Source organism: Lemur catta, chromosome 6 (assembly GCF_020740605.2).
Source record: "Lemur catta isolate mLemCat1 chromosome 6, mLemCat1.pri, whole genome shotgun sequence".
Lineage (NCBI taxonomy): Eukaryota > Metazoa > Chordata > Mammalia > Primates > Lemuridae > Lemur > Lemur catta.
Window position 1 is genome coordinate 90,588,760 of NC_059133.1, and position 129,352 is coordinate 90,718,111.

General features: G+C 36.9%; 5 protein-coding genes and 2 pseudogenes across 10 annotated transcripts; 4 read left to right on the top strand and 3 right to left on the bottom strand.

Moving 5' to 3' along the window:
• Positions 1-2,304: 2,304 nt before the first annotated feature.
• On the bottom strand, positions 2,305-66,451 carry CLEC12A (C-type lectin domain family 12 member A). 4 transcript variants are annotated; one of them, XM_045554354.1, is made up of 7 exons: positions 66,080-66,451; positions 23,320-23,400; positions 11,882-11,980; positions 11,403-11,591; positions 10,380-10,531; positions 5,938-6,044; positions 2,305-3,015 (listed from the first exon to the last, which is right to left on the bottom strand). In XM_045554354.1, exons 1-7 carry the CDS (start codon positions 66,087-66,089, stop codon positions 2,844-2,846), a joined length of 810 nt encoding a protein of 269 aa, XP_045410310.1. In that variant the 5' UTR covers positions 66,090-66,451; the 3' UTR covers positions 2,305-2,843. The 4 variants fall into 4 exon arrangements, with proteins under 4 accessions (XP_045410310.1, XP_045410309.1, XP_045410312.1 ...); XM_045554353.1 differs by lacking the exon at positions 66,080-66,451 and having other exon boundaries at positions 23,320-23,618; XM_045554356.1 differs by lacking the exons at positions 2,305-3,015; positions 66,080-66,451 and adding an exon at positions 3,951-3,986 and having other exon boundaries at positions 23,320-23,618.
• Positions 7,554-9,046, top strand: LOC123640246 (zinc finger protein 736-like). The gene is made up of 2 exons (XM_045554705.1): positions 7,554-7,787; positions 9,004-9,046. Exons 1-2 carry the CDS (start codon positions 7,579-7,581, stop codon positions 9,044-9,046), a joined length of 252 nt encoding a protein of 83 aa, XP_045410661.1. The 5' UTR covers positions 7,554-7,578.
• LOC123640247 lies at positions 36,064-37,298 on the top strand (annotated as a pseudogene).
• LOC123640023 lies at positions 42,653-43,212 on the top strand (annotated as a pseudogene).
• Positions 51,204-58,673, bottom strand: LOC123640248 (killer cell lectin-like receptor subfamily F member 2). Its single transcript, XM_045554706.1, has 3 exons — positions 58,529-58,673; positions 53,696-53,767; positions 51,204-51,428 (listed from the first exon to the last, which is right to left on the bottom strand). The coding sequence occupies exons 1-3, from the start codon at positions 58,671-58,673 to the stop codon at positions 51,322-51,324; spliced, it is 324 nt and encodes a 107-aa protein (XP_045410662.1). The 3' UTR covers positions 51,204-51,321.
• CLEC2B (C-type lectin domain family 2 member B) lies at positions 63,392-87,760 on the top strand. 3 transcript variants are annotated; one of them, XM_045554358.1, is made up of 6 exons: positions 63,394-63,613; positions 72,015-72,056; positions 72,732-72,812; positions 82,681-82,844; positions 86,493-86,596; positions 87,570-87,760. In XM_045554358.1, the coding sequence occupies exons 1-6, from the start codon at positions 63,544-63,546 to the stop codon at positions 87,676-87,678; spliced, it is 570 nt and encodes a 189-aa protein (XP_045410314.1). In that variant the 5' UTR covers positions 63,394-63,543; the 3' UTR covers positions 87,679-87,760. The 3 variants fall into 3 exon arrangements, with proteins under 3 accessions (XP_045410316.1, XP_045410314.1, XP_045410315.1); XM_045554360.1 differs by lacking the exon at positions 86,493-86,596 and having other exon boundaries at positions 63,392-63,613; positions 87,570-87,651; XM_045554359.1 differs by lacking the exon at positions 72,015-72,056.
• Positions 87,761-102,444: 14,684 nt separating this feature from the next.
• Positions 102,445-117,061, bottom strand: LOC123640024 (killer cell lectin-like receptor subfamily F member 1). The gene is made up of 6 exons (XM_045554361.1): positions 116,939-117,061; positions 112,232-112,330; positions 111,200-111,352; positions 105,571-105,710; positions 105,062-105,174; positions 102,445-102,980 (listed from the first exon to the last, which is right to left on the bottom strand). The coding sequence occupies exons 1-6, from the start codon at positions 117,021-117,023 to the stop codon at positions 102,872-102,874; spliced, it is 699 nt and encodes a 232-aa protein (XP_045410317.1). The 5' UTR covers positions 117,024-117,061; the 3' UTR covers positions 102,445-102,871.
• Positions 117,062-129,352: the final 12,291 nt, after the last annotated feature.

Here is a 129,352-nt window from a genome sequence, read left to right on the forward strand (position 1 = left end):
TCTATGTTTTCTTGTATCTCACTGAATTTCTAATATTATAATTTTGAATTCTTTTTTTAGGCATTTCATTGATTTCTTTTTTGTCAAAATCTGTTGCTGGAGAACAGCAACAGTTTCTGTGTTCTTTTGTGTTCTTATGTTGATATCTGCACATCTGGTGTAACAGTCACTTCTTACAATTTTATGCATTGCCTTTCATGGAGAAAAGCTTTTGCCTATAGATGTATTTATAAGTGTTGGTTTGGTAGGGCACTTTGGTTTTGATTATGATGAACTCAGCAGTATAGTCTTCATATGATTTCTTCAGCTATAATCAGTGTCAGTAGTGTCTGTGAGTTCCCCAGTGGCTTAGGCTATGGTTGTTATTAGAGGCTGTGGTAAGGTTAGGCATGCTGGTCCTTGGGCTTCCATGAGATACATGTTATGCAGGCACCAGTGGTAGCAGGTCTGTGAGGGTTGATCCTTGGACCTCCAAGAGACTTGCTCAGGTACCAGCAGTGGTAATGGTGGGCTGAATGGTTAGGTGGGTACTCAGGGCCCTGGGTGGCCTGTGTAATCTTGGTGATGGCAGTAGTGCTGGTGGTCTAACCCTTGGGCTTCCAAGTGGCATGTGTGAGTGCCAGCAGTGGTGGCAGTAAGCTGGTCAGGCCCGTCCTCAGGCCCCTGGAAGATATGCATAGGTGCCAGCAAAGGTAGGCTATATGATCCCCAGACTCCTACATGTTGTGTGTGGATGCTGGTGGTGGCAGATGGAGCAAACTTATCCTTTGGCTCCCCCAATGGTGTGCATTGGCACCACTAACAGTGAGTGTGTTGGATTGATCCCCAGGCCCTTGGATGATACACATAGGTACTGGTGAAGGTGGTGCCAGGTGGGGTGTATATGTCCTTAGGTCCCCTGTGGGTGCACACAGGCACAGGCTGTAACAGGCTGAGGAGGTTGACTCACAGGCCCCTGGACAGCATGCTGTGATACAGGAGGCAGTCGCAGTAGGTAGGTTGAGCCAAATCTTTGGCCTCTGGATGGTGTGAATAGATGCCTGCAGTGTTGGGTAGGGCTGGTCAATCCCCAGTCCCCTCAGTAGGCATGCCTAGGCACCAGTTCAGTTGCAGTGTGTGGGGTGAAACTCCTCAGGCCTACAGATGGCATGCACAGTTGCTATTGGGAGGTCAGGAGGGCCTGTCCTCAGGTTCTGCGATAGCACCTGGTCAGACCTGTCCCCCAACACCTTTGAAGGCTCATGTAGGCGCACAGTGGCTCTGCTACTAGAGGCAGGGGGAGTGGTATTGCTGTCACTGGCAGGGCCCCAGGCTAGAAGCTCCCTGGCTCTGTGGAGCATGTGCTTTGGCTACCCTGGTCCTGGAGGCAGCCTCCCTGGTGTGTTGCATTGCCCATTCCCCAGGTTGAAAGATACTGTGTGGGCTAGAATGCTGGGGACCCTGCCAGCATCACAATGCTGCAGCCTTCTGAATGGACATGGGGGGATGTAAGTGAGGCTCTAGAGGTGTGGAGAGGGAGGGGCTGTTGGGCCCTAGGGCACAATGCAAGCTAGTGGGGCCTGGGTTATCAAAATAAGCACTGTGCTACAGCTGCTTAGGTCTAAGAGGATGTGTGGGACTCTGCGTGAACTTCCTCTCTGTAACAATAATGTTCATAGACTCCAGGAAGCTCCTTATACTAGTCTCAGGGCCCACAAGAGCTGAGGGGCTCTCCCACGGCTAGGATTCCAGAAGTCCACAGTGGGAATGTGGGCCGCTGGTGATTTTTCATTTACCTTTTTCCACAATGGGGAATCCCTACCACCTCTGAGCCAATCCCAGCTGGGCCAACTGCTTCTCTTTTTTATCCTTCCATGCCTCAGAGGTTCCCTGTCACTTCCCTGCTGAATTCCAGTGCTACCTCTTAGACACCTATTCAATGTGTAATTATATATTTGCTATTTTGGTCCTTCTTTGTGGATGAGGTGAGTGCCTGCCAGTGTTTCTAGTCAGCTGTCTTGAAGCCCCTTTTCTTCCATTTTATGTTGGTTCCTATGTACATAATTATATTACCTACAAATAAAAATGTTTTATTTCTCCCTTTTCCTTTTTTTTATATTTTGTATTTCTTTTTCTTGCCTTATTGCTCTGCTAGGACTTCTAATTAACTCAAAAGAGGCTGTTGAATAAAATGATTGATAAAGATCATTCTTATTTTGTCTCAGCACTGAAAATAAAAACATTCTTTTACCAGAAGTATGATGTTTACTGTTAACTATATAACTTTATAACTTAAGTTTTATTAGTTTATTTGTTTTATGTCAACAGTCTTTATCAGATTAGGAAACCTGCTTCTAGTTATCTGAGAAGTTTTATTAGAGTTGGGTGTTGTTTTCACCAAATGCATTTTTTACGTCTATTGTTTTTTCTTTCTTAGTTTTTTTCAAAACGTAAATCAACCTGTGTTATTAGAATAAATCCCAACTGATCAAAATGAATTATCCTTTCTATATTTTTCGGATTTAGTTTTCTCTGATTTTCTATAAGGTTGGAATTGCCCTTATTTATTTTTGGAAAAGCAAAAAAAAAAAAATCAGCTTCAGATTCCTGTATTCTCACCAGGAAACCCTATTTTTTATTCTGAAAAGCATCTACACTATATCTAACTGATAAGATATGACTTTAGGTTCCTTATACTCAGCAAATGAGGAGAAAAAAGAAAGTTTCAAGATGCATATGTTAGGAGAAAGGCAAAAATTTAGTCTCACAGGATTTTCATTCTATTTGTATGGTTTAGGAGATACATGCTTTCTAAAGTTGCCTGCACTTGCAGGATATTAACTGAAACAAAATAATTGCACTAACTATATTCTTTCATCTAGAACTTCATTGGTCAGTATACTTTCAATCTTCACTGGATTGGCCATCTTCTCACATATCATTCTTTTTCTTTTATTGCAGTAATCATATACAACATATATTCCACTTAGATATCCACAATAAATCTCATTTAAGTCAGTTGTGTTTCTTATTTCCCTGAAAGAGAAAATAAAGAATTACATTTGGCAAGTCAGATGTTTGAAACATATTTACCAAAAAAAATTTACTTTTCCAACAAGACATTATTGCCCCTGGGTCTGTATGGTCTAAGCTAAATTAATTTGCAATGTCAAATGCTGGTTTATTTCTCCCTGTTTTCTAGACTTTCCCACATCTGAGGTATTTACTATCTTTTACTTCTAGACTTAGCACCCCTACCCCTTCCACACCTAATATAATTTAGAATTCCTTTCCATAACATTCTCTAGTCTAACTGGCTCAGTAGTAAATCTTTGACATTGTCTTCCTAAAGTGTTTTTTGTAATCACCAAAATTAAGAATTAACCTAATATATGACACCTTAAGCTAAATGTAATTTCCAAATGACATTTCCTTCTAGATGGTTTTCAGAAATTTTTACTCTGTAATTCTGACTAATAACCAGCCCATATACTAGATTAGTGATCAGGGACTATGTTCTAAAGAAAAATTTATAAATTAAAAGTATCTACCCAAAGAAAAAGAAGTCATTATATCAAAAATACACTTGCATTCATTATGCTTATTGCAACACAATTCACAATTGCAAAGACATGGAATCAACCTAAATGCCCATCAACTGATAAAGAAAATTGTGGTATACACACACACACACACACACACACACACACACACACACACCATGGAATACACTCAGCCATAAAAAAGAATAAAATAATGTCTTTTGCATCAACTTGGATGGAACTGGAGGCCATTATCCCAAGTGAAGTATCTGAGGCATTTAAAAACAAACACCACGGTCTCATGTATAAGTGGGAGCTAAACAATGGGTAGGCATGGTCACACAGAGTGGCATAATGGATATTGGAGACTCAGAAGGGGGAGGGTAGGAGAGGGGTGAGGGATGAAAAATTACCTTTTGGGTACAATGTACACTATCCAGGTGATGGGTACACTAAAAGCCCAGACTTCACCATTACACAATTCATCCATGTAACAAAAACACATTTGTACCTCCTAAATCTATTGAAATAAATAAAACTTTTAAAAATAAATAAATTAAAAATATTATCTTTGGGATAAATATAGCATCAATACTTAGGTCAATAAATAAAGACCATCAATCAATAAATAAATTCACCAAATAAGTTTTCAAGTATGAGATTCCTTGTTTGTGGTGATATTTATTTATTTATTTATTTGTGTCATTTATTACCAACCCCTTCCAGAAACAAGCCCCAAAATAACATTAAGAAGAAAAAACAAAAGGAAATTTTATATATATATATATATATATATATATATGTGTCATAATGATTATTATATACATTTTTCCTGTATTACATGATAATTTAAAATATCCACAGTGTTTTCCATTCCATTATAGACTACTTTCCCATTTGCAATAATTACAAAAAGCACATGTATATTCTACTTTTTTCAAAACAAGATTCCATCTATACTCTCTTGTAACGCACACATCACCTTTACCCTAGTCCTTTACTCCAAATGTGACTTTTAAAATATATATCTTTCTCCCCTCCATCTGTATGTATCTTGTCCTCCATTCTGTTGTATCATCACCAACCACCAACAATAGGGCTACTTTGTCTTTCTGGCCCACACTCCTATAGTTCTCATTTCTATGTGAAGGAAAAAGCAAACAAATAAAGCAAAACAAGAACTTGTGTTTGTGGTGTGGTTCAATGTGATGAGTATGCAGGGATCTCAGTGCTCAGACTCAGTGTGGTAGCACCTCAACACAGCTGCCTCTGAGCAACCTCCTGCCGAAAGTGTCATCAACTAAAAAATATGTGTTAAATAGTGAGTTTCCAACAGTATCCAGCAGGTTGGAGCTCTGGCTTCTTTCTTTAGTCTGGTACTATTTGTTTCTAAAATTTCAGGGATTATAAAATACAAACGAAATTTTGCCACTATTTTTATATAAAACCTTGATGTTTTCCATTACAAGCAGAGCAAATAAAATCATTTATAATAGGGTGTTTATAACCACATTCCTCAATATATTACACAACAAATTGTTTTCTATATAAAATGTATGCGAGATACCATGCCAAAGTTTATTTTATCACCTTTGACCTGACATGCTCTAGTCAGTCTCTAAATTTTTTACTCAAAAATACCCTTTTTTTTTTTTTTTTTGAGACAGAGTCTCACTCTGTTGCCCGGGCTAGAGTTAGTGCCGTGGCATGAGCCTAGCTCACAGCAACCTCAAACTCCTGGGCTTAAGCAATCCTACTGCCTCAGCCTCCCCAGTAGCTGGGACTACAGGCATGTGCCACCATGCCCGGCTGATTTTTTCTCTATATATTTTTAGTTGGACAGATAATTTCTTTCTATTTTTAGTAGAGACAGGGTCTCACTCTTCCTCAGGCTGGTAAAAAATACCGATTTTTAACGCCAGTTATAACAAAAGTTCCAAAGCTAAAATATATTTTTGGTTATTCTGTGCATTCTTACTGAAGCATTTGTTACACTATGCTGTTTTTATCTCCAGAATTATTCTAATAGTCTGTACATATAATTGATGGCTAAGTAACTTTAAAGAACCAATCTTTCATTCATCTTTTAATCACAGAAATTAGCACAATATTAAGTATTTGTTAGAGTTCAGTGACTTTTATGAGCTTTCATAATTTTCTTAGAAAAAAAGCATTATTTATAGAAATTCTCCATAATTTGGTTACTATAAGTTGGTTAGTGACTTGTCAAAATAATAACAAGACATTTGTGGCAACTTTCTGCCTTTTGAAATACATCAAAGAGACCTAACAGAAAAGGGTTCTTTAAAAATGCAATTTCAACTTAAGTTGATTTTAATTGGAATGTACAATGTTCCTGAGCAAAATATCTCTACTCAAACTTAACTCTAAAATTTTAACAAGAATGGATACTTACCAGGCAGAGGAGTTGAAAATCTGATCCAATTCATAGTAGGAGATGAAATCTTCTCTGGGAGATAATCCCAGCCAATAGTTATATAAATGCTGGGATTTTATAAAGCCCTACAGGAAATAGAGATTGTCTGTTTAAAAAACTGTTTCCTATTTTTGTACATTGCCTTATAATGTAATTTCTTACAAAATACTGTTTTAAGGTGACATTTTACATTGCACTACTACTTTTCAATGTCATTAAATGAAAGAAGGTACTCCTTACTATATGATTTCAACATTTTTTACAATATTACTTCCTGTCTTAAAAGAAGAAAGGACCTACCAATCCATGTATACCTTTAATTTTAGGTCAATGAAAAGTCCATAAATTTCATGATTCAAAAATGTTAGCAGTAGGCCAGGCGCGGTGGCTCACGCCTGTAATCCTAGCACTCTGAGAGGCTGAGGTGGGTGGATCGCTTGAGCTCAGGAGTTCGAGACCAGCCTGAGCAACAGCAAGACCTCGTCTCTACTAAAAAGAAAAAAAAAAAAAAAGAAAAAAGAAAGAAATTAGCTGGACAACTAAAAATATATAGAAAAATTTAGCAAGGCATGGTGGCGCATGCCTGTGGTCTCAGCTACTCGGGAGGCTGAGGCAGAAGGATTGCTTGAGCCCAGGAGTTTGAGGTCGCTGTGAGCTAGGCTTACTCCATGGCACTCTAGCCCGGGCAACAGAGTGAGACTCTGTCTCAAAAATAAATAATAAAATAAATAAAAATTTGGCAGTAAATACTCAGTCCAGGGGAAAAGGAGGTGGTTAATAGCTGTAAAGAAAAGTTGACAGAAACAAAAAGAGTAGGGAAAAACGCAGCAAACTCAGATGAGAGAGGTTATAGAATCGGATTTAGAACTAGCTCAAAATTTTGTAGCCAAAGTCACAGGTATTTTTTTTTTTTATTTCAGTATTGCAAAAAAATTTTTTTAGGTAACTGTAAATGGGTTATTTGAAAATAATCTGATCAGAAAAAAGATTATGGATTGATTTCCCCCTGTTCTATAAAGGATAACAAAGTTTCTCGTGGGGGGAAGCTGAGACTTCTAGGAAAATGTAATTTTCCTAAAAAATATACAATTACTTTCTGAGAGACCAGACATGTTAACTAATAAATGTATTATGGAGATGTCATTTAGACATGGGGGAAAGAAAGAATATAAATAAAGCTATCAGAGAACCCATTTATTTCCTGGGACCCAAGGACTCAATGTAATATATCTGCTTGGCACTTGCCTTTTGCTATCTCATCTCAATTCTACTTGTTTATACATACTTTATGCTATCCTAGTATAACTTGGTTTCTTCTCTTAGTAAATGAAAAAATATTAATATAAAATGGTAGAAACCAATCTTCTGTGGTTTTATGGCATTAAATAATCTCTAAATCTCAAAAATAATCTCTAGTGCCCTGGCGACCGGCCCTTTACTACGGGGCTTTAGTGAGTGCTTCCCAATCCTGGTCTGGTCTCTGGGGCTCCTTGTTCTCCGCTTCCGGAGGCCCAGGTGACTCTTGAAGGCTGTGTTGCCCTGTGACCTCCAGGTACCTGAAGATCCATAGGGAGGATGTGGGGACACCCCGGAAGCTGGGAAGTGGCACTGTTGACATTCATGGATGTGGCCATAGAATTCTCTCTGGAGGAGTGGGAATGCCTGGACCCTGCTCAGCAGAATTTGTATAGGGATGTGATGTTAGAGAACTACACAAATCTGGTCTCCCAAGGTCTTGCTGTCTCTAAACCAGACCTGATCACCTGTCTGGAGCAAAGAAATGAACCTTGGAAGGCAAAGAAATACACTGTAGTAGCCAAATACCCAGAGTCTCACTCTGTTGCCCGGGCTGGAGTGCTGTGGCATCAGCCTAGCTCACAGCAACCTCAAACTCCTGGCTCAAGCTATCCTCCTGCCTCAGCCTCCCGAGTAGCTGAAACTACAGGCACATACAACCACGTCTGGCTAATTTTCTCTATTTTTAGTTGCCCAGCTAATTTTTTCCATTTGTAGTAGAGATGGGGTCTTACTCTTGCTTAGGCTGGTCTCGAACTCCTGAGCTCAAGCGATCCTCCTGCTTTAGCCTCCCAGAGTGCTAGGATTACAGACATGAGCAACCACACCCAGTCAAAGATACTGATTTTATTTCCTTTGGTTATATACACAGAAGTGGGATTGCTGGATTGTATGCTGTTTCTGCTTATTACATCCAAGACCATTTGCCAGGGAAAAGCCTGAAAGATTCATTGCAAAAAGTGCTACTGAGAAATTATGAAGGCTCTGGACTTCATAATTTAAGCTTAAGGAAAGACTGGGAAAGTGTGGGTGAGTGTAAGGAGCAGAAAGAATGTCATAATGGATGTAACCAATTTTCAACAGCTAGCCATTGCAAAGTCATCAAATGTAATAAATGTTTGAAAGTCTTCAGAAAATTATCAAAATGAAATAGACATAAGATAAGACATAGTGTAGAGAAAACTTTCAAATGTACAGAATGTGGAAAAGCCATTAACAAATGTTCACACTTTACTGAATATAAAAGACTTCATACTAGAGAGAAACATTATAAATATTTAGAGTGTGGCAAAGTCTTCAAATCTTGCTCAAGCCATTCTAATCATAAGTCAAGTCATGCTGGAGGGAACCCCTACAAATGTGAAGAATGTAGCAAAGCTTTTAAGCGGTCTTCATACCTTAATATACATAAGAGAATTCATACTAGAGAGAAACCCTACAAATGTGAAGAATGTGGCAAAGCTTTTATCCTGCATTCACACCTGACCACACATAAGACAATTCATATTGGAGATAAATCCTACAAATGTAAAGCATGTGGCAAAGCTTTTAAGTTCTGTTCAAACCTTCACGTACATAAAAGAATTCATACTGGAGAGAAACCCTAAAATGTGAAGAATGTGGCAAAGCTTTTATCCAGTGTTCACACCTGACCACACATAAGACAATTCATACTGGAGAGAAACCCTACAAATGTGAATGATGTGGCACATCCTTTAATAACTGTTTGCATATTACTTGACATGACAGGGGTCACACTGGAGAAAAGCGGTATAAATGTAAAGACCGTTGAAACACCTTCCACAAAATAAAAGCCTTAGTGTGCACCATGATATTGATACAGGGAAAAAAATTAGAAGTATAAACACTGGTGCAATACATTTACTTATATCACATATCTTATTTATTGTACACAGAATTCATACTGGAGGGTAAACCCCTAACAATTGCTTAAACTGTATTGAACTTCACAGAATTTGGACTGGAGAGAAGCCCTACAAATAAAATAAATGTGGAAAAATATTTGTTCAAAAAATATGCCTTAGGAAACATCAGCACTAATATGAAAAGATATTTTAGAGATACAAGAAATATGAAAAAATTTAATCATAACTTAAGTCTAAATAAGCATCAGAGGATTTACAGTAGAAAGCACCAAGGCACTAACACTTTCAGACATTAAAGCAGAGGGTTGATTATGAAGAATAATCCAAAGTTAAAATAGATAGATAATTTATTTGTATGTAGGCTTAAAAAGAGCAGAAGATTGATTTTTGGAGGGTTATAATTACACTCAAATTATGCTATTTTGCATTGAAATGATTTTAGATGTTTGCAAAATTAAATATTGATGTAGTTTAGCACTCAATTCACTTGCTGCTCTGCTTTCATTCCTATTCTTTCTGTGAAAGGATGTGGCCAACTTTTGCTACATCAGAGCTATGAAAGACCTTTCTAAATTATATAGGCATTATTTTTGTACTCTCACAAGGGAAATTAAGGACACCAAGATGTAATATTCAGTAAGAAAATCTAAGTGGAGAGGCTCTTTGTGATCCACTCATAACACTGTTTTAAGTAATCTGTATGGTAGGTTTTTAATGTAATATTCTTCTGAGGACATTTTCAACTTTAGAAGTAAATTGTTGTACCAATCGTATATTAAGTAATAGAACAAAGTAGATTTTGAAATGCTGTTACTAAGACTATGTGCGCTCTTAATTTGTTTTAATAAAACAAAATTGTTTTTTTAAAAAAATAATCTCTAGATCCTTTGTTTTTAGATAATTATATGGAAATCATGTTCTGAGATTTGATTTCAGAGTTCTAATTTGTAAATGCTCATAGCCTTGTAGATTCTGGGTGCCCCATATCTACCCATCTACCCATCAGCTTCTATGAATCCTTTGATGACAAGGTCCTAAGCTAAGGTTTTATATGATTTACCTTGGCCATAATATCCTGACATAAATGTAAAGGTCTCAGTCACCTCACACATACTCCAACTAAAATAAGCCAGAACGGTGAGTGGGTGGATCTAGGTCTTCCCAACATGCCCTACCCCTCTCCATCCTATGAAGGGAAAAGTATTCTTCCTCCCCAAAGGCAGGGAGATGCGGTTTTACCAATGCACTCTTGTTGTTAATCTTCAACAGGCTGGCATTCCGAGCAGCACATTCCATTTTACTCTTTTGCCATTCTTGAGTAGTATCATATAGGAAATAACAGCTGTTTTCATGCCACATCCATCTCTTTGGACAAGGTTTACATTTGTGCTCTGGAAGAAGAACATAGTTTTATTTGGTTTGCGTTGATAGTTTTCACCATTCTCATTATTTCTTTTATTCTGTGTGACATTGATCAAATTTACTGTTTCTTCTTTTTACATCAAAGGGGAAGAAAATGAATCCTGTATTCTAGATCCCTGTATATCACTATAATGTGTCAGAAACAAATCTTGAACAAAAAATTTTAAATTAAGTACTTGGGTTCAAGTGTATCTTCCTATGTCAATCTCCCTTTTTCAGTTTTTGTATTCTTGAACGGCGATAAAAATGAATCACGGGAAACATTCTGTACAGGAACAATCAACCCTACACACCCATACCAATCCTGCCTTCTCCAATCTCTAGCTCTCTGACTTATTGAATATTTGAGAGGCTTCTCAGGAGCACAAGAAACATATTTCAGCTACAGTGAGTACATAAGTTTATAGAGATATTATAAGACCACCTCTCCCAAATCCCAATAGTAACACCTCAGTTTATTTATTTTCTATGGACTCTTTGTCATCAATTATTGTCTCAAATTTAGGAATGAGGTCACTCATAAAGAGGTGTCATTTCCTCTCTACCTTCTGTTGACATCAGTGCCCAGAACAACAGTAGTAAATGACAGAGAAACTGTATTGTGTTTTATTGTGTAACTGTCATTCTCTGATAATTTCGGGGCCTGTAATTATCATTACTTTTTTTTGTTTTTCTTTTTACTACATGGAAATAGCAATGAGTTCTCTGTCAACCACATTTAATTCTTTCCCCCAAATAAGTGCTTCCCAGGGAAAGGCTGCTAGCTAATAATGAAATGATTCTTAAGGGACTCTGTAGTTCATTGTCTAGTAAATAACTCCAAGAGCAATACATGGTTACCTGGTGTTTTTCTATATAGCTCATAACATAATTTAGTGGCCATTTTTTGCAGTGTGATGGAGAAGTTCCTGATCTTGTTGGAGCTAGTTATGTTACTCATCAGTTGTAGAGAAACATTTCTCTGAAGTTCTTCATTGATATTTTGTAGTTTATCCAATTTTTCCATTTCTATCTTCAAAGTTGTGTAAACTACAGATCAAAAAAAAAAAAAAAAGAAATGACAAAGAATTTTAAACCCTCAATAGAGCCATCACCCTTTATCTTTTTCGGAAGTTGTATTAAGAAGGCTAAAGGGGTAGGGAAGCAGTTACTCTACAGGAGTGCGGGAAAGAGACTAAGTACCGCAAAGTCCCCTTTGTGGGCATGGGCATGTCACTTATCATTATTGCAATGCTTCAATTCGAAGAATAAACTTTGCTTGTAAAGTTCTTGAAATTCTAGGTGCTTTCCCTTTCAATCAAAACAAAGTTAGTACATACACTTGCTTCCTAAGACTCCCAATCCAACGAGCAGCAGAAGGCATAGAAGAGTCAGGGACAAGGCTGTGTGGCGCCATACATGGGAATGAGGAGGAGGTGCTGTCGAGGGAAAAATTAAAGCAAAATTAACAAAGAGTAACAAATGGTATACACCTTCATCTGATTTATTTATCCTTCCACCTATCCATTCATTCATTCCTTTGCCTTTATTTCTTTCCCAACATGTCAACTATAAAGGAATGTCATTTGCTAGAAACTAAAGGACATCTTAAATCTTTTTGAAGTATAAGTCAAAAAGATTCGGTTAATTGTTTTGCAAGGAAACTGATTCTCACGGAAGAACTTGTTGACTGGTAAACCAATTCAAGAAACAGAGAGGCAAAAACAGGCTTTATATTGAGGGTGGAGAAAACCAATCAAACTAGATATAGTGTATTTTTTTGGTACAAATTTAGGGAAAGTGAGTAACTGGCAGCAAACAGAGAAGTCAATCTGAGCAGTCTTCCTTAGAGTAGAAAATTCTCACATGTCAAAGAAAATGGTTTCAGTTGTTTATGTGTTCCCCAGATAATCCTGAGAGTTTGGCTGCAGAACATACAGGATAGGCTGTCTCTTTGTATTAATAATATCTCTGAGTGTCCTTCCAGCAGCCTCTGATCTTAGTCCAGATTGACAGCATTTCTTCATTAGAATTTTTCAGTATTTTTCATGTTTTTTAGTAAGAAACTTTTATTGATTACCTTCTTTTCTACTGAACAGTGATGCCCAGAACAGATCATTTTCCTATTAAAAAAACAGGAAGATGAACTTTATATCATGAATTAATTATTCTTAAATCACTATGATTTAAATGATCATAATGTGTCTATGTAAAGACTAGATACTTAGAGAAAATACAATTCTGGAATAACATGATAATCCCACTAATGTGTACTTTTGAGCTATTTCTTACATTTCACAGTTGATGGTGCAATAATATTGTGAAATCCAGAGAGAATTGCTAATAAAACATGCAACTTAACTTCCTTAGACTTTTGAAAATAGTTACTAGTGAAAGAACTATGTGATCAAGATTTTATCTAAGGTTAGAATTTTAAATTTAAGTGTATCTTTCTTAAAATTGTTTTCTCATTTATGTATGAATTTAGTTATTCAAAAGTTACCTATTGAGTACCTTCTATGTACACTAGACACTATTCTAGGTACTAACAATTCAGAAGTGAGCAAGACACACAAGTCCCTGCTCTCGTGGAGATAAATTGTAACTGTGAGAGAAAATGGATAAATAGACACACGCACACACATATATAAATGATAGATGATAAATAAATAGTAGATAGATCAATTGATCTCAAATTGGGCTATGATGTGCAGAGATTTGAAGGTGAGTTATATTAGAGAGTAAATAGTTCAGATCTTAAGAAAAACAGGAGCCAGTATGCAAAATCAGTGGGAAGAACATTACAGGCAGCAAGAATATCTAGTTCAAAGAAAAGTTTTCTATTTGAAAAACAGAATAAATTTTGTTTTTCTGTGGCTAAAGAATTGTGGCCAACGAGAGAAATGGTATTGGAAGCTTCTAAAAAAGGCAAGAGACAGATTATTTACAGCCGGTTTTGCCAGAGTGAAGGAGTTGGATTATTTGGGACATCACTGGAAAGATTTAATCAGGAAGGAAAAATAACCAGATTGGCTTATTACAAAGATCACTGTGACTGCATATTGAGAATGAATTGTGGAGTTGAAGTATTGAAACTGGGAGAAGAGTAAGAAACCTATTGTAATCCACCATGTGAGAGAGAATAATAGCTTGATTTACTAGTGTTAGAGAATTTAATGATCCATATAAAGTGTAAATTTTGAAGTTAGAATCTACAGCACAAATTTATAAAATTTTTGACTTGAGAAAGTTGGTAAATAAGATAAACACATTTACAGGCGGTATCTCATAGTGACAAAACTTTAGGGATAGAATACTTAGGTTTGAATCCTGGTTCTACTGCTTAACACTTGCGGGACCTTGGGCAAGATATTTAACCTATCAGTGTCTCAGTTTCTGCATTGGAAAAAGAGAGAGAGAGAGAGAGAGAGAGAGAGAGGAAGAAAAAGAAAGGAAAGAAACAAAGAAAAGAAAAAAAAAGAAACAAAGAAAGAAAGAGAAAGGAAAGAAAGAAAGAAAACAAAGAAAGAAAAGAAAGAAAAGGAAAAGAAAAGAGAAGAAAAGAAAAAAGAAAGGAAGGAAGGAAAGAGAGAAGAAAGGAAGAAAGAAAGACCAAGGTTGCAAAGTATCAGAGATTAAATGATATATTTGTAATGCAATTAAAACAGTGCTGGCACATAGCAAACACTTGGTAATTGTATTTAAATATGTGCTTATATGTGTATTTCATGAGATGAGGATGACTAGAGAGACCATTTTAGAAGAAAAATAAATATTTCTATTTTTGCAATTTTAAATTTAAGAAGAAATTAGAACTCCACATGGGAATGTGAAACAGGCACTTGTATTTTCTAGTCCTGAGATACGGGGAAAGGTCCTAAGGACGTATGCGGAAGTAATTCTATTTGAAGCCAAATGACTGAAGAAGGAAACTTAGAAGAGCATATTGAGTAACACAAGAAAAAAGAACCCAGAACAAAGGCCTGGAGTATTCCATCATCTAGAGTTTGAATTAAGGAGAAGAGTCAAAAAAGACGATGAAGAAGGAGCAGCCATTGTGGATAGCAGAGACCATGAGGATGTGTCTAGGAGGATGTGCAAAGAAAGTGTTTAAAGAAGGACAGTTCAACTTTGTGAATGCTGCAGGCAAGGGAAGTAATGAAGAAACATTGGACTGAAACAGCGAGGCGCTCAGTGACCCAGAGAAGCACAGTCTCCATGAAACCATGGGGGCAGAAGCCTAATGGAGTTGGCTGAGAAGGAGCTGAGAAGTGAACTGGGAGTCAATGGCCAAAGGCAATGCTTTCAAAAAGTTGAACTGTGAAAGGAAGCAAAGAAATAAAATAATCATGGAGAGGTTTAAGGGGTTGAGCATGGACTGTGTTTTGTTTGAACAGGAGTAGTAGAGCATGCCAGAGCACTAAAAAGGGATAATCAATTAGAGAAGAAAGAAAGACTAATGAAGCAGAAGAGAAAGGAAAAAATTACAAAAGTGTGTCTTTGAGAAGGACACATGGACTGAAATTCACCATAAAATGAGGAGCTGTCCTTCGATAAGAGTAAGTACTTCACAAATAGTATCTGGAAGGAAGGAAGAGATTATAGAATCGAAATTTTGGTAGTAGAAAGAGAAAGTATAGAATGAAGTAGGAGGAAAGATGAGAGTAAACAGGGCTTGAAAATTTGTATATTTTTCATCAACAATATTCAACTGTGGGGCACAGACTGGGTGGATATTTGGGTTTAACCAGAACAGGAGTTCTTTTAGGAAAACATAACATACATTGAAGGGAGGAAGTACAAGAGAGTAAGGGTAGATATTACATAACACAAATTTATATTATATAATATAGACTGCAGGCTGGATAGTGAAGATTAAGAAAGTGAACAAGAAATGGATTCAAGGGGGAGAGAAGATGGCGGAGTGGAGCTGACCTCCTGGATTTGTGCTCCCGGAGAGGAAGGCGTGGATCTCCACCTGCCACAACACTGGAGGATTGCTCCTCCACAGGAAGGGTGAGGTGAACCCACGGAGAATCACCGTCGGACACAGGGAACAGTAAAAAACAGAGGCGAGTGGGAAATCAGACTGAGATAATTTGGAGAGTGCGGGACGGAAAACAGAGAGCGGAGTGCGGGACGGCCGTACCTGCCTCACCGGACAGTGGGGCGGGTTCAGCCCCACAGCAAAGCGGCTTGATCTCCCCACTGACCCCCACATCCACTCGGTCAAGGATCTGACTGAAATCGGTGCAGAATCACCGCGGGAGACCTGGAGCTCCGAGGACAGCCCAAGAGCTACTGTATACTCCTGAGTGCTCCAGACCCCCAGGTCTGATTCCTATTGGTCCCTGAATATTGCCCCCCAATACCAGCGAACTGCGGGTGGGCAGCAGCAATTGTGAGGGCCAAGGTCTAACTGCTGCAGAGCCATAGGGTGCCAGGCGGCTCCCCAGGAGGCTCCATCCCCTGATCCATAGACCCTCTCCAGGTCCCCTTCCCAGGTGTGAACACTGAGTGCTTCCCCAGACGCAAGAGTGTGGAGCCTGGACCTTGGGAACACTGGGACAGTGTAGACCCTTGCCCGTGGGAGCTGCAGCAGCTGGGGCACTGAGGGAGTGAGGGCACTGCCTCCTCTGCCTAGCCAGTGTCTTTCCTGCAGAAAGAGACAGAAACCACACATCCAGAGGAAGAACCAAAAGTCAGGGGGGGAAGAAGAAGGAAGAGGAAGAGAGAGGAAGGGAAGAAAGAGGAAGGAGGGAGAAGAAAAAAAAAAGAAAAAGAAGAAGGAAGGGAAAGAAAAAGAGAGAGAGAAGAGGCTTTCTGCTTGCAAATAGTGTGAATCCTGCCTACTAACTGAAAGTCCACAACACAGTGATTTAACTTGCCAAACTGGTCTTAGGTCAAGCCAACCCTCTGGGGGTGGACCCATCAGAAGCAGTCCCCCAACTGAGATAGAAAAAAGAAACTCTAAACAGCACACAACAGTCTCCCCCTATAGATAAAGGAAGCAACATTCCTAGACTGTTCCACAGCCTAAGAACAGAGTACAAGACGTGCTGTTAACTAGACTAAAGCTGTGAGAAAAGATCTAACGATAGAGCCAGATGGGAAGGGCTCAGCGGAAAAATATGGGGAGCACAAAAAACCAAACGGAAACCTCGCCCCCAAAGAGAAATACCAACTCTCCTCCAATTGGCACAAGCCAGTTTCAGAATACCAACATGTTACCAGAAGAATTTCAGTCTTGGGTTATAAATAAGCTGAATGATATACAAGAAAAAATTGATATCCACCGCAAAGAAACCGCAAAAAAATTCCAGGATTTGGAAGAAAAATTCACTAAAGAAATAGACGTATTGAAAAAAAACCAAACTGAACTCCTAGAAATGAGGGATTTATTCAGGGAGCTACAAAACACAGTGGAAAGTCTCAAGAACAGGGTAGATCAAATAGAAGACAGAATCTCAGAAATCGAAGATAACTCTTTCCAATTAAATAAGACAGTCACAGAGATAGAGCAAAGAAATAAGAAAAAAGATCAGAGTCTTCAAGAAATGTGGGATTATGTGAAGAAACCTAATGTGAGAGTTATAGGCATCCCTGAAGGTGAAGAAGATAATAAGCAAGGGCTGGATAAACTATTTGAAGACATAATAGAAGAAAATTTCCCAGGCCTTGCTAAAACTTTAGATATACAGGTTCAAGAAGCTCAAAGAACCCCTGGTAGATTCATAGCAAATAGGAAAACACCACGCCACGTAGTCGTCAGACTGACCAAAATATCCACTAAAGAGACACTTCTTCGAGCTGTAAGGAGAAAGAAACAAGTAACATACAAAGGGAGACCCATTAGAATTACGCCAGATTTCTCAAATGAAACTTTACAAGCAAGAAGAAGTTGGGGCCCCATTCTCACTCTTCTGAAACAGAATAATGCCCAGCCTAGAATCTTGTACCCAGCTAAGCTAAGCTTTCTATATGAAGGAGAAATTAAGACATTCTCAGATAAACAAGGACTGAGGGAATTCACCAAGACAAGACCACCCCTCCAAGAAGTACTCAAAAGAGAGTTACACACGGATCATCACAACAAAGGCCCACGAATGTAAAGCTACCCAAGAACTAAAGATCAAATTCTAGCCACCACAATGGCTCAAGAGAGAAAACATAGAAAAGAAGTTCTACCCAATAAGATAAACAGAAATCTGTCCCAATTATCAGTTCTCTCACTAAATGTCAATGGCCTGAATTCCCCACTCAAGAGACATAGACTGGGCCAATGGATAAAAAAACACAAACCAAGTATCTGCTGCCTTCAGGAAACACACTTAACCGGCAAAGATGCATTTAGACTGAAAATAAAAGGATGGAACTTGATATTTCAAGCAAATGGTAGCCAAAAGAAAGCTGGTGTGGCAGTTTTAATTTCCAATAACTTAGTCTTTAAACCAACAAAAGTAATAAAAGACAAAGACGGTTACTACATACTGGTGAAAGGCACAATTCAACAAGAAGACATAACCATACTTAATATATATACACCCAATCTAGGTGCACCCAGATTCATAAAGCAAATCCTACTCGATCTAAACCAAATGATAGACAACAACACTTTAATAGTTGGAGACTTTAACACCCCACTGACAGCACAGGACAGATCCTCCAAGCAGAAAATAAGCAAAGACATAGTAGACTTAAACAGAAGGCTAGAACAAATGGGCCTGACTGACATCTACAGGACATTCTACCCTAAATCCACTGAATATACATTCTTCTCATCGGCTCACGGAACATTCTCTAAGATTGACCATATCCTAGGCCATAAAGCAAGTCTTAAAAAAATTAAAAAAATAGAAATCATACCCTGCATCTTCTCAGACCACAATGGAATAAAAGTAATAATGAACCCTAACAGGAACTCTCATTCCTACTCAAGGTCATGGAAGCTAAACAACCTTCTTCTGAATAACAATTTTGTAAAAGAAGAAATTAAGTCAGAAATCAAAACATTCTTTGAATTAAACGACAAAGGTGACACAACTTATCAAAATCTATGGGATGCAGCTAAAGCAGTCCTGAGAGGAAAATTCATTTCCATAAATGCTTATTTCAAAAAGACAGACAACTTACAAATAGACAACTTAATGAATAGACTCAAAGAGCTGGAGAAAGAAGAACAGACTGACCCCAAACCCAGCAGAAGGCGAGAAATTGTTAAGATCAAATCAGAATTAAATGAAAAAGACAACAAAAATACTATAAGGGAAATTAATAAAACAAAAAGTTGGTTCTTTGAAAAGATAAATAAAATAGACACACCACTGGCTAGACTAACCAAGAGCAGAAAAGAAAAATCTTTAATAACTTCCATCAGGAACATGAAAGGAGAAATCACAACCGAAGCCACAGAGATACATGACATTATCTATGAATATTACAAAAATCTTTATGCACACAAATTGGAAAATGAGGAGGAAATGGACAAATTTTTAGAAACACACAGCCTTCCCAAGCTCAATCAGGAAGAAATAGAATTCCTGAATAGACCAATATCAAGAACTGAAATTGAAACAGCAATAAAAAACCTTCCCAAAAAGAAAAGCCCTGGTCCAGATGGGTTCACACCTGAATTTTACCATACATACAAAGATGAACTGGTGCCCATCCTACATAAACTATTCTTCAATATTGAGAAGGATGGAATTCTCCCCAACACATTCTACCAAGCCAATATAACATTGATACCAAAACCAGGAAAGGATGCAACAAAAAAAGAAAACTACAGACCAATTTCTCTCATGAACGTAGATGCAAAAATTCTCAATAAAATCCTAGCAAATCGTATCCAAGTGCTGATTAAAAAAATAATTCATCACGACCAAGTAGGCTTCATCCCAGAGATGCAGGGGTGGTTCAACATACGAAAATCTATAAATGTAATTAACCACATAAATAGAAGCAAAAATAAAGACCATATGATCCTCTCAATAGATGCAGAAAAAGCATTTGACAAAATTCAACACCCTTTTATGATAAAAACACTTAACAACATAGGCATAAATGGGACCTACCTAAAAATAATACAAGCCATATATGACAAACCCACAGCCAACATCATACTGAATGGGGAAAAATTGAAAGCATTCCCACTCAGAACTGGAACCAGACAAGGCTGCCCACTGTCCCCATTACTTTTCAACATTGTATTGGAAGTCCTTGCGAGAGCTATCAGACAAGAGAGCAGAATCAAAGGTGTCCAAATAGGGACAGAAGAGATCAAACTCTCACTCTTCGCTGATGATATGATGTTGTATCTGGAAAACCCCAAGGACTCAACCAAGAGACTCCTGGAATTAATTAACGAATTCAGTAATGTCTCAGGTTACAAAGTCAATACGCACAAATCAGAGGCATTCATATATGCCAATACCATTCAATTGGAGAACCAAATTAAGGACTCAATACCTTTCAAAATAGCAACAAAGAAAATAAAATATCTAGGAATATATTTAACTAAAGAGGTAAAGGACCTCTATAAAGAGAACTATGAAACGCTAAGGAAGGAAATTGCAGAACACGTAAATAAGTGGAAATCCATACCATGCTCATGGATTGGAAGAATTAACATCGTTAAAATGTCTATACTACCCAAAGTAATCTATAGATTCAATGCAATTCCTATTAAATTACCAACATCATTTTTCACAGACTTAGAAAAAATAATTATACACTTTGTATGGAAACAGAGAAGACCCCGTATAGCAAAAGCAATCTTAAGCAATAAAAACAAAATGGGAGGTATTGATTTGCCAGACTTCAAACTATACTACAAAGCTGTGGTGCTTAAAACTGCTTGGTACTGGCACAAGGGCAGGGACACAGACCAGTGGAACAGAACAGAAAACCCAAATATAAAACCATCCTCATATAATCATCTAATCTTTGACAAAATAGACAAAAAAATACTCTGGGGACAAGAGTCCCTATTCAATAAATGGTGCTGGGAAAACTGGATAGCCACATGTAGAAGACTGAAACAGGACCCACAGATTTCACCTCTCACAAAAATCAAATCACGGTGGATAACAGATTTAAACCTTAAATGGGAAACGATTAGAATTCTAGAAGAAAATGTAGGAAAGACTCTCACAGACGTTGGTCTAGGCAAAGAATTTATGAAGAAAACCCCTAAGGCAATTGCAGCAACAACAAAAATAAACGAATGGGACCTGATTAAATTAAAAAGCTTCTGCACAGCCAAAGAAACAGTCACGAAAATAAACAGACAGCCTACAGAATGGGAAAAAATTTTTGCATACTACACATCAGATAAAAGACTGATAACAAGAATCTATTTAGAACTCAGGAAAATCAGCAAGAAAAAATCAAACAATCCTATCAAAAAATGGGCAAAGGACATGAATAGAAATTTTTCAAAAGAAGACATAAGAATGGCCAAAAAACGTATCAAAAAATGCTCAACATCCCTAATCATCAGGGAAATGCAAATCAAAACCACAATGAGATACCACTTAACTCCGGTGAGAATGGCCTTTATCAAAAAATCCCAAAACAACACGTGTTGGCGTGGATGCGGAGAGACAGGAACACTCATACACTGCTGGTGGGAATGCAAACTAGTGCAACCCCTATGGAAAGCAATATGGAGATACCTTAAACAGATTCAAGTAGACCTACCATTTGATCCAGCAATTCCATTATTGGGCATATACCCAGAAGAACAAAAGTCATTTTTTAACAAAGACACCTGTACCCGAATGTTTATAGCAGCACAATTCACAATCGCAAAGATGTGGAAACAACCCAAGTGCCCATTGATCCACGAATGGATTAGTAAACTGTGGTATATGTATACCATGGAGTACTACTCAGCTATAAGAAATAACGATGATACGACATCTCTTTGGTTCTCCTGGAGAGAGCTGGAACCCATTATACTAAGTGAAGTATCCAAAGAATGGAAAAACAAGCATCACATGTACTCACCAGAAAACTGGTTTCCCTGATCATCACCTAAATGTACATCAGGGAAGGATACCAATTGGATATCAGACTGGGATGGGGGGGGTGGGGGGAGGGGATGGGTGTATGCCTACATGACGAGTGCATTGCGCACCCTCTGGGGAATGGTCATGCCTGAGGGTGCAGACCCGGGGAGGTGGGGGGGGAGGGGATCGAGGTATGAATACATGGCGAGTGCCAGGCGCACTGTCTGGAGAGTGGGAGCGGACGCGCTTGGGACTCTGACTCGGGGGGATGGGCGGGACAGGGACAATGTATATGATCTGAACTTATGTACCCCCATGATGAGCTGAAATAAAAAAAAATATATTTAAAAAAAAAAAAAAAAAAAAAAAAAGAAATGGATTCAAGATTTCCATGGAGTCACAGAATTTCTGTGTTGGGAATTTAATATAAGGTGGATTGGTAGGAAAGGAGGTGGGAAGGGGTGTGATAGGGTACATAAAGGACAGTTGTTGGTAATATCAGGTTCATGATATGCCTACCCTCTTTCACAATATAAAAGTAGAAAAACAAATGAGGAAATGAAGACAGAAAATATTGTAAAATCCTTAGATCTTTCTTCTTTCAAAAAAAAGGAAAAGCCCACAGAACTAACCTGATCTGCTATCCTTTATTAAGATTTACTATGCTAATGATAAATAGATCCAAGATCTAACAATGAAATTTCTGTTCATAGCAAACCCAGAATTGTAAAGATATTACATTCTGTGTGTTTGGGGGGATCTTAAATAATACATGACAATTTCTCAGTCACTCTCCTCTTTTAATTTCACTGTTTCTACCACACTTCTGTGTTCTCCCAACCACTGTCTATTTTTAACTCAAACAGACTTATTTCAAGAATAGATACACTAGGCTAGATTGCACTCCATAAGGCCAGGAGCCAGAAGATAGGAACTACATATAATAAAAGAAATATGGAATTATGAATAAGATGAAGATTAGAGTTTTATTGAAGTAAGAAATGAAAGTCAATATAGATGGTCCAGATTTATATCGTGATTTAAACTTGAACTGAAAAATACAAAGCTTCAGGGTACAGTGTGGTTTTGAATATTATGCCTTCCAATATTTCTTTACTTCTTTTCTTTTTTTATTTTTTAATGACTCATTTCATTTAACTTACTATCTTTTATTTTTTAGTAAGTTGGGAAAAGACCCCTAAGAGATATAGGAGAAATTTTAGGATAATATGTGTCTAATTTGGTAGATAGTCAAATGAAGTCTTTGAAAAGTCCCTCTGGCTGTCTTTTTCTCTCTTTTACACACACACACACACACACACACACACACACACACACACAAAGCATTTTCTTATAAAAAAGAAAAACACACAAAATTATGACTTTCCTGGACAACATGTGTTCTTTGTTCCATGGCTTCATCTCATGGGAGTAAAAAAAAAAAAAAAAACTTTACAAAACCCAGTCATTTGAAAAATCCTGTCCCAGTTATCTTTTTTATTTCCCTCCTTTCCCACCTGTCCCAGTTATCTTGAGCATAATATCAAAAAATAAAAAATTTGTAAAAGATTGAGAGTGTTCAAAGCACTAAAAAGTGTTTTTACAAAACCCTTTATAATCATTTTGTTTGGATACCTTTGGTTAAATATGGAAAGATTAATTAAAAATTCAAATTGGATAATACCAATATCACTCACTAATACCTAAGGTACAGGGATATACCACTTAACACCACCTTATAACACATCCATAGCTCAAAATCTTACCTTTGTTCCCAAATTTGTCAACTTCCTGGAGATTTTCTGTCTTACTGGAGTCCTGGAATTTCAGATCTGCATAAGTAACTTCTTCAGACATTGATGGATATGCAAAGAAAGCGTGACCAAGTGTGAAAAAAACAAAAAGGTAAGGGTGAGAAAACAGAGTTGAATGTTCAACAGGATCTATGATTTTAAACTTCTGTTTATAAACAAAGCTTAAATTTACAAGCTTAAACTTCTGTTTATAAACCTACTGTAACCATCACCCAAGTCTGCAAACCAGCTGCAACCCATCTGTGGCCTCAGACAAGAACTATCACAAAAGGGAACAACTTTCTTCCTCATATTTCTTCCTTTTCCTGATATCTATATGCCTACAGGCAGTAATTTTTGAAATTGTATGTGGACAATAATATTAGTGTCATGCAAGGGTGCACAAATAAGTAGCATCACGTGATGCAGATATAGCATAGAATTTATTGGAGAAAAACTTTCAGACAGAGAAATCACAGAGAGGGAGCAGCTGTCAAACACTCACTAATCCACAGCAGTATCTTGGCTTAGATGTTCCGTATGTATCATGGTGAAGATACAGAGAGAAGGGTCACCTAGCCAGGAGAGAGCACTTCCAAAGAGAGTGAGAGAGTAAGCACCATCCCTTCACACTGTTACATGGGTATAGGTTTGCCTAAAAGGAGCAAGGGGACACCTAGTTTCTCCAAGTAACAAGATACACACTGAGGAATCTAGGGCCCAGGAATGATGCCCAGGAATATGTATAGTGATGGCCAAAGTCTGTATATTGAGGGTTCTGGGAACAGCCAGGAGAACTAAGATCAGCTTTGATATCTCTTTAGAGACTCACTCCACCCATTTGAACCAGTTCTTAGCTGAGCTACCAAAAGGGGAAGAGAAATGAGTCTCCAGGGTCATCCAGATTAGGGTCTTATCATTGTGATTCAAAATTCTTAGTAGTCTTGATTTCATTTTTTGATCAACTATGCAAGTGGAGGTGAGGGGTGGGGAAAGACTGTTTTTAAGTTTTCCCCCAATTTTCATTAGTAAATCTTACTTTAAAATTCTTATTGAGATTGCCACATGTAAATAATAGAAAATGGATAGGCATTATCATTTTTTACCATAGAAGAGAATATATATTTTTTAATTAATAAAAAATGAAATGCTTTATTATGTTAGGAGACATAGTAAAAATAAAAGGCTCCCTTTGTAAGAGCTACTAAAAATAGGTGAAATAAATAAACAGAAATAAAAAAATCACAGATACAAATTAACTAGAAATGTGCACAAACAAAATGAAAAACTTTAAAACTATTAAAAAAAACTAAAATAGAAAGACATACTTTGGATTAGAAATATCAATATTGTTAAATGCAATATTATATCAATATTACAAAAAATAAGATGAATTACAAATTTATCAAAAAATTTAATGTCAATTTAACTAAAACACTAATAGAGGTTTTTCTTGATACTTAAAAAGGCTATTGAAGTTCATAAGACTATGTAGCCATGAAAATGTTAGCAGCACAATTTAAAGGAAAATATATTCCAAACATATGACTATTTCATCCTAAGTACTAATGCTGGTTTCACCTTTACCACCCTTTAAGCCAGATCCTACTATTATCACCCTTACTTTACAGATGGGGAAGTGAGCTGCAAATTGGTTAAGTTTTTATTCAACATCACACACTTTGTAAGTGATAGAGTTGAGACTCAACCGGAGAATCCTGGCTGCCTTGTTCAAATACATATTCACATACTATCACCCTTCTTCTGGTGAAAAAGACTAACCTTCCACCCCTTCTAGGTGGATCAAATATTTGTATATAAAGAATAAAAACATTGACATTTTAGAAGAAAACACACATCTGTAGATTTATTTATCATCATCTTTGAGTAGGGAAAACCTTTCTAAACAAGAAAGAAAAAGCCATTAAAAAGATTGGCACAACTGACAATACAAATATTAAATTTGTTTATGTGGAAAAATAAAATAAAAATACTGAAAAAATTGCGAATATATAAATATATGTTAAATATATCATAAAGGGCTAATTTTATAAATTTACGAATAGGTTATACAAATCAATAAGAAAAAGATGATTATTAATAAGAAAATTGGCATCAGTCATTAATAAGCTAATTATTTTCCTTTATTGGCAGGAATTAGTTTTTAATAATTTAAAATTTTATTTTTGATGGGATAACAAAATAAGATGATAGAGGCTTTTACTTTTTATTTTGTATCTTATAGTGCTCTTATATATATGGTTCATTCCTACCTTCCTTTCTTCCTTCTTTCTCTCTCTCTCTCTACCTACTCAATCTCCATATTCTAAGAGAAAGAAATAAGCCTTTAACAATATATAAAAGGTAACAGAAATATAAATAATCTAGCTTAATGCACCAGTTTCCAGCATAGAATCTAACTAAACATACATTGAAAAAATAAAACATGAATGAATTAAAATCTCTCTCTGTTTGGGGGAAGAGTGGGAGCCGACTGCCACACAGGCACAGCCGGTTCTGTGTTGTTTCACATGGAAAGTTGTCATCTCTATGGAAAGAAGAGTATGCAATGAATTGGCAGGCACAGCAAATGAAAAATTAAAGAATCTTGTTTACAATGTGTTCTTACTTGACGAAAATATTTGAATAACCAAAACTCCACACAGGGTATTTGGTTTAATGCTAGCTAAAATGGTTATTTCCACATGAATAAGATGAGATCTGGGATTATTTACTGGTAGTGTCCTTCATAGCCTGTATCAGTCTTGATTCTAGTCAAATACTAAGAGACGATCTTCAGACATAACTACAAATGCCTTCCAATATTAGACATAAATGATAAATTGGTTATATTTTTGTGGGTTGGTACAATGGAAACAAGGGAAAAAAATAGAAGTGAAGTGGTGACAAAATGGTGACAAAAATTCTAAGGCATGTACCTCACAGTCATAATTTAAGAATTAAGAGACCACAGTGACAGTGATATGCTCAGGGACAAAAAGAAACTCACTGTTAGGGTCCAAAATGAAAAACAGGATATACATTAAAAGAAGAGTTTGAAGAGAATAAAAAAAGGGACAATTTTCAAGATGTGGATAAGATCAAAGGAAACCAATGGGGAATAGTGAACTCTCCCAGGGCTATCTACTGTGGGAGTCATTATTACTACCTTCAGGCCTGAGAGGACAAGGCTGGTGGCAGTTAACTGAGGCAGCGAAAGTTATTGCTGGAAAAGGCTGCCTCCCTGGAGGTATGTTCTTTGGGAAAACAACTGTGTAGCCACATCCTAGATCTGTAGGGAAGGATTCTCCCAACATTGGCTCTTTGTCTATTCTTTCTATTAGCGCAAGTGTACCTACAACTTCAGGACAATAGTGTCCAGGCATACTGTACATAGATGTCCGCTTTCTAAGGCACTGCAAGGGGATTAGAATGGTAGAGAGTAGATCTGGAAGAAGAAACAGAATATCCAACATTGCTGATCTCTTTTACCCTCAGCATTCATTCTTCTTGTTCCAGAGGAAAAGGCAAGCACTTTCTTTACTATCATATGACCCTCGTGTCCATTCTCATAGGACCTGAGTTTTCAGTAGTCCTGTTTACGTAGAGCTACCATAGCTTTCTATTGTCCATTCTCCTGATAAAAAGAGCAGAAAGATATATCTCAGTTAATCCTTGGGTTCCACATATAATTCTGCTTGCCTGATTGTGTAGCCACAACCCAAGATGACTTAATGTTGGATTCCTTCATATTGAACCATATTAATGGTTGTTCTAGGGGCACGAGCAGCACACAATTGCCAGTAGTGACCTGCCTCAATTTCAAATTGAATAGAAACATGACTATGTTCTTTGGTTGGAAACATTACAACCTTTGGCACTGGGACCTCCAAACACATCAAAACTTAGTTTAGCAAACAAGAAGCACAAATTTATTATGTGGGTTCTCACATATACATAGAACAGCTACTCCTACTTTCATATGTCAATTTCCAGACAACGTCAATAGCTGACACTATTTTGACAAGTGTTTTAAAGCCTATACAACATGTTATAAGAAAGCACTCCAATCTTCTGAAGCACTATGTTCCAGATTATACCACAATTAAGTCTTTTAAAAAGTGCTCGACTCATTCCTCTGCTCTAACAAACTAGGGCATGTTGTAAGGGATGTCATCGAGATTAATGACTTGCTTTGTAAGCCCATGATTAGGAAATTACTAGATCTCATTGAACTAGTCCAATCTGAATTCTTCTCTTTCATTTAACAATATAGGTCTCATCAAGTTCAAAAGAGACCATCTTTTCATATCCATTGAATATTTCTTACATCTTAACTTCCTCGACTTCTTAGAACCTTGTGATGCCCATAGCTACTCCTTCTTTCTTAAACACTTTCATCTCTTGAATTCCATCTTGCCTTCTTAGTCCTTAGTTAAATTATTCTTAATTTCAATTATTATTTATTTCAGTTCTAGAATTTCCATTTATTCTTGAATTATTTTTATATTATTGAAATGTATTATACTTTTCTCTATTTATTTGAACACACTATTCATTTTTATTTTAAATTCACTGTCTCTACCATCAATATCTGAGGTATCTGAAGCATATGTAGGTCAATTTCTCTTAGTTTGCTTGTCAATGGTGTTCTCCTATTTAGTCATTTTTTTAAGGATGCCTCATATTTTGTTAAATGTCAGGCATTGTGTATGAAAAACAGTTCAGATTCTTTTTATTTGGGGGGTATGTGTGATAACAGTATATTCATATAATTTATGAAGATCAAATCAGTGTACGTAGGCTGTCTATCATCTTAAACATTTGTCTTTTATTTATCTTAGAAATATTCAAATTATTCTCTTCTAGCTATTGACATATACAATTGATTATTTGCATCCATTAATCAGCTTCTCTTCACCCCACCCCCCTTCCTCCTATACTTCCCATCTTTGGTAACCACCAATCTACTCTCTATCTTCATGAGATCCATTTTTTTAGCTCTCACATAGGAGTGAGAACATGTGATATTTATCTTTATGCGCTTGGCTTATTTCACTTAACATAATGACCTCCAGTTCCAAACATGTTGCTGCAAATAACAGGATTTAATTCTTTTTTATGCATGAATAATATTCCATTATGCATATATACTACATTTTCTTTATCCATCCATCCATTGATGGGCACTTAGGTTGATTCCATGTTTTGGATATTATGAACAGTGCTGCACTAAATATGGGAGTGTAGATATCTTTTTGATATATTAATTTCCTTTCTTTTGGATACATAACCAATAGTGAAATTGCTGGGTCATATGGTAGTTTTATTTTCATTTTGAAAAGGCTCCATACTGTTTTTCATAGTGTCTGTATTAATTTATATTTCCAACAACAATTTATGAGGCTTCCCTTTCCTCATGTCCTCTTCTGTATCTGTTAATGCCTATCTTTTTGATAAAACCCATTTTAACTAGGATGAGATGATATCCCATTTGATTTTGATTTGCATTTCTCTGTTAATTAGGGATGTTGAACATTTTTTCATATACCGTTTGGCCATTTTTATGTCTTCTTTTGAGAAATATCTATTCAGATCTTTTGCCCATCTTTTAATTGGATTATTATTATTATTTGCTTTTGAGTTGAGTTCCTTGTATATTTTGGTTATTAACCCCTTGTCAGATGGGTAGTTTGCAAATATTTCCTCACGTTCTGTGGGTGGTCTCTTCACTTTGTCTTTTGTTTCCTTTGCTGCACAGAAGCTTTCTAGCTTGAAGTATCCCATTTGCCTGTTTTTGCCTTGGTTGCCTGTGCTTTTGAGGTCTCACGCAGAAAATCTTTGCCCAGATCCATGTCTTGGAATTCTTCACTGTTTTGTTCTAGAGTTTCATAGTTTCAGACCTTAGATTTAAGTATTTAATCTACTTTGATTTGATTTTTGTATATGGTGAGAGATAAGAGTCAAGTGTCCTTCTTCTGCGTATGGATATCCAGTTTTCCCGATACCATATATTGAAGAGATTGTCCTTTCCTCATTGTATGTTCTTGGTATCTTTTTCAAAGATGAGTTGAATGTAAATGTGTGGATTTATACCTGAGTTCTCTATTCTGTTCCATTGTCTATGTATCTGGTTTTTTTTTTTTTCTGTTGTTGTTTTTTTGAAGTACCATGCTGATTTGGTTACTACAGCTTTGTAGTTAATTTTTGAAGTCAGGTAGTGTAATGCCTCCAGCTTTGTTCTTTTTGCTCAAGATTTCTTTGGTTATTTTGGTGGTTCCCTGTAAATTTTAAAATTTTTTTTTCTATTTCTGTGAAGAATGTCATTGATATTTTAATAGGGATTGCATCAAATCTGTAAGTTGTTTTGGGTAGTATTGCCATTTTAACAATACTAGTTCTTCTATTCCATGAGTATGGAATATCTATCCATTTTTTGTGTCCTTTTTAATTTTATAGTTTTCCCTATGCAGATATTTCACTGCTTTGGTTACATTGATTCCCACATATTTTATATTCTTTGTAGCTGTTATAAATAGGATTGGTTTCTTGATTTCTTTTTCAGATTGTTCAGTGTTGGCATATATAACTGCTACTGATTTTTTTATGTTGATTTTGTATCCTTCACCTTTACTGAATTCATTTATCAGTTCTAAAAGTTTTCTTTTGTGGTCTTTAGATTTTCCTAAGTATAACATCATGTTATCTGTAAACAAGGATAATTTGACTTCTTTCATTTCAATTTGGGTGCCCTTTCTTTCTTTGCCTAATTGCTCTGGCCAGGACTTCCAGTATTGTGTTGAATAAAAGTGGTGAAAGTGGGCATCTTTGTCTTGTTCCAGATCTTAGAAGAAAGGCCTTCAATTATTATCATTCAGTATGATGCTAGCTATAGGTTTGTTATATATGGCCTTTATTATGTTGAGGTATGTTCATTCTATACTCAGTTTGTTGAGGATTTTTATCATAAAAAATGTTGAATTTTATTGTATGCTTTTTCTGCATCCATTGAGATGATTATATGGTTTTTGTTCTTGTTTCTGATAATGTGATATATCATGTTTGTTTGTTTGCATATGTTGAATCATCCTTGTATCCCTGGGATGAATCCCACCTGATCATGGAGAATGATATTTTTAATGTGTTGCCAAATTCAGCTTGCTAGTGTTTTGTTGGGGATTTTTGCCTCTATGTTCATCAGTGATATTGGCCTGTAGTTTTGTTTTTTGTTTTGTTCTTGTCTGGAATTGGTATCAAAGTGATGTTGGCTTCATAGAATGACTTTGGAAATATTCTTTCCTTTTCCATTTGTTTGAAGAGTTTGAGTAAAATTGGTATTAGTTCTCTTTCCCAGACAAAAAAAGCTGAGAGAATTTACTACCACCAGACCCATATTATAAGAAATGCTAAAGGGAATTCTTCAATCTTAAAAAAAGAAAGGAACAATAATGTACAAAAAAAAATTAATGGTATTACTACATCCACTGGTAAAAATCAAGTACACAGACAAAAGACAAACCCAGAATACTCTAATATTGTAATTGTGAAGGCCAATCATTCAAAACTCTAGCATACACCTCAAAAGACAAATTTATCAAAAACAATAATAGTTTAAGCAACCAGTTAAGAGGTAGTATAAAAATATTTAAAACAAGGCCGGGTGAAGTGGCGCATGCCTGCAATCCTAGCACTCTTGGAGGCCAAGGCGGGAGGATTGCTTGAGGTCAGGAGTTCTAGACCAGCCTGAGCAAGTGTGAGACCTTGTCTCTACTAAAAGTAGAAAAAATTAGCCAGGCATGGTGGCATGTGCCTATAGTCCCAGCTACTATAGGCTGAGATCGCATGAGCCCAGGAATTTGAGGTTTCTGTGAGCTAGGCCACAGCACTCTAGCCTGGGCAACAGAGTGAGACTCTGTCTCAAAAAAAAAAAAGAAAAAAATTTAAACTGAGACATCTGGAAGTCAAAATATGGGGGAGATGGAAATAAAAACTAATTTTTTAATTTTTTCTGTTTCTTTTCTTTGTGATCTAAAATAAGTTGTCATCCCTTTAAAATAACTTGCTATATTTTATAAGCTGCTTGATAACCACATGCAAAAATCTATAATACATTCACTAGAAATAAAAAGCAATAAATAAGACATACTACCAGAGAAAATCATTTAACCACAAAGGAATATTGTAAAAAAGGAAGAGAGTAGTCTCAAAAATAACCAGATAAAAAGCAACAAATTGGCAGTAGTAAGTCCTTGATCATGAGTAATAACACAATATAAATGCCCTCAATTCTCCAACTAAAAGGCATAACATGACTGAATGAATAAAGGAACAAGATACTGTATACTGCCTGCAAGAAACTCACTTCACCTTTAAAGACACACAAAGACTGAAAGTGAAAGGGTGGAAAAACAGATTCTGAATGATATCTTTTTTTCTACAAAAAAAAATTTTTTTTTTTCCTAGCAGGCAGGTAGAATATAAGCAGTAAACCTTGATCAACTGAAGAACTGAAGCCCCTCAAGTTTTGTTTTCTCAGCTGTTTTACAAATTTTATAATTATCTTTTTGTAGGAGGTTTCATCTGATACAAGCTACAGTTCTATGGCCAGCACTGGAAATCTTCCTCTTGCTCTTTGTGTAAAATTTACACTCTTTCTCTGTAAATATATGTACACATATATACATGTATATATATTAACTGCCTCAAATACTTTACTGAAGCCAGTTACTTTGGAGACATAAGGAACCCAATGTGAAACAAGTCAATATTGAACAAGTTAATTCTTGCCTCTCATTCTAGTCTTGACTTCAAAGGGTAGCAGATAGTTATTTCACTTCATAAGCAAACACTTGAACTCTTTAGAGCTATACTTGGGGTCACTGTAGCAGACACTGGCAGGGAAGACTCAGTTCCACTGGGCATGTTGAAAGCTGAAGAGCATGTCACTTCCACTTTTACAACAACAAAATGAAGCTGGATAATCTGCAAATTCATCACTTTTCTTAAATGTTTTTGTAGGTCTTCCGACAGCTGAGGTTATAGAGCAATTAATTAAGCTGAAATCCAAGGAAAGACAGGCACTTCCAAGGAGAGACAGGACATGAAATCTTGCATATCTGGAGTAAGACTTAAACCACATAAGCTGCTATAAAGGACTCAGCTAAATTGCTTTTATTAATTTGCTAAAGGTAGAGTGTAAGTTTGCATGAGCACATAGAACCCCTGTAAGCTGCAGGCACAGAGATAAATCGCAGTTGCAGGCACTTTACAGACTTCACCAGATGCTGAAAGATTGAGAGCACGTTAAGGACTTCTAGAGAATTTCCCTTACACACAGGCATCCGGGAGACGAACAGCAGCCACGTACAGAGACACAAAGCACCACCTGAAAATGTCTCCCCTATTGAAAATAAAAAATAAAAAAGCCTTAAGGCACTGGAAACAGAGCAACAAACTCTCCCTCTCAGGAGGCAGATGAAGATCTGTTGCAACTGGGGAAATGAAACAGAAAAATCTCTATAGTCCTAGAAGGCGAACGGGAAAACATCCTAAGCAGTATTTACAATGGCTTCCAGAAAAGTCTCCTGCTAAATTAAGTTCTAGTTATTAACAGTGGTAACTTGCTTGATAATATACCTTGTCTCAATTCTCCACTTTTCTTCAGCGTTTCTTTCACTTTCCAAATAAACTGCTTGCATTAGATTCCTCAGGTGCTGCTTTCCTGAATCTAATCTGCCTTTCCCCAATCCTTTCTCTAGGTCCCTTCCACCCTTGAAGTCAAGGGGCAGCAATCTGTCTACCAATTTGTATTCTTTCTTTCCTTTTCAATGTTTAATTGACAAAGGTTAAATATATTCAAGGTATATAGCGCAGTGTTTTGATATACATGTATCTTTTTCTTGTTGCATATTTCTTCTCTTATTGCATATTTCTTGCATGTACTCAGTGCCTAGGCTGTATCGCTACCTAAAGCTTCACAGGGAGGTGTAAGTAGAGAAAATACCAAATTTAAAAGATAAGAAAAATTCTTGTGACCTAAGTAGGGTTGTCAGATAAAGTAGAAGACATCCAGTGAAATTTGAATTTTTGATGCAAATTATTTATTTTTAATGTAAGTTTTCTTCATTCATTGTTTGTATTTGTCATCTTTGCAATATTTGTTGTTGATTGCAATATTTGTTGTTGATCTGAAATTCAAATTTAACAGGAAGTCCTGTATTTTAATTTGCTAAATATGGCCACTCTATCCATAAGCTCATTACAGTGGGTTAACTAGAAAAATGAAGACACATTTTGCACAGGCAGCAAAAAATTTTTTTAATGAGAAGGGAGATTTATTCTCACTCCCCACCCTAACATACACTCTCCCCACCCCTCCACACACATTATCAACCTATCCACTACCCAACCCCATGTTTTTTCATAGTATTCATCAAGTATTTAGGTGCCCAACTAATATTTCCCAGACGACTGAAAAGTATCAGGATATTGACTGTGTTTCTTTTATGGAGTGGCTGCCTGCTACTCTAGGTCCCAGCCCGCATGAGTCACAGGAAGCTTACTGAATGAAGCAAGAGACTAGCTATTAAGACTTCTGCAAAGAAAGTTTGCTAGTAAAAGAAACTACTTAGCAGAAAGTTCTAAATCCAGAATGCCACATCCAAAAAACTGAAGCATATGCACTTATACACCAGAATGCTTGGTCCAGTAGTGATCATCTCTGCCTTTCCTTATTTCTCAAGGCAAGTGGAGATTTGGTGGGGAACAAACACCCAATAATCCCTGTGCAGCCGTCCCTGGAGGTGAGGCCAGTCAAGGGAATGGTGCCAAGGAACCAGGGCAGCTCGAAACCTCCTTCAGATCATCATCCACCGGCGACTGCCAGCTCTGCTAGAGCATTGTGCTCCGTACTTTTGCTTTCCACACTCAGGTTGGATTCCAAATTACAGGTTTTTGTTTTCTACTTTTGTCTAAAATATTTAAATACTCATTCTGAAGTAACTCCTCTCAAAATCTAATGTGAGAGGCTGGGCGTGGTGGCTCATGCCTATAATCCTAGCACTCTCGGAGACTGAGGTGGGAGGACTGCTTGAGCTCAGGAGTTCAAGACCAGCCTGAGCAAGAGTGAGACCCTGGCTCTACTGTAGAGTAGGACTAAAACAATATTTTAGTTTGTTTGATGGTGACTTGTTTTTTGCTCTTAGCTAACAGCCAAATTCCGCTTCTGTACACAAAGCTTGCTTATTGCTTGGTTATGATAAAGAGCTAAAACCATGCCCGAATGCAGTTAAAAAAAAAAAAAAAAAAAAAAAACACACTGCAGGTGGCTTCCTGATAGGGAGGCCGGCTGTGCAGGGCGAGTGTCCTTGGGGAGAGAATCTCCTGGGAGGGAATCTCTTGGGAAAGAGTCTCTTATCGGAAATAACTAGCAACAGACTCCAGCAAAAAAAAAAGAGTATAAAAGCTTTGTTTTTACCCCAGGGCGGGGTCCTGGTTCATAAAGAGACCACTGCGTTGGTGCTCTGGGACTTGGACCCTAGCTCGAGCTAGTAAATAAAACTCCTTTGCCTTTGCAGCCTCAGTGACTCTGTCTTTCTGTTCCCGGGGCTGAGGAAAACCGGCTCTAACACTACAAAACATGGAAAGATCAGCCAGGCGTGGTGGTGCACACCTGTAAAATCCCAGCTGCTTGGGAGGCTGAGGCAGGAGGATGGCTTGAGCCCAGGAGTTTGAGGTTGCAGTGAGCTATGATGACACCACTGCACTCTAGCCCAGGGTAACAGAACAAAAGTCTGTCTCAGAAAAAAAAAAAATCTAATGCTGTAAAAACTGTGGGGGCTGGGCCTAGAAGAAAGGATGGGTGCATGGAAAGAATATGAGCAGAATGAATGAAGCGACAGGTGAAAACGCCTACCCAAAGCTGCTTGTTTGCTGTGTGCAGATAGCTGACCGTGTATGGATTTGTTGTTAAAGAAGTTAGCAAAGGCCCAGACCTTTGTCCTCCAGCTGTCTTTGTTCTAAGAATTATTAGCTGATATCTACACATCTTGTTCCTTATCTGCAAAGAGCTATGCTTGCTTGAGTTTCCACATTCTTGTGTACTCTCTGACCTTCTGCACGTATCTTTGGTAGTAAACATGGGAAAGAACTTAGCTGAGGAGGCCATTTTCTCCTTCAGATTTTGGTCTCTCCCTTTCTCTCCAAACACTATGTGTTTCGAGTAATTATTCCTTCGCTACCAGCTGCTACAAAAACCTGAGCAAAATGGGAAAAATTAAGGCAGATGCCATAACTCAAAGGTTTAAAAGAAGTGGTGTATTCTGAGAAATCAGAGGAAATATTTCCTTATGAAACAGTTAATGAGATAAATAGGGAAAAACTCCAACACAATTATGAGGTTCCAGAAAACACTGTATTTATTGGGTATCGGACAGAGGTGGGAAGTGGGGGGAGGGGATGGGTGTATACCTACCTGATGAGTGCATTGCGCACCGTCTGGGGAATGGTCATGCTTGAATGTTCTGTATTAGGGGGACGGGGCTGGGGGGAGGGGATGGGGTATAGCTACATGGTGAGTGCCAGGCGCACTGTCTGGGGAATGGACACGCTTGAAGCTCTAACTCGGGGGGATGGGCGGGACATGGGCAATATATATAACCCGAACTTTTGTACCCCCATAATAAGCTGAAATAAATAAATAAATAGATAAAAAAGTAAATGGGAGTTCGATCGGTAGCGGGAGCGGAGAGCGGACCCCAGAGAGCCCTGTGCAGCCCCACCGCCGCCGCCGGCCTAGTTACCATCACACATCGGGAGGAGCCGCAGCTGCCACAGCCGCCCGGGTCACCACCGCAACCCTGGGCAGCGGCCCCGGTCACCACCGCAACCCTGAGACCAGCAGCCGTCCCGCCGCCCCCGCCCTCCCCCCCGCCGGGCACCACGGGCAGCGGCGGCGCAGGGAGCGGTGGCCCCGGGGGCCTCACATCGGCGGCGCCTGCCGACGGGGACAAAAAGGTCATCGCAACGAAGGTTTTGGGAACAGTAAAATGGTCCAACCTAAGAAACGGATATGGTTTCATCAACAATAATGACACCAAAGAAGATGTCTCTGTACACCAGACTGCCCTAAAGAAGAATAACCCCAGGAAGTGCCTTCGCAGTGTAGACGGAGTGGCTGTGGAGTTTGATGTGGTTGAAGGGGAACAGGGTGCGGAGGCAGCAAATGTCACAGGCCCTGGCGGAGTTCCAGGTCAAGGCAGTAAATAGGCAGCAGACCGTAACCATTATAGACGCTACCCACGTCGCACCTCGCAGGGGTCCTCCCCGCAATTACCCGCAGAGTGACCAGAATAGTGCGAGTGGGGACAGAGCGAGGGATCGGAGCCTGCTCCCGAGGGCCAGGCCCAGCGACGCCGCCCACCGCGGGGGAAGGTCCCACCTTACTGCGTGCGGAGACCCTGTGGGCGGCGACCCCAGTATCCACCCTCCCGTGCAGGGAGAAGTGACGGAGGGGGCTGACAACCAGGGTGCAGGAGGACAGGGCAAACCAGTAAGACAGATATCGGGGTTATAGCCCACGATTCCGCAGGGGCCCTCCTGCCAAAGGCAGCCCAGAGCGGGCGGCAGTGAGGAGGACAAAGAGAATCAAGGACATGAGACCCAAGGTCAGCAGCCGCCTCAGTGTCGGTACCCCGCAACTTCAATTACCACGCAGACGCCCAGAAAACCCAAAACCACAAAGAGACAAAAGCAGCCGATCCACCAGCTGAGAATTTGTCTGCTCCCAAGGCTGAGCAGGACGGGGCTGAGTAAACGCCGGCTCACCATCTCCACCATCATCCGGTTTAGTCATCCAACAAGAAGAAATGAATATGAAATTCCAGCAATAAGAAATGAACGAGATTGGAGCTGAAGACCTTAAGTGCTTACTTTTTGCCCGTTGACCCGATAACTGTCAGATTATCAGATAACAAGATAACCAGATTATCTATGCAGCGTGGGGTTTTTATTATTTTTACCTAAAGATGTCTTTTTTGGTAAGAACAAACGTGCTTTTTAAAAAAGCCTGGTTTTTCTCAATACGCCTTTAAAGGTTTTTAAATTGTTTCATATCTGGTCAAGTTGAGATTTTTAAGAACTTCATTTTTAATTTGTAATAAAAGTTTACAACTGCAAGCACCTGTTAATAAAGGTCTTATATAATTTTTAAAAAAGTAAATGGCATGGATGAAATATCTAAGATTCTGCCTCTTTTTCCCCCGCTGAACAGGAAATGACATCGTCATGATTACAGTCAAACCGCTAACCCACAACCCTCAGTCACATGCGTGAAGAAGGGCAGGGTACACAGAAAGCAGAGGACAGAAACAGGTGAATCTGGTGTTTTGAAAGCACTGCAGCTCTGCGTGTACACACCGAAATTAACTGTATTCTCTCCCTCCATTAAACTCACGCTAAGGCTTAGATTTCCCCACACCTAAATAGTTTGGGGTCAACCTCAAGGCTTCCACAGGCCCTGTCAGCCACAAGAACAGTCTCATGTCAGAAATGATTATGCTCAGCCCAGCACAAAATCAAAACTCCAAACTATGATATGCACGTTGTTTGCCTCCTCTTTCCTCCCTAGCAGCATCAAACCCTCTACCCATCAGTCTGCTTCTGACTTCTCGCGGCGAGAGGGAAGCAGCACAGATGTGTGCTGTTGGTGGCTCTTCCTCTTATCAAGTACTTTTGTGAGTTTTTCAGAAATCACCTTCTAACTGAAACTTACTTCCGGTCAGACACTCCTATTGAGCTTATTTCCCCTCAACATTTAGGGTTCTGTAGACTCTCACTATTAGGAGTTTATTGCCTGGCCGTGCCCTTGGGTGCTTCTCTTTAAAAAAAAAAAAAAAAATCCATCTTAACCATCTTTACAGCCCAGTAATGCTAAGTATGTTCACATTGTTGTGCCACCATCTCCAGACCTCTTTTTATCTTGAAAAACTGAAACTCTGTAGCCATTAAAAAACAACACTCCATTTCCCCCTTTCTCCATCTCCTAGCAACCACCATTCTATTTTCTGTTTCTGTAATTTTGACTACTCTATGTACCTCAGTCATACAGTATTTTTCCTTTTGTGACTGGCTGATTTCACTTAGTATAATGTCCTCAAGTTTCATCCATGTTGTAGCATATGTCAGAATTTCCTCCCTTTTGGGGGCTAATATTCCATTGCATGTATATATCACATTCTGTTTGTTTACTCACCCACTGAGGGACACTTGGGTTGCTTCAACCTGTGGGCTTATGATTAATGCTCTATGTGTGTACAAACATCTCTTGGAGACCCTGCTTTTAATTATTTTGGTTACATACCCAGAAGTGAAATTGCTGGATCACATTATAATTCAGGGTTTAATTTTTGAGGGACTGTCATATTGTTTTCTTCAGTGGCTGCACTATTTTACATTCTCACCAAAATTCAACAGGGTTCCAATTTATCCACGTCCATAAAATTTATTATTTTCTGTTTTTTTTTGAAAGGAGCCATCCTAATGGGTGTGAGATGGTTTCTCAGTGTGGTTTTGATTTGAGTTTCCCAAATTGTAAATGATGTTGAACATCTTTCCATATGTCTTGGCCATTTGTATATGTTTTGTTGAGAAATGCCTATTCAAGTCCTTTGCCCAGTTTTTAAATTATTTATTTATTCATAGGATTTCAAATTTCTTTTTTATTTCAAAATATTAAGGGGTTACAAGTGTTTTTATTACACTGATATTTTATATAATGCTTTTGGTGTGCCTATCACCAGAATAGTGTTCACTGTACCCAATAGGTAAGTTTTTATCCCACATCCACCCTCCTGCCTTGCCCCCTTTTTCATTTCTCATGTCTTCCATATCACTTTCACCCCATGTGTACCCACCTATTAGCTCCCACTTGTTAGTGAGAATATGTGGTGTTTGGATTTCCATTCCTGAGATACTTCATTTAGGATAATGGTCTCCAGTTCCATCCACATTGCTGTGAATGACATTATTTCATTCCTTTTTATGGCTGAGTAGTACTCCATGGTGTGTGTGTGTGTGTGTGTGTGTGTGTGTGTGTGTGTGTGTGTACACTACAGTTTCTTTATCCACTCGTGAATTGAAGGGCACTTAAGTTGATTCCACATTTTTGCAATAGTGAATTGTGCTGTGATAAACATTCGGGTGAAGGTGTCTTTGTCAGTTTTTAATCAGATTGTTCCTTCATTTGTTTGTTTTCTGTTACTCTGTGGGAGTTTTTTATATATTCTAGATTTTAAGGTCTTATCAGATATATGATTTGCAAATTTTTCTCCCAGTATATAGGATGCCATTTCACTCTATGTATTATGCCCTTTGATGTACATAAGTTTTTAATTTTGAAGTAGTCCAATTTACCCATTTTTACTTTTGTAAAAGTACAGGCAACATGTGCTTTTGGTGTCATATCCAAGAAATCATTGCCAAATCCAGTTTCACAAAGGTTTCCTCTTAAAAGTTATATAGTTTTAGCTCTTACATTTAGGTCTTTGATCCATGTTGAGTTAATGCTTTTTGTGGTGTAAGGTAAGGGTCCAACTTAATTCTTTTGCATATGGATATCCAGTTTCCCCAGAACCATTTACTGAAAACCATTTACTGTTCTTTCCCTATTGAATGGTCTTGGCACCCTTGTCAAAAATCATTTGACCATATATGTGAGGGTTTATTTCTGGGCTCTCTATCCTATTGCAGTGGTCTACATGTCTGTTTTTATTCCAGTACCACACTATTTTGATTACTATAACTTTGTAATAAGTTCTCAAGTTGGGGAGTATGAGACTTCTAACTTTGAGCTTCTTTTTCTACATTGTTTTGGCCATTTGGAGTCTCTTAAAATATCATATGAATTTTAACATAGGTTTTTATAGCTCTGGAAAAAAAAACACCATTGAGATTTTGATTAGGATTACATTAAGTCTGTATTGGATACATTTTATAATCACCCCAAGCCAGGTGCCCAAGGTAGGGTGCATATTTGGTTCTCCTCGGTGATTAGTGGGAGTAGATGAACCCCTTTACAGTTTTCTCTTTGCTCTAACAACTTCAAGCTACTCTATAAATAGTTTTCAGACTTCCCTAGTTAGAGTCTGACAATGGTCACTACTCCATTCTAACTCCAGGGGACACATTTGTATCCATGGAGTGGTCCCTGGGAGGCTCCTCTCACCTCTTTGTGGATAAGTAAGAAGGACTTTTCCTCCCTCACTGTGGACCATTGTGATGATGCACAGCATAATAACAACCCTTTCCAAATAAGTTTCTGTCTTCTATTTTTGCACTTAAATTTCTTTGTTCTCATAAGGAGAATTATGGCTTAATGTAGGTCAACTTGATTTTATACTCTCTTCAATGTGTCCTTCTTAGCAATAGAGCACCTGGCTTTAGGATACAAGGGTACTTAGAACTTCTGAATTGTCTTCACCTTTGAGACCTCAGCAGAAACTAAGCAGAGGTGGTTTCTCTGTATAAGACTTTGTAAGAAGGTGATAAAGTGTGTGTGAGAGTGGTATTGGCACCACTTCCTTTATTTGTGCCCTGTAGTAAACAACCTCCCCCTCCCTTTCCACAGACATTTTTCAAAAGCTTTTGACAATAAGACTGTATAAGATACTATCAGTTAGGTATCCACATCAATACTCCTCTTCTGTATTTCAGGTAGAGTCCCATTTTGGAGGTGGGGATGGGTGTGTGTGAAATAATAAAAAATATATAATATATATACAAAGGTGATTTCCCCTGGTTTCTGGTGTGGAGATTCTAAGATTGTTGTAATTTCCTGAGCAATAGGGGTGCCAGGAGCATCTTTTAGTATGTGGTCTTTAACCTCAGTTCCTGAACACAGAGCTGCTAACAGCTTTGTAATTGCCTGTGTGATAGGAGGATCTGGCACAGAGTTCCTAAATACTTTGGAATGTTCTAGATGATAGGAGCATCTTTGATTCTAATGAGGTGACTCTTGGAAGGCTCTTACACTGGGACTGGTTACCAGAAAGACCAAGCCATTAATTCTCAACTCCATGCCCCATTCTCCAAATAGGAGAGAGGGGCTGAAAAAAGAGTTAGCAATCAACCATGCCTGCATCAACATCCCCAAAGTACAGGGTTCCACAGTTTCCAGATGAGTAAACACATCCACGTGCTGGGAGGGTGACGCACCCCAACTCCACAGGGACAGACATTCCTGCACTCGGATGCTTCCAGACCTCTCCCATACATCTCTTCACTAATATAATATATAGTATGCATATATATTAATATAATAAACTGGCAAACATTGTTTCCTTGAGTTCTCTGAGCCATTCTATCAATTTAATCAAGTGTGAGGAGGGTGTCATGGGACCCCCCCCCCAACTTATAGCTTGGCAGCCAGAAGTTCTAGAAGCCCAGACTTGTGATTGGCATCTGAAGTGGGGGACAGCCTTGGAGGATTGAGCCCTTAATCTGTGGGATCTGACTCTAACTCCAGGTAAATACTGTCAGAATGATACTGAATTAGAAGACATCCAGTTGATGTCCCCTAGAGAATTTCTTGATTTGTCGAGAACATCTCCCCCGCATCTGGTGCCAGAAGTGAAGTATTGAGAGTGTTGTGGGAAGGGTGGAAGAGAATAATTAGTTTTTTTTTTCCTTCTGTACAGTGTGGTATACACTCCCTCCTATGAGGGAAAGGTTGACCTTATCCATACTAATTCAGTTGGGTATAATTTAAGCCAATCATAGTATTTCTATTCCTCTTAAAAGTTGTCACCTTAGGCGGGCCATGGTGGTTCACGTCAGTAATCCTAGCACTCTGGAAGGTGGAGGCAGGAGAATTGCTTGAGGCCAGGAGTTCAAGACCAGCTTAAGCAAGATTGAGACCCTGTCTCTACAAAAAAAAAATTGAAAAATTAGCCGGGCATGGTGGGGTGCACCTGTAGTCGCAGCTACTCGGTAGACTGAGGCAGGAAGATCCCTTGAGCCCAGGAGTTTGAGGTTGCAATAAGCTATGATGACACCACTGCACTCTAGCGGGGGGAAACAGAGTGAGACCCTGTCTCTGGGGGAAAAATAAAGTTATCATCTTAGGAAAGAATACATGACTCAGGCAAGGTGAATAAAAAATGGGGGAAATATTCCAGTTGAATTCTAGCAACTGGCTGCCACTGTCCGACAGCCGAGGAGACCCCGCACAGCGCTGCCAATGCCCCAGTGGAGACGCTGCAGTCACCATCAGATTTGAAATATTTAAAGTGGATGTAAAAGTATTTTGGCAATGCAGACAATTAAGTGCGTTGTTGTGGGCAATGGTGCTATTGGTTAAACATGTCTCCTGATATCCTGCGCAACAAACAAATTTCCACCCGAATATGTTCAGACTATTTTTGACGACCATGCAGTCACAGTGATGACTGGTGGAGACCCATATACTCTTGCACTTTTGATACTGCAGGGCAAGAGGGTTATGACAGATCGCGATCACTGAGATGTATTTCTAGTCTGCTTTTCAGTGGTCTCTTCATCCTCATTTGAAAATGTGAATGAAAAGTGGGTGCCTGAGATAACTCATCACTGTCCAAAGACTCCTTTCTTGCTTACCGGTACCCGAAGTGATCTCAGGGGTGACCCCTCTGCTATTGAGAAGCTTGCCAAGGAAAACAGAAGCCCACCACTCCAGAGACTGCTGAAAAGCTGGCCCGTGACCTGCAGGCTGTCAAGTCTGTGGCGTGTTCTGCAATCACACAGGAAAGCCTGAAGAATGTATTGGACAAAGCAATGTTGGCTGCCCTGGAGCCTCCAGAACCAAAGAAGAGCCGCAGGTGTGCGCTGCTATGAGCATCTCTACATAGCCTTTTCTGCACAGCTGGTGTTGGCATCATACTGAAAGCAATGTTTAAATCAAACTAAAGTTTAATAATTATACTTTGTTTTTGCAATAATGACAAATGTCCTGCACCTGTACTCCCGTGAGATGAGCCCCATAGGTATGGCTCCCCTTTCCCCTCCCAATACCATTAATAGTTAATTTTGAATAATTGTGTATTGTCAGAAAAGTGATCAGTACTAGTTTTTGTTTTGTTGTTTCCAATTTTTTTTTCTTTTTTTTTTAAAGCAAGGCATGCCTGTGATGACTCCGTAACAGACTAATCTGAATTGTTGAACTTCTCCCTGGTTCCACTGTGGAGAGTAATCTGGGATATTTTAGTGTTTTTTTCCTCTGTTTGGTGGGGAAGTGTGTATGGGGTTTGTTTTTTAGTCTTGTTTTTTAAATTTATTAACCAATGGACAGCCCTTAAGGGGAGGAGAATGGATTGATTCCACATTCCACTTCCTAGATCTAGTTTAGAAAACATGTTCCCGATCTGGTGCTCTCAGGAAGGAGTATAGTAAATGCCTCATTTAATACCGTGCTCCTTTTTGAAAGTTCCCTTTTCTCTCCACGCTTGAGTAGATCCAGTATTTGATGACACTCATGAAAGTGGGTGGAACCTGTCTTGCACCTTCTCTTTTTTAGGATGCACTGTATATGTGACTGTGACTTTCAAGGAAATTGTTTGCCATTTGCTGATGTTCTTGGAAGTTAATTTCTAACTTCTTTCACCGATAAATGAAGAAAAGTATTGCACCTTTGAAATACACCAAATGGATTGAGTTCATAATTAATTTTTTTTCCCTGTCAGTCATTGTCTTATATGCTTAGCATGGATTTGCAACTCAATAGTATATAATAAGGTGTTTCTAGAACACAGCTGAAGTCATGGTATGTAGAGGAGATATGACAGATGGCGCTAGAAGACAGATGTCTGTGGAATGATTTGCATCCTCTCAGGTTGTGAGGGGGGAGGCCCGCTTCCTAAAGAAGCTGGGGGTGGGGTGGGGGTGTGGAGAACACATAACTGCATGGGGACCAGTCAGGGACTCCCCTTGTTTCTGTTTTGCACGTAAGGGACCCTAGAGCAGCCAGATGAGGCTCTCTAGTTTAATAAAATCACAGAAAGGCTTATGAAGACTCTTCAAAGTGTTAATAGGGATTTTATCATCTTATTTTGGTTGCAGTTTCCAACTTGTAAAACTGTTTAGGTAATCTTTTCCACCCTTCCCCAAATCCTAATTCTTGTACATTCATTAGTGTTGAACCAATTTTCTCATCTCTCAATTCTTTGTATATGCATTCTTTACAGATGTATTAAACAAACAAAAACCCTTCAAAAAAAAAAAAAAAAGAATTCTAGCAACTGTTTTCCTCTCCTGAATATGATGGAGGCAGAGATTGGCATGACACAGCTTTGAGGTAAGGAACACTAAGGATTGTCAGCAGTCTCCAGAGGTATGAAACAGATTTTCCCTCAGAGCATCTTGATTTCAGACTTCTGGCCTCCAGAACTGTGAGAGAATAAATTTCTAGCATTTTAAAGCTATGAAATTTGTGCTAATTAATTACCAAAGTCACAGGAATCTATCAAAGGGCTAAGTATAGAATAGCATATATGTGTAGGATAAGGTATATACACATATAATGTTTGTTTATATGTGCATATATATTTATTTGTATATGTATATTTTAAAGAGAATGTGTGCAAGGAGTAAAGTGTGTGTATAGACTTCATTTTGCATGGTTCCAATATTCATAACCTTCGTTTTCCAAGTTGATTAAAATAACATCACCCTCTCAACAACATGGTTCAAATTTCAGTTTTACACTATACTCTCTATGTTTATGGTATATTTACTGTAAGAAATTGTAAAAAGTACAGACTTGAATACTAGTTTTCCAGCTCACAAATCACTGCATACATAACATATATGCATTGTGATTAACAACCAACCATGTCACTCCTTAAGTCTGTCAGTGATTGGTGACCAGGCATCTGTCATCAGTTAACACAGGGAGAAAAGAAGGAAGAAGTAAAGGAATCATAGAAGGACCTGTGTTAGGGGAGAAGCAAACCATGAGAACAGGATATCTTGTAAGCCAAGCGAAGACATTTTTTTTCAGGAAGAGGGCGTGTCAATGGCCACAGATAGATCAGTAAGGTGAAGACTGAGAAGGGACCACTGGATTTAGCAACATGGAAGTTACTGATGAACTAGAAAGGCAAGTTTGATGGAAAAAGCAGAAGGGGAAGCTTGTTTAGCTTAGATTTGATAGAAAATGGGCAGAACATAGTTAGGAAAAAAAACTATCAAAGGCAATTTTTGAAGGTGGTTTCTGTACCAAGGAGGAAAAAAAAAATTAGGAGCTAAAGGATAAGTGAGGTCTAATGAGTCTTCTGTTTGTTTGTTTGTTTTTGAAGGTTGGAGGTATGGACACTACCATGTTGTATTGCTGATGGGGATGTGTCAGTTGAACATGAAAAAAATGATGTAGGAGAGAGGAGAATGACTAGAGTGACTTTATCGATCAAATGAGAAGATATAAGATCCAGTGTAGAATATTAATGCTCCATCTACAGTACCAGGAGTGTAAACAGAGGGGCCAGGTAGCAGCAATGGAGGTAAATAAGTAGGTGTGGTGATAGAAAGAGTTGGAAGTTTTCTACTAAATGTTAAAATTAGAATAGGTTTGAAGCAAGGCTATAGACTTCAGGGTGAGGATGAGGAAAAAGGTGATAAAAGTTTGGAGATAAAGGAGAAGGTGTATGGGGTGGGCAGGTGGGGGGGAAAAGAAAACAATGTTCAAAAAGTAAAAAATTAAAAAAAAAAAGGAGAAGGTGTAAAATACTAATCTATAGGAGTGAAAGTGTTAATGCACTAGAGAAATGTAATACAATTGCCAGTCTCCATCCTACTTCTTTTTAACTCTGCCATAATTACACCTGATATAATTCTCCGACATATCTCCTGATATGATGTCTCGGAAAGACAAGGAAGTTCTTTCTAAGACGTTCTTTGATCAATGCCTGCCTGGCCTTAAGATTCAGCACAAATACTTCCTCCTTTGTAAAACCTTACTTGACTACCAGAGGCTGCTTTATATCTACTTCTTTTCTGCTTCAAATTGAACATCTGTTTAGCAATCATTTCACTATGTTGTAACCATTTGCTTACATGCTTGTTCCTTCAGTTAAAAGTAAATTCCTTTCAGGCAAGAAATACCATTTTTCATTTTTGTATCATCAGCACCTAGCACTATGCCTGAAGCTCAAGAAATATTTACTGAAAGACTGATCATTCTAGAAGGTAAAGCAGCTAAGTTTGAATAGCAATTAGATGCTTTGGCCTGGAGAACACTTTCTGACTCCAATTGTTCAATTTTAGGGAAAGAAATGCTAGTTTGGATATCAGGTTAGAAATTGTCACATTTTTTTAGAAAATCCCAAAATCCCCCAAAGAAGAAACTCAATGCCTCCACATATCAAACTTGATATGACTATCATTTTTTTTGTTACTATACCTAAGGGGACATATGTCATTGTTTATCTTCCAGAGAAAAACAAACAACAAGCAAACAACCATCATGTTTATCTCTTTTTCTATTTATTTTCTGTGTGTTCCACTGTTCACAACCCAGTAAATAATGCATTAGGAACATGAGAAAGGGAACCAAGATCTAACTTTTGAACCAAGGTGTTGGCAGGATTGGTTTCTTTGGAGGCCTCTCTGCTTTTCAGAGGGCTGTCTTTTCAGTCTGTCTTTATACGATCTTCCCTCCGTGCATGCTCAAGTCTGAATCTAAATTATTTCATCTTGTAAGGACACCAGTTATATTGGATTGGGGCCCCACAAAAGACCTTATTTTAACTTAATCACCTCTTCAAAAACTTATCTCCAAATACTGTTATATTCTTAGGTACTAGGGGATTAGGTATTTAATATATGAAATTTGGGGGACATAATTCATCTCATAACAGTTGGTGAGTTCTCTGTTGGAACTAGAGAATGGATAGAATGGAAATGCATACATATTTTGGGAGTGGGCAGGCTAAAAATTTGAAGGTACCCTAGAAGTTAGGAAAGTATATACCAATACTGTGAAGTTCCCAAAACATGAAGTGCTGGAATCATTTTATTATGATATAACCAAAAATGTACCATGACTCACCATTCTATTTAATATTTTTCCCTCATTTTGAATTTTTGAATTTCATATGTTTATACATGACCTAAAATATAAATTTAAGAAATGCTTTCTAGATATTTTATTTATGATTACTTATGGGTATCATAATCTATCAAGTAAAAGATACCTATTTTACTATCGTGACAGTAGCAAAGTGTGGCCGAGTGAACATCTATTTCAGCATTAAAATAGACCAATTTTATAATATGTGAAAAGAGTTCAATGAAATTTCAGTTACACTCCCCCTCTATGCAATCTCTAAATGGCTAAACAGATTTATCAATTTTTATTCTAAAGTATAAAGGGAAGAATCCAACCCCTCACAAAATGATTTACAATGTTTACCACATTATCGCTGGCATAGAGTTCCAGGGGTCGGTTGTTTGGCAGTGAAGTCCCACAATGTCCTTTTCTTCCCACTATCGGAGTCCGAAGGTAAAGTTTGGAGACAGATACGAGGAGAAAAACAGCGAATTTTACCTTCTCCACTCCTTATGCCTTACACATTTAGAAACATGGTCGCCAAAGTTTACAGTTTGTAGCTGAGGCTTTACTCAGTTATTTTTCTGGAGGTCCAGTAAATAAAGAACTCATCTCTTTGGTTTTTGTTCCAGATTCAATACTGAAGAAGGCTGCAACTGTGCCTTTATACCTAAGACAGGCATAAGTAATGCTAATTGTAATGATATAAGAAAATTTGTTTGTAGCAGAAAAAGCTACTGTCCTTAGACAGAGTTCTGTCATATAGGAAATAAAATAATTAAAAAAAACCATCCTTTCTATGCATTGTGAACTCATATAGATACATTGTCCTTCCCATGAAACATATGTTTTGTTTTCAGTTGATTGATGAGAATATAAATGACTTTTATCTTCATCTAAATAATTATCAAGAAGCCTAGAAATTAAACTGAGTTTTTACATGGTGTTGCTAAACTACATAAGCTGGTGCATCTCAGCCTATGGGCATAATGGTGGTCTTGGTCAGAGCTGATTCACCAGCAGTGCCTCAGTGGAACGGATTGGAAGGTAAAGGTAAGGGAATGAAAGATGCCTCTACTTGGCCCAAATTCAGTTAAGTCTGCGTAAAAGAGATAGAAGAGATGCAGCACTCGGTGAGGGTTAAGAGTGTTTTACTCAGCCTTAAGTGCTATGTAACTTGTTTAGAATTTGGAAAGAAGGTCCATAGAAGAAATATTCGGAAATTGATTAGGGTCCCTCGTCTTGTATCACCACCAGAGACCAAATTCCCTGGAAATAAAGTTCACACTGAGCCACGTACAGCTTTCCGTGACTCCCTAGGTGCTTAGTCAAGTTATTGAAACTGAAGAATTACTTACGTTAACTAGATTTGCTGTTGCTGTTGTTGCTGATACTAATGAAGGAATCAGGTTTGTGACATGAATCATGGTGAGCAGAGCGTACGTATTTAGAGCTAGAGAGGACCAAGTAGAAAGGAGTCCTGGTGACTTGAGGAAATCATGGAGATTCCTCTGGATTCCCACAACGCTAGAGGATTTAGATTCTGGATAATACTTAAACAGGTCTCGGAGGGACAGAGGGCAAGAGTTATCTGGCTATCGTTAAAAATATCTGCACCTTTTAATATTTTACTTTACCTTAACTTTATTTTATTCAGTTTTACATTTCCTAATATAACGAGTATTCTCTTTTGAGTATTAATGTATACCATGAACTATTCTAAGTATTTTCACCCCTTAATGGTGAATATTTTATATCATTTTTTCTTAAATAAATGAGCAAATGAAACCTTGGAGTATTGACCTGCAATTACAGGAAATGGTAAGCACATTTGAAACTCAGTTGTGCCTCATGCACACTGTAGACATTCAATCAGTATGGGGGAAAGTATAGAAAAAAATAGATGTTATGTTTAGCAACACCAGAAGAAAATTTTGTCAACAACTTTTCATTCTTTACAGGGACTGGAATTTAATAGTGTATAAATTGTGTTAGCAGGCTAAATATAGGCTTTGTTAAATTATTAATTTACATGCTGTGCAAGAACCAAAAATTTTCTAAACCTTTCAGATTACGGTGCTACAAAAGATGACCATCATCATCAAAAGGAGGGTGTGGAATGAGACTTGTGCATTTTCAAGGTAATGGCTGGGGTGGTGACTATCATACTGGAAGGGGGTCAGATTGCATCAAATAATGATGAAATTGACATCAAACTGTGCTGAGATGGGAATATTATTAAAAAGAGCCAGCATGCTCAATGATGAAGATTTGACAAATAAAGAAGGAAAGAGAATGAAACAAAGGATAAGGTAGTGGGTGAGCTATATGATCATGACAGGCAGGAGTTTAAACATATTAAAAAGCATACTTTTTCAGGCTAGGCAAGTATATTTCATCCCCTTACAATTTACCCTGATGACACTACTCAGAGTGAATCTTTTAAATGTATATCAGATCATACTATTATTCTTCTCAAAATAATTTTCCATCTTCCCATTTCACTTAGAATATTAGCCATAGACATTAGGATGGCAAAATCAAAAATAGTCTGTTGTGATTTATCTGGCCTCATCTCCCACTACTCTCCTTCTCCAGACACAACTGGCTTCCTCACTCTTTCTGGAACGTGCCAGGCATACCCTTTCTTAGGATCTTCACACAATTCTGCCAGGATGACCTTCCCCCATATATCTACACGGCTGTCTCCCTCCTCCTTCAAGTTAATTCAAATTGCCACTAATTTATTAGAATAAAAAATATTATGAGGAAAAAAATTCCTACTAATAATTTACCCATATGTCAAATTTTATTCATTTCTCCTCAATAGCATTTGTCTCCAAAAGAATAATTATTGTACCAATGATGCCATTTTATCATTTATAGTTTACAGAAGAGAAAACTGATTCGCAAGATATCATGGTGGCCTGTGAAGATCATAATCAGTGCCTAACAAGAAACTGCTCCTGAATTCTAGGAGCATTTTTAAAGCTATAATAGTTATTACAGTGGGTTCAGATTCCTAGAATTGCTGGTTAACAGAAATCAATGCTAACTAAAATTAGTCATCTAATATTGAAAGTTAAATGGGGGGAAATTTTCATATTATTAGTAATTGATTTCAATATAAGCATTAAAGACATTTAAGGGATATGATTAGTAACCACAGAAAAATTACATTAAGTAGAAATGTGTATTTGGTCTAAGAAAAGTCTGATATATTCCCTTGTTGTATTAGGAAAAACACAAAAACAAATATAATTGCTTAATACAAAAATAGATCCTTTACTTCTTTGTCTCACTTAGAGAAGTTGCTTTAGGGCTCCCCAAATTGCAAAATCGCATCTCAAAGGCCTCAGGAGTTTATGTTTTTATGTCAGTGTTGTATGTAAGACACTGCCCATTACAGCTCACAGGCTTAAGAGCAAGGCAGAAAATTATTGAAACTGTAAACTAGTCTGGTTGCTTTAAAAAGAATGACTACAGAATACACATACAAACACCACTTCAAGAAGAAAAAGAAAAGTCCAACGGTCTACCTGAAATGGTTTTCAAAGATGTCCTTTTTTTTTAAATTAATGCTTTCGTACATTTATCTCTCAAAGTGATACCAATGAGCACATATAATTTTTGTAAAAATACATTTTTAATTTTTATTATGAGATGATAAAGTCAATCTTTCATGGAGATTCTTTGTAAGAAAAAATACAGAGTAAATGCTAATTTTATATTTGAGCATTTCTTAATTTGTCTTAAATTTAATATAATTTTATAATGTGACATATATGGCTAGTCAGTTTAATTTACCAATTTTGGGCTAGAGTGTGTAGCTTAACTGGATAGTGAAAGAAATTAAGGATCAACATTTACCTTCTGAAAGTGTACAAATAAATAAAACTGCATTACTCATCCCAAAAGTTCAGGCCAATCACTGTCATCACAAAAATAAAGATCCCAATGCATCCAAATACAAGCATAAAACAATAATATTGTGGATACAGGGAGAAATATGAAATGTTAAAAAAATTTTTTCATGAATTTTAGAACTCCTGTGATTATTCACTATATAAACATTTTCCTGTTTATTATTATTACAGAGATGATTCATGTTCATTTTAGATATTCCACTGGAGTTTATGATTAATTGAAAACTTGAAAATAAATAAATATCTACAATCCAAAAACAAAGAGATGCTACTGTTATTTAATATTTTGGATCATATTGCCATTATCTTGTCATTGTCTTGCCCTGTTAATTATTTTGTGGTGTTTTTGATGACTTAAAAAATGTCTTAAATTCTATTCTATTATACATACATACAAATAAATATAATATATGGAATATATATTATTTATACAAAAAATATCAATATATGTTATAACATATTAATATATAATTTATATATCATAAACCTACTCATAAATATACAATATAATATAAATTATATATATGGAATATATATAGTAGGCACTATTATGCATATTATTTATTTTAATTACTCACTATAAGAAATAAAAGAGGGAAAGGAAAATTTTTTGAAGTTCTATCATTGTACTGGGAATATTCACATATTATTTCACCTTTTACGTGTAATACATTATGTTTTCCTGACTTTGACTGTTTAGATGAATCAGTGTCAGCCTAGGCAGCATAGATCTCCAATTAATGATCCTTTTATAGAATCTATGCCATAGTATCTTTTGGGTTAGAGTTGATAAGAATAGTCTCCATGCAGAGGAATAAACGGGTAACCTCCAGAGAGGTTAAACAGGAATGCATATGTTATGATCCTCTTTCAATTTTATCTCCTTTCTTCCATACACTAGCACTTTTGAATACGTTGGATGTATACACTCTTTTTACAAACAAAATTACAACACATACCCTTTGACAGGCAAACATAATATGAACATTATCTCGATCTAGAATCATTCTAGCCTGACAATTAGCTATACTAGTGGCCAAAGAAAGAGTCAAGTAATTTGATACTCTGACAATTATTCCTTAGTTCTTGTTAGTTTATATATATAAACACAAACACTTAATTCTATCACCTTGGTAGTGCATTTTACAAACCATTTGCCTTCTAAGCCATAATAAAAAGTGCTGTTTCTCAAATCTGGGTACTCTGTGGCTGCCTTACTTCAGTATGTTTTGTGGATTTAGTGTATCTTATTATAGCTATAGTATATACTTATAGGATTTGCTAAATATAGTGTAACTTTTGAAATTTACTACCCAATTATCTGTATTACAGAATAAATATAAATGAGTTTCTAATTTTTTTCTTGCCTCTGGGTATTTCTTCTGCCAAAGCAAATGTGAAAATACCTCTAGTTAGCTGAAAATCCTGAAAACATATTTCTGCAATTTTATGAGCAGATAACAATCATAAGCATTTGGATCTGAAGTTAACTGGAAATATAGAACAGGCGCTCTCTCCCTACTTGCCAGGGAGGGAGATTTTAAATTCACTGCTGAATAACACTTATAAAAATCTTAGCTATGAACTAAAAATCAATTTTTTTAAATATAAGGCACGGTTTACATACTGTACCAAACCAGGTAAACAGAGAATTGAGTATCTGTAGTGCACTGGTTCAAAATTCCTTTTAGACAGACAGAATTCAGGCACCAGAATGTTATTCATTAAATTTGTCTATAGAACCTGTAACAGACCTGAAAAAACAAACAATAAAACAACCCGTACAGTAACCCTAGTAGCAATGATTAATGTTTTCTTTTCTTTTGCCCTTCTCTCATTACCAGTGGATTGTTCTACCAATCCCCATGAGGCTTTTGTGAAGATTAAAAAGATACTACATATCTAAATATGTGTGCTTTCTAAGTCATAAAACACTGTAGGACCACTGTTCCTCTCTCCACCACTGCTAGATCTTTCTTTCCAACTATTAATACAATAGGTGTCTTCACTGTAGTACTTTCACAGATATCACAAGTGTTTCCATGAACCTATGTTTTGCAGCAGGAATCATTTCTGTAAAAAACACTATTTTTATTAGAAAGTTACATTCTTATTATGATACTACAACACTGAGGATTACACATGATACAAGCTTTTCTCTGATCCCGTGGCTATGAAAATGCGGCCTTTTTATTCCTGGTGCTTACATGAATCTAAAAAATCTTAGACAATTTACAACCATTTATAAAAAACTCCCAGAATATGGTCAATTTTAACACATTAAATTATCTTCCTAGGAGAATAATGCAGTTTTAAGCTGCAGTCTGAATTGGGGGAGCAATATTCCTACCTTTAGATCTCCGGCTGGATTTGAAACAATTCCTGACATTCAGTGTCATAGGCCCATCTTCACTCTCTATCTCTTAAAATATTTTCATGTGCTATTATCCAGAAAATAGTAAAAAGAAAATGGAGACTACTCTCAGTCTCAGATATTTCTCTTATGTGCAAGGTACAAAGGAAAACTAAAAGGAAGTTCAAAAATAGAATTGACTTAGGCACAGCTATCTAAAACCACACAGGATATGCTGGTAAATGAAAATGGATAGACTTGTTAGTTTCTGGCTAAAATTCTGTATATTTCAAGGTAAAGGGAGCTGGTTTGTTCTATTCTTTTCAACAAATATTTATTGTGCACTTACTGTGTTCCAGCCACTTGTGTGGGGTGTATTAGGAACATAATCATGAACAAGATAGACATACTTCCTACCTGCCTGTCTTTTATATTCAGCAAGAGAAAAAACTAAAATAAAACCAAATAAACACCAAAGAAAACAAGTGTCTAGATAGATAAAAATAACAATTTTAAATAAAAAAATAAAATAAAGTAGCCATTTTGTTATTTGGGGACATATCTGACTACTAGGGCCCAGATAACAATGGTTAGATGAGGCAAAACAGGAAAATAATAAGTCAATAAGTCTCAAATTAGTGGGAATAGAATCACCTGCATAATTCCTATACATACATCTCACCCAAATGTCCTCCTCACTAATTTTCCAATTTTGTTCTTTTTGAGTACCTGACCAGCCACGTTACCCATTGATCTCTGACAATGCATCAATTTAGATGTGTAACTCTGGGTACTTATCCTTCTTGCCAGGTGGATAACCAGATATATCACCCAAATTTCCGTTCAATGGAAAGACTTACTTTCACTTCTTTCAGGGTCACCCCTGAGTGGGACTGTAGGGTGGCATCTATTTCCACCTGCCATATTTGAGATATCCATTGATAGCCCCCCTTTTGTTTTTACTCTTCAATTATATAATCATATGGAGCCCTCTCCATCCTCCTCCATCCCAGGCCATAGGCACGGTTGAGCTGGAGATAGCACATTAATGCAAATGTGTGCCATGGGAGTCTGAGCCATCTGCTCATGCAGTTTACTGTGCTCTTTGGAACTGCTCAGACCTCACCTCCCAAATGCCACTTTTGAGTTTTTGCTAGAATGCTGCTGTGCACTTACCATTTTAGGGTCCACTGGCTCAAAGCAGTCAAGTTGAGTCAAGTTTATGGTGGTGAACATATATTTTACTAAAGTGTGTGGGATGTTTACTGTTTCCCCTTTACCAGGTACAGTTAGCATGGTGGCATCAACGTAATGAGTCTATTCTATGCAGTCAATTCTGAGGTAGGTCATGTTGGGATCTGTATTAGGATAATCTAGTTCCTTCTGGGCCACCTTATGACAGAGATCAGGAGAGCTGACATGTACCTATGCAAGACAGCAAAGAAATAGTTGTTATTTATGCTTGTAAACACAAACTGGAAATCAATCACTATAGGTTCTGAGCTTCTTCCCAGTGTACAGTCATCCTGGGAAATAAAATTTGGGGAATAAATATCATAATTACACCCATGTCCATGTTACAGTTCCACCCCAAAGGGATCCAGCCTACCTTCCACCCAATTGATGGGTTCCTAGCACGGGAAAGCTTTGTCTAGTAACTACATTGAATTCTGGGAACTTGATAAGACACAGTGAATCTCCTCTCTGAAAACATGAGTTAAGTTTCTGGCCAACACTCCTGGAATTTTCCTTAGCATATGAGGCAGTTCCTTAGGAGGACAGCCTTTCTCTTCCCTTTTTTTTTTTTTCCTTTTTATGTTTTATTTCCAAAATCTCCAAAATCAGCTAATCATTGTCACAGATTGCTGTGATGAAAACTCTGATTACCAATCAGTTCCTCTTGCTTATTGAGGCACTTGTAACCTCTTGACCTTTAGAACCAGATTTATTACCAGTAATATCAGAAACCCCAATTCCACTGTGGTTTCTCCCACTCCATCTCTGATCTACAGAGAACAGTCACCACAACACGCCATCACCAAGGCATTGTTCACACCAATGCATTCTCCACCCCTCATACCTCCCAAAATACGTAATTAACAAAATTGGCCTCTAATAGGGGGCGGAAAAGACTAGAGGGAGGGTGTGGAGAGGAGTGGAAGGTGGATTTTAAAGAGCCCAATGTCTGCCCAGCCCCCTCACCTTGCAAAAGTTGGTGAAGCTTGAAACTGCTTCCCAACCTGCATCCTGGGCTCCCCACCCCTCAGTTCCACACAAGCGCCATCAAGTAGGTTTGGAAACTTTGTTTCTTTTTCCTTTACTTTCTCTGGGCTAATTTTCTCACTATGAGTCTGATGGCAAGAAGATTTGGTGGGATTGAATGCTGAGATATTTCAGAGTATCTCAATCTGAACGCATCTAAAATATGTATCATAATGTTTACCTCAAACTCTAGATTTATAATTTCTACTCTTTTAGTCATGAAGTTCTGTCAGCGTTAATCCCCTGTGCGTTTCCCTGGTCAGTTTTATTACTGTCCATTTTAAGAACCATCACTTTGGCCAAACTCTGTCTTTGCAAACTCATAGTCTTCACACCATTTGGTCTACCTTTGCCCTGTCCCCTGGTTGACCCATGCAAGAGAAAAGACAGAGTAATTTTAAGACTTGAGATACAAAATCGATTTGGTGACAAAGAAAAAAATAACAAAATAGATATAGGAAATTTATACTTTTGTAAAATTCATAACCTCAGGTATGAATTACTTAATAAAAGGAAGTCTTTATTCTCTCCAGAAATGTTACAAACTTTACACTCCTATTGAAATTGAAGGTTTCCCACAGCCATACAAAATTGTCATGTTAATCTTATAGGCACATTTTTATTCTGTTAGGCTATTGTATTATTCCATTTTACATTTCTTGAATTTTCATTGTGTTTAGGCAACTGTGCATATGTTGAGTATATGCCTTTTGTTATAAGGGTTAACTATTCACGCCTTTGTTCATTTTTTGTTATTAATGTCTTAATGATTATTTCACCATTATGTTTATTAATATATTAATTCATTCAATAAGACTTTTTGGGTATATACTATGCTCCAGGCACTGTGCTAGGCACTCAAGATAGATCAGTGAAAACAAATAAATAAAAAATCAAACAAAACAAATAGAAAAATCTCTGAATTCATGGTTTCATAGAGCTTTCATTCTAGTAGCAAAGACACACATTAGTCACTGCCCAGGAGTTTATATATATTTTAAACATAAGCTACTTCTGTTGCCTCGTGAAGCTCAATTAGTGGCCTTATAGTATAACCATAGTCCATTTGGAGCTTACACCTACAACCCAAACAGACCCTTCTAAGAATCAACTCAACTTTATTCCTCCTCCATTAGCAGGTCGTAAGAGATTATCTCAAACAGCCACAGGCATGAGCTGAGGAAGAGTTACCAGTGGAGCAAGGTTAGAAAATACAAGATCTGAAACTTGCCTGTGCCCTCCAGTTGGCGTAGGGGATTTCAGCTTGCCTTTTCACTCGGAATCTGCTTGTGCTGACTCTGGGTTTATCAATGTCATCTTATGACGAATTGCTACTGAGACTACCTGAACTTATATTTGGTGAGTCTCACAAGACTTACTTCATTGAAGGCAATTCTAGGTGTATGGAAACCTAATACCTATGGTCAGGTGATATATTTCGTATGTCCATGAGCTGTTTTATAAAAGTTCTATGATGCTCAGCTGTAATTGCTCTGGCCTTGCTTCAGAACTCAAAGGACTAGTTGACATTGTGTATCACCTGTCAGGGCTTAGCCATAAATCCTACAAAATCTTTTCTCACTATTGATACTCTGATGTCATACTGTGGGATAAATCGTATGGCTTCAGTGGCAGGGATAGTTCCACTGCAGCCAGACTTGCTGCAGAGCCCTTTCTTGCTTCGGGAGCCCAGCAGCCTTTTGCATCACCTAATACACATGTCAGAACTCAATTCCCAGGTATGGCGATGCTCCTCCAGTGCCTGACAAGGCCTACCAGATTTTGTGTCCCCTTATTTTTAAAAGACTAATACAAGTCCCTTTGGGGTTAGACCAAAGGAATAATGAACATTTACTGTAGTGTTGGCATCAAAGAGGTCTTCCTTCTGAAGACCTGTGTTCTTCTGTAATTGGGTCATCTGTCAGAAAACTGGCTCAGGCCAAACCAGATTGAGGTAATAGTTTAAAATATTTGGAGGCATGGTTGCCCTTAGCCTAAGATCCATCTTTGATTTTTCTGTTGTGGATGTGGAACAAAATCAGTGGTATATTTGCAATAGCTACCTGTTAAATTTTTATGATTTTGTGAGCTAATTGTTAAACACAGTCACTATCAAAAACTGCATTATCTAAACTTAAAATTAAATTAATACTAAAAGCAAAGGTAAGATACTTAGAACTCATCACTTTCTGATGAGTTTTAGTACATTTGATTATTATGTATGTATGCAGTTATTGACATCTATTACATCTATAGAGTGGAAATAATATGTAATGGTGTAGTATTGCACATCTCTTCCCAACTCTGTGTTCAGCTATGGTAGCTTGAAATAGCCACTATGGGAATAATTATACCACAGAAATCAGCAAATGTAACAAACCAGGGCTTGTTGAGGTCTTTTTTTTTTTCTTCTGTGCCACCATTTGTTAAAAGACCAGCACAGAAGTGGACACATCCTTTTGATTACCTAGCTATATTCCCTCTGGGAACACTGAGCTCTATTTGATATTTCTATAGCTTTCTGTGTGTCAGTAATCGGGCTGCTTTTACAGATTCAATGCTCATTACCGTAATTGTGTCCACCTTGTTTAATAGAGGAGCTGTGACTCTTGGCCTCTCCTACTCCAAATCCCATCATTCCCAATACTCTCAGTAAATCCAGTTCTGCACAAGAATTTCCTACTGTAATCCTTGGCCTACAGAAGCAAGCCATGCTGCACTCCTCTGTGATGCTTATGTAAGACTTATGTTCTTTCACCAGTGTGTTGCTTATTGTGTTGGTAAATAAAGTGTGCATTATACCATCCCATGGAACATAGTAACTTGGTGGATTTCCTGTCCTTATGCAGTATATCCACTATAACATGCAACTTCTCTAAGTCATTTTATACTTTCTTTAACTGCTCACCACAGTGATTCTGATATTTTACTGTGCTTAGAATGAGCCATTGCTTTCTTCAATCTTCTTGGAGTTATCTCAGCGATACCTGTACCATTTCACAGCATTTTGCCAAGTTGTGAAATTCTATATTCCAACAGAATGCCCCAATCTTGATAAAATACCCCTTATCCAGCTTTATGTTTCTCTCTTGATCTGGCACCCCCAGAATCCCATCCCACTGTGTAGTCTCCAGGTTGTCATTACATATTTGTTAAGTCCAAAATCATTCTGAGCATAGTCCTTTTTATCTCTTACAGGGATTAACACTTATTCTTAGTTACTGGCCTTATGGCCAGGAAGGGAAGGAAGAGAGGATTATACGGAAGGTGTGTAGTTTCTTTCATGGAACAGGACTCAAAATTTACTTTAAGTAAGGAAAAAGCCTAGACCTTAGCAGGGGAGAGTACATCACTTTCTCAGGTTTAGAGGGTTCAATGTTTAGAAGGTTTTAAATTTTTTTAAGACTTTTAAGAAAGATTTTGTGAAAAGGCTCTATACAAATGGTGGAAAGTATTTGTAACATATGTATCTGATAATGGAATTTTTTCATATTATTTTATAACCCATTTTATTTATTTATATATACATATCTATGTGTGTCTCTCTCTATGTGAGTTGTATATACATATTAAAACTCATAATAAGAAAACAAATAATCCCCCCCAAAAGGCAAAATACTTTAATAGGTCACAAAAAATGAATTATAAATAATCACATGAGAAAATGGACAACATAACATTGGAGATGTGCAAATTAAAACTACATTTATATTTCACTGCATCCATACTAGAATGGTTAAAATTAAAAAGACTAGCCATGTCAAACATTGCTACTAATGTAGAGCAAATGGAACCTTCTTGCATTAATGATGGGAATGGCACAGCCTTTTGTGAAAACTTTGTATGTTTATAAAATAAAACATATATTTTCTATATAACCTAGCATTTCCACTCCCAGATATTTCTTCAAGAGATTAGAAAATATATGTCCACAGAAAGACTTTTGCACAAATGTTTATGTTGACCTTACTTATAGTAGCAAAAAAGTGGAAAAAAACTCAATGGAATAATGGATAAACAAATTGTTATATATCTATACAGTGAAATACTACTCACTAATAAAAAGAAATTAACTACTGCCCTATGCAACATGGATGAAACTCAAAAATATTATGCTGAGTGAAAGACAGTAAACTTCCAAGAATGCAAACTCTGTAATTCTATTTATACAGAATTCTAAAACTAGCAAAACTCAACTTTATGGATAGTAAGTCAATGACTGCCTGGTTACAGGGGCAGGAGGATGAACTGCAAAGCAACATCAGGCATATTTTGAGGTGATGAAATGTTTTATTTATTGAGTCTATATTTATATTTTGACTGTTTTTCTTTTAGAAACAAAACTAGATAGCACTCAACCATGATTGTATGATCTCTATATTTTTCTATAAATGAATTTCTAATAGTGCTTGGATAGCATCTCTTGTTAAAAACAAAAGTAGAATATATTTATTTCTCCACAAACTTTCTGTCTTTTCTCTGTCCCAAAATGGAAAGAACAATTTTATCATCTGTCTTTTTCTTCTACATTTTACCTTGCATAATTTCCTTATTCAAGAAGTGACCAGAGTTATATGTTTGTGGTCACTCAGATGTGTTTAACCCTGTATCTTATTCTGTTCACATTTTCTTTTTTTTTTTATTTCTTTATACTACACTTTCTTTTCTATTCTCACTTTTTTCCCCCTCACAGCTTTGTTACCAAAAGCTCAGCACTTGTCCTCAAGATCTCATCAGAAGAATGAGAACAAATGGTTTGAGGAGAAGAAAAGAGAAGTTTATTACTTTGCCAGCAAAGGAGGAAAAATGGTAGACGCTCATCTCAAAATCCAAATTTCCTATCCATAAGCGGAAATATGGGGCTTTTAAAGGGATGGGCCTCAGTTCCAGGCTATTGTCACTAATGATTCTAATTGTCCCATCTCTGCCAAACACAAAGGCTGTGACCTCTGCCCACCTGAGAGGTCTTTGCCAGGGCCTGGGATGGCTGAACCATCTCCTGTAACACAAAGAACAAAAGACATTCCCCTGCCCCTCCTGACCACCTGCCTGAGGTAGGGATGCAGGCCAGGCCACAGTTTCCAAAGACAGTGGGGGAAGTTTAAAGAGACAGGAAATATTTTTGCCATTTTGGGGAGGCCATTCCCTCTGTCATAGCTTCTCTCTCAGAACCAACATGTTGGCAATTCTGGAGCTGCTTGGGGGACATAGGCTTCTTATCCTCAGTTTCCTCCATAATATATTATGGAGATGGGATATAAAATCATTGGAAAATACTGAATAACCAACCCTATCCAAGAGTGGACAAAAGACATAAACAGATTTCTTTCAAAAGAAGATAGACAAGTGGCCAAAAACATATGAAAAACTGCTCAACATCACTAATCACCAGGAAAATGCAAATTAAAACCACAAATGAGATATCACCTTACCCTAGTCAAAGTGACCATATTAAAAAGTAAATAAAACAATGGATGTGGGCATGGATGTGATGAAAAGGGAATGCTTATATACTCTTGGTGGGAATATAAACTAGTACAACCTCTATGGAAAACAATATGGAGATTTCTCAAAGAACTAAGAGTAGACCTACTGTTCAATTCAGCAATTCCACTACTGGATATCTACGCAAGTAAAAGAAGTCACTTTATAAAAAAAATAGCTATACCAAAATGTTTATTGCAGCACAATTCACAATTACAAAAATATGGAATCAACCTAAGTGCCCAACAACCAATAAGCAGATAAAGAAAGTGTGTGTATTTTTGGGTGTGTGTGTATGTGTGTGTGTGTGTGTGTATGTGTACACCATGGAGTACTACTCAGCCATAAAAGGGAATGCAATGATATCTTTTGCAGCAACTTGGATGGAATTGGAGACCATTATCCTAAGTGAAGCATCTCAGGAATGGAACAACAAACACCACATGTTCTCACTTATAAGTGGGAGCCAAATGAGGGGTATATATGGCCATAAAGTGGTGTAATGGACACTAAAACCTAAGAGAGGGGAAGGTGAGAAGAGGATGAGGGATAGAAAACTACCTGTTATGTAAATGTACCACTATTCTGGTGATGGGTACACTGAAAACCCTGAATTTAAGATTATACAAGTCATCCATGTAATAACAAAAACACTTGTACCCCTTGAATCTATTGAAATGAAAAAAAGAAAAAAAGAACAGATTAAAAAGGAAGTTGTGGGTTGGTAACCTAGCACGAACATAATGGCATCATCATCTTGTATGTTGCTGATAATTTGGATCCTTTTTTACTTGTTTTCTTTTTCCCTTCCTTTTTTCTTTGTGTGTGTGTGTGAGAGAGAGAGAGTGTAGCAGAGTAGTTGCCCCTCTTCCCATAGATATGGAAGCATACAATTGAGAGTGGGGAATGTGTAACAGAGGGAATGGCCTACAAAAACAAAAACAAAAACAAAACAAAACAACCAAACAAAAGACAAAAATATTTTCTATCTCCTTAAAACATCCTCCACTCCTTTTTGAGAACTAAAACCTGCATCTCTGTCTCAGGCCAGTGGTTGGAAGGAGTAGGATATGTCTTTTGTTCTTAAAGTTACAGGAGATATCTCTGCTATCCCAGGCTGGAACCAGCCCCCCAGCTGAGCACAGGTGGGCCCAAGTGGGCAGAGGTCACAGGCTTTGTCTTTGACAGAGATGGGATGATTAGAATAATTAACACAGTAGCCTAGAACTGAGGGCCATCCTTGAAAAACTCTGTATTTCTGCTTATGTTCAGGAAAAATTGGATTTTGAAATGACAGAGTCTGCCATTTTTCCTCCTTTGCTGGCAAAGTAATAAACTTCTCTTTCCATTTCCTCAAGCCATTTATTCTTGTTCTTTTGATGTGGCCTCAAGGACAAGTGCCGAGCTTTCAGTAATTGTGTGCGTGTGTGTGTGTGTGTGTGTGTGTGTGTGACGGCGCGTGCGTGTGTGTGCCTGTGCACCCATGTTTGCCTTTGAGAGAGAGAGAGAGAGAGAGAGAGACTAGCTTTTGTTCTTTCGGTAGCCAAGGTTTAAAGCAAAGTTTAAACTTTAAAGTTCAAAGTTTTTCTTTGATTCCATTACTTTTAAGGTGGTCTTTCTTAACACAAGATAATTAAGCAGTAATATCCTGAAGCATGCATTTTGTAATAATTAATTAGTATCTGTCTCTCCTATGGCTCTTGAAGGATACTAGCTATACGCCACTCTTGGGAGAATTAGAAAAATAGCCACTTGAATAATTTTCTGTTCTGTGGTTCAGAAAAGGATTCCTGTTGAGAAAGTAAGAAAATATGTGTATGTTCTTATCCACCTTTTAATTTTTATTTTACCAAGCTTCTCCCCTCCCTGACAAACAACTTTTTGTTCACAAGAAAAATATTGTGGTTTACATGACTTCCTAGTACCCACGTGGTTTTGAAGAATGACTGAACGTTTGGGAAATGCTGAGTGCACCTTGAATCACTCTTCAAAAGTAGCATAATTCTAGTTTAGAGCTGTGCAGTAAAAACAATAACCTTTTTATATTAAAGTTACAACTCTGAAGAGAGGTTCTGGAAGATAGGACACAAAACATCAGGATGAAAACCCTGGCTGAAGCACTGATGAAAACTGAGAACAGCAACCAGGGGACTGATAAAAACAATCAAGGTAAGGACATTTTCAGTTGTTCAAAATGAAAGTTACTTACCGAAATTATGACTCATAATGTTAAACAAAGCTTTTAAAGAAAAGAATTGGGTTTTATGATTTCTTTTGTCAAACCCGAAAATTTCTTCCTTGTAACAACAAAATTAAGATTTGTAATGGACTGTCATCCTAATAAATTCAGATTTACTTTTATGTTAATTAATAATGCAGAAGTATTAAACATGATTTAAAAGTGCTCAAGATTTAGTTATCATTTTTACTAAGTATTTCATGAAACAAATACTAGAGAAGATGTTAAACATGACCCAGATACTCATGCAATGCTCAGAATGCATACATAATGTAAAAAACTTAGCCAATGTTTCAAACATTTTAAAAGATTGCTTTATTGAGCGGGGTCAAGATAGACTGAGTTTTAGAAGTATTTAACAGTAGGAGCATCTCCCCTTCCCACTCTTACTAAATAATTTCCAGTACTCTGATACCCTTGGAGATGTCTTTACCAAAGCTAAGGAGGATAAGGAATGAAAACCTACTTTAAAAAAAGTACATTTATAAAACAGCTTGATAATATTAAGTAGTAAGTTCAGAGCATGTAAGATTCAAACTCTGAACCTAAGGAGAAAATCTTTGTCATTTTAACAGGGCCCATTTATAGTAAAAATGTGGTGAAGAGGGAGGGGATGAAACTAAGATGCATTAAATACAACAATCTATGTTTTAGGGACTCAGGTGAGCTTTAAATATTTCCCATTTAATTTTATTTCAACCAAGGTATGCTACTGTTACTGAAAGCTCAGCACTTGTCCTTGAGACCATATCAAAAGAATGGGGATAAGTGGTTGGAGAAAGACAGATTTATTAATTTGCCGGCAAATGAGGAGGATGGAAACCCTTGTCTATAATGCCATCGTCTTCCTGATAAGCAGAAATACAGAGGTTTTAGAGCGTGGGTTCTCAGCTTCAGGCAATTGTTGTTCAATTACAGTTGATGATTCTAACGGTCCCATTTCTGTCCCATCTCTGCCTAAAACAATCCCATGACCTCTGCCCACCTGGGAGGCCCACCCAGACCTCTAGGACCTCTGCTGTCACTCTGCCTCCCTGCCTGAGCCATCTCCTGCAGTGCAAAGAACAAAAGACAATACCTTGCCCCTCCCCACTGTGGGCCTGAGACAGGGATGAAGGTTTCTGTCCCCAAAAAGAGTGAGGGATGTTTTAAAGAGACAGAAAATATTTTTGTCATTTTTTTAGGCCATTCCCTCTGTAACACTACTGTCAAAAAATTATTGTTGCAGTGCAGTAGAACACATAGTTACTTCCACCCCTGTGCCCCGCTTGCTTTGGCCAAATTAATAATTCTGCCTCAGTTAGAAAGAAAGAGAGTTGGGAGGAATGAGATCAATTATTTGAGGATCACATAAAAATATAGCTTTAACCAAAAGTTTTCTAGCGACTAGCAAAACCAGTGTTATTTTCTACCTTACACATTGATCAGCAGTATGAATTGATATATTTATGTGCATAAATATTATATATAATAGTACATTATATATTATATGACATATGAGTATATTTTAAAAGTTACTGAATATTTATATTATGTATAATATTGTGTATATTATGTTTACATGTATGTAATCTGAAATTATGAGCACCATTTTAGTAAATTAGGGCAGTGTGATATAATTTGGGTACTTTTTATTTATAATTCATTTTTTATATTCTATTTTGTCCTCTATGCTTATCAGTATTTTATGATTTTTTTCTAAAGCTGTGAGACAGTAAAAAGAATATTTTGCTTCATTTTAAATTCATTGGTCACCTTGAATCTTTCCCCTTATCTCTCCTTAGAGATCAGAATCAGAAAGATGTAAAATGTTTAGTTCAGTTGGGGAAGTGTGTCTAGGGGGAAAATAGTTGTAGTCCTTAGCTGTTTAGATTAACTAGGTTTGAATAGAGAACTATTTTAGTTACGTTGTTAATTAAATCAGTCGCTATTGAATTTCCCTTGGGAGTTTCCTATTTCACGTAGCTTCTTCAAACATGTTAATCAGGAAGGCTCAGCAATTTTGGAATTCACCTTTAAATATCAGTTTCATCATAGGAAACCATCATTTTTTTATTTTATGGAAGGCAGCTATGCTCATCACTATTCTAGCAATGCCACTCATTTTTTCATGTTTTAGATAACTCATAAATAGTTATAGCCTTCTAAATACGTCTTGAAGATCGAGTAAAAGAATAGAAAGAAAGGAAAGAATAAAAAGAAGGGAAATAAAAGCAACTTATACTGAGTGTAAAAAACAAGACTTTAGTACTCGGGAAATAGAGAATGAACATATAGCAGGGATAAATTTGTACTCACAGTTTAAGCAGTACAAGAAATGTTCAATTCATTAGCTCTTTAAATTAAATGAAATGCCCCTCCAAGTTCCCATCTTCCTGAGTGAACAGGTTATTTACCTTTTGTCATTTGGTGGTGGTAAGAGTGGGAGGTTTCTTCCAAGGTTATATGAAGTTTACCAGGTCTTTCCCAAGTTTCCCAGTTTCCCAGACATCAAAGCATCAAGATGACTTTTAGTCATGTTTTCACTGATCACTTCTGAGAAGACAAAGCTCCAATTTGAATTATCTTTTTGGTTCTAGCTCTGCTATTTCGGTGCCACATTTACAACAGAAGCCACATTGTTCCTTTGTCTCATTTGAAGTTTATGCATCTTGGTTGAAGCTGGGGCCATCAGCATCTAGGATGTAGCATTCCTACGGGTGCCATAAAGACTTATGCTCTAATGTCTTGCCAACTTTGCCAAGGGAAGGGCTCTCATTACAGCCGGGATGTGAAAATGATCATTTCTTATATTGTCAGGATGTGCACACCCTTTGTTCTTCCTGTTAGCTCAGAGGTAGTTTCTGTTTAAAAAGTCAGTACACAATTCTCAGCAACATCACTTCATCACTTCAAAACCTAAGATTTTTTTTTTAATGAAAAGGTAGTTCATTTCAAGCAGCTTTGAGTTTTCTTTTCAACAATCATGCTGAAGAAAAGGGTATCAAAGTGGCCTACTACCTACTTCAAATAATGGATATGAAAATATATCAAAAAATATTTCCGCTTGCTACAGCTGTAAATAATCTTCACCTTCCACACACACACACACAGACACACACACTCAAACACACATACATAATAATTAAAATATTGAAAAACAGGATAGCTATAACACAAGAAAAAATAATAGCAAAAGTTACCTTTTATTGAATTCCTATTATATGCTTTCTAAAAACATAATATACCTGTGCCCTTTAATTTAAAAAAATTAGAGATGACATGCTATTTAATGGATAAAGAGATATAAGATCAAATGGGGTAAGAAAATAAAATTACACACTACAAATATTTGACCAAGCTTTTGAAACCATGGTATCTCTTCTACTAATATCCCCTTTTTACACTATACCAATTCATGGACATAAAACATAGACTATCACACTGACAAATTTATTTGATTTGTGGTATAGAAAAGGGAAAACAAGTTCTTGTCTTCTTGACAAGAATTAATAGACAAATTAATAGAGAATTTAAAAATTAATAAGGTTATATTGAAAGGTGATGAAAAACCTCATTGGAAAGAGCTTGGACTCAAGTTCTGAACTGACGAATGCATAATACCAAAAAGAATGACAGTCATATGTATGTTGTTTCTTCTCCCTCTTGATCTTTGCTGCAGTGGAGATAGGGAAAATTCTCCTACTTAAGAGCAATCTCTCCACTTGTGATTCAGACCAAACCCTTCTAGCCTGTGCAAGAACTATTATTTTTTATTTAATTAATTATCCCTCTCTTTTACCTGCATTGCTAATTTTTCCCTGTCACACTGAATCACTCCTCTCAGCATATAAACGTCTTTTTAAAACTTTCTGTCATAACCATTCATCTCATTCCAACTATTTGCTTCCTCTCCCTTCACACAGCACAAGTTTTGTAAGAGTCTATGTGCTGACTTCACTTCCTTCCTCCCAAGCAATCTGACTTCCTTCCCCGTCACTCCCTGAAAACACTCTATCAAGGACACCCATAATGTTTATGTGCTCGATTTGATTCTTTCTGTAACCACTGCTACTACCCTTGTTAAAACCATCACCATCATTCAATGTGGTAGAGTCACAGTCTCCTAAATAGTCTCTCCACCCTGTACTCTGGAGACCTTTTCAAGACATAAAGGTGGAAATACCAAACACCTACATAAAATATTTCAGTTGCTTCCTATGACACTTAGAAGAAAATTGATTTCCTTGCAAGGTCTTCAAAACTCAGAACCATTTTGCTCCTATCTAGCTAGCCACTATTCTCCTCACTCTCTCAGATCCATTCTGGATGCATTTGGGATCCACTTGTACTCTGCCACAGTCTTTTAAGTTCTTTCTTGATTCAAGCACTTGGATTTGCTGTCCTCGTTGCTTGCAATGTTTTCTCTTGTTTATTTGGCATAGATGGCCACTGCTCATATTTTAATTGGTTTTAATGTCATTCTCACAGAGTGACCCTCATGACTATTGTTTTTGGACTGTTTCCTCTCATCATCCAGAGCATCCTATTTATTGTATTTCTGGCACTTGTTAAAATCTGTAATTTGGGGCTCATTTTTATTAGTTTATTGTCAGTCTTTCTCATCAAATGTAAGTTTCTGGAGGGCATGAACTCTATCTTGTTTGTTTACTACTATAGTTCTGGAAAACTAGTACATAGTAGGTGATTAATAAATATTTATTAAAAGATGAACAATTAAAGAAACACAGAGCTGGTTCAAAAGTGAAGCATTGCAAATACTGCAGTTCATGCTTACTGTGTAGCTTTGAAATTCCAGAAAGTCAGAAGAAGTGTACAGCTAATGACAAAACTTTAGAAATTTGGCAGAACTATACAAAGTTAGACATAACTCCATAATACTAGACAGCTGAATTTGATCAAAACAGTGCTGATATTCTCTGTTGCATTCATTTTCTCCCTTTATGCTACTTTATAAAAATTACTTTCTATGAATGTTTGTGGGTACTATTATTTTCATGCCTTGTGCATAATATTTCAAATTAGTACAATACTTTTGGAAGAACATTCAACCAATTTATACCAATTTTATTTATTTTTGAAAATTTATCTTAAGAAGATAATTAGACAAGTATACAAGACACATTTACATTATAATATTCGAGTTCTGGTTTAAAAAGAGGTAGAACAGCCTAAATATCAGAAGAGGATTAGTTTGTTTCTTTAATGGTATAGTCATATAATAGCCATTACAATTATGATGTATAAATATATATGATGTATAAATTTATCTATTGCTCTGAATGAGCAACCATCCCCTAATTTAGTTGCTTAAAACAAAAATCATTGTCTTGTTTGCAGTTCTGTGGGTTAGAAATATGGATAAGGGTCTGTGGGAATGGCTTATTTCTCTTCTATGCGATGCCAGCTGGGGTGTTTGGGCAGGGACTGAGAATTCAAAATGGCAGAGTCAGTGGTTGGATGTCAGCTGGTTATCCTCCACAGACATTCTCTTTCTTGCTCTCTCTCCCCTCCCTTTCTTCCCTCTCCCTGAGCAGGAGAGCTTGGACTTATTTAAATGGTGGCTTGGATGCTGAGAGTGAAGATACAAACTATAAGGCCTCAATGGTCCAGAGTATGATTTCTACCACATTATATTGGTCAAATCAAGGCACAAGGCCAATTTATACTCAAGCGTTGGAAATACAGTATACCTTATGATGGGAGGAGTAGCAAGGTCATGTGTCAAAAGGGTGATGAACACAGGGAAACAAGATTAATTGGGAGTCACTTTTAACAGTCTACCACACATGAAAACAGCAACTTGCTAATTGAAAACATTAGCATCTGAAACAATATGTGTATTATGATTGTAATCGCTTAAAATTATGTGTACTTAAGATAATGGTTATATGTGTGAAAATAGAGAGATATATGGATAGAAGGATGTCAATCCAAATGATAATGCTGGTTATCTTTAAGTAGTATAAACTTAAATTTTCATACCTTGACTAAAGACAAAGTTTATTCATCATAAGGATAATTAGTTTTTCACTAGGTGAAAAAGATAGAAATGCTAAATAATCTCAGAAAGTATTAGTACATTTTACAGTAAATTCTATAATTTTTTAAATTTTATAATGAAGATAAATACTTTAAAATCCTATAAAATAATAAAATGATCATCTCAAAATATTGTGTCATCTATTTTTATTTCCTCCTGAGTGGATACTAATAAGAGAACAACAATTCTTCACCAGAGATTTATTTTGTTCTACTGGCTTTGCAGACGAGGAAATACAGGATCAGAAAAAAAAAAAAAATGGGCCGGGCAGGGTGGCTCATGCCTGTTATCCTAGCACTCTGGGAGGCCGAGGCAGGTGGATCCCTCGAGTTCAGGAGTTTGAGACCAGCCTGAGCTAGAGCGAGACCCCGTCTCTACTAAAAATAGAAAGAAATTATCTGGCCAACTAAAAATATATATAGAAAAAATTAGCTGGGCATGGTGGCACATACCTGTAGTCCCAGCTACTCGGGAGGCTGAGGCAGTAGGATCGCTTAAGCCCAGGAGTTTGAGGTTGCTGTGAGCTAGACTGATGCCACGGCACTCATTCTAGCCCAGGCAACAAAGTGAGACTTTGTCTCAAAAAAAAAAACAAAAAACAAAAAAAAATGACTTATCCAAATTCCTTTTGTTTGTTTGTGGCAAAAATCTCAAATACAAATCTTCTGATTGATTGTTCTATGACCTATGACCTTTTGACTATGGTTGGCTATCCCTCCTTTAAAATAAACTTGAAGTAAAAAACTACCAATTGGGGGCTATGTACACCGTTCAGGTGACAGGTACTCTAAAAACTCAGATATCACTGCTATACAATTCATCCATGCAACCAAAAACCACTTGTACCCCTAAATCTATGGAACTATAAATTTTAAAAAGTAAATTTTCTTAGAAACATTCAGTGTTAGAATGTGCTGATAGTTCCCCAAGGGGAAGGAAACCAAAAGCCTGGAGGTAGTTACAGGGCCAAGGAATTCCACCCTAAAGAGCCACACATATTTTCAGATTGCTTATCCTGTAACAGGTTGTTGTAGCTATCATTGTTTTTGATAGATTTGTTTTTTAGGTTTCATAGTAATGAGTGGATTGCACACCATGATTACAGTATTATTAATAGAATATCCTTGGTTTGTCCATGTACTTAATTTTGCCAGTGGGCTTTATAACTTGAGCTGTTTTTTCTTTTCTTTTACTTTTTATTTTTGCATTTTAGTGTTTTTTCTTTCAGGTTGAAGAACTCCCTTTAGTATATCTTGTAGGAAATACCTGCTGGTGGTGAATTCTTTCAGCTTTTGTTTGGGAAAGACTTTATATCTCTTTAGTATTAATATTTGAAGGATAGATTTGCTGGATACAGTATTCTTAGGTCATAGCTTTTTTTTTCCCCCCTTGAATTTTCTTTCAGTACTTTGGAAATGTCATCCCAGTCCTTCCTGCCCCATGTGGTTTACATCGAGAAGTGTGTTTCCAGACCAATTGGAGCTCCTTTAACTGTTATTTGTTTCTTTTGTCTTGATACTTTTAAGATCTTCTCTTTGTCCTTGACATTTGAGAGTTTGATTATTATATGCCTAAGAGTAGTCTTGTTTAGGATGGATCTTTTTGGTATTCTCTGACCTTTCTCTACCTGAATATTTATCTCTTTCTCAACTTCTGGAAAGTTTTCTGTTACTAATTTTTTGAAAAACATTTTAACCCCTTGCTCTTGCTCAACCCCTCCTGAATACCACTAATGCTAATATGTGGTCTTTTGTAGGCATTCTTTATTTCTTTTTATTCCTTTTTCTTCTCTGACTGTATATTTTCAAATATCCTATCTTTGAGCTTACTGATACTTTCCTAGGCTTGATCCATTGTGCTATTGAGAGCCTCTAATGAATTTTTCAGTTCAGCAAAGTATTTCTCAGTTCCAAGATTTCTGGATTTTTGTTATTATTTCAATCTCTTTGTTAAACTTCTCTGTTAAATTTATGCATTGCTTTTTCTGTGTTATCTTGGAGAACATGGAATTTCCTTAAAACTACCATTATGAATTCTTGATCAGAGTGCTCATATATCACTGTCTCAGTAGGGTCAGTTGCTGATTCTTAGCTTTGTCCATTTGGGGAGGTTCCGGTTCCCTGTTTGCTGTTGATCCTTGTGAATGTACATCTATGTCTTTGTATTGAAGGATTAGCTATTTATTCCACTTTTCTCTATCTGGTTGTTTTGGTTTATATTGGATATGTTTGCTTAAATACTCTTTGTAATTTACTTGTTGATTTTCTTTTTTTTTTTTTCTCCACTAGGTTGCTGCCTCCTTTTCATGATTATATGGCGCTTGATCACAGGTTTGCCTCTGTTCTAGTAAACAATTAGAGTGCCACCCATCCCAAATGGGCGAGGTCCCAAAGGACTATCTTGGTAGTGTGGCAAGGCTGGTTAGTGGTTTGTTCCCACAGGACCTATGTAACAAACCTCCTCCTGTGTGGTGCTGCTGAGCAGTCACCCTGATCTGAATACTTTCTGGCCAAGTAACAGAACAGAGTTTCCAGCCCTGGTGACGGTAGCCCCACCTCCACCTTTTGTCTCTGGATGTCCTCATGGATATTTCTTCCTTGAGGCATGCCTGATGCTTTCTGTGGGTTGAGGCAGGGACAGGTTTTCTGCGAAGGAACCTAAGATAGTGGGGAAGCTGGTTGTCCACTTTGATCTCACTTTTTCTAGTATAAAAACTATTAGTCAGGGGGAAATTTTCCATGTACTTGGTGCAGGGCAGATTGAGGGGAGGGGCATCATAGATATGGAGGTCCAGTTCTTTCACTATTTGTTCAGAGACTTTTTACTTCTTTGTGACTCCAGGAACTGAATCATCCTCATATTTGAGTTCTGGGGTATTGCTGATGATAATCTCAGTACGCATTTTTTGTTTATTTGTTTTCTGCAGGGGGTAGCAAAACTAGCTTGCTTCTACACCACCAATTTGGAACCAGAAGTCTCCTAACTATATTTATTTTATTTTTCAGGTCTAATGTGCAGATGTAAAAAATATATTGCATATATTTTATTAGTAATGATAATCATTGGTCCAATAGTGAGCATAATAGGTAAGTTTCATTCTTTATTTTCTCACTTTTTTTCTATTCAAAGCTTTCTGTTTTATGATCCTTTTCCTTTCTGTCTCAATCATGATCTTTTCTCGTTATACTCATTCTCTTCCCATTTTTCATGATACATTTAATGGGTACCAATGAATGAATGATTAATAATTACATGACTTATTCATGTAATTAAGGCAAGATTGATTAAGGCAAAATTGTTCACCTTGATAGTCTCACATTCCATTCAATACTTCTTGCCAGTGATAATCATTGTTTTGACTTCTATTGCCATAGGTTAATTTTGCTCATTTAAAAACAATTGCATAAGTAAAATCATGTAATTCATGTATTATTACAACTTTTCTATTTTGTTCAACATTATGCTTGTTTGATTTTTTTCATGTCATTACATGTAGCAAAAGTTCATTAATTCATTGTTGTAAAAAAGTGTTTGAAAATTTTTTTATATAAATGGACAGATAGTAAATATTTTAGGCTTTGTTAGCCAATCTCTGTTGCACTATTCGACTTTGTACTTGTAGTGCAAACACAGATTAAATATATAAAGAAATGAGCATGGCTGTGTTTTAATAAAATTAAGCATGGGAATTTAAATATTATATAAATTTCATGTTTCATAAAATGTTATTCTTCTTTTAATTATTTTAAATACTTGGATTATTTTAAAATGTATAAATCATTCTTAGCTGGTGGCTATACAAATACAGGAGATGGGCTGACTTTGGCCTCAGACTGTAGTTTGCAGACCTTCGCTGTAGTGCATTCTATGCTATGAATATAGCATCATGTATTAATTTTTTTACTTTTGATGGACATTTGGAATGCCACCTTTTGACTATTGTAAATAGTATGGTTTCATACAAGAATATACTTTATATTTTTAATCTTTTAATAAGTAGTGGATATAATTCAGGATATAATCATGAGAAGAATTATAAACTGTAGAATATGTATAGATTAGCTTTAGTATATAATAAAATAAAGAGTAGATAATCCCACCAGAAGTGTATGAGAATACCAGTTGCTCCACGTCTTTGTCAATACTTTATTGTTGGCTTTTTCAATTTTTGCCATTCTGATGAGTGAATGTTGGTACCTTATTGTGGCTTTAAATGACATTCTTCTGATCATCAATACTGTTAAGTACCTTCATATTTACTGTTTATTTAGGTGGAATACTTTGTTACAGACATGTTTAAACATTTTGCCCATATTTTGTTGAGTTAGTTCTCTTTTTCTGTTTGATTCATTAGAGTTCTATAATATTCTAGATGGGAGTCTTTTGCAGTTTATAGGTATTGCAAATATCTTATGAAGTTTAAATTTTCCCTTTGTCTTACCAAAACAGAGTCAAAAAAACTTACGCTTTCTTTGATGTCTTTCAATCAATAGAACTTCTTAATTTTAAGGGAGTGTAATTGTATATTTCTCTCTATTATCACATTTTGCATCCTGTTTAAGAAATTCACTGCACTCCAGAGACATGTAGAACAGAGTTTCTATTATCTTTATTATGTTATTATTTTCCTTTCACATTTAGAAATATAATCCTCTTGAAATTGATTTTCATAAATATGGGAAATAAAAATTAAGATGCATTTTTCCAATTTAAGTAGTTTTTCGACATGGAAAAATTTATTGGACAAACCATACTTTCCCTGCTTAACTGCAGTTGGTCCTTTATCATAAATCAACTGTGTAGCTGAAGATCTTTTTTACTAAATTGTTATTATATTCTATTGCTCTATTTTATCTATCTTTATGTTCATATAATTTTGTCATAATGCTGCAGGTTTATAAAAAGTCTTGATATCTGGAAGTTTAAGTATTTTAAATGCCTTGGTTTTCTTCTTCAAGTTTGCCTTAAACATTTTTGATCCTTTAAATTGCCACGTAAATTATTTGTAATTTTGCTTGAGGTTTCACTAAACCATGGTCAATTTTGACGAAATCATCATCTTAATGTTGTATCATGTATTTAAAATGTTGATTCATAGATCTATAGCTTCCCTCATCCATACTTTATGGATTTCAGAGTAGGCATCATAACATTCTTTTTTTTTAAGTTCAGAATATTATGGGGGTACAAATTTTGGTTACATATAGTGCCTTGACCTCACCCAAGCCAGAGCTACAAGCATGCCCTTCCCCGATACAGTGAGCTCCACACTTGTTCTTTGTGAGTTTACCCACTCTACCACTCCCCTTCCACCTGACTAGAACTCAATGAATATTACTTCCATGTGAGCACTTTGGGTTGGTCAGTTAGTACCAATTTGATGGTGAGCACATGTGGTACTTGTTTTTCCATACTACACTTTGAAGGATGGGCTCCAGCTCTATCCATGATAATAAAGAGGTGCTAGTTCACCATTGTTTTTTGTACTTGAGTAGTAATCCATGGTATATGTATTCCACATTTTATTAATCTGCTCATGTACTGATGGGCACTTGGGTTGTTTCCACATCTTTGCAATTGTGAATTTTGTTGCTATAAAGATTCTAGTGCAGATGCCTTTATTATAGAATGTCTTTTTTTTTCCCTTTGGGTAGATGTGTAGTAGTGGGATTGCTGGATCAAATGGTATTTCTATTTTTAGTTCTTTGAGATATCTCCAAATTACTTTCCACAGTAGTTGTACTAATTTGCAGTCCTACCAGTAGTGTAAGAGTGTTCTTATCTCTCCACATCCATGCCAGCATTTGTTGTTTTGGGACTTTTTGATAAAGGCCATTCTCACTGGAGTTAGGTAATATCTCATTGTGGTTTTGATTTTCATTTCCTTCATGATTAGAGAGTTTGAGCATTTTTTTAATATGTTTGCTGGATATTATTCTGTCTTCCTTTGAAAAGTTTCTATTCATGTCCCTTCCCTACTTTTTGATGGGGTTGTTTGATTTTTTCCTGTTAATTTTCTTAAGTTCTATATAGATTCTTGCTATCAGCCCTTTATCAGATGTGTAGCATGTAAATATTTTCTCCCATTCTGCAAGTTGTCTATTCTCTTTAATGATAGTTTCCTTGGCTGTGCAGAAGCTTTTTTAATTTGATCAGGTCCCATTTATTTACTTTTGCTGCTGCTGTGATTGCTTTGGGGGTCTTCTTTATAAATTCTTTGCCTAGGCTAATGTCTATAAGAGTTTTCCCAACATTTTCTTCTAGTATTCTTAAGGTTTCACACCTTAGGTTTAAGTCTGTTATCCAACATGAGTTGATTTTTGTGAGAGGTGAGAGGTGGGGATCCAGTTTCAATCTTCTGCATGTGGTTATCCAGTTTTCCCAGTACCATTTATTGAAAAGAGATTCTTTTCCCCAGTGTATATTTTTGTCTGCTTTGTCAAAGAATAGATGGCTATATGAGGATGGTTTTATATCTGGGTTCTCAGTCCTGTTTCAAAGGTCTATATCTCTGTTCTTGTGCCAGTACCATGCTGTTTTGGTTACCGTAGCCTTGTAGTAAAGCTTGAAGTCTGATAGACTGATGACTTCCAATTTGTTCTTTTTGCTTAAGATTGTTTTGGCTATACGAGGTCTTCTCTGGTTCCATATGAAGCATAGAGTTATTTTTTCTAGATCTGCAAAGAATGATGATGGTATTTTGATAGAGATTGCATTAATTCCATAGATCATTTTAGGTATTATGGACATTTTAATAATATTGATTCTGCCAATCCATGAGCATGGTAGCGTTTTCTGTATGTTTACATTGTCTACAATTTCTCAGTGTTTCATAGTTCTTGCTATATAGGTCTCTCACCTCCTTCAATAGATATATTCCTAAATATTTAATTTTCTTTGATGTTATTGTGAAAGGTGTTGCATCTTTGATTTGATTTTTGGCTTGACTGTTATTGGTGTATATGAATGCCACTGATTTATATGCATTGATTTTGAATCCTGAGACTTTATTGAATTCATATATCAATTCCAGGAGTCTGTTTGTTGAATCCGTAGGATTTTCTAGATATAATATCATATCATCAGCAAAGAGTGAAAGTTTGACCTCTTTTGCCCCCATTTGTACACCCTTAATTCCCCTCTTTTGTCTGATTGCTCTGGCAAACACTTCCAGCACTATGTTGAATAGAAGTGGAGATGGTGGGCAACCTTTTCTGGTTCTAGATCTAAGTGGGAATGCTTTCCATTTTTCCCCATTCAGTATGATATTGACTGTGGGTTTATTGTATTTGGCTTTAATAATTTTGAGGTATTACCCATCTATGCTTATTTTGTTAAGAGTTTTATGATAAAACTGTGCTGGATTTTGTCAAATGCTTTTTCTGCATCTATTGAGAGAATCATTTGGTCTTTGTTCTTGCTTTTATTTATGTGGTGAACTGCATTTATAGATTTGCATATGTTGAACCAGACTTGCATCTCTGGGCTAAAATCCACCTGGTCATGATGAATTATTTTTTTGATGTGCTGTTCGATTCGATTTGCTAAAATTTTGTTGAGGATTTTTGCATCTATATTGATGAGGGATATTTGTCTATAGTTTTCTTTTTTGCTGTGTCCTTTCCTGGCTTTGGTATCAAGGTGATATTATTGGCTACATAGAATGAATTGGGGAGGATTGCATCCTTCTCAGTGTTGTGGAATAATTTCTGTAGTAAAGGAATGAGTTCTTCTTTGTAAGTTTGGTAAAATTCAACTGTGAACCCATCTGGTCCAGGACTTTTTTTCTTGGAAGATTTTTTAATTGCTGTTTTAATTTCTGTGCTTGATATTGGTCTGTTCAGGAATGCTATTTCTTCCTGATTGAGCCTAGGGAGATTGTATGTTTCTAAGAATTTGTCCATTCCTCCACATTTTGTAGTATTTGGGCATATAGATTTTTATAATACTCAAACATAATGTTTTCTATTTCCATGATGTCTGCAGTGACCTCTCCTTTTACATCGTTAATTGAGCTTATTAGAGTCCTTCCCTTTCTAGTTCTTGTCAATCTAGCAAGAGGGCTGTCAATTTCATTCATCTTTTCAAAAAAACAACTTTTGGTTTTATTAATCTTCTGTATAGTTCTTTTATTCTCAATTTCATTTAGTTCTACTCTGATCCTAGTTATTTCTTTTCTTCTGCTAGATTTAGAATTGATTTTCTCTTCCTTTTTCAGTTCCTTGAGATGATTATTAGTTTGTTGATTTGTGAACTTTCTGTCTTTTAGATGTGGTCATTTAATGCTATTAATTTTCCTCTCAGGAATGTTTTTGCTGTATCCCATAGATTTTGAGAACTTGAGTCCCTGTTATCATCTATTTTGAAGAATCTTTTGATTTCCATCTGGATCTTCTCCTTGATCCAATGTCATCTAGCAATAGATTGCTTAATTTCCATGACTTTGTGAAGTGGTTAGTGTTTCTCTTAAAATTAATCTCTAATTTTATTCCACTGTGGTCTCGGAAGATACATGGTATAATTTCTATTTTTTGAATTTGTTGAGATCTGATTTGTGGCCTAGGATGTGATTGATTTTAGAATAAGTTCCATGAGCTGATGAGAAGAATGTATATTCAGTTTTATTTGGGTGGAATGTTCTGTAGATGTCTGTTAGACCCATGGGTTCTAGAGCTCTGTTTACATCCATTGTTTCTTTGCTCATTTTTTGCCAGGAAGATCTGTCCAGTTTAGTCAGTGGGATATTGAAATCCCCAGCTACTATGGCATATGTTATTTAGATTAAACAGGGTTTGCTTTATGTATCTGGGCACTCCTGTGTTGGGTGCATGAATATTAAGAATTGTTAAGTCTTCTTGTTGGATTTTTCCCTCCACCACTATATAGTGACCATCTTTGTCTTTCTTTATTTTTCTTGCTTTAAAGTTTATGTTATCTGATATAAAAATAGGTACCTCAGCTTCCTTTTGGCTTCCATTTTCCTGGAAGTTTGTTTTCCAACCCTTCATCTTGAGTCTGAAAGCATCTTTGTGGGTAAGATTTGTTTCCTAGAGATAGCAGATACTTGGCTTGTGTTTTCTTTAAATCCTCTCAGCCAGTCTATGTCTCTTCAGTGGACAATTCAAGCCATTCACATTTATTGACAGAATTGATATTTGGAGTATATTTCTGTTTATACTATTGGATAAATTCTTATTGTTTTGTTTTACCTGTCAAGCCATTGTGGAATCAGGGTGTCTAAACTTTCACTCTTGAGTGATTTTACTTTGGTGGGTGTCTATTTTGCTGTTCAGTGTATAATGCAGGTCTGAGTACTTCCTGCAGGGCAGGTCTGGTCTTCACAAATTCTATCTGTGATTGCGTATCTGGGAAACTCTTTATTTCTCCCTCATATAACAAGCTTAGTTTTACCAGATACAGAATTCTAGGTTGGCCATTATTCTGTTTTAGAAGATTGAGGATGGCTCTCCAGTTCCTTCTGGTTTTTAAGGTTTCAGTTGAGAAGTCTGCAATCAGTCTGTAGATTTTTGTTTATATGTTACCCACTGTTTTCATCTTACTGCTCAAAGGATTGCTTCTTTCATGTTTACTTTGGCCAGCCTAATAACTATGTGATGTGATGACTACCTTTTCACATTGAGTCTCCTGGGAGTTCTGTGTGCTTCTTGTACTTGGCTATCTAGATTTCTGGCCAGGTCAGGTAGGTTTTCCTCCATTATCCCAAGAAATAGATTTTCCACCTCTTGTATGGTTTCTTCTTCTCTCTCTGGGATGCCTATAATTCTTATGTTTGGTTTCTTTACATAATCCCACATTTCTTGTATATTTTATTAATGTCTCTTGCTTCTGTCTTATTTTGCTTCATCTGATTTGTTTAGCTCATCGACATTATCTCCAAACTCTGAGATTCTTTCCTCTGAATGATCCAACCTATTCTTAAGGGTTTCCGCTATGTTTTGTAATTCCTTGAATGCCTGTTTTATTTCCAATATTTCTGTTTGGTTCTTTTGTAATACTTCAATTTCTTTAGAGAATTTTTCATTCATTTCCTATATTGTTCTTGTGGCTTCTTTTTGTTGAGTTTCTATTTTCCCTTTAATTACATTGAATTTTCTTACAATCCATATTCGGAATTCTTCCTCTGTCATTTTAATCATTTTGTTTGAGTTGGTATCCATTGCTGAGGATCTAATGATTTCTTTTGGGGTGACTTTTCTCTCTGATCTTTCATGTTTCCTGCATTCTTTCACTAATTCTTCCTCATCAGTCTTGTTTGTCGGGAACTGGGGGTGCTAAGACTGGTTTATGGCCCTATCTCTATGTCTCCAAGGGTCATTCTTTGACAGTGCTAGGGAGAGGTACACTGGTCTGTTATTGTCTTAGGGATATTTTAGCAAGTTGGGTTACCTCTGACCTGTTGTCTTCACCTCTTGCCAATGGAGACTATTGAGTTTGGTACCCCAGGTTAAGCGCCAGGCTGGTGGATTGCACTTGTGGGTATGACTCCACTGCTGTCCAATAGCTTGAGATTGAGGGTACTGTGTTAAGCTATGGTGTTACACTCTCTGTCATTGATTGTAGTTTGCACAGAAGAGCCAGTTACCAAGGTAATCTGATATCTCTATTGTTGGCTCTGGTCCCTTGGCTGGGGTATACAGATGCCCCAATCTTTGGGAAGGGCCTTGCCACTCCTGAGCATTGCTTGGACCCTGTTCCCCCTTAAGGTGGGGGTAGGAGTAAAACAGATCTCAGCTGGTACACACAAGCCTGTGTGTGTGTGTGTGTGTGTGTGTGCGCTTCTCTGGTTGCTTGACCTGCTGCGAGGGGGAACTACTAATATGTTATTCAGGGCTCTTTCACCACACTTAGAGGGCTGCTCCTGATGGGAGGAGTAAATTGGTGCAATTGCTGAGGTCTCTGGTGAGGTTTTTCCTTCCGTGTCCACAAACCCCAGTGCTGGCAGCCACTGGGACCCAGAGAGCAAGCCCTGGACTTATGTTCTTATTATTAGATGGCCTAAGCTAGTCCAGAGGGCTTAATCAACAGGCCACTGACTATTTCTTTGCCTCTAAGGTCCTGCATATTTATGCCTGCCTCACAGAAAAAGTAGCTTTCAGTGCTCTGCCCCACCTCTAAGGGCAGGGTCCTCTGTGCCTGGCATGAAAGTCTCTAGGCTAGAAAAGGGGTATTGTCTGAAACCACCACATTCAGCAGTGTTTCCATGCTGGGACCCTAAAGATGGCAGCCTCCCACCCCTAGAGAACTAGCGTTGGGAGTGAGCACTCAAGAGTCTGCAGAAGCTGGTCTGGCGAGCTGAATCAACAGGCCTCCGACTATTTTTTAGCACCAGAGTTCTATGGATTCATGCCAGCCACACAGAGAAAATGGATTTTATTGCTTCTCCCCACCTGCATGGGTGGAGTCTGCCATGCCTGGCATGAAAGTCCCCAAGCTGGGTTGGAGTGGTGCCTGAAACCACTGCCGCTGCAGCATCTCCAGGCTGGGGACCCCAAAGATGGCAGTCGCCTGCCCCTGTTGAGGTAGTGTTGGGAGCGACCATTCAGGAGTCTGCAGAAGCCAATCAGGCAGGCTGAATCAACGGGCCACCAGCTGTTACTTTGGCGTTACAGTCCCTCAGTCTCACATCTGCCTAGCCGAGGGCCCTGCTCTTTTTGTCCCACTCTGAGCTGGCCAAGTCACCAGCAGTTTCTAGGGGCAGAGCCCCCTTTTCAGCATTCACCTCCTGTGCTCTGAGCCCACTGACCACAAGAGGTGAGATGTCTGTCTCCAAACTCCCTCGTGCGGTTGTGCTCACAGGAAGTAACCACTCAGATCAGTCACTCTCCCACCCAGTGTGGTTCCAGCACAGAGCACCAGAGAGTTCAAAATGTTTGCTGATAGTGTCTCCTCTCCACAGAGCCTGCTGCCCCATGCCACAACTTTGCACCAACTTCAGGTGTATCCCTGTCTGAATGGATGTGGAGGTCTGTGGGGGAGCCATGCACTTCTCTCTATTCCCTATTGTGTTTCTCACACTCTCCAGTCTTTGTGAATGTATCTCTCTTTCACCTTTTTTCCTGAGCTGCATGTCCCATTCTGTTTCTCTGCAGATTCACAATGCTGTTCTGGAGGGGTGGGGGTGGGGAGTGATCCATTTGTGTGTAGCTGTCTGAGTTCTTCACCTCCTTCTCTGGGAACAGTAAGCCAGAAGCCACCATTAATCTGCCATTTTGCCAACCACCCATACACATTTTTTTAATAATTTATTCTTAAATACCCAAAGCTCTATAATGCAATACTAAAGGAAAGTCTCAGAAGCCAAAACTTATGGTTGCTAAGACTGCAAAAGTGGAGCTCATGGAAAGGCCTATGAAGCCCCTGTCCCCATGATCTCTAGGAATAATGTGTTCTGCTTTATTTCCCCTTCCAAATGTCATGTGGACTCCTTTCATTAGCCAACCTAGAACTACACAGTGATGGAGGTAACCAGCTGACAAGAGGAAATCCAATATCTTGTTATGTGTTCTGTTTTATTGTTTTAATTACTCCCTTGCAGATTAAATCATGTGTATTAGATTTATAACAGTCTAATATAAATTAAGGTTTTATTACTCTCAGATAATGTTAGGATTTCATTATATTTCATTTACCCAGAAATGGCAAGGTTGACCCACACAAGTAGAATACTACTGGTTGCTCCAGGAAGGAATGCTTATGTGTCACTAAGGTTGGAGTTGAAAGGAATGTAAGGGCCCTGTTAAATTCTAAATTGTCATGTTTGACCTAATATGACAAAAGGAATACAATATTTTCACTCTGTTATGTGATAGAGATACAAATTTGGTCATGATCATAATCTTTTACATTACAATCCCATCTTTCCCCAACCATCCAAAAACACAATAGCATATTACTTTATCTGGATTTTAGAATATATATTTGTCTCATTTTTAGTCTTATTAGTTCAGCGCCATCAAAGTTTTTGCCCAGATGATTGGATTGGTTTCCAAGACAAATGTTATTATTTCTCTGAAAAAGAAGGGGATTGGAAATCAAGTAAAGACAACTGTACTACTGCACATGCTGATCTAACTACGATTGACACTGATAAAGAAATGGTAAGTAATTTAATAAACATCTCTTATGAATTATGTTGAGTTGAAGCATTAGAAATATTCAAATGTCATTACAATTTTAAAAACTTTTCACTCATTCCCATCTATGCAGAATGTTGAAGATGTTCAGAATATGCTATATGAGATTTAAAAAAAAACCTTAGGGATATTTTGTTTGAAGAGTGTAAGACTCACATCAAGTAATAGACTTGATACTTGTCTTTATATTTTAAAGAATGCAAATAGAAGAGCTTGATTATATTTGGAAACCTTTTACTCCACCAAGAAAGGAGAATCACCTCAGGAAGAAGGCAATTCTCCATTCTACTCCTTTTGAGGAAATTTATTGTCCATCTTGCTTTACTGTCTGTCCCTGAGTTCCCATGGCAGCCTCCTTCAGAACATTCTCTACCAGTAATGCAACAGTGAAAGGAAAAGTTTCCCCCAGACCAAAGTATGAGTTTCCAACGAGCAGACACCACATCTTGTCTGAAATTGTATCCTTGGCTATATCACACAAAGTCAGGTACAAACGAAAAGGCTAGTGGATCGTTGTTAAATAAATATTGGTTTACATGACAAAATCCCTGTGAGTAAGACTCTTCAAGAAATTTAACAAGGGATTATAAAATGGTACCTTTGGATTTGAGAAATGTGTTCTTTCTCCTACTCCCTTATATGGTAAGTGTGTGTTTACTTTTATTTAGTCTCTTTAAGAGACTAGTATTACATAAGAGGTAATATAACTTAATTACAATTTATTTTTTTGCAAAGAATGTACAATTGAGAAGTGTTTTCAATGTGAAGCAGAACAGCACAATGGTCAACATTGTTAAAAGACAGCTGTGTGTTATTTCTGTGATGAATAAAGTATATTCACACAATCTACCTGAAGATTCGTTCAAATTTAAATGCATGTGAATCAGGCTGGGTCAATTTATAGATCAGTGTAAGGAAACTAAACTATTTTGCAAGCAACAAAAGTTATATACAGCTTAATAAAACGTGAAAAGCTAGATGTGTTAAGACTAGATATAGCAAATGAAGAACTAAGGTGGAAGCACAATTTGATAGGAAGGGCTTCCATAGCCAATAGTGTCACTGCTAAATTTTGCAAGAGTTTTGAAAATGAACATTCTAAGAAATCCTTTGACTGCTCCTTATAGTTCCTCTCAGGGGAAATAAAGCTAATTGGAAACAAGCTTTCTTTCTAGAAGTAAGATGGAAACATAATGAGTGTTACTAAAATGTTTGAAGGATAAAGAAATGGAAACACAATCAGTACTAAAAAATATTTACTATAGGAATTCTGCCATCAAAAATTGACAAAAATAGTGAAGATCAGGGAACACAAAGAACAGAAGTACACAAAAATAAGTAGTTTTGAACTTAGGCCAAATCATTAAATGTATCAAGGAAGACAGCTGTACCGTTTGGATCAAGAGAAAAGAATGATCATAAAATACCTTGATATATTGTGAAGATCATAGATGGCCAATGTATGATGTACACTGGCAAAGTTTAAATGACAAACAGAATGAAGTAAAGCTGTCTGTGAAGGAGTGGGGAAGTAATTTATAGAAGACTTTTAATGGATTGTTTAAAATTGTTTAATTAAAATATTGCACATTTTTAACCGTAAGGTAGTATATATCTTAGTTAAATATGAGTTTGTATGAAGTGTGTTTATGAAATATTTTTCATATTTATTTCCACTTATTTAGAATTCCTGCATTTTTAACAAGGAGCTACACAGGGCATTGCTTAATTGAGCAAATAATGATTAACATTTTTCACACAGCATGCCCTAAGAAACACGCCTTCCAGTTGTTTGGCACCAAGACCACATCTACTGAGCCTCATTCAAATTTCCCAATTATCTAATAACATATATCCTGTTGGTTTCTGTGCGGGGGAGGGGATACTTCCTTTCCCCAAAAAGTTTGCTGAGAGACTAATTCACAATTGAGGCAAATTAATAAGAGAAACAGGTGGAAGAGGTTTATTTACTGTGCACATGGGGAGAATCACAGAGTGATTACCCAATATCTCAGTGGGATCCAGATATTTTTATATACTCTTTTTAGAGGGGAGAGGAAGATGAGGAATATAGGGGATTCTGTTTAGGGGCAATAAATGGTTGCTAGGGAGGATGAATGGATGGAGGAAACAGCTTGACTTGTAAATGATTCCCTTTGCAAATTAAGTTAATCTTGACAGACAGATATTATATTTAAAATAATTTGGGCCAGGTCTGGTTGCATTCTTGATTTTCTTTCCTGCAATATAGTGAGATAACAGGGAAGAGAAGTCCATTGTTCTTTTGATGGGTCCCTCTAGTTATGCATATAGAGGGAATGCCCCTTCCAAGGCCCTGTTGATCTCTAAGGGCCTTTAATTAAAAATATTCTTTATACCAGTGAGTCATATTTAGGGATGAACTTTCTTGAGCTCCTTTATTTTCAATACATGTATCCTGCATCTTTTTTTGCATTCAAACAAGCTCTTTCTTGAGCCTAGAATAGGAATCGCCCTCTTCTTCTTTGCCTCCTGAATCTTCTACTCTTCCCTTACAGCACATCCTATATAAAAGTTTGCCTTCAAGACTCAGATGTTGCTTTCTGTAAACTGCAATTTCCTTGTATTTATTATACTCATTATCTTCTCCTTATTTAGTAGAATATTTTCTAATATTACATTTACATTATTTTCCTCACTACAAATGAAGACCTTTGAATCCAGGAACAATGTTTCATTAGTCTTTTTCTTTGCAAAACCATGGCTTAGCACAATGAATTGAATTATTTTCAAAGAAATTTATGAAATTCTTCAGAAGATGATATATTAAAATGCCAAAAGTCATAAGTGTTATTAATACTAGATAGGATTTAACTGTAGTGTTATAATCTGGCCTAACTCCTTTATATTTATCATAAAATTTAAAAAAATGGAGTGATACAATGTTAAGCATATAATTTACCAGCTATTTAGTAGCAGAGTATACTCAAGGACTTGCTCTGTGTAATTCTATGGTAAAAAAAGGTCTAAGGTAGCAGGAGAGTTAATGCACAGAAGGATAAATATCAGGAAGAAATGTTATATTTATCCCTGAATGATATATTTAAAAATTTAAATGTTTGGTAGAAAAGTAAAATTTGATAGTTAGGTTTTAAGGGAATTGAATATATGAGGTGTGTGTGTGTGTGTGTGTGTGTGTGTGTGTCTGTGTATGCATGTAGTTTGGGGAGAGAAATTGAGGTAAAATATAACATTAAACTGAAAATACCAGTATTTACTAAGAAGTAGAAAAATATTATAATAAATATCTGATGATTAGGAATGATATGCAAGAACTCAATTGTAAACCCTGGCTTTCAGGAGCTAACAGTTTGAAAATTCTGAAGGAATAGATTTTCAAATTATATTTTTATCAATTTGGAATCAAAAAGTAGCTAAAGACATTGTATCCCACATCTTTTTTTTTTTTCAAAGAAAGAAACTAAAGGTCAGAGGGAAAAAAGTACTTTTTAAAAATTCCATCGCTATTTTCTAGTAAGGTGTTTTGCACCTTACAACCTGCAAAGCAAGAGGTGTACAAAAGATTGTAGTGAAAACTGAGAAGTAAAATTTTAATTAACTTTATCTCTAAAGTCTTTTCTTAGTCGGTACAAATGCAGTTCTGATCATTGGATTGGGCTGAAGATGACAAAAAATCAAACAGGACAATGGGTAAATGGAAACACGTTTTCCAAATGGTGAGCTTCTTTCTTTCTGAGATTACTTACGTTTAGATAGTGCAATGTTCTCTAGGACCTGGGCTAAATTTCCCTAGAGCCTTAGATTTTTGTGCATGTTAGAAAGGTGAAGTGGGGAATTGTATCATTTATTCAGTTTCATTCCAAGAGTAAACCATAAAGATTGAAAGAACAGATCTTCTAGTTGGCTATTTTCTATATAAAGACCTGCTATGTATATATATACCCTCAAATTAAACTTTTGCCTAATTTTAAACTATCTTTTGCAATTCTGCATCTCTTCCACAAGCATCATGTTACCTGTGTTCTGATGTCTTTTACAGTTCAAGCTCAATTTGATGTTCATTTTAACTTGGTTTTATTTGCAAGTGTACTATTATGCAATTTGTCCTGGGCTTCATATCTTCATTGTCGTAAAATTGAAAATCTGCATACCCACCTGAAATAGTGACTCTTAGTGACTTAGCTGCTTAGCTCATATTAGAGTTTCCCAACAGCAGTGCTACTGACATTTTGTACTGAATACTTCTTTGTTGTGGAAATGGAGCAATTTTTCGTGTATTGTAGCATGTTGCAGCAACCCCCTACCCACTAGCTAATAGTAACTATCCACCCCATGAGACCCTTGCCTCCAGTTGTGACAATCAAAAATTTCTCCAGACATCTCCTCTATTGCCTCTTGGAGGGGAGGGTAAAAATCTGCCCTACTTGAGAACCACTGGTTTATATGAATTGGTACCTCTGCTAAACACATGTAAATGACCTAAAGTCAGTTTAACAAATACAAATTCTTATAAAAGAGCCTCTTTTGGTCCAACTTACTATAGGTATCTCATCCCTCACCAGAGAGCACTGACTCTATCACAGTATACCTTTTCAGGTCTTTGGACAGATAAGATTTTTGTTTAAAAGGAAGGACAAGGAGGAAATCACATGACTCCCTAGTACATAATGGCTAATTCTTTTATTGCAGGTTTAATGTGAAAGGGAGTGAAGAATGTGCTTATCTTAATGATAATGGTGTTGGAACAGCTCGGTGCTACACAGAAAGAAAATGGATTTGTAGGAAAAATATACACTAACTTGAAGATGGAAGAGACAGAAGATAAAATTATGAAAGATTCAAATAAAAGAAAACTAGACAAAAAAACAGATTTATTTTTATATCAGTCTAAGTAATTAATGTTTGTGAATCAGGTTAGAGCATACATTCAATTATCAGTTCAAAGATTGGCAAAAATGTTAACAGGTATTCTGCTGAGGTTAGTGAAACAGAGTAGTTGCCCCTTCTCCCATTTATATGGAAGCCACATGCAGGAGAATGAAACAAAACCCCTACTACCTCTCACCACACACAAAAATTAATTCAACATGGATAAAGGACTTAGATTTAAAGCATGAAACCATAAGAGTTCTACAGGGAAATGTAGAGAAAACTCTTCTAGATATCGGCCTTGGCAAATAATTTATGAAAAAGACCCCAGTGACAATCATGGCATCGATAAGGATTAATAAGTGGAATTTGATAAAACTAGAAACCTTTTGAACAGCCAAGAAAGCAATCAACAGAGCAAATAGACAATACAGCATACAGAATGGGAGAAAATATTCGTGAGCTACACATCCAATAAAGGACTAATAACCAGAATTCACAAAGAACTCAAGCAAATCATCCAGAAAAAAACTAACAACCTTATCAAAAAGTGGACAAAAGACATGAACAGATACTTCTCAAAGGAAGAAACAAATGGCCAAAAAACATATAAAAAATGCTCAACATTACTAATCCTCAGGGAAATACAAATTAAAACCACAATGAGATGTCACCTTGCCCCATTTAGAATGGCTTATATTAAAAAGTCCTAAAACAATAGATGCTGGCATAAACACAGAAAGAAGGGAACGTTTCTGCACTGCTGTTGGAACTGCAAACTAGTATAACCTCTATGGAAAACAGTATGGAGATTACTCAAAGAACTAAAAGTAGACCTACCATTCGATCCAGCAATTCCACTTCTGGGTACAGACCCAAAGAAAAAAAGATATTTTTTAAAAAAGACACTTGCACTTGAATGTTTATAGCACCACAATTCACAATTGCAAAGATGTGGAATCAACCCAAGTTGATTCCAAAATTCAGCACTTGTCCACGAGGCCAAATCAGAAGAACGAGAACAAGTTGTTGAAGAGAAGGAAAGTGATTTATTCCTTTGCTAGCAAAGGGAGAAAAAACATAGCCTATCATTCCAAAATCCAATTTTTCGCCCCCAATAAGCAAAAAGGGGAGGGTTTTCAAGTTCAGAGTGCTGTTGTCAACTACTGTTGATGGTCTGATACTTTCATCTCCAGAATCTGTTGGGACCCCCCCCACACACCACCAGTCTGGAGCTGGGCTGAGCTGCCTGGGATTTCGTGGGAGTGCCTCTTGGTCCTCTGTATCTCCTGCAATGCAAAGAATCAAAGAAAACACTCCCCTGGCTCACCCAGCCACTGGTCTTGGGCTGGGAAGTGGGTCTTAGCTAGAGACAGAATACACACTCTAAAGCGTGAGGGGATTTTACAAAGAAAACACTCCAGCTACTGGCCTCAGGCAGGGAAGCCAGTTTCAGTGAAAGACAGAATACACATTTTTTTTCCATGCCTTCCTTTCTCTTATATGCCCATCAATGCATGAGTGGATTAGTAAATTGTGGTATATGTATACCACGGAGCACTACTCAGCCATAAAAATAATGGAGATCTAGTATCTTTTGTAACAACCAGGGTGGAACTGGAGACCATTGTTCTTAGTGAAGTATCACAAGAATGGAAAAACAAACACCACATGTACTCAATACTAAATTGAAACTAATTGAGCAACACTGAAGTGCACATATGGAAGTACAATCCAAGGGAAATCAAGTAAGTAGGAGCGGGGAAGAGAGAATGGGTAAATTCACACCTAACAGGTACAGTGCACTCTAACTGGCTGAAGGACACACTTACAACTTCGATTCAAACTACAAATGCAAATTATGTAACCAAAATTTATGTACCCCTGTAAAATTCTGAAAAATAAATAAATAATAAAAAATAGAAATAAAGCAAGAACAAAATAAAAATAAAAAAATAAAATTTAAAGCCAAAAATATTCATAAATGGATTAATAAAATGCATGTGTACACCATGGAGTACTACTCAGCTATGAAAAAAGATGAATTAGTACCTTTTACAACAATCTGGATGGAACTGGGGAGCCTTTTCCTAAGTGAAGAATTTCAAGAATACTTGGATTACCACATGTACTTACCATTAAATTGAAACTAACCAAGAATTGAAAACTGGAGCAAAGAACAAGACAGAGGACCAGAGACACCACCAGCCAGGGTGTCTCTGTAAGAAGGAGAAGCTTTAGATAAAAGAGAAAAAAACAGACAGACAAACATAGATCAGATGAGGGTCTGAAGAAAGGGTGCCTGAATGTACAGGACAGTCCACAGGAAGAAGTTGCAGGGCAGAATTGGAAGGAGAAAGGCGTCAATGCAAATTAAACCCCAAGAGGCTTGGAGACCAGCAAGAAGGGTAGGTGGAGCATCTCGGACTGTTTGTGGGCTCTCGAGATGCTGGAGAGACCTTCTACCAGCATAAGCCCAGAGACTGCTGCCACAAGTGAGTGGAGAGCTTCTTGCATACAGGGCACCAGTCTCCCAACACTTCCAGGGCACCTCCTGCCCCACAGAGTGGGAGCCACACAGCAGGTGCCATATTGCTTCTCAGCCCATCGGATGCCTTTGTCCACCCCAGGAGGCCTCAACCCCTCAAATTTCATCTTGCTTCTTCCCATACAGACATCTCCCAACTCCCACCTAGACTACAGGAGCCACGGTGGGCAAGTGGGTCCTGGGTGATCTTCATGACCACAGAGCCTGGTCATTCTGGATGCACTGCCTCCCACAGAGAGGGTCAGAGATGACCAGAATGCAAACTTTCCCCCATCTAGACTCTTTTTCTTCCTTTTCATTCCCACACCCATGGCTGCTGAGAGGGACAGTTGAGCCACCACATGGAGGTTTCCACAAGGAACAAGGCATGGACCTTTACTTTTGTGGTCCTGCAGGGACTGAAGGGAGAACAGACTGTGAGCTCCCTGCCCACCAGTCCTCCCTGGTGCTGCTTGGCTGGTAACTCCAGGAGAGCAGAGCACACCCCAAGGTAGAGGGACATTGAACCAGGTTGGGCATCCTGTTGGTGACTTGGGACCAGCATCCTTCTCCCTAGCATGGTCAAGGATTGATCTCAGGGGCCCGCAAGCCAGATGCCATACCCCCAGACTTCAATCACATTGTCCCAGGGTACAGAAGGGATATTTGAGAATGAGTCTTGAGAGGTGTGGGTACCTGCAGGGGCAAACCAAGGGTGAGAGTACAGAATGGGTCCTAGCTGTGACATGCTTGTGAGGCATCCCTCCTCCCATGGGGAGGGCCATGCTCCCAATTCAGGCTGGGTCCCGGGGTGGGAAACCTCCCAGCCTGGATCACAGTTGTAGGGGAAGTTGGCTGGCTTAAAGTCCTGCTTGTGGGAAGTGGTCTGGGGAAATCACGAATAAGGGTATATGGAAAGGAGTGACGCCTGCTCCAGACTGGTTGACTAGGGTCACAGACAATCCTGCATCCACACTCAGACTTTCTGGTTGAGTGGGGCCACTTCAGCCCCTCTCTGGAAACATTGTTCAGAGGTGGGTTACAGACCTCTGACCCCTAATAAAAGCATTTATGAGGCTTCAGGGCAGGCTCACCCAACACAGCCATACCAAGCCTTATTTCCCCAGTGGACAATGCTGAGGTGGAAATAAGAACACACCTGGAAGTCCCAAGACCCCACTCACCACCTACGGCATACGGTGTTTCTACTGGTCACAGGATCCAAAAACAACATTGCAAATTATTCCTTCTAGCAAGCACCACCTTCTGAGAGGGTGGTCAGTTTGCACACCCTTTTACTGCATTGACTGATTCATCATACAGGATATGGTCAATTCTCACCTACAGGCACCACATGCTGGCTCAGATATTAAACTGGGCATGTCATTATCTAAACAAAGGAATATCCAAAACTAAGAAGCAAAAGCTATTCCAGATGAGAAGGAATCAGTGAAAGAACTCCAAAAGTATGAAAAAGCAAAGTGAAAGGACACCCCCAAATGGGGGCAGCACCTCTCTAGCAGTCGATACTAATCAAAATCAGAGTATTGAAATGACAGATGAAAAATTTCAAACATGGACTGTAATGAAGCTCAATGAAATGCAAGATAAAATGGAAACCTAACACAAAGAAATCACAAAAACAATGCAGGAAATGGTTGAAAAATTCACTAAAAAAATTGAATTATTAAAGAAAAATAAAGCAAGCTTCTAGAAATGAAAAATTCATTCAAGGAATTACAACAAAACACAGTGGAAAGCCTTAAGAATAGGTTAGATTGAGCAGAAGAAAGAATATCAGAGCTTGAAGAGAACACCATTTGATTCAACAAGTCAGTCACAGAGATAGAGCAGAGAGATAACAGAAATGAGAAAAGTGTACAAGAAATATCAGATTATGTAAAAAGGCTCAACATAAGAACCATAGGCATCCCTGAGAGTGAAGAAGAAAGTATACAAGGGTTGGATAATCTATTTGAGAGAATAATGGAGGAAATTTCCCTGGCCTGGCTAGAAATCTAGATATCCAGATACAAGAAACTTAAAGGACTCCTGGGAGATTCATCACAAAGAGGAAAACATCAAGACACACAGTCATCAGACTGACCGAAATAAACATGAAAGAGGTGCTCCTATGAGCTGTAAGGTGAAAGCATCAGGTAACTTACAAAGTAAAACCTATCAGACAAACTGAAGACTTCTCAACTGACCTTACAAGCCAGAAAGGAGTGGGGCCCCATTCTCACTCTTCTCAAACAGAATAATGCCCAGCCTAGAATTTTATATCTTGCAAAACTGAGTTTTATATATGAGGGGGAAACAAAGTCTTTCTCACACAAGCAAACACTGAGGGAATTTGTCAAAACAACATCTACCATGCAAGAAGTACTGAGAAATGCATTATACATGAAATCAGCACAATAGACACTCACCAGTGTAAAATCACACAAAAGCTAAAGTTCAAAGGCCACATACCACAATGGCTCAAGAGATAAAACAGAAAACAAAGTTCTACTCAACAGGATGAACAGAAATTCACCCAAATTATCAACTCATTCAATAAATGTGAATGGTTTGAACTGTACACTGAAGAGACATAGGCTGACCAAATGGATAAATATATATAAACCAAGTATCTACTGTCTTCACAAAATACATCTAACCCAGAAGGACTCATTCAGACTCAAGGTGAAGGGATGAAAAACAATATTCCATACAAATGGAAAGCAAAAGAAAGCTGGTATAGCAGTTCTCAAATCAGATATCTTAGTCTTCAAATCCACAGCAGTAATGAAAGACAAACATGGTCATTATATAGTGGTAAAGGCAACAATTCAACAAGAAGACAGAACAACTCTAAATATTTATGCACCTAACATAGGCATGGCCAGATTCATATAGCAAACCCTAATTGATATAACAAAATGATAAACAACATCATCATAATATACAGGGACTTCAACACCCCTCTGACAGAACAGGAAAGATCCTACAACCAGAAAATAAACAAAGAAACAAGGGACTTAAACAGAACTCTAGAACAAATGGGCCTAACAAACATTTACAGAGCATCCTACCCCAAATCACTAAATATATGTTCTTATCATCAGCTCATAGGACATTCTCTAAGACTGACAATATCCTAGGCCATAAAACATGTCTCAACAAATTTAAAAAAATAGAAATTATACCATGCATCTTCTTAGACCACAGTGAAATAAAATTAGAAATCAATTCCAACAAAAACACTCATCTCTACACAAAGTCACGGAAACTAAACAACCTATGGCTGAATGATAGTCAGGTCAAGGAGGAAATTAAGATGAAAATCAAAAGATTCTTTGAACTAAATGATAAACGGGACACAAGTTATCAAAATCAGTGAGATACACCTAAAGCAGTACTGAGAGGAAAATTCATACCCATAAATGCCTACATCTAAGCAGAAAGATCACAATTCAATAATCTAATGAGTCATTTCAAAGAATTAAGAAATTATGAGCAAATGAATCCCAAATCCAGCAGAAGAAAATAACCAAGATCAGAGCAGAACTAAAGAAAAATCAATAATAAAAGAACTCTACAGATGATTAATGAAACAAAAAGTTGGTTATTTGAAAAGAAAAACAAAATGGACATGCACCTTTCTAGATTAACCAGAAGCAGAAAAGAAAGGAGTCTACTAAGCTCAATCAAGAATGAAAAAGGAGAAATTACAACTGAAATCACAGACATATAAAATATCATCTATGAATACTATAAAAATCTCTATGCACATAAATTGAAAACATGGAGGAAATGGACAAATTCTTAGAAACACACAGCCATCCTAGGCTTAATCAGGAAGAAATAGAATTCCTGAACAGACCAATATCAAGTACTAAAATTGAAGCAGCAATTAAAAACCATTTTTTTAAAAAAAGTTCTGGATCGGAAGGTTTCACACCTAAATTTTACCAGACCTACAAAGAAGAGTTGATGCCTATCCTGCAGAATTTATTCCACAATAGCAAGAGGGAAGGAGTCTTTCCCAACATGTTTGATAAAGCCAACATAACCCTGATGCCAAAGCCAGGAAAGCACTCAACGAAAAAAGAAAAGTACAGATCAATATCCCTTGTGAACATAGATGCAAAAATTCTCTATAAAACCCTAGAAAATTGAATTCAGCTGCTCATTCAAAAAATAAAATATTATTTTATTTAATCCATCATGTTCAAGTGGGTTTCATCTCAGAGATACAGTGGTGGTTCACCATACGCAAATCTATGAATGTAATTCACTATATACATAGAAGTAAAAACAAAGACCATATGATCCTTTCACTAGATGAAGATAAAGCATTTGACAAAAGGTAGCACCTTTTATAATAAGAATTCTTAATAAAATAGGCATAGACAGGATTTACATCAAAATGATAAAAAGCCATATAACACAAACCTACAGCCAACATCGTACCAAATAGGGAAAAATTGAAAGCATTTCTGCTTAGAACTGGTACCAGACAAGGTTGCCCTCTACCACCACTTCTATTCAACATTGTGCTGCAAGTCCTAGTCAGAGCAATCAGACAAGAGAAGGAAATCAAGGGCAACCAAAAGAGGAAAGAAGAGGTCAAACTATCACTCTTTGCTGATGACATGATCTTATATCTAAACAACCCCAAGGATTCTGCCAAGAGACTACTGGAATTGATAAATAAACTCAGCAAAGTCTCAGGTTACAATATCAATGTGCACAAATTAGCATTCATATGTGCCAATAACAGTCAAACTGAGAACCAAATCAAAAACTCAATACCTTTTAAATAGCAACAAAGAAAATAAAATACCTAGGAATATATTTAACTAAGGAAGTTAAAGACTTGTATGTGGAAAACTATGAAACACTGAGGAAGGAAATAACAGAGGACATAAGCAGATGGAAAATCATACCATGCTCATGGGTGGGCAGAATCAACATTGTTAAAATGTTTATACTACCCCAAAATTCAATGCAATCCTTATTAAAATACCAACATCATTTTTTGCAGGTCTAGAAAAAATAATTTTACACTTTGTATGAAACCAGAGAAGACCCCATATAGCCAAAGCAACCTTAAGCAAAATGAACAAATTGGGAGGCATCAATTTACCAGACTTCAGGTATCCTACAAGGTATAGTAATTAAAACAGTATGGTACTGTCACAAGGACACAGATATGGACCAATGGAACAGAACTGAGAACGCTGATATAAAACCATCCTCATACATCCATCTGATCTTTGAAAAAGCAGACAAAAACATACACTGGAGAAAAGAATTCAATAAATGGTGCTGGAAAAATTGGATAGTCACATGTAAAAGGCTGAAACAGGATCCACACCTCTCACCTCTCACAAAAATCATCACACGATAGATAACAGACTTAAACATAAGGCATAAAACCGTAACAATTCCAGAAGAAAATGTTGTAAAAGCTCTCATAGACACTGGCCTAGGCAAAGAATTTATGAAGAAGACCCCAAAGCAATCACAGCAACAACAAAAATAAATAAGTGACCTGATCCAATTAAAAAGACGCAGTCAAGGAGACTATCATTAGAGTGAACAGAAAATCTACAAAATGGGAGAAAATATTTGCAAGCTATTCATCCAATAAAGGGCTGATAACTAGAATCTATATAGAACTCAAGAAAATTAACAAGAAAAAATCAAACAACCCCATTAATAACTGGGCAAAGGATATGAAAAGAAACTTTTCAAAAGAAGATGGACTAATGGCCAACAAACATATGAATAAATGTTCAATATCTCTAATCATCACCAAAATGCAAATCAAACCCAAAATGTGATATAACTGAACTCCAGTGAGAACAACTTTCATTAAGAAGTCCCCAAACCACAAGTGTTTTCTTGAATTCAGAGACATAGGAACATTCATACACTATAGTGGGACTGCAAACTAGTACAATCCCTACAAAAAGTACTATGGTGATACCTCAAAGAACTAAAAGTAGAACTACCATTTGATTGAGCAATCCCACCACTGGGTATCTACCCAAAGGAAAAAAAGACATTCTATAAAAAAGACATCTATAGTTGAATGCTTATAGCAGGATAATTCTCAATTGCAAAAATTGGGAAACAACCCAAGTGCCCGTCAATACATGAGTGTATTAATAAAATGTGGTATATATATATATATATATATATATATATACACACACACACACATACCATGGAGTACTACTCACCATAAAAAATGATGAACTACCTCTTGTATTATCCTGGATATAGCTGGAGTCCATTCTTCCAAGTGAAGTATCACAAAAATGGAAAAACAAACATCACATATACTCACCATTAAATTGTTACTAATTGATCAACATCAATGTGCACATATGAGAATTAACATTCATAGGGTGTGGGGAAAGGGAGAGGGGGAAGAATGTCTGGGTAAATTCACACCTAAGGGGTGCGGTGCACACTGTTTGGTAATGGGCATGCTTGTAGCTCTGACGTGGGCAGTACAAAGGCAATTTATGTAACAAATGCATTTTTACCCCCATAATAACTCTGAAAAAAAAGAAAAAAAAGAATTACAAATTAGTTCAAGAAACTAACTAACTAACTAAATAAATAAATAAATAACTGATGAACACATGAGTGCACAGAGGGAAAAACAACTCAGTGGAGGGCAATGGGGGGGAAGGGGAGGGACATAAGCCAATCTAACGGGTACTATGAGTACCATTTGGGTGATAGGAGCACCCATAGCCAGGACTCAAGCATTGCAAAAATGATCCATGTAACCCAAAATGTTTGTACTCACTTAATATTTTAGAAAAAATGAAATAAACAAAGCTGGTGAAACCACACTGACATGGGCTGTGAAGAAGCACTTTCAGTTTATATATTAATTTGTGTGAGACTGGCTTCCCTTTGTTATTTTAGGCTTTTAAAAAACTTCATGAAAATGGAACCATGCAATTTGTGCTCCTTCATGTCTGGCTTCTTTGCTCATCAGTAGATTTTCAATATTTATTTGTGTTTTTGTGTTTATGGTGAGTATAGTGGTTATTGTATGGATGCATCAAAATTTATCTATTTTGCAGTTGATGGATACCTGTTTCCAGCTCAGGGCTATTATGAATAAAATTGCTATGAATATGTATACCTTTCTCTGGATGTACATGCAAATTTGTTTCTATTAACAAATGAGTGAAATTGTGAAACTAAGATAACAGTTATCAATTTTCAGTCCCTCCATAAGTTTATGAGAATTAATCCAAATTCTCAGCAACCTTTGGTATTCTCAGCTTTTATTTTTGTTTATTTCTTTTAACATTTTAGACAGCTTAGTCAGTGTGTTGTAACTCCTTTTAGTTTTAATTTCCATTTCTCCGATGACTAATTTGAGTGTTTTGATAAGCTTATTTGCCATTTTGGTGTCCTTTTTTTTTCTTTTGAAATGTTTCTTCAAATCTTTTTCCCACTTAAATATTTGTGTTGCCTATCTCTTTTTTTATTGATTTGTACATTTTTGAACTCCAAATTTCCCAGTCTTTGCTGCAAGACTTCGTGTGCATGGTGCATCACACCTTGAACCCTCAGGCAAACAGTTTACAATTCTGATTATCCTTCACTTCCCATGTAGGTTGAGCTTCCAGGTCAGCTGCAGGTGATCACTTAGCTTCTTCTCAGGTAGTTCGTGGACATGCGTATGTAACAGAGGAAATGGCCTGAAAAAAAAAACCCAGAAAAACGATTTTCTGTCTCTTTAAAACATCCCCCACTCTTTTGGGGAACTGTGGCATGACCTACATCCCTGAGACAGGTTAAGTCTTTTGTTCTTTGTGTTACAAGAAATAACTCAGCCAAGCCAGGTTGGTGCCAGTCCTCAAGGTGGACCCAGGTGGGGCTTTGTCTTTTGCAGAGATGGGATGATTTGAATAGTTAATCACAATGGCCTAAAACTGAGGGGCACTCCCTTTAAAAGCTCTATATTTCTGCTTATGTTCAGGAAATTTGGATTTTAAGATGAGAAGGTCTGACATTGTTCCTGATGCAGCCTCGAGGACAAGTGCCCTGGAACTCGTCAGTAACACATACAGCCCTGGAAATGCACACTGCCCTTTTAGTTTCCCAGAAATATGTCAGAGTTTTTTGAAGCCCAGTATAGACATCTCATTCTTAGAATTTTTTTTTAATGTTTTGGTTAGCTCTATGTCTCAGTTATTATTGCTGCCTCAGGAAGTTGAACAATTGTCCCTGGTGTTTTTGACAAACACCTCAGGAATTATGGAAAGAGCAGGTGAATTCAAAAAGTCTGAAGGTGAGCAGGCAAACTGCAGCAACAAGGTGCAAGCTGGAAGAAAAGGAAGTATTCTGTGAGTAGGAGGCCCTATGTGATTATAGTTACCATGAAATTAAACCTGATATTCAGATTCAAATATCCTATATTTTTATGTGTCAAAATAAGGTGTGGTTTTCTAAAGTATATTGCTGGGTATACATCCTAGATCTGAAATTTAAAGACTTTGCATAAAGTAACTAATTTCTTTGTGTCTTGGCTGCCTTATATGTAAAATGAGATGTTAGCCCTAAGTCACAGGACTGTTGTGAAGATTAAATGAATCAATTACATAGAAAATATTTAATCTGGCATATGGGTGCACTATATTAATGTTGGTTATAATTATTGCTGTATTTTTATTATCTTTATTTTTATTATCACCATCCAATACAAACTTTTGTTACTTTTATGGTTTTGGTGCTTTGGAGATGGCTCAGCTGAACTGTCCAGATGGAGGCCTGGCAGATAAGGAGGTCCAGGTGGGCCTCCCCGGTGGGCAGAGGTCACAGAATTGTCTTCACCATAGAAGGAATGATCAGAGCCATTCATACCTGTAGTTGAATGACAATAGCCTAGAACTGAAAACCCTCCCTTTAAAAGTTCTGTATTTCTGCTTATGTTTAGGACGATGGCATTTAGACAGGAGTCTCTATCTTCCTCATTTGCCAGGAAAGTAGTAAACTCCTCTTTTCTTCTCTTCAACCACTTGTCCTCATTCCTCTGATACAGCCTCATGGACAAGTGCTGAGCTTTCAGTAACATTAGTACCACGTTTTTATTCCTCAACTACAAAGCAGCAAAGGATTATGAAGATTAAGGATAGAAATGGCACCTTGATGGGGCTTTCATGACCCAAGTTGGAACAATGTGAGCATCAAAATAGGAGATTATAACCTACTGCACAAAATGTGAAAGTGAGAGTTGTGGGGGTAAGAGGAAACTTACCCTTTCCTCCAAAGTTCACTGAAAGATCGTCTCACAATTAAGGCAGATTAATAAGAGGAAGAGGTTCATGTATTACGCACATGGGAGAATCACAGACCGATTACCCAATATCGCAATGTGATCCAGATATTTTTATACCTGCCTTTTAGAGGGGAGGAGGAGATGAAGAATATAGGTAATTCTGTTTAGGAGCAATAAATGGTTGCTAGGTAGGATGAATAGAAACTTAAGAGAATGAATGGATGGGGGAAACAGATTAATCTGTAAATTAACCTGAGAGACAAGGATTATGTTTAAAATGATTTGGGCCAGGTCTGATTGCATTCTTGATCTTCTTTCCTGCAATATCTTACACTAACAGGGAGGGAAAGGGAAGTCAATTGTTCTTTTGACGGAGCCATGTGGTTATGCAGATAGAGGGAAAGCTCCTTCCAAGGGCCTGTTAATCTCTAAGGGCCTTTAATTAAAAATACCAAGGAGTAATATTTTGGGGTGAAATTTCCCGAGCTGCTTTGGAGTGCACAAAGATAAAAATACGAAAATGAATAAATTGAACTTTCGGTGATGAATGGGGTATGACAAAATTTTAAAGTACCTCCTTGACAGAGTAAAAATTGCGCTTAACGAAGTTACACAGACAATGAATATTTTATTCAAGGCTATTGCCATAGGGGAAAGAGGCCAGAACTCAGGCTGAAATAAAATCTGCTAAAACAAAGATGGGTAGGTATTTTAGTAATGAAGGTAAGGAGGAGATCATAAACTGTCTGTGTTTGCTAATTCACTTTACCCAAAAGCAAATTAAACTTTCTTCAATCTGTAAAAGTTGATCATACAAATGTGGTAATTCTTGTCACACCCAACTAAAACATAGTTGAGTGGCCAGGGGAAAATGGCACCCAGGGCACACACCATTGCTCCAAAAATATAATTCTCTACAAGCCTGGCTGCTAAAACTGCCTATTGTAATCTGCAACCAGTTTAATCTAATAGCTAGTAAAATAACCAACTGAGACTCTAAGACTAGTTCTTCCCACAGCTGTCACTTACCAACAAGAACTTGCCAGCCCCTCCAAACTTTACTAATGCCAACAAACTTTCTTTTAAAATAATATACTACATTTCTCCTTTTTATAAAACTTTCAACCTTCTCTTTGTTCTTCAACCAAAGACAACCCAGTCTATGTATATGCCCCAAATTTACAAATTTTTACTTTCAAAACAATACATTTTAAATTAAGAGATTCATCTCTATATTTTATTGGACTTTGACAGAGCTCACAACAGGAGGTAGTTTACAATTCGGAGCCAGATGTCTCACTGAAGTTCAGCTCCTGCCTCGGACAGAGGCTGGGAAGTAGCGGCCCCCTCATCTTTGAGGGTTACATTTCACAGAGATGGCCCCCAGGTCCTTGAGAAAGACTTTCTTGGCTTGTAAAACCTGTAATAGGCTTTTAGAAAGATTGCTATCTTAAAGGGCAGAGACAGAATTTGTAATTATATGTTTGCTAAAGTAAATGCTCTAAGAAAAGAGAAGTCAAGAGACTTACAGTCAAGAAGAAAACTGTTTAGAATTTAGTCAAACTAAGGGTAATATTAAGGTCATCTTGGTCACTCTTCACAAAACACAAATTAATTACAAGGGGAAAAGAGTAAATTTACAGTGAATCCAAGCAGAAATCACATTAATCACAGGAACGAAATAAATATCATCAATAACGGGACAAATGAAGTTGTGTACCACAACAGGATGCAGCGAGAACAAGACTCCACTGCATCGCTTTTGTGCTGCTCCTCCTAGGGAGGCATAACTGGGATCTAACCAGGAGAAACAATCAGACAAATTCCAGTTGAATGAACATTTTACAAAATAACCAACCTGTACTATTCAAAATTGTCAAGGACAGGAATGTCAAGGAAGGCTGAGGCACTCTTCCAGACTGAAGGACACTAAGGAGACATAGTCACTAAATGCAGACCTTGATTCTGAACTGGAGGCTTTTACTCTAAAGAGCATTATTTTGACAATTGGAAAACCTTGAAGGAAATCTGAAAGTTTGATGATAGTTCTGTGTCGGTGTCAATATGCTGATTTTTGCTAATTGTATTGTGGTTATGTACGAGATTTTTATTTACACACAAAAGTATCCAATTATACTTGAAATTTTATAATGAAATGTATTGATGTGGCAACTAATGCTCAAGAGGTTTGAGAAGTAAAGTATGTTCCTTTTTCTGTACCTGATATCCTCTTATAAGTGTGTTAGTTGCTAAAATTAGGTAAAAAAAAGTACAACATATAAAAATTGGATAAAATCTAAAACAAACAACATGTTTAACACTTTTACTCATAATTTTTACATTTAGGCTGTAGATCATAGAAATAACAGTGCTACTATTTAAGAAAATATTCAGGATGTTCATTCCAGCAGAGTGCACAGTAGCAAAAACCTGGAATAAAAGCTAATGCTCAACAAGGGGTGACAAATATATAAATTCACACTATAAATCAACTCTTAGAACTATATAAAATTTGCTTAGAATATTATTGAGAATAAAAAAAGCAAGATACAGTAAAACAGGCATAATATGGTCATATCTGGTATAAAATAAAAAATGAATACAAATCCTGAATATAATTACATGAGCTCACATTGGATTATATTATCACACAAAAACTGAAGGGTACACTTTAGTTTGTTAACATGGGTTACTCTGAGGTTAGGACCAGAGTAAATGATAGAGGGAGAAGAGAGAAGAGATTTTGGTGTTTAATGGCATCTTAAGTCTTACTCTCGGAGATTACTATTGTTAGGTTTGTTCCAAGTGGGAACCCAAAAAGTATGTATAGGATGGAATGCAGTTAATGGAAAACTTAGGCTTGTAAAACAATAGCCGCAGAAGTCTGGAGAGTTCAGAGGCTGTAAATCTAACAGCTGCAGACGTCAGCATTCCTATTCCCCCTGATAAGGACAAAGCTTCCCCGTTCCCTTATCTCTGCAGGATGAAACCAATGCAGGGGTCCCAGAAATTGGTTGTTTTAAAAAAAATTTATTACAATAGCTGTTCTGGCCCAGGAACTCACTCCCTGCAGAGAAACCCTCTATAAAACCCAAGGCTTTCCCCTCCCTTGGGGTGGACACTCTTTTGGCCTCCACTCATCTGCACACAGATGCTCAAAATAAACAGCATTTTTGCTACACGTGAGGCTTCATGTGTCTCTCTCTCTCAGCTCCAGACCTAACAAATATTAGAACTTAATAGGCCCCAAACAGTGATTATTAACTATTTCATTATCAATTTTGTTAAACACTAATACTGGCAAATCCATTTGAAAACACTGCCGCAGGTTTCAGAGTAAATTTTGGTTTCCTTAGTGGCAGCACAACTATTTTCTGTAGCTGGTCCCTTTATGAAGAACCTAGGGAAGGGAAAATAAATACATTGTTAATCATTGTTGCTAAAGACATCCATTTATGTTTTCAGCTAATGCGCTCTTTTAAATAAAAAGGTAATGAAAAATTTCAAAACATTTTTAAATACCTTGACTTACTAACCATTCCAATATGTCTATAACTTATATTTATTATCTGTGATTGGTAGAGAATTTCTAGAGTCTATCTGCAAATAGATCTGAGAATAAATTTTCCTCCATATTTCCACTCTAGTCTTCCATCTATTGTTCATTAGACTAAAAATTAAGATTAAGTCCATGTGGACACCTCACTTAACAACTTCTCTTGGCTTCTTATGTCTAATTGTACAATGGTGATGATAATATTTACTTCATGATATTATTATAGATGTTAAATTAATTGAAGTTTGTGAAGAACTCAATACACAGACTGACCCATGTAAGAGCTATATAATTATTTACCTCTAAAGCAACATGTTATACAAATAAAGTTTTCTATAAAGTACTGTAGTGTTAGTAGTTTATTCTGTGAAGAAATTGAACTGTACATAAGGTTCAAGAAAGAATCTTGGAAAAGATGCACAGGACTTTCAAAGCTTCTAAATTGATGGGGGCAAGTATGTATTGAATTTTTAGTTTATAAAATACACTTTGTTCAAATTTATATTTGAATTTTGTATTGAATATATTTTGGACAAAAATCCCTAGGCAAAACTCAATCCTAAGGGTAGCATTGAGTGGATTTATTGTGAGGACAAAACCAAGGTTAGCAACTACATAAGCAGCTGCCCTCAGATGACACATGCCCATAACTTTATACTTCATTCCAAATAGTATCTTGATTCATTCATTTCCTTAGATTGATTGAGATCGTGCAGTGAGATAGAAACTATATAATATTTAATGATGAAATAAGAGGAAAGGGAAAATAATGCAATAGCATAATTCGGTTGGTTAGTATAATACATTAGTTTTTTATCACTATTGTAACAAATTACCACAAATTTAGTGGCCTAAAACAACACTAATTTATTATCTCACAGTTTTGGATATCAGAAATCCAAAATTGGTCTTACAGGGCTAAAATCAAGGTGTCTTCAGAGCCGCCTTCTGGATGCACTAGGGGAGAATCTAAGGCTGCCTCCATCCGTTGGGTCAGGGTCACATCATGTGAATCTCTGTGTTCCTCTTCACATCCCTGACTTTGACCCTACTTCCTCCCTCTTATAAGGACCCTTATGATTTAGTTGGGCCCACCCAGATAATCCAACATAATATCCCTCCTTCAAGATTACTAGTTTAATCATACCTGCAAAGTCTTGTTTGCCATGTAAGATGACATATTCATAGGGTTTGGGAATTACGATGTGGGCATCTTTGGGGAACTTTATTTTGCCTACTGACATTGGAATAAAATTTGGAATTTACCATTTGTATTTCTAATTAAATATTTTATTATAAAATAAAGCACACAAAAAATGTTGATGAAATTGTTTTAAATCCTCAATAATCCCATGCAATTGTTGAGAGAATTTTGGGTTATTTTGTTCTATCTTATATTTGTTGTTTATCTTTTAACAGTATGATAATCATACAACACAACATTTTACTTTTTTTTTTCAGTTACTAAAGATGGCTAATGTAAGCATTGAGAACTTTGAAAACAGATTACATTGGTTCAGTCCACCTTTCCATATAAGTTGTGAGTATAGCCCTTAGCACACTCAGCCTTCTGGCTACATGATGCCCTGAACTCCCTTAGAACTTGGCAGAATCTCCACCAACAATAAGGCTCTCACCAGGTGTGGCCCCACCTGGGGCTTCTCGGCATCCATAACTGTAAGAAATAAGTTCCTTTCTTTATTAAAAAAATAAACATTAGACAACCATTATTCTTTTCAAATCTTTTTGCTTTGAAAATCAAATCAATATCCATCATTACTCCTGTGAATATTAAATTAATTTCCATTCTTTTGAGTTCTTTGTTACCAAGAACTATTGCAGAGTTAAATTTGGTGGACATAAAGGTACTTTCTGAAGACATATTCTACAATAGATAGTCAGGTTGCCTTTTAGTAAGGACTTACATCTTTGGATCTAATGGAGAACCATCCACCCAAGTCCACGTCTTCTTCATGGAGGTAATGTTGAGGCCAATCCACACATAGTTTGATTGTTTCAAGTTTTTCTGTATAAAAGCCTAAAGAGTAGATAATGAATAACTAAATGAACATAATACATTAATTTAGAAAATATTAATAATTCTAAGATTTTAGAATTTTATTGTAAAGCTAGCACTCTGCATGAGGATTCTTATACTAACCAATTCATATCTTAATTATACACTCATTATATAATATACATAGTATGCACATATGCATACACAATTGCAAGCTAAATTCAAGTATTTGGGCCAGGTCTAGCAGGAGTGAAGTGAGGCACTTGCTTCTACACAATATTAAGTCGGGTGCCCAAAACTCAGTAATCAAGATAAATGATGGTTTCATGCAAGGATGTGAAGATATCTGAGGAAAGCCATTTTTAACTGCATAAAAGTTAATGCCATAACCATGATACTAAACCAATTATTTAATACCATTTCAGATTGATCCTGTATGATCAGTAGATGAGATTTTCTTCCCAAACAATACACATAACTGTCACTCCAAGTTTTCATCTCAGTAGAGAACCAATAACACTTCCCTTGATATTTGAGCCATTCTGATGGGCATATTACTATAATGAAATGGAGGAAACAAAATAAAATTAAATTACATATGCCTTTCTTAAAATTGACAGTGAGAACAATACTTACGTGTTGTATGAAGAGGAGTGGAGCCATAATAAAATCACTCATACCAAAGTGTTCAGACTCACAAGGTGGCCAAAACACAAATGATAATTCATGGGAATTTAAGATAACTAATTTAGTAAGATGAAGCAAAACCTAGACATACAGGGATGTTTTTAATACCAGGATCTAGTCAATTGACTAAAATAATATGAACAAATTAAAATATATATTTCAGTAATGCTATTTGAGATTTTAGATAAAATATTATCTATACCACTTACTTAAAATTTATCCACTTAAAGTTTTAGAATCTCTCTCCTTCTAGTTTTGTGTCTGTATGCCCTTCTTCCTCTTGCTACTAGATAATACCAAGATTAGTAACAATTTAGTTTCAATCTCCTCATAATTGCAAGATCACCAAGCCCTTTAATTTTCCTAAATTAAAATTATACTTAGGTCTTCTCAATGAAAAAGTGAGGTATATATAAAAAAGTATACATGCAGGTCAATCTAACTATTTTAACTTGTGGACCATTATAATCCCTCTCTTTTTTTTTTTTGAGGTAAAATTCATATAAAATGAAATTCACTATTTTAGCTATTTTAAAGTGCAAATACAATGGTTTTTAGTACATCCTCAATGTTGTACAACTATCACTACTATCTAATTCCAGAACATTTTCATTACTGAAAAACAAAACCTCATAAGCATCAAGCAGTCACTACCTATCCCCTGATCTCCCAGCGCTGACAATCACTAGTCTACTTTCTGTCTCTACAGATTTGACTATAATGTGTCTGTCTTACAAATGAGATTATATAATATGATCCTCTTTTGTACCTGGTTTTTTAAAAATTTCTAATTATTATGGGTACATTATAGTTGTATATATTTATGAGATACACATAATGTTTTAATACAGAAAGACATACAATGTGTAATAATCAAATCAGGGTAATTGGGGTATCCATCATCTCAAGCACTTAACATTTCTTTACATTAGAAACATTTCAAGTCCACTCTTTTAGTTATTTTAAAGTATATCATAACCTATTGTTGACTACAGTCACTCTGTTGTGCTAGCAGATGTTGATCATTCTATCTAACTATATAACTATATTTTATACCCATTAAACCTCCCCACTTTATCCCCCACTTCCCACTATCCTTCCCAGCTTTGGTAATCATCATTTTTCTCTCTGTCTCCATGAGATTGCATAAAAACAGACACATAGAGCAATGGGACAGAATAGAGAACCCAGAAACAAATCCACACATCTATAGTTAACCCATATTTTGCAAAGCTGCCAAGAATACAAGTGGGGGAAAGGGCAGTCTCTTCAGTAAATGGTGCTGAGAAAACTGGATATCCATATGCAGAAGAATGGAACTAGACCCTGATCTCTCCCCATATACAAAAATCTAATCAAAATGGATTAAAGACTTAAATCTAAGACCTGAAACTATCTAACTACTAAAAGCACCGGGGAAATGCTCCAGGACATTGATCTGGACAAAGATTTCTTGAGTAATACCTTAAAAGCACAGGCAACCAAAGCAAAATTGGACACATGGGATCACACCAAGTTAAAAAGCTTGTGCACAGCAAAGGAAAAAATCAACAAAGTGAAGAGACAACCCACAGAATGTTAGAAAATATTTTCAAACTACCCATCTGACAAGATATTAATAACTAGAATATGATGAATGGCACCAAGTATGGTCTGTAAGTGTTTGTGTGCCTAAATTTTGACACACTTTAACTTTTTATAATAGATCTCTATATATTTTATGATAACAAATGATAAAAATAGACTAGTATTTATATATATTTATGCATTCAAGACATACCAAAAATTTTCTTAATTTTTTGGATATTTCTAGGCTACATGGTTCATTGCAAGTTTGTAAAAATTATTGCAAATCTCCAAAATACTTTTTCACTATATTTATTTTTAAAAATTCACTTAGAGGTAAACCTGTACAATTCAAACCTGTTGTTCAATTCAAACCTGCTGCCTACTATAATTTCAATGTGATAAGAACATGAATTTTGGGAAGCTAGGGGTGGAATGTTATGTACTAAATGTTTGTGCACCCCAAAATTCATATGTTGAAACTCTACCTCCCAATATGATAGTATTAGGAGGTGGAGCCTTTGGGAGATAATCAGGAATACACGAGGATCAGAAGGGGATTCCAAGAGAGCTTGATTACCTCTGCTTTCTGCCATGTGAGGATTAAATGAGAAGTTGACAGTTTGCAATAGAGAAGAGGGCCCTCACCAGAGCCTGACCATGCTGGCACCCTGATCTCAGACTTCCAACCTTTAGAACTGTGAGGAATGCATTTCTGTTGTTTATAAGCTACCTAGTCTATGGTAATTTGTTATAGCAGCCCGAACTAAGTAATACACACCCCTATGACCCCATCTAAATCTAATCACCTCCCAAAGACCCCATCTCCAAATACTATCACATTAGGGTTTAAGGCTTCGGCATATAAATCTGGGAGATGGGGGTACAATTCAGTTCATAGAATCAGCCAAGCAAAGGTGAGGGCAAATTGTGATTGATTCTCCTGCAAAATTTTTACTGAGTAGAATATATTAGCTAAGTCTATGCAGCCAAGCCATTTACCCATGTTGTTTTAAAGGCCATTCATTAAGGCGATGATATACAATAGTGGTGCTCTAATGAAAGGAATAATTTTCTTAACTCTCTGTAATCTATAGTTGGCCTCCACTCATTAGCTGTGGCTTTAAGCATAAGACATAACAGGAAGCTAAAAGATGAAATCATGGGGACTAGAACTCCTTTGATTAAATCAGCTGTGACAGAGTGTGATGCTGCAGTGCCTTGCCTTAGTCGGTACTGTGGAATATTTACCACCCACACTGGTAGAGGAAGGTTAATAGATGCTCAATGGGCGGTGCCCACCAATAGCAGAAAAGTCTTGGGCTTGTTCCATGAGATTCCATGCTGTCTGAGAAGGTCCATTTCAAGAATGGGAAAAGGGATTGCCTCAGGGAAACAACCAGAAAAGAAGCATCTTTTAGCAAAACTGGGTCAATTTTAATAGCTAGAGAAGTAATTACCTTTCTAATTAAACTTCCTCTCAAGTTTGTTACCTCTTAGCAGAGTCACTTGAATGCATGAGTGCTTCCTGGGATAAGGGAGGTTTGGGCACCCATGTCCAACAGAGCCAGTAGGTGCTGTTTGATTTTTGGACACTAAACCACAGTTAATGTGGTAGAAGGGTGGCTGTCTGCTGGAAGGGGCCTGCTTTCATGATCACCACATCCTTATGTGGGAGTAGGCCCCTGCCACTAGCTGATGCAGAGGCAGGAATAGAGGAAAAGGCTGCCTCCAGAAGGTAAGGAGAAGACTGCCACTGGTTGTCATCTGACCCTAATAAGCACTGTAATTGCTTCTCCAATTTATAGGACATTATCTGGTATAAGACCCCCTTTTCAGTTGGGGCCCAATATAAACTCTCTTGTTATTCTTAGGGCTCATCCTTAACAAGGGCCTGGCTGTATGTGGTCTATTTGGCCTAGGAAAAGAGTAGTCTTGTTATTGACAGTAATTCTGATTGGGGTCAGATGAGGTGTTATTTATAGAACACTCTTGATTCCATTTTGTCTTTCATGAGTTTCTATGAAATTCAGAGCTTCTATGGACTCTTGAATTGTTTTAGAATTAGCCATTATTGCCAGTAAAGAGGACTTAACGTTTGCCATGAGGCTGCACAGTGACGTTTGTAAAAAATGAAATCAAATGTGTTAGTCATTGTCACTTAGGGTAAGGTATAACAGTTGGAAAAAAACAATAGACTAACCAAAAAGCTTAAGAGGAAAGGCTAAGGAATGAGATGCTTCAGGAAATAAAGGCTTTGAAAATCTCCCACACAATCCTGAAAATCTAGAGCACCAGGCACATCCCCTGGTCTGGGTGCATGCTCAGAAAGGATCTGGAAAGGTCCTAAGATCTCACCTCTGGCTGGTCTTTAGGCCTATACACGCAAGAAATGAAGGCTAAAGTAGAGTTATAAACAAACTGGGTGAGTGACAAAGGAGTTTTCCAGTACACAAGCAGAGACCGTCTGCAAAGATTAGGAGATATTTTTGTTGTTATTCTAGGTGGTTTGAAAACATCTCTGTTAAATTATCACCAGACTACCAAACTAACAGAACAGAGACTTCAGTAGCTACACACATCAAAGAAACAGGGGTAAATATTCATGTGCTTGAATTTGACACTCTATTCTTAGATGTGACCCCAAAAGCACAGATGACAAAAGAAAACTTAGATAAACTGGACTTCATCAAAATTTAAATATTGGTACATCAAAGAATATTACCAAGAAATTGAAATGACAACACATCAAATGGAAGAAAATATCTGTGAATCATACATATTATAAGGATCTCAGTTTCAGAATACATAAAAGACTCTTACAACTCAACAACAGAAAGATAAACAAGCCAATCAAAACTGAGCGAAAGACTTAAACTGGCATTTCTCCTAAGAAGATATACAAATGGCCAACAAGCACATGAAAAGATGCTCAACGTCATCTGTCATTTGGAAAATACAAATGTAACCACAAAGTGTTACCGCTTCACAGCCACTGTGATGGCTATAATCAAACAGAAAGTTGGCAAGGATGTGGAGACAATGAAACCCTCATACACCCCTGATGAGAATGTAAAATGGCATAGCTGCTATGGAAAACAGTTTAGTGATTCCTCAAAAAGAATTATCACATGACCCAGCAATTCCACTCCTAGGTATATATCCAAGAGAATTGAAAATTGGCACTCAAACAAATACTTGTACACAAATACTCATAGAAGCATAATTCACAATAGCCAAAAGATGGAAACAATCCAAATACTCAAGACATGAATGGTTAAACAAATTATGTGTGTGTATATTAAATTAAGTACTAAAAAGAATTAAGTATTAAAAAATTAAACTGAAAAAACTGAAAGAAGAAGGGAGTGTTTTAAAAAACTCTATGGATGGAATTTCTAAGATTAAAAATCTAAACTTAAAATCATAATGGATAATTGATTAGCTATAAAGACTTTTATCCATTCTGTATTTCAGAAAAAAATAAATAAATGACAAACAAGAATGGTTATTTACATACTGCTTTTTAATAATAATTAACTTTCCATATTTACACGTCTGAACTTGAGTTTAAATTCCCAGAAGGCAGAGCCTATTTCTTTTGTTTTATTTTACAGTTCTTCTCCTACTGCAAAAAATAAAAAATATCAGAATCAAGTTTTAGATGAAAAGTAGATTTATGTCAAACCTTTATTTGTTAATTTAATCTATTGCATACGTGTTCAATAGGATTTTTTGAATTTAGAAAATCTAAAAGATTAAAGCTCGTATAGGCCAAAGCCTTGAAACATACCTGTCTGGTCTGCAGCTCTGGAAATACAGTGGCCTGTGTCCTTATTACCTATGTTTCCTCTTGTGCCATTATTCACTTTCAGGTTTCCAGCATCATCATACTCGATATCTGAATTGTTTCCTCTTAGGCATTTTAGCAATACTCCTTGAGAAACTTGAATACAGGATTATTTTAAGGTTAAGTAAATATCTTCTTCATGTAACATTTCATAGATACATTCTTTGGAATGATTCTTATGCTTAGAACAAGAAATAATTGAAGAGATAATGAATTTTTTTAAGGTTCATGTCTATTAATAAAAAATAATTTCAAATATTACATGATTAATTCATTTATAGAACGCATATTTACTAAGGGTCTATTTTGCAGCAGCCATTCCTAAGAACTGGTGATAAAACAGTAAATAAAGCAGTTTCTGCTCCAGGAAGTATAAAGGCTCTTTCCGTGCTTTCTTAATGTTTTGCTGAAACCTCTGATGCTGTATTTAGCACATTGGACCATAATTACTTAACATCTGCTTGTCCCACTAGAATATGAGATTCTTCCCCATGACCATCCCTCTTTATTTTTTATAATTTGAGGAATTTGTGATAATACTTGGAGTATTGTAGTTGCTCAGTAAATATTTCTTGGACAAAAGCAAAAGCAAACTAAATATAACCTTACATAAAATATATGAAAATATTTAAGGAAAAAAGTGAAATTTTACCTATTCACAAGTATCTAAGAACTCCAGAAAAATAGTTTAAAACATCACACACACACACACACACACACACACACACACACACATGCATCCCCTCCAACACACACACAAACACCTTTTTCTCCTTATTAGACTAGGAAGGACAAGACACTTCTCTGATTTGACTACATATTAAATATAGCACTGTGGAGTATAGTATGGAGCTTTACATGTAGTAGCTCCTTATTAAATCTTGGTTAATATAATGAATGAATGAATAAATATAAAAAGATCCATAAAAGTAAACATCTTTCATATTTTTATTTCATTAAGATCATGTAACTTACCCAACACGATCAGAGAGATCAAAGTCAAAGTCAGAATACCATTCACTGCTCCAGATACTCCCAGGAGGATTTTATACCTGTGCAACACTGCTGAAGAATCTGAGACATTAATCACGTGAATTAGCTTAGAAAACTGTTTCCAAGAACTAATAGCAATTGTAGTGGTAGAATTGTATAAGATACTAGTTTTGAGTTTCAAAGGATGTTAGGCAATCAAAAGCATAAAAGGTAAATAGAGAAAAGTGTATATTTAGTTTATTTAATAATGATAGTATATGATTGGTTAAGAGCTATAATATGTTATATCAAATCTTAAGAATTAATGTTCACAAGTCATTCACACTTGTTTCAATTACTAAGGATATAACGTGAATCAGAACTAAATATGGCTTCAGGTATACTGCTATTTTAATCTAAAAAAATCCTAAAATCTTTCCTAACCCATGCAATAATATTTCAGCTTCTTATTAGATGGTAAACTTTTTAAGAAGGAGAACTGTTCTATTTTTCATGTACCTACACTGCCAGGTTCATAAGAGTATCATTCAATGAATTTTATTAATCATTGATCTGCTATCATTAGAAAGTAGACAGTCTCATCCTGTGCCTCAAGTATATATTTTATTATTTTTCTCAGCCTCATTAAAAAGGATTTAGATCTGGTGAGCACTGACTTATGAAATTATATAAATAATTATCTTATACTGAATAAATGAACATCTATACTTTGCAAAATAGTTTGTCCTTATCAAAGATAATTTATACAAATGCATAATTGATAAGAATCATTCCACATAACTGTGATTATTCTTATTGTTCACTCTACACATTGAATTATTAATACTGAAATTGATATTCCAAATACTCTTTAAACCTGAGGAAACAGACAAACTACATTTGAAATTGCTGAACCCTGTCCAGAAAGAGCAGGATAAACTATTCAGAAAAATAGTTTGCAGCTTTTCTTTTATCACAACATTGACAAATATATTAAAATAAAATTTATCAGAATTCACTTAATGACTATCCTGGATTTCCAAGATTATTTATGAATTTTTAATATATTAATAATGTTAGACAATAAATGCCAAGAAATCAAACATATGTATTAAATGTGATATATTTATTTTAAAAATTAGACAAAAAAGTAATTATCAGAAAATATGAGGAAAAAGGGTTTGAAAGACGGTTTAAATTCAAGTCAGACTCAATTATTTCTCTTAAGCACTATAGGATGATCATCATAGTATGTACTTAAGGAGTATTAAGTTTCAGAATAATGGAGAAAATAACATTTTCATTATCCTGTGCTTTCTTCTTGTAAGAAAGTGGTATAATTTAACTTATAATGGTTAAAATACAAGCCTTCTACCACTAAAAAATAAAAATAATAAGACAAAATTAAAAAATCAAAACCAGTCTTGTAATGTCCATATAAAAATGTTAACTATACTGCTAGTAACCAAAATATATTATAACCACATTGGGTTTATTCTAGACATACAAGAATTATTCAATTGTATGAAATCATTAATATCATATTAATATAGCTGGGGGAAAATGTATCATCATTTTAATAGATAAAAAAATAAAATTGATAAAATCCAACACTGTTATATTAAAAACAAAACAGGAGTTAATAGATGAATACTGTTTAATCTAAACAGTTTTATGTCTAATAAGCTAATATCTTATTTAATTGAGAAACACTGCAAGCTTTTTACAAAAGTCCAGAAAAAGAAAGATAATGATATCTCAAATCTTCATCACTATTAATGTTTAACATTGTTTAGGAAATATTATCTAATACAATCAGACTAACGCAATCACAGGCAGAAATGTTAGAAGAAAGGAGGCAAAATTATTTGAGGATAATATATGTTTGGCAAAACCAAAAGAATCAATTGAAAAAATACCATAATCCCACAAATAAAATAATTAGTAGCTGCGGTTATAAAATTAACATACTAAAATCAATTCCCTACATATGTCCAATAACTATTTAAAAAACATAGATGAGAGGAAGACATTTCTTATGAATAGCTAACCAAACAAAAACAAAAAGAATAGTATACCTAAATTGAACAAGTGCTCCAAAACAATATGAGGAAAACAAAACAAATAAACTAAAGACTGAATAACATAAATGTAGACTTGAATAAATGAAAATACAATCATATTCTTGGATAAGAAGGCTAAAATACAATCATATTCTTGGATAAGAAGGCTAAGTGTCAAAAAGATAAATTCTCTGTAAGTTAATTGATAAATTAGGAAGTAATTTAGGATACTGAAAAGCTACAACAGGTTTTGGTATTTGTTGTTTGTGGTGAGTGAACCTGCAAAATTTATTATTAATATAAAGTTATTTGGAGGGGCAAACAAGTGAGAATAGCTACGTAAATAGTGAAAAGATGGAAATACAAAATGGTACAATCCTATGAAAAGATATTTGCAATATTATATAGGCCAGCAATCTCCCTTCTAGAAATACACCCCAATGACATATTGGCAAAATATGAAAACGCATATGTGTGAAGCTATTCATTGTAACACTATTTGAGTAGGAATATAATATGAAAAGAATGGAAAAGTCATAAATTCCCATCAATAAGATAGATGACTAGTTGAATAAACTAAGGCATATCCACATAACGGAGAAATACTCTGCTACATAAAGGATATTTCTTTGAGCTGCTATAGAGTATTCTGCAGGATATATTCATAACGGATACACACACATACTATATACACATAATATTTTTATATATTTTCTATATATATAAAAATATATACTTTTTTCTATAGGAAGAAGGGAGAGAACAGGGTAGAAGGAATTGAGTGGGAGCTGGATTTATGGAAGGTGGATTTCTCTAAAAGTACCTTACTATATAGGTTTGATTTTGAAAATATACAAATGTTTTACATAATTATGAAATAAATTAAATCAAAATGAAAAAATAGATCCTTAAAAATAAAATAGAAAATGACAAAAAAGAACCTAACTAGGTATTGTTAACAGTGTCCCTGTAGAGAGAGGAATTATTTCAAGTGATTGTAAAACATAATTTAACTGTGCTTGCCCAGTGGAACGTATACTAAGGATAAAAATATCTGTAAAAACACTTTAATCTGTTTTAAGTAATTATATTATTAGTAATACAATTTCTGTAGTGATTCTGGAACTACTACACACACACACACACACACACACACACACACACACAGTAGTGAGTTAGAACAATTATGTAATTTCTTACTATCATTGCCAACCAAGATTTTCAACATATGAGAAATGATATACAAATATACAATCACAAAATAACAAGGTTCAAATTTTCGATACAATTCACATGAAATATGTCTTATTTCAAGCTTTACTAAATATTAGCAAAAGATACAAGACATGAATATTAACACATCACTTAAATATCTGGGAACTGCAAATCTACACATGGTGGCTTCGGAGAGACACCTACAAAGAGTGTGAAAAAATAGTCTTCACAGAGAAGTCACTATATTTTGTGGTCTTTCAGCTTTTTTTTGTTTGTTTGTTTTTTAGAGATAGGTTCTCCAATCTTGAACTTTTCAGGCTCAAGAGATCCTCCTCCCTCAGCCTCTCAGTAGCTGGGACTACAGGTACACTCCACCACCTCCAGCTAATTTTTTTATTTTTATTTTTTTTAATTTAGAGACAGGATATTGCTGTGTTTCCAGGCTGGCCTCAAACTCCTGGCTTCAAGGGATGTTCCTGCCTCAGCCTCCCAAAGTGCTGGGATTACAGGGTGAGCTACGGTGCCCAGCCTGTCCTTCAGCTTTAATATCTCTGGTTCCCTAAATAAAATAAAAACTGAGTGTAGGAAGTGAATGAAAGACTTTTGAAAATGTGAGAACCTGTAAAAGGCCACATGAAAGCATCAATAAGTTTCTTATAAATAGGAATATATGTAGCTCTAAGATGAATCTGTGATATGAGTGCTGAAAGGCCAACGGAAGGAATGACAATAGTATGAACGAATATTTCTCTGGGGAAAGTCATGGATCTTTAATGATGTGGATGATACTTGAGGGAAGACTCAAAAGTAAAATCCCCATAGGTGGAGAAGTTGGGAAGTGTACTCTTAATGGTACCACCTCAACAAAGATCCAGAAATATGACAAAAGAGAAATATTTAGAAAGCAATAGCACAGGACAGTCTCAATAATAGCAATTGACTCTTTCATTTCTGTTTATCTGTTTTTGCCATATCACATTAAGGTGGCAGGATGGATTTGCATCACATGTGAAGGGTATGCTTGAAGTTGTAAGTTAAATAATGGTTGTTGTGTACAAGCATTATTTTGAGTCAATCTGGTGAAGAACATACTTGGACATTTTTGACAAGTTGAATTAAAAACTGGCATTAAAAAATACCATACTTTACAAATGATAGGGGGGTGAATGACTGGCACCAAATATTCATTAATTTTAAAATATTAATTTTAATTGAATGTATATATTTCCCAGAGAATATCCTTAAGAAATTACACTAAACAAATTATTGCAAGTAAGTATTAGTGCCACACTGAAAAATGAGGTGGGGAGAGACAGACAGAGAGAGAGAGACGCATCAAAAAAAGAATCAAGTCCAAGAATACAATAGAACAGAATATTGGAAACTACTGTATTGATCCATACCAACTGAAAAACAAAACTAAATTGCCTACCTTTAAACGTAAGCTGAGATGCTTGGATGGAGCTCTTTTTCCTTGACTGTACATTCAACGTCATGTATCTTTCTTCATCTTGCATCTTCAATGTTAGTGAATGTGTACGTATATGTGTGTGTTTTATTTCATTAAGTATGATATGAAATAAGGAAAGAATAATACCTGCAGCTAATCAGAGATTCTCCTCACTGTCCTTTCATGGTACATTCAAGGGTTCACACTTTCATGTACTGGTGAAAAACTCAGAGGAAATGTTTTTTTCTAAAAAAAATTTATTTTCACGACCTAGATAACACATAGTTTCTCAACTCTCCACCACATATTGAACTGAATATTTTAATGAGTGTTTTAAAATTTCTCCTGATATACCCCTAAAGTCAGGGAAATAGAAATTATGCCCCTTTCAGAATTCAGATAAATAATATGTACCTGTCTTTTGTTTTAGCCTGAGTATTTATATAGATTTTGAATTATACTCCCTAATGTTTTGATATTTAATTTAATATAATAAATTGCAATTACCTAACAATTAAATTAATTCCTTATCCTAAAAAATTGATTATAAATCATGCTAATAATTTAACAATATAATTTGAAGAGAAAATAGAAATATAAGTTTTTGGTATTCTAAGACTTATCCCAAATACAAAAAAATAAAATATTTAGGGGGGAATTTAGCAGGAAAATAACTCGTATTTCCAATGACCTTTTTCTAGTATTTGAAGGCAATTCTCAATACTGATGAGGCAGGGCAGAAATTTTAGATCCTTTTTCTCTCAGTTTTAGTGAAGTCTAATTTAGAGACCATAAAATTCACCCATTGTAAGTGTATGTATGTTTGGATGGTTTTTAGCAAAATTTTAGAGCTTTGCAACCATCACCAAAATCCAGTTTCAAAGCATCCCTAACACTCCAAAAATTTCCTTTGAGCTCAAACTAAAAAGAGGAATACAAGTCTGTAAATACTAATTTTATAAATTGAAATATAAATAAGACAGTTTAAAAATTTGACAAATAAACCCCAAATGTCTGGCAATTGTAGTAAATCTAGAATGGAAATCCAAAGCTTTTAGCCATTGCCCCATAGGCTTCACCAAGGAAAGAGAGTTATGTAGAGCAGATGTCCCCTGCAAGGAGCATGGCCAGCCCTGGCCTCACAGAGAGGGGCCCAGGGACCTCAATTTGTCCTGACTCCAGTCTCATTCCTCTGCTCTCCTGCTCAGCACCTATCGCCCAGGGCAAGTAGAAGCCACAGGGCAGAGCTTCCCTCACAAGTCAGTCTCCCAGAGCAAAGAGTAATGTACAGAAAGTGAGCATCGGAGCTGGAGGGGCAAACTAATGATACCTGCATGAGCACCTTTTTAAATCTTGTAGTGATTTAATGACTATTATATTTAATATTGTCATAGACAGAGTGGCATTATTTTGGTTACTGCTTCCCCATTCTACATCTTCTCACTATGTGTCTTCCACTTTTTGGTGTAGTTCAATAGTCAGGTGGACAAAGTACCCTATCCTGTGGGTGACAGTCAGCCTCTTTCCCCAGCTTGTTAAATAGGCATCTGTGTAATTGTCCAGGGCAACAGGATGGAAGCTAAACAAGTGCTCAGTAGTATGGTCTCCCCTCCTAGATGCTGATTTTGCTGTGATCTCTGCTGAATGACCAACCTGTCAAGGCCAGAGATTAAAGCAAGAGCACATTTTTCCCAGAGAGACCAGCCAGCCACCTGGTGGCAGATCTATTACTTAAGTACCTTTCACCTTGGACTGGATGGTGCTCTGTTTTCATAGGAATAATCTTATATTTTAGGAACAGATTTTGTTTCTCTGCCTATAGTACTTCTACTACCATCAGTATTCATAGAGTTACACAATGTCTTATCCATCCTCATGGTTTCCCACACAATATTGCACTTGACATTTTACATAAAAAAAAAAAATTGACAATTACCTCACACCTACAGAAGATGCTTACTTGACCATAACAAGTAACTGGCTGAACAGGTATTGAAATGACTTTCTGAAGGCACATTATTGACACCACCTGGGATAAAACAACTTGCAAATATGTCAGTAGGTTCTACAACATGTAGTATTTGTTTTACCAGTATATTTTGCTATCCCTGCCATTGCCAGAATGTACAGGTTTGTGAACCAAAGCATGGAGTTAGGATTCAAATTTGTAGTGGCCTCACGCTATTACCCTTAATAATGCACTTGAAAATGGTTTCCTTTTCCCAAGATCTTGTTTTTGTTGGAGTTAGAGGTTCTAATGCCTGAGGCAAGGCTATTCTAATGAGGAATATGATAATCCTGATGAATTGGATTATCATAGCTGAGAAGTCCTCTTCACACCTTGGGCTCCTCTATTATTGCAGCAACTGGCAGACAAGACCATGGTACAGATGGGAATTGGGTCACAGTTACACAGTGTGGTAAGGAGGACTGTTCCTTGAACCCAGAGATTTATAATAGCATATTTTAGGCCCACTTTCCCCAATAGCTCTGGTAAACAGAGCCAACCCAATAAAAACACTAACAAGAATCAGATCCCACAAGAATGATAATCTAGGTCATTACATGAGCCACACACCTTGTACAATTAACTTGACAGAGAGTAAAACTGAAGAAACATGGAAGGGATAGCACTCTATATCTTGTCTCAGGCTACTCAAGTGGTGAGTATCTGCTGGCAAAGAAATAGACCTCAAGGATACAAAAAGAACAAAGGAGTCCATCTGTGATTCAGATAAAATCATCCTGGATGTAGGTAGCTCCTAGGTCCTGGAAGCCTGTTGTCAAATCTTCTCTCAGAAGTTAGTGTAGAAATGATAAAATAAATCAAATCCATAGCTTATTGAGAAGTTTGTTACTTCCACAAGTAAATTTTTTTATTCATTGAAATAATTAGCTTTTCACATTTAAATTAGAAGCTAGCATGTTAGAAAACCAGTAGGATTTGCCTTGTCAAGCAAATTTGAATGTACAATTTCTGTAATCTTATTTGTCATCAACATTTATAAGAAAACTATTATTGTTTTATTTCCTTTGTCTATTTAATTGATACATGATATTTGTACTTATTTATGGGGTACATGTGGTATTTTGATACATGACTAAAATGCATAATGATGAAGTTAGAGTATTTAGGATATCCATCACCTTGAGCATTTATCATTTCTTTGTGTGGGTACATTTCAAATCTTATAGATATTTTGGAATACATAATACATTACTGTTAATGTCACCCTACTGTGCTATCGGATAATACTTATTCTATCTAACTGTATGTTTGAACCCATTAACCAGCCTCCACTGGTTAACTGTCAGTCTACTCTCTACTTCCCTGAGATTTGAGGACCCAGGAGTGTGCAGATGTCGGTGGTGGACAAGGCAGGGCGATCCCCAGGCCCCTGCCTGGGGACTGGGGACAGACAGTGCCAAGCAGTACAGGTCTATCTCAGGCCTCTTGATAGTGCGCGTGGACGCCGGCAATGGTGGATAGGACGGGTCTATGCCCACCGCCCCCACCCCCACCTGTGTTCGGCCCGCTGGCAGGTCCGCAGGGTCTTTTCTCAGGCCTCCAGGTGGTGCACTCGCACTCACGCACCTACTGATGGGACCCGGAGATCCCCAGGCGCCAGGGCGGGGGACGTGGGCCCCGCGCGGGCACTGGGAGCGGCTGCCTCTGGTGGAACCGTCCCGTCCCACCCCAGCCCTCCCACCCCTGACGTTGCGCACGCGGCGGATGTGGCAGTCGCCCGGGCCGGGGCGGCCTGCTCGGGTGGTGGCTGGGGGCGGAGAAAGCCTGGCCTCAGGGCAAGTGCGCGGCGGCCCTGCTGCTGGGGGTACAGGGGCTGCGGGGTTGCAGTCAGTGGCAGCGACCTTACGCGGGCCGCTCGGAGGCTCTGGGGAGCGCGTCCTCTGGCTCCCGCTGTCTTGGGGACAGACTCCCCAGTGCGCTGCGCTGCCTGTTCCCTGGAGTGTGGCACGCCACGTGCGCTAGAGTGCTGGGGACCTCGCCACATAGCTGGGTCCAGCCAGCGTGGTGCTACTGCAGCGCTCCGGGGGGGACACGGGGTGGGTGGAACGGGGGATGTCAGCGGGGCTCCAGGGACGTAGAGACGCAGGAGCTGCTGTTCTCCAGGGCAGGGTGCAGGCTGGCGGGGGGGGGGGGGCCTCCCAAAATGGCGCCAAGCTGCTGTTTGGTGGGGGTGGGGGTGGGGTGAGGGTGGGACCGGGACCCATCCTGGGCGTCGTCTGGAGCATTGCCACTGCGCACGCTCCCAAGCAGCTCCGTGTGCCGGCCCCGGGCGCTGCCCTGGCTCGGAGGGCAGGAGTCTGCGCTGGAAAGTGGGCTACTGGGGATCTCGAATCGCACTTTCCCGGCAACTGGAAGTCTCAGGGCTCACAGCCAATCCCTTCTGGGTGGTTTTCCTGGCTTCCCTCCAGAAATAAAATTTTTGCTAGATTTTTATGTCAGTTCAGTGAACCATTTAAAGTACTTAACACTAAAAATCCTAATTAATTCAGCAATTAGGATCAAACTTCAGGAAAGGAGAAAGCAACAATATTCCGTCTCAAAGCTGTCCCTACTTATAGATTCCTTTCTTCCCCCATCTTAGGCAAATCCCATAATTTTTCCATTCCTTCCCAGGTAATAAATATTATCCTATTTAGTGTGTTAAAATACACCACAACAGACAGAAGAAATGGACTTCCTGTGGCTAAAATGAGAGAGACAAACAAAAAAAATTAAAAATTAAAAAAAAAAAACACCCAGAATTTCATGGTTAGCAGAAAGAGGGATTGATCACGTATCCCAGTGTTATTATAATAATTGGCATAAGATTTCTTTCCTGTAATTAAGCAGAAATAAGCCCCTGCAAAGCACTGCAGAAACAACTACAGCTGGAAAATTTCCTAATGGACCCTGACAGACCTCCAGCCACACCCCATACCCCCCCACACACCCTGACTTGTGGTGCCATAACTCCAATTAGACTGAGGGTCAGTCACTTGGTCTCTTAAACATTCTTTATTGATAAACGGCTGCAGACTTTAAGTCAGTTTCAGCCAGGTTGTGGAGTCTGCACACAAATTCTTTGTGTTCCATAGTTCTTTTGAGGTAAGGAGCCAAATTCCACTTCACTTTAATGCTAAAACCACACCCTAACTTGAACGTGAGATGTATGTTACGTATAGGTATACCCTGCGCATGAGCATCTGACGTCCTTTATGGGTAGTCATAGGTTTTCCCCAACCCTGCTCAATATGCATGTAAGACCGACTCTGTGGGGACTGTACCAGCTCCCTCCTGTGGAGTGTGTACTTTTGGATTCCCCAAAAGTCATGTTTCCCCATCCAAGGATTGTTTCTCCTCTGAAAATAAAGCCTTCTACTTTCTTTCCTCCGTGGATCTCATGGTCTTTTGTTAACAAGGATAATAAAAGTTCCAATTCAGTCTAATATCTGAAGTCCAACTTTTATCTAATTTAACACTTCTCCCTTCCCTCAGCTTAGGTTGGGCCTGCTTGCAGTTTTGAATCAGTTAAGGGGCCAGTGAGTTTAAAGGGCTCAGCATGAGCTCCCTCCCTCTCTAGTATCGTCCTACAAACCCAAATTCACATGCCCACCGAAAGCCAAACACCATGACACCAGTGCTTGGAGACAGAGAAATTTTTATTCGATTTGGCCAAAGCGAGGAGACAGGAGAGCAGTCTCAGAAATCTGTTGTGTGTCACAAACAGGTGGGGAGGTTTTATGCCGTGGGTAAGGGAGGGGGGAAGTGTACCGGGGACCAAGGGTGAAGTCTCAGTATCATGAACAACCAGCCTTCTGAGCATGAGCAGCTAATTTCCTCAAAGACATTCATTCCTTCTGCAAAACAGACTCATAAATTTTCTTGTGACCCTGGAGTTGTCTCTTACTGCTTGATCAAACAAACGAAAAACCTCCCATAACCCCCCCAAACTGTACACCAGTAGTTAAAGATAATTACTGTCAGAATGAAGAGCATTGGGCAGGAAGCAAGCAGTTTATAAGGTGCCCACAAATAAGAGCCTGGTGAGAATTTATATTATGTCGGTCAATAAAATTACTGAGGTGCTAAAATCTCAAGAGGCCCAGCTACAGCATCTTTATCTGCCCTCCAAATCCAGTCCCCAAAGTGAGCGGAGATAAAGGGAATAGAAATGAACATGTAGGAACAGTGTAACCAGCCTGGACAGTTCTGTGTGTTGACACTCCAGATGTTTTCTTTTTCTTTTGGACTGCTTCTGTGGGAAAGTCTGCTCCTCAGGAACTGTGCGGTTGTCCGATGTGTGTGAGGTCTCCTTTGGCAGTCCTGCTCACAGATCCCCGCATCTCACCCCACACAACTCCCATGTCCCATTTTCTGCTTCCTACCCTGTACTCCAGCTCCTCTTCATTGAGGCTGCCTTGCCTGTGGCAGGAAGCACACTTAGGTGGGTTTCATTCGGGGATGGTTCACAGCTGGCTACTTTTCATGAGATCCACACTTGGCCCAAGGGAAACATTTCCTTCAACCTCGCCATTGCTGGCAGTGTGGCTTACTCCATCACATCCACTTTTATTCTGTGCTTATGTGTAGTTCTAACCACGCAGCCTCTCATGCTGAAAGTGTCAATCGCTCAGACTTCAACTCTCAGAGGAAACTTGCCAATGGATGTCAGAGCTCTAACATGGCTTAAGGTAAGAGGGAAGTTCTTCCCCTTTTCGCCATGGAAAGATATCGGGAAATGGGAAGCATACTGACAACTCTCTTCATATAAATTCTCACTCCCCAGTCTCTGAACACTCACAAACTCTTAATATACTCTGGAAACAGATTAAATTTTGAAAAGCAAGTTTTGCATGCTTGTTAGCACGTACTGTACAGGAAGTCTATCACATATAGAATTGTTCTTGGTATCTATGCCCTCAGATAAGATTGAATGACAGGAATGATCACATTTTATTTTAAATAATATTCTACTAGTCATTCAATATTTGTGAAATATTTTCTGAGACCTTATCACATGTCAGACACTATTTTGGAAATCTGTTTCAGATGAGCTTTATAAAAGCAAAATTTTCATAAAAATATAGGTGAAAAATGTAAGCAAATAGTCCTTAAATTGGTGAATTAGACTCATATTTGGGAGGAATTTAATCTGTTTAAATTAATCAAAGGACACATAACATATAAGCTATAGTTATCCTAACTGCTTATTGACTCAGCTCCCTGAGATTTCTGGGAACTTAACCTCTGTTCAGGCTCAGAAATTCTTGAGTTTGGAAATATACTTGGACCAGGTTGTTAACCTGGGAAGGCTCAGGAATGGTATGAGAATTGCATTCATACCTGAGTGTGTTAACATCAGGTTATAGTGTATAACTCTAAGAATAATGAGACCCAAAGAAAAGTTCCTGAAATATATCCAGGGTTTGTTCCTAGAGAACAAAATTGGTCCTAGAGAAAAACCCTCATACTTGTAGAAAAATCTATCTTGACTCATTCATTCATATGGTATCATTCACAACTCTGGGTTCAGTTAGAACCCAGAAGCTTGTTCCTTGCTGATTTATCAACCTTGCTAATCGATCTTTACTCCTCATTTTGTATACTTTTAAAAAATACATTCTATTTTATTTATTCATAGGGTATCTATGTTCAGTTCTTACGTCAATTCATAGCTACAATCAGTACTTTCAATACAGTGGTCTTACATCAGATAAAAGTGAATAGTTTTGTTTTAGTAAAAAAAAAAAATACCAAATGTAGCCATAGAATAACAACTTTTGAAAGTGAAATTTATTTTTTTAATCTAGTTTTCATAACTTAATTTTAAATCCAAAAAAACCACAGTTTTTTTTCCAACAACAGTAAAAGTCTCTTTTTGAACATTACAAAAAATTTCACTGACGTAATCAAGATTAACTGGAGTACATGGATGGATCTTTACATTTCACCTAGTATATCTATTAGTCAGATGCTTTAAATCAAGCTAAATTCTCCATGAATGCATGCATAGTCAGTTCTTAAGAAACTGCCAATGAAGAAAAAGTCATCAGATGCTGAAGTGTGCTTCTGTCAAGTATTTGTGTCAGTTCTGCCTTTTGGAGCCATTAAATAAAGTGTAGCACCCTTTAATATGATGCTATCATAACAATTTAAGTTAACAAATTTATTCCCAGCAGCCCTTTTCCTGATACTGGCTAAGTAGCCTCAGTTCCTTAAAACCACACGTAAGTAACGGTTTCAGCTAATTCAACTCCCTCTTTGTTCTCCTCTGGACTTTTAAAAATGGGCATTCACAGACTTGTGTGTATCCAGAGGAGAACGAAGAGGAAGTTAAGTTGGTTTGAAACAATCACATGAAGATTATTTCAAAGAACTGGGCCAGGATTGGGCAGTAAAAAACAAAACAAAACAAAACAAACAACGATTCCATTCTTTTTTTGGATACTATACTTGTATTGGTTTTACTAAAATTCCATTACTTCAACACAATCTTGTCTTATCTTGAACTTGTAGGTCACTGAACTTCCTCTAGTGCCTTTTCATACCTCTATAAATACAGATAATTCTTCCTATCATGCTACTTTTTTAAGTTTGGATTTTAATACAAACTTAAAATGGTCATCTTATTAAATTCTGCATTTTCTCTGAAATACAAAATGGAGTTTATGATTCTATTACTCAGTATATTAGCTATCCAAGTGGTATGTCATCTATAAATTTAATATAGTAATCTAAGCATTAATAAGATGTGGAACAAGATGGAACCAAAGGCAAAACCTTCTGGCATATAGCAAATGATCTCTCTCCCAGCTAATGGCACCTAACCTAGGTAATACCGCTTTCATACAGATTAGTATTATGATAACCTGTATCATACATCTAAGTGAAAACCACATACACTATGTCATCATTTTTTTCCAAAACCATTAGTGTCATAATTCTTTCAATACCAAGAATATGAGGTCATTCTGGCATGAATTATCTACTTACTCTACTATATACATGAATATGCACTAAGAGTTAACAATCTATATTTTTAATAATGCACTCTGCCCACTATTGCCTAAAGCTCTTAGCTCCAAAATACAAGGGCTGTCCGGAAAGTATCCAGCCATTGTTAATATAACATGTTAATGTTACATGGTTGGATACTTTCTGAACAGCCTTGTATATGATACATCTTTCCCAACATTCTGTAGATAACTTTTTATCAAAGGAATGCCAGCTCTGTTTGATTTTAAGTTTCCTTCAAAGTCTGAGATCTTACATTTTTATTGTTATATCTACACTAAATTCTTCCCCAGGCATCGTAACTTTATGTTTTCCTCCCAAGCAAACTTGTTTGCAGAACTTCACCTGTATTCTGTTCTCAACTCCACACAAAATCACTCCTGCAAGTTGTACAAACAGTCAACTCTAGGTACAGGTGCATGGTTAAGCTTTGAGTTGCCCTTTAAGAAATCCTAGGATACCCTTCCTTGATACATATAAAACCACACTCCTGGGTATGATAGATTCAGCCTTTTGTCCCTTCTGCTTACTGCTTCTATTCTCCCCGACCCAGATAGTTCACCACCCCCCACCACTATGGTTTTGTACTTATCAGTCATCTAGCTTTTTGTCCTTTTCCCAAATAATTATCTCAGTGATTTTCTTGATCACTAAGCTCCGCCACCTTCTTAAATTTGATTTCTGAATTGTGAATTACAGTAATATGCTTTACTTTATCAGATTACACCAAGTTCAACAGTTCTACAAAGGAAAAAGTAGAAGAGGAGAAATAATAATAACTCACTGTATGAACATGCCACACATTTTTTATACCAAAATGTAATTTGAGAAAGGACACTTGGATAAGAATTATGTTGTTAGTTAATTCCTTAGGGAAATAGATAATTTTTATGTTATATCAAGATACATAAAAAACTTTATCTGTTAGAAATAAAAAAATTACATTGAGTTTAGTGAGTGTCCAAGGACATTTGGGGAAATTAAAGAATGTAATTTTAATAATTACAGAAAGATTTTTATTACACAGGTCCTCAATAGTATTAGTATAAGGTATCTTAGAAGTGAAAGCTATAGAAAGGGATATTGGTATAAGATTGAGAAAATCCAAAGTTGTTAAGTCCTGAAAATCACAGAGAAGAAAGGTTTTCAAGCTTCTATTTTAATCACCTTCCTAAGCACAAACAAATCATCAAATTCAACAAACCTAGCAGGGTACCATGGCTATTTCATCATTTCCCTTGGAAAGAAAAATCCATGCTAGGCATTTATTTTACAACAGGTATTTTTACTTGAAATCCCAGAGGAACTGGCATATTATTTTATTTAGACAAAAAAGGAACAAAAGGAAAGAAATAAAAAACAAGATGTTTTTCAGAACAAAGCTATCATTTATGTCTGCATCATTATTTTGTTATCATAATACCTAGAATGTTTCAGATCTTGGGAGTGCAATAACTTAAGGACAGTAATTTACAATAAGAAAGGAAATGCCAGAGATTGCTGATAGAGTTTATCCTCAGCAAATCTGTACTTTTTATTCATATGCTATAATTATTTGTGAAAACATGAGATAGAAAATTCTGTAACTTTTAATTTTGTATTCCCAAAATCCATCAGCTTCTTGTCCACCGCGTGTTTGGCTAATGATTGGAGGGGAAGACAGAATTGGGTGAAAGTGTTCAGAAGGGGAAAGAACGGTTGTGGCAAGGAGACCAGCGTGAGAACCCAGCTCTTCATTCTCTGCGTCTATCTCACACGCAACCACTGGAGAGCGCCAGTTCACAAGCAGAACGGAAAGTCCTCGCTTGAGCGCTCTTGCGGGAATGCAGAGCAAAAAGGCTGAAAGGCAGCCTAGTGTCACAAACTGAGCTCCTTCACTCCTAGGCAGTCACTTGGAACACAAAATTCATCAAGTGGTGTGCTTTAACTGGCTGACCCCGTGGCTTCTATTAATTAACCTAATTCTTTTCTTGAGGCATGAAAAGACAATCTAATTATGTCTGTTTAATATTATTTATTTATTAAGTCATTGTGCTTAGTACTGCCACATACTGTCTACTGATATCTGCCTGTATTCACCAAGTCTGTTATATAGCAAAGATAATGAAAAGCTTCATCTTTTAAAATTTAGTTTTTGAGATTATCTTCTCCTCCAAAAAAAATTAAAATGATTAAAATAATATAAAGTAATTTAGTTTTAGGGTTTCCCCCTGCTATTAAATACCATATAAGATAAATACCATATAAGATAACTGAATATGGATTTCAAGTTTGGCTGAAAATAAACATGCATGTTATTGATTAGTAAATCTCTTGTGTTAAAGTCAATTGCCCTCAAGTAGGTAAAGAAATTAGTTTATTTTTCTCAGTTCTATTATAAAAAAATTTTATATACCACAAATAGACTAATGTTATTACTTTATAAACGTATTTCCTCTTTAAAATTCAAAGTAAAATAACTTGGAAAAGGAAGTTGACAATTTTCAATGACAAACTGTTCTAGGAGACCCTATGCCAAATCTTCAATAGGCCTGAAGACAATGCACACTATATGGGTAATGGACACACTTATAACTTTGACCCAAATTGTACAAAAGCAATTCATGTAACCAAAACATTTGTACCCCTGTATTATTCTGAAATTAAAAAAATAAAATATTAAAAAAATAGTCCTGTAGGCTCTAACATTATTGTAAAATTCATTTCTTCTTTCTTTCCTTCCTTCCTACCTTCCTTCCTTTCTTTCTTTCTCTCTTTCTCTTTCTTCCTTTCTTCTTTCTTTCTTTCTTGTTTTCTTTCTCTCTCTCTTTCTTTCTTTCTTTCTTTCCTTTCTTTCTTGAATAAAAACTGGAGTTAATGAATTATGTCTGTCAGGCATCGTGCCAAACTAAGTCACACTAAGATCTGTATAAACCTTCAATGTGACTTATTTTTCTTAGAATTCATTGTCCTAACTGATGTTTTAGTTCCTGCTTACCAGTTACTAAGTAAACAAAGTGGAAAATACCTTTAGCTCAAGTTCAGTAATGGAGTTATCATTACAGCTCACTACAGCCAGTCATTTCAGCTCAAGATTAGATGGCTAAAAGGCTAATCACCTGCTCCTGATTTTGAAGCAGGTGCCTAGTTGCCAACCAAAGTATGCATGTCTGCTTCCCCCCAAAATGTTGTGGAAATATTTGTAAAAGGAAAAATTTATTCACAAAGGTCTGAAACCAGCTCAGATAACATCTGAGTGTCTTATAATGTTTTGAATTGAGATTAAAGGAGCAGTGAAAAAAGAAAAAAACTATGCCAAGTTCTAATTTACTCTCCTGAGAATTATTTTTGTCTTTAAAAAGAAAGAAAAATTAATACTATCCCAATGAATGAAA

Bases quoted from the DNA above. Each gene is read 5' to 3' on its own strand.
- LOC123640246 (XM_045554705.1), top strand. From the start codon at position 7,579: ATGGATGTGGCCATAGAATTCTCTCTGGAGGAGTGGGAATGCCTGGAC. The intron at 7,788-9,003 runs GTCTCACTCTGT...TTGACATGACAG, and splicing joins GTAGTAGCCAAATACCCAGA to GGGTCACACTGGAGAAAAGC.
- LOC123640248 (XM_045554706.1), bottom strand. From the start codon at position 58,673: ATGGCTTGCTTCTGTAGGCCAAGGATTACAGTAGGAAATTCTTGTGCA. The intron at 53,768-58,528 runs GTAATGAGCATT...AAATATTTTAAG, and splicing joins ACAAGGTGGACACAATTACG to AGATAGAGAGTGAAGATGGG. The intron at 51,429-53,695 runs GTAGGAATATTG...TTAACATTTCAT, and splicing joins ATCCAGCCGGAGATCTAAAG to ATTTCTCCCTGTATCCACAA.
- CLEC2B (XM_045554358.1), top strand. From the start codon at position 63,544: ATGAAAACCCTGGCTGAAGCACTGATGAAAACTGAGAACAGCAACCAG. The intron at 72,057-72,731 runs GTTTGCCTCTGT...TTTATTTTTCAG, and splicing joins TATATGGCGCTTGATCACAG to GTCTAATGTGCAGATGTAAA. The intron at 82,845-86,492 runs GTAAGTAATTTA...TTATCTCTAAAG, and splicing joins TTGACACTGATAAAGAAATG to TCTTTTCTTAGTCGGTACAA.
- CLEC12A (XM_045554354.1), bottom strand. The intron at 11,592-11,881 runs GTATGTACTAAC...TTTGATCTGTAG, and splicing joins GGGAGTCTTAGGAAGCAAGT to TTTACACAACTTTGAAGATA. The intron at 10,532-11,402 runs GTAACCATGTAT...TTCTTCTTCCAG, and splicing joins GCTATATAGAAAAACACCAG to AGCACAAATGTAAACCTTGT.
- LOC123640024 (XM_045554361.1), bottom strand. From the start codon at position 117,023: ATGCAAGATGAAGAAAGATACATGACGTTGAATGTACAGTCAAGGAAA. The intron at 112,331-116,938 runs GTAGGCAATTTA...TTAATGTCTCAG, and splicing joins ATCTCAGCTTACGTTTAAAG to ATTCTTCAGCAGTGTTGCAC. The intron at 105,711-111,199 runs GTATGTTTCAAG...ATTTCATTATAG, and splicing joins CAGAGCTGCAGACCAGACAG to TAATATGCCCATCAGAATGG.